At 45.3% G+C, this 144,179-nt stretch overlaps 1 protein-coding gene across 1 annotated transcript; it reads left to right on the forward strand.

The window, feature by feature from the left end:
* The first annotated feature begins 23,695 nt into the window (after nucleotides 1–23,695).
* On the forward strand, nucleotides 23,696–102,708 carry LOC147700981 (phospholipase A2 inhibitor and Ly6/PLAUR domain-containing protein-like). Its single transcript, XM_086929284.1, has 5 exons — nucleotides 23,696–23,702; nucleotides 53,722–53,841; nucleotides 80,859–81,008; nucleotides 97,265–97,411; nucleotides 102,581–102,708. The coding sequence occupies exons 1-5, from the start codon at nucleotides 23,696–23,698 to the stop codon at nucleotides 102,706–102,708; spliced, it is 552 nt and encodes a 183-aa protein (XP_086785410.1).
* Nucleotides 102,709–144,179: the final 41,471 nt, after the last annotated feature.

The raw sequence follows: 144,179 nt of genomic DNA on the forward strand, positions 1-144,179 counted from the left end.
GTTGGCCTGTGGCAGGGTCAGTCACATGTCCTGGATTCCTGGCATTTAATTGAGTCTATCCCAGTTCTACGCCCCAGTGTTTCTTGTGCCCCACCTGGCACACATCATGTTGGAGGATGGTGATGACATTAACATTTTGCCCCCCACTGGAAAAATGTCTGCTGACGCACATGCACTGAGGCATCCCACAGGGGGGAAAACACAGGTCTCTCGGGGGCTCCCTGAAACAATTACTGCTCCTTTGTTGAAGCCTCTGGGGCTCTGAAACAAATAGGCCCCCAGGGCGAGAACTGGCAAAAAACGTGCACACGAGGAGCAATGGGAAGAAATGAGGCCACGCTGGAGCCCTTGCGGCTCTAAAACAAATAATGTAAATTAGGGAGCCATGCGGGAGCGGCCCGCTGACAGCCGGGGCTGCTCAGTAACTAATGCGATGGGTACTATGCCTCGAAAGGCACCACGACCTGCTGAAGCCCCTACTCACTGGGCCTCCGCAGTGGAGCTCCTCTTTGGCAGGGCTCTCAACCTCTCTGGGGAGCCCTGCGTCTCTCCTTGCGCCGGGCTCCGCTTCACTCATGGCACCGGGGCGCTCCTCACGGTGCGGCGGGCAGCATCTCTGGTTTCCCTCTCAACACGGGAGACCAGCAAGGCATGCAGCAGCTTCCCCACGCAGAGGGAAGCGGAAACGAAGTGCGCCAGGCCCCACCCATGTCCCGGGTGAGAGGCGCCTGACTTCCGATACAGCCGCACGGGCTGTGGTGGTGAATTCAGCTGCAACGAGGGGTAGGCTCTCTCGAGTAAATTATAAAATAACCATGTAGGAGTGGGGTGGGCACCCGCGTAGATTTAAAAACAATGGCATGTTGCAGGATGGGCACCTGCTCACCATAATGAATCAAACAGCGGGGTGGGCACCGGCAAAGGCACACAAGGAGGGGGGAATCCCCAGGCAGGAGGATTTCCTCTGCAAGGGCTGCAGCGCCGCGCTGCTCAGCCCCCAGGCTCTCCCTTTCCCAGGGAGGGTAAATCAATGTACCCAGTCCAAAAAAAAGGCACAGGAAGGCTGTAACAAGCCTTGGTAAAATCCAAAAAGGAGGAATTAGGTCCCAGAGGTCCTGGGCATAAGAGATGGAGCACAGCAGCTCCCAGCAAAGGCAATTCCTCCAGCACCCAGGGCATCCAGGGGCTGGGCAGGGCCCAGGGAGGCAAGCCTTCCCCCGGGCCCCTGCAGCGGCATGCCCCTGGTAGATTCTATTCAAAGAAAAAGAACATTTTCATGCGGCCACAGCCACTCTTTAATACACAGAAATCCTTTGTTTCCAAAGTTGCAGGCAAGGGGCGAACCAAATGCAACTGGTTCTTAAGCACTTTGTTTTGTTCAGCCCCTCTGCCTATTCACAGGATGGGTCAGGGACATCAGACACACCACAGGGGGTGGAGCCATCATTGTGGAGCTATGGCCCAGCCCTATTCAGGTCCCAGGTGCACTCCTCTCTCCCATCAACATGGAGATCTCTCCACTCACCACCGGGGCAGACCCATCCTGACTCCTGGAGCCAGGCACACCAGCCAGCTCCAGCCAATAACAAGCCGGACAGTCAACTCACATTCACTGCACAGACATGCCAACTTCTAGAAGTGGCACTTCCACACTAGACACATTAAATATGCGCACATGATCGCGTAGCATTTAATCTCACGAGTTCGTACATACCAAACTAGCCCCTGCACTCCCCACACTACCATGGACACACATATTCCATATGCATTCCTATGGGAGGGCAGGCCAATCAAACCACACACACTCAGACTGCGCATGCACTTTACACTGGGACGCAGTGTTAAAGTGTGCTAAGACCAGAAATCACTATAATTATGTAATATTAAAAGGCAAAAAGTTCAGGGGTGAACCTGCCAAAAGGGCCACGTCCAACACAACCCCCTTCCAGCTAAAACGCAGGGCAGACCAATCACCACTGTGATGGATATCCCTGCATAGGGCAATAGAACACGGGCGCGGGCCCGCACTGCCGGACACCCTCCGGTTCTACGCCACGTTGTTCCTCAAAAGAAACACACAACAATAAATACCAACAGAATAAAGTTCAGGCCCAACTAGGCTACCCCACCAGTACTCCTTAGTTGTCCACGGCTAGGACCAGGCCCTAGGCCACCCAGATACCACTGGTCCTTGCCAATCCACGGAATGGGGGGTGGTAACCCCTGGCATACAATAGCCATTCTCCACTCCCTTTCTCGGTGTAGTTCCAAACTACCACTCATCCTTCAACCTAGGGTACACACCCTCAGGCTGACCAGAGGTCACGGTCAAGATACCCCCACCCTACCTCTACTTCTGGGGTTGCGCACTCTCCCAGGAGAAGCATCCTCCAGAACACAACTCCACCACCAGATCAGGACCTCTCTCCATCAACTGGTCTACCACATTTACCGGATGCACAGGGGTCTGAGGTGAGGTCTCCCTCCCTTTGCACCCCTTTCCAGAGTTCTGCACCCTCCCACTATCGAACATGGCCCCTCCACTTAAGGTAGGCCCAACCTGCTCTCAGGGTAGTACCACAACACTCAGCCAAGGACCCTAAAGATCCCTGCTATGCCTCTACCACCCCTTCTGGGAAGCACAAGGTCTCTTCACTTGAGATGAGCCCCACCTGCGTCCACATGGCTACCCCTAGAAGGCAAAACCGTCCAAGACGCTGATTACAGTCTCTCTGCCACCCAGGACAGGCAAACACCTGCACCTGTCTCCCCAACCTAGTGACGCTACCCTTTGGTTAGATGCATGGCACAACAGGACTTCACAAGTGTGACATAAAACTAATGTCAAGGACACTGCTTACAGATATTCCACCTTCTCTAAACACTGGGAGATCCTCCTCAGATGGTCTACAAGTTCAGCATAGGCTCCCAACCTGGTGTTCCCAAAAGAAACCATCCAGGTCCTGAGATAGGGTTTCAGGCATATGGAGACACAAAGTCCCACCCACTCCTTCTCCTCAGAGACAGGACGTGAGCCCCTACACCGGGACCTAGCTGGGCTACTCTGAACCTCTTCCACCACTCTGGGCTGGAAGACACTTCAGCAACTCCTTTTGGAATTACTCCCCAATGCTCCTTCAGATCTTCTAACATGGGGAGATCCCCCACACAGAATAGTCAAACAGGACAGACTAGGTTCCTTTCCTGGTGTTCCCTCTAAGAACCATCCAGTACTGGAGACAGATTGAGGCTCGGAATATGGCCCAGTCTCACACCTTCTTTACAGGACATGATGTGAGGCCTTGCAACCTCCTCACTATAACGGCACCTAACTCTGAACATCTTCCCCCACCCTGGGTTGGAAGACATCTGCACCATTCCCCTAGGGTCACTCCCCCATGCAAGCTCCTTATATCATAGAACTCACACCCAATCAACCAGCAAGCTCCTTATTCCAGAGAACTCACACCAAAGTACTCAGCAAGCTCCTTATTTCAGAGAATGTAAACTGAAGTATTCAGCAAGCTCCTTATTTCAGAGAACTCACTCCACATGTCCAGTGCAACACACCATTCATCCACACACACTGCCTTCAGACCAGTGAGACAGTATCTACTGTCCCTGAATCTCAACCTGCGCCCCTCTTACTGAGCACCAGGTACCAGACTCTGAGAACGGGATGGGGAATACATGCACTGGACACACATATGCTGCTACCAATGGAAACCACCCTTACTGGTGAATCCATACACATTTTTGCTGCTTCCACCATATCCCACCCTTACTGGTGAATCCAGAAAACTCACACTTCACTTAGGGGATAATCTACCCTCCCGAGCTAGTGACACCTAACTCACAGTGCACAAGAAACACATTTCCCAAAAAATGAATTTTAGAACCAACTTAAAAACAATAATCCCTTTCCATGTGACTATCTAAAATGCAGAGTTGTGTAGTGGAGCCAGTTGTCGCTGTGGTACTGCGTAAACACAAGTCCTCATCCCTTCCGCTGGCTACCAGTGTTAGAAATGGGATTTCTGGTTCGCTAATTGGCTGAGGCTTGCGCCAAAGCCAGGCAGAAACCACCACTCTAGTTAGGGCAAGGGAGTTACACTTCAAAGATAACCGCTGGTCACCCCCTTTGCAATGTGACACGGGCAGTAAGGCTTATCCCGGAGGCAATGTGTAAAGCATTTGCGCACGCACCCACCAGAAGCAACAACCCAGGCCCCCCACAAAAGGAACTCCACACAAGGTTATATCAAAAATAGCCTCTTTATTCTCAAAACACATCACATAGTAATCACACAATGTACATTGTGCCATTTGGCACAGGCAATATCTACAAGGGATTATTTACACAGGACACTGTCAGACTTAGCACTTGGTAAGGAAATAGTAAAATAGATAACTTGGTAAAAGTGAACTAAATCATACACATACAAGTAAAAATAGGTCATAGAACGTACAGCCAGTAAACACTGATAATCACTGTACTTTCAGGAACTATCATGGACACACATATTCCCCATGCATTCCAATAGAAGGGCAGGCCAATCTCACCACACGCACTCAGACTGCACATGCACTTTACACTGTGACACAGTGTTAAAGTGCGCAAATACCAGAAATCACTATAAATATGTAATATTAAAAGGCAAAAAGTTCAGGGGTGAACCTGCCAAAAGGGCCAAGTCCAACAATGATCAGGACATGGACAATTCCCCTAAGGAAAAGTACATCCAGGGCAAGGTTTTTGAAGACATCTTGGTCCATTTTCAGGAGGTACTTGGTTTTGACCCTAAGTCATTATTTGATGAGGGGTTTTACTCCCAGTATAGTTCCTCTGTGGTGGATGACCTCCCCTTCCATGCTTTCCAGAGAGATATCCTGGCTAAGGAATGGCTGAAGGTTAATAAGCAGGGTATTCCTTGCTTTCTAGGGAAGCAGTATCACCTAGCGGACTTTGACACCCAGTATCCTCCGATTCCCAAAGCCAATTCTATTTTGTCCTTCATGGCTTCTTCTTCGTCTTCCTCTTTGTCATCAAAGGAGGCTTCCCTAGTGTACCCGGTGGAGAGGAAGATGGAATCCGCTCTCAAGCGTTCTTATGCGGCTTCTCATTTTGGGATGCATGCTAGCACTTATGCAGCCTATTCTTCGCAGTCCTTCTGAGGGATTTTGAGAAGTTGTTTGAATGTTTGTAGGATCAAGGGTACCCTACTCCTGTCTTGGCTCAGATGGAAGTATTGGCCCAATTTTTCTCGGATGTGACTTTTTAAAATTCTTTGTGGGCCTTTTAATGGCTGCTGGGGCAGTGGTGGCTGGTAGGAGGTCTCTCATGACTTGGGGCCAGATGTAGGTGGCCATTTACCGACCGGTAACGGCCAATTTCGGCCGTTACCGACCGGTAAATGGGTATTTGTGATGTAGGGGCCCTATTTTACCGATTCGGTAAATTTACAGAATCGGTAAATTTACCGAATTGGTAAAATACCGATTCAGTAACTTCCTGATGTAGGTGGGACTCTTCTGAGTCCCAAAGGCCTTACAGATTCAGTATTTTACCACCCAATCCAAATGGGTGGTAAAAAACCGAATCCAGGTGTGCATGCACATTTGTGCATGCGCACCTATGCCATGTGACAGACAGACATGCCCTTAGGGCATGTCTGTGTGTATTTGGGGTGCTAGAGGGTGTCAAAGTGACACCCCCTGCACCTTTGCAGGATTCGGTATTTACCGAATCGGTAAATACCGATTCGGTATTGCCCATTGATTCCTAAGGGCTTCAAGTCCCATAGGAATCAATGGGCATTACCGAATCGGTATTTACCAATTCGGTAAATACCGATTTTTACAGATTCGGTAATTCGATTACCGAATTTACCTAAATCTCCCTCCTTCTATTTTATTGATTCATAAATACCGAATCGGTAAAATTCAGTATTTATGAGTCGGTAAAATATAATTACCTACATCTAGCCCCTAGCGTCTTGATGCTGCTCAGATGGCCTTGGTTCATAAGCTGCCTTTTGAGGGCCCCTGTCTCTTTGGGGACAATTTGAATACAATGGTGCAGCAGTCTGCGGAGGAGAGGAAAATATTGAAGCCTTTTCAGCTTGTGCCTAAGAAGAAGTCATCAATGGTGCAGCAGTCTGCAGAGGAGAGGAAAATATTGAAGCCTTTTCAGCTTGTGCCTAAGAAGAAGTCCTTTTTTATAAACAGGGGTTTCAGGGGGCGTTGTCTACTCAGCCCTTTCATGGTCGGGCCAGTGGTCGGGCCGCATTCCATTAAAGATTCCGGCCTCAGCAACAGCAGCAGCAGCTGCAGCAGCAGCATCCAACTGGTGCAGGGCAAAAGTGACAATGCTGTGGTGGGGGCTCGATTCCAGTTGTTTCTGGCCCATTGGTCAGTTCTGATTTCCAACCAGTGGGTCTTTTCTGTCATCAGTTTGGGTTACCAGAATCACTTCCGGGGTACTCCTCCTCTGGATTTCTTTCAAGTTACCCCATTGTCAAGAGACCCTGTGAGGCGGTCTGCCATGTTGTCCGGCGTCGCCATGTTGTTGTCAAAAGGGGCTAATGTGCCCGTTCCGTTGGAGGAGAGGGGCCTAGGGTTCTATTCTCATATGTTCCTGGTCCCAAAGACAGACAGTTCCTTCCACCCAATTCTGAATCTCCGAACTTTGAACAAGTTGGTGCTGTTGGATCATTTTCGGATGGTCACTTTGCAGTCCGTCATTCCCCTCATCCAGGAGGGTGATTTTTTGGTTTCTCTGGACTTGGAAAACGCCTATTTTAACATTCCAGTCCAACCTGCTAGTCAGCGGTTTCTGAGGTTTGCAGTTCAAGGGATGCATTTCCAGTTTCAGGTTTTGCCGATCAGCCTCTCCACTGCTCCCAGGACTGCTTTGGAGGTTTTGCAGCATCTGGGTTTTTCTGGGTTTCCCTATATTGAGATTTTCTGATCTCTGCTTCCTCCTTTCCTAAGGCTCTTCTTGTGGTGGAGGCTACGTTTGTCAGAGTCTTGGTTATTAGGTTCCCTCGAGTTCCCCAGGAACAGTTCCCCAGAACGTTTCTGTTTCTTTAAACACTATACCAAGTGAACCTTCTCCTGATCCCAAGAAGAAAGTTAGTGTAGACCAGATACGAAGGGTCTCAACAAAAGAAATAATTACAATCAAATATCATCCTACTATTGAAGCCAAACAAAGATTGAGTTTCCAATATGAAGTATTTATATTCACATAATCATATTAATATTCAGGTAAACAAGATGATGCAGGCATGAAATAATAACAAGAGTTATACCTTAGATTCAGTGAGAGATCAAGGGTTTAAACACACATTCATAATTGTTAAATAGCGCACATGAAATGTTCTCTAAAAGGTTAACACTGTTGATATCACAGCTTAGCAAATGTTCAAATCGGAATGAACTTGACTCTATATTCAAACGCTATGTAATCATACTGTTGGTTATCAATACTCAAACAAATGAGGCCCAAAAGAAGTTTGAAACTGAATCAAGGTCCTTTCGCCTTAAAATACTGTTCGTTTGGCGTTTCACGGAGCGAAAGACAAGTAGGCAAGTCTCAATCTAACAGCTGGGGTTTCAAAGATATCGTTCGGTAATAAGAGCATTCAATGTTGTTGAAGAAACGCCCCTCGAGTCTCAAAGAAATCACCAGCCGGCAACTCTTAAACTTGGAATGAAGGACAAAAAAGGATCAATCCTACCTGCATCTAAAGCAAGCGGATATTCGTGGTAGTTTACTACCATTTGGCTGGAAGCGGAATCTGGAACTGCAGCGAAGACCTCTCACTCAGGAGCGAAGACCGGAACGAAGACAGGAGACCTCCGACCTCGGGAAATCAGGAAGGAATAATCCGCACGGCGTCCTGGGCGTGGCCCCCTTTATAGTCCCAGCCGAGATATAGGAGCTGTAGAGGGAAAAAAGACCTCGGCAGCAAATCCAAAACGGAACCTTAAGGAACAAGCACTGGCAAAGCGGTAAAACGCGAAAGACATTTGCCAAGTGAATCTGCAACAAGCATTGGCAGAAGCCATTCGGCAAAACACAACCATAGGCATTAATCAAAGAAAAGGCAACAAGCATTGGCAAGAGGCTAAGACTGGCAAATGCTATACAGAATCAAATAAGCATTGGTAGAACACAAGGAAGGTGCTAAGAACCCACATATAACATATAGCACAAGAGTCAATGATATAATGCAGGCAAGAATACAAGAAAGACAGAATGTCGTAGCAAGAGAACGGAGCAATAGGCCATGGATCCTGACAACGTTAGCCTTGTTCCAGGTTCTGGGGTTTAAGTTGAACCCCAGATCCTGGAACAAGGTTATTCTATTGTCAGATGTTCATCAGGCACAAATGCAAGCTGTAATGTAAATAGATAAAACCACATATAATGAGTGCCAATAACAGTGCATTCATCTAAGTCATTCAACTCCCCTACATCGAGGGTGAATACCTTTGGCCAATAGGTGTATGGTGGGGTACATTCAATTTGGTGTAGAGTTTTGCACTACCTTAAGATGTGTTTAGGTTAACTCCCATATGTTGAATATTTTTTTCATGTATTTATTGTGTAGAATAACGCTTAACAAACAAGCATTGGCAAATCCAATAGCTGTGTACTCACATTAATATCTTCCAGGGATGACGAGACGCAAACAGAGCCGGAGACCCACAGTACCAGTGGTGAGCTGCGGGTCAAAGCAATAGAATGAGTGTGCACACTGTGATAATGATGTCTATGCACATTCACTTACTTAGGGCGCCTTCTTCCTCACGTGTCACTACCACAGGAGGCCGACTTCAAGAAAGCCAGGAAAAGGGGAGAGATTGGGAATAAGAATAAGTCAGTGCCATGAGCGGGTCACAATGTTTTGTAAATTTGAAAAGGTTTGGCAACACAACAAAAATAAATAAGGACTCTTTAAATTACCTTTGCATCAGGTATTGTTTTCTTCTTTCTTCTGTTTAATGAATGACTGTGGCTTTTAACTTTTCATAAATATTATAAGATTTGATCTCTGCATTTGACTATTAGTTTTATTGTACAGAATAAGGCTTGGCAATGTGATTATTCCATGGGAAATCTATCCAAGTTCTAAAACAGCTGGCACTTGAAATATTCTGGCTCCTCTTTTTGCTGGATTTCCTTTTTGGACTGCAGCAGCACTGCTTTGCGGCCACTAGGAATTATTCTCCTCAGAGAGGTGGCATCCAGAATCCTACCAACTCTGTAACCACCCTGAGGGCCACATTTACTTCATTTTTGTAATGTGTTTGTTCCAAAAAGTGACTGAAACCAGTGCAGCATGTTCACTTGGAATTGACTTTCCAGAACAAAACTTTGTTGGTGCTGGAAAATATCCCTGCTTTGCTTTGTGCCAAGCAGTCATGCCATGGGTGTTACATGGGTGTTTCCATGCAGCCACACAGAGTTTATGACTCAAAGCCCTATTTACTTAATTTGCAGACACAATTTTGTCCCATAATATAATGCATTTTAATGCTCATTTTAAAATATTCTTATTTTTCCATTCTATTCTGATTTTGCCTCTGTTCTGTACTCAACACAAGACCAATCTGAGAATAGTTGTAAAGTTTGTCTATGCATCACACACACAATGTAGCACACATGTGCAAAGGTCTGTACGTGGCACTACACAGCTTGATTGTGCGTTGGCACTAGGAAAGGGAGCAGCAGCACTATATCTTAATGTATATGGTTCTTTCCTGGTCTCTGGCTCATGCAATGAGATGCAGCAACTTTGGTTTCTGCACTGGGACAATTTTCAAGTATGGCCTATGTGGTTTGTTGCTGTCTGGGGGATTTAAATGTTTTGGGTTTTAAATATGTTGTGCTCATTGCCCCTTGAGAGTCACCTATGATTACACTGAGGTCCTATGTTCCAACACCTTCAGGGCACACCAGTGCCTTGTTTGCTGTTCAGAGTAGATTCTGTACACAGGCATGACCTGTTTGAAGGTGGTCCACGCCACTAGGGCCTCACAGGGTAGTGGAGACTGCATGCAAGGGCAAAGCCTGACCATTACAAACTCAAAGGTTTACAGTGTATAAATGCCTGTTTATTTATCTCTGGTATAATAAACACACTCTAATACAAGTCAATTGCTTTGACATTGATTTCATCTGCAATGTTAAAAAATAGTCTCCACTGTCCAAGTTCAAGTATTATTTATTTTCAGAGTTACTAAAAACCAGTGTAATAAAATACAGCAAACAGGTAACAGCATTAATTCACATCAGTTAAAATAATCTTCTCATATGGCTGTAGCAGCAATACAAATTAAGAGTAGGTCACCTCATCAAATGCATTTATTAAATGGAACGCAAATCAGTAAAAACTAGCTGGCTGAATGACAGCATCTACTGTCAGCGACTCATTGAGCAGTAAGTTAAAATACATGGGTACTAGCAGTACTAGAGTGCCCTTGTATAGCCAGCCTCCTTACACATGGTAAGGCAGCATTGCGAATACATCAAGGAGAAACCTTACAAAATTATCAATATTTACATTGGGAATGAGTTAAAATGTACATTTCGCCCTGGATTACTAAATACAATGGTTCTCACAAATAGTTATGCCTTCTAAACAAGCTTAAGGGGTCACTGCCTAAGGTGTATATGAAAGGGAACCAGGTCAGTAAAAGCAGATTGACTAGCAATACAACAAGCATTTGTGATGCAATAGGTCTCGCATTTGTGCAAATTAGAGCTATTGTAAATGACAATGTCTTTTACCCTAGCATTTTGGTTTAGAGTGGAGTGGATGTATGTGGTGTGGAGTGGAATTATGTGGTTCGGATTGGATTTGTTAGTTGTGGAATTTTTTGTGGTTGAAGTGTGTGCTGTGAAGTGAATTTGTGTGGCGGAATTATGTGGCATGGTGTGCAGTGGAATTATGTGGATAGCAATTATGTGGTATGGTGTGCTGAAATTATGTGGATTGGAACTGTGGGTCATGGAGTGTAATTTTGTGGAATGGTATTTTGTGCTGTGGAGTGGTATGTAGTGGAGTTTAATTATGTGGTGTGCTGTTAAAGTTTGTGGCTTGCTGCAGAATTGTGTGGAGTAGATTGCATGTACTGTATTTTCCGGCGTATAAGACAACTGGGCGTATAAGACGACCCCCTACTTTTGTTCATAAAATGTAGGTTTCATGCTATACTCGCCGTATAAGACTACCCCTCTTCCAACATCATGTCATCAAACATGTACGGTAAACATAAGTAGTTGTTAAAAGGCCCAAACAATTATTATACTGCTACATGTTCCTTTCCAGCACTACCGCAAGTTGCACCTCGTCCTTCATTTCCTTGCTCTGCGCATTTCAGCTCGAAAAGGGAGCCCATGACACCCATACAGAACACTCCTTAACCCCTTCCATGTACAATTCCATCAGCGCACATCGTACATAATGCCGTGTAAAACTTTGCAACATAATACAAACACAACCATCAAACCAAACTAAGCACGTTCTGCAACAGCAATGCTTATTTAGTCGGCCAAACAAGATTACAGAAGACCAATGCTTATCAGAAAAGGCTTCGATGTGCAAACACAACCATGGCACGTTTACTGAAGCAATAGCACCCTCTACTGACAAAAAGATACATATTTTACACCATGCCTTCCCATTAATACAAAGGCTCAAGACAGTTTGGTCGTTGTTTCCACTCCTAAAATTTTTGTTCCTGGCGTATAAGACGACCCCCAACTTTCGAGACCATTTTAAAGGGTTAAAAGGTCGTCTTACACGCCGGAAAATACGGTATGTGGTGTGTTGTGTAATTGTTTTATGAAACTTGAATGATGTGGTTGGTGGTTTGAACATTCCTGGCATTTATTAGTAATTTTCTAGTATTCTTATTGGTACTTCTAAGCTCTATGCTAACATTTATCAGAAGCATAAAATAGCAATCGTGTATACTGGGTTTCTTAAGATGGATTGCACAGCATACCTTTATTTTTAGAAAATTGGGGGCAGATTTATGTTGTGTATGCGCCTCGTTTGCGTCACGCAACTGTGGCGTAAACGTGGCGCATCCTTACGACCGATTTACAACGTGACGCATCTAGGCAGATGCGTCACGTTGTAAAGCCCTGCGCCGCTGGTGGGCGTTCCGGCGCAGGGTGGGCGTTCCGGGGCAGGTGCGCCTCGCAAAAGTGGCTAAGTGAAATCTATAAGATTTCACTCAGTCACTTTTACGCCAATGCTGCGTCAAAACCCTGCGCCTGCTTGAAGCAGGCGTAAGGCTTGACGCAGCATTGGTCAGATAGGGCACCCCCAAGCCTTGCTGGAGCTGCGTCGCGCTTGCGACACAACTCCAGCAATGCGTCACTTTTACGGCACAGATGCGTGACGCATCTGTGCCGTTTTTGCCCCATGGTGCGCCGCATCATAAATGCGGCGCACCATGGGTGGCGCAGCTGTGGCGCACTGTGGCGCATGTTAACTGGCGCATCCCTCGGGATGCGTCAGTTAACATAAATCTGCCCCTAGATGTTTAGCTACTCTCTATCAGAGCAATTGCCCAGGAATAAGCAGTGCCAGACTGAAGGTTACTTCTTTGTACTGCTCTCAGAGCAGCCTTCAACCAACGCGGTCTGTTGCTGCAAATCAGCATGACCTCTGGTTTGATAGTCATTGTGAAAAGGCCCTCCTTATTATGATCAGAAACCTAGATTTGTATAGAATCAGATAGCTGATTTCAGCTCACGTTTATGAAAAAAAAAACAATACTTACAGACACAAAATCTGAATAAGACAAAACAGATAAGGTGTTAAATATATCTTCTTGATTTACAAATATATAATTAGCCCCTAAATCCAACATAATAGAAACAGGTGAGCTTGCACTATAAGCGTCCATATTGTCGTGGCTGCAACCATAATAAAAATAAAAAATGTGTGTCAGACTAATTAGGGGGCAGACATCTTACTAACTCTTATGCTCATGTCTAAATTGTCACCCTTTCTACTAAAAGACATAAAGGACTTTTGCAACAGTGTGGGAGAGTAGGATCTGCTTCTTATAGTTACCCCAACTTTTTGCTGATGTTTCACTGTTTTCGACTTAGAATGGCTGGAATCCTGCTATCCAGGACCCCAGCATAGCTGCTTTCTCCTCTAAAGTGATTGCATGTACTTTAGGTAAACTCCAGATTCTGGGGTACCCTTATAACTAACTATATGGTATACTATGTACCTAGGGCATAGGTACAGAGGCCTCCCAGGGGCTACAGCATGTATTATGCCACCCCTGGGAGACCATTCAAAATGACACAATAGTTCTGCTACTGCAGCCTGTGTAAGGTGGTTCATGCACACCTTACTTAGTTATAGGTTGACTATATCTACCTTATATCACTGCACATATAAACCTATCACTCACCCCTATGGCAGGCCACATCAGTCCTGAAGGCAGGGGCTGAGTTTTATGTGAAAGGGTGCCCATGCATGAGCAGGGCCCCTCTGCAGCCTTCGGAATCTATTCTCCGGGGTTGTTCTGTGATGCAGCCAACCATATACTCTTAAGTGCATTATAACCTCACAGTAAATGCTAACTTTAAAACAGCTGCAAGGAAACATGTTGTGTGAGGTGTCAAACACCTTGGAATCATACACCAGGGGAGGTATGATTCCACCCTCTTAAAGGGACATATGCGACACACCGGTACACCTGGTACCAACTTTCTCGACCCTGGCCTCACAAAATGGATGCTGCCAGCCACAGACTCGAATGTTCCCTCTTGCTGCTGAGCCAAGCTCAAGCAGGGGAAGGCTTGACAAAGGCTTCCTGTCACAGGGAGGTGTAACCACCTTCCAGACAGGGTTTAGTGTATTGGGGAAGGGTGGGTGCACTTTCAAAGTGCTTTAATGTCTGCACTTGGGGTAAAATTGGAGTTCCTGTGCATAGTCCAGTTCAAACCGATTGCAGGAGCCTCCCCTCTGTACTGATCCTCAAATAGGTGGGTCCCCAGACTTTGTCCCACCCCTTCCTTGGGTACAAAGTAGGAACCCCTGACCTTAGGACTTTAGATTTTACCTGGACTAAACTTTGCAAGAGAATCCAAGTACTTCAACAATTTGCACGACGCTGGAAGATTGAAGAATCTCCCTTGGATTAAAGCAGTTACTCGCCTGCAAGGCAGGCACCTCAACGCATCTGACCTTTTACATTTCTAAAGCTCCTGAGGACTCTGAAGCTTTCTGCAACACAGGAGGTGGGTTTACCAGATCTCCAAGGTTGATCTGTGCTCCCAGCAATTTTGAGGCTCTTGTCCCTTGTGGGGACCGTGCAACCCGAACCCTTGTGCACCATGCTCTTTTGCAGCAGCATATGCTTTCCGGTAACCCCTGAGGCTGGGCTACTTGTAGTCTGTTAAAATTAAAAGAAAGATCCGTAGACCAAGTAATGTAGTTCAGGATCACAGCTTTATTCTTCAAGTAGGATCCATATTAAGTCTCATGCTAGGCCTCATGTAATTCCCCACCTGGGGCAGCTACATCTCTGCTCAGCCCCTCACACCAACCGCTTACTTCTTCCACACAAACACTCTCAACATTCTGATGACATCACAAAGACTGAGCAGCAAGGCAAGAGCATGAACAGAGAGGATGCATCAATCACTTATTAGATCATAACACAGTCCTGACCCCGAGCAGTGTTTCCACTGATGATTGTTCGCCTACTCTCCGAGTGTGTCCCGTGGGCTGGAATTTTGTGATTCCTCTTGAGGTCTCTTTACGATCCCTGGTCCATTGGCCTGTGGGTCCCTGTGAAGGTAACTTTAACTTTCCATGGGCTTTCCTGGTTGCTCTAGACGTGCCCTGATTTTACATTCCTTGTAGAGTCCCCAAGACCTTGCTGGTCCTTACCAAAGCTGATTTACTTGGACCATGTGGGTTGCAGTTGTCAAGGTTTGTTGGTGTTCCATCCGGACACTGACCCCCCCAGCACTCTAACTTCTTCATGGGACATCTCCCCTATAGACTTTGGTTATCCTCGACATCTCCTGGTCCCTGTGACTGCAGAGTCAAGCATCGCATCATTTCACCTGAAGCACCCGACATCAGTGGGCATTCGTCTACCGAGCCCCTGGTCTCCCTGAAGTTACCCAGACTCTGTCCCCTCTGCTTTCAGGTTCTTCGAATCTATGATCCAGACTTGGATCACACTGGACACTTTTCCTCTTCACGGCAGCAGCACTTGTCAGCATCACACCATTGAAAACAATGAAGATTCCTGACATTACTTGACACCTATGCACCCGGCTTCCCAGGGTTAGGTAACACGAGTACTCTGGTGCTCACAAGTTTTCCGGCCTTAGAACCTTCTATGTTTGAAAGGGTTTGCTCAAAGTCCTCTCCAAAGTGAATGCAATCTTTAAAATTCCAACTACGACTTTCGCATAGAGTCATACGAAGCTCGCGCCTGTGTTCTCACACTGCACCCGTCCTCCCTGGGTCCCCTGTATCAGTTTCTTGGGTGGTTCCTTGGGGTCCCAGCAATTCTACGTGCTCTAGGCACTGTGTCTAGTCAAGTTGTGGTTGTTATACTACTTTCTTAGTATATGGTTCGATCTCCCCCTGGAGCCCACCGTGTATTGTGCTATTTTCTGTCCTAGTGATGTAATATTGTGTGATTTGTTCTCTAATCTCATAAAGAGGTTAGTAGAGAGTGTTCAGTAATAAATACATATATTTGATATATTCCTTGTGTGGTTCTCCTTTCATTTGGTCATTCAGGAGGTTCTGATCTGGTAAAACAAGCTGCTTTACATTCCTTCGAGACTTAGCCTGAAGGCTGCTCTCCATAGCTACCACTAGGATAGCTTTTAATAAAGGTTGTCTTTAACCTAATGATCAATAAGGGTTGTTTGGACTGGTACAAGGTGCCCACTTTAATTAGTTGTCAGCATATACCTGGACAACTTCTCAAAAACAGGCTCTTAATAAAAAAAATAGACAAAGTCTCAACAGGACTCATCACAGTGCTCACCACACATGCAGTAGAGCTAGTTAGCACTGAATGGGCTGCTTTAGAAGTGTACTTGATTCATATTCACGATCATTATTTTAAGAAAATTGATTCTACTCTATTTAAATTTCTCTGGAAAGGTGAACATTCCTGTATAGCCCTCGCTACCTTGAAGAATGATAAGTCTTCTGGTGGCCTTAAATTCCCTGATTTTAAAACTTATCATCGAGCTTTCTCCTTGAAACAGGCTACACGTTGACTTTCGACTGATCTTCCCTTTTATCCTCTTCTCTGGCTTAAACTAGAATCTTCTGTTGTAAATAGGATGGTCATAGATGACAGGATACTTCTAGTTGATTACATGTAGATTTATTGTAGGACACAGCTGAGCACACAACCTCGCCAGCTGACCAGACCATCAACTGACACTGGTAGCACACTGGTCAGGTTAGAACACACACAGGTATACAGGAAGGCAGAGAAGGTGAAAACACTGAGGAAGGACTAAAGACTACAGTCAGCCATATTACAAAAGAATCAATGTACAACACATCTCCCTCCTTACAGAAAAGAAATTAAACAAACATAAAAATAAAGCTTGATGCATGGGAGACAACAACAATAATAATAACAACAGAAAGGAGGTCTAAGACGACTTGAACTAATTTCTTAGTTCATGAAGGCAAAAGAGCATATTGGGGCAAAGAGTGTAAAAGTGAAGTGTGAGCTGAGACACAACACTTAAAACAACTAATAGGCATCACCACTACCTACTCCCCTTAGACTGACAAAACAGGAAAAAAAGATAGTGCACTCCCTCCAAACTGTCTTTGACCAGCAAAACAGGAAGAGACAGTCCACTCTCTCAAAATCTGTTTCGTCCACCAACACTTTACGCTCTGAGTTGAAGATAGAGAGTTCAACAAACGCCTTCATGCTTCACAAGCGATGTAAAGAAAATCATTTTCCTTCTTGAAGCTTTCACTCCAAAAGATGGATTCGTCCATCCTTGCTGTAAATCTTGGAACCTTTTTTCCCAAGTACGGGCTTACTTCATGTCCAAACTCTGACTTAGGACCACAGTTCCTGTTGTGGACTTTCTGTCCAGACACTCACTTGGAACTTTTGTCCCCATTGTGGACTTACCGTCCAGAGTCACACGTGGATCCTCTGTCCTCATTGTGAACTCACCGTCCCGAGCCTCACGTGGGACCGCTGTCCCCGTAACGAACCTATCGCCAAGACTCTCACCTGGGACCACTGTCCCCATTATGGACTTACCGTCCAGAGACTCACATGGGACCAGGACCTTTGTCCCCGTTAGAACTTACTATCCAGAGTCTCACTTGGGACCTCTTTCCCCGATGTAGACCTTCCGTCGAGACTCTCACCTGGGACCTTTGTCCCGGTTGTGAACATTTTGTTCATCTTGCAAACTTGACTCTACTTGCAAGACCACTGTCCATGCTCTGTTTTTTTTCAGGCTCTTTGACCAGCTTCTAATTATGTGGGACTTTAATTCTGTTCTAGATCCTCTGAACAGCCTCTGCTCCTTAACTGATTCGTGCTTCTCTTTGTTGTTCCTGGACGCACTGTACTTATTTTTTTATTTACTTCTGTCACACTTGGCTTCTTTGCCCCAGTTATGTACATTGGTAATAATATGCACATTGAAGTTTAACTAATTATAATTTCCAGTTGGTAGTAAACAGCATGGGCAAAATGATCAGAATAATAGTGGCTTCACGAAACACAGTGGGTAGTGTATGCAGAAGTCTGCCAGTACATCCCCTGGGTAGGCACTCCACAGTAGATCAATGAAATTGATTCATAAATGATTTTCACTTTCAATGCTTTTATTCAGCATACACGTGTTCAATTGAATATTGGTTTCATATCAATTGGCGACATCTATTCCATAAGGGTTGTTCTATGAACTATCATCTCCAATGCATTTCGGGCGGGAGCCCTTGATCACGGAGCGCTGTGGAGGAAGGCGAGAGGAACTAAGGTAAGTGAGGGTGTGGTTGGTAAATTATTAATGGTGCTAATGTGACAACTTAAAAAAAGGTTGGTGCTTGTTGTGCTAAAGTGAAGGTAAGGGTAGTGAGAGGATATTAACGCGTGTGATGAGTCGGACCGCGTGGGGCATTATGCGTGCCCCACGCAGTCCAACTCATGGTGTTTGGACGGATAACACCACCCTGATTGAGCACCCAAAACCTCTTATTAACGACCAACACAACCATTGAACCTACGCAGTGCACCACCTATTTTCTATTTCTGAATTCACGAAACACAGAACATTTTCTTATGCTTGCCCACTGACACGTTTCATATATTCTGCCAAAATATTAATGAGTTCCGAAAAAAACTACTAGATGGCACTGTTGTGAAGAAAACAAATGAAACAGTCTTAAAACGCTGTCCTAAAATGCTGACAAGAGTGTACAGTACTGCCGTGTTGAATGCCGTTGGATGACTCGAATAATGACTGAAGCATAAAAACTTGAGGAAGAATGGTGAGATTTTAGAACCAAGAGTGGATATGCTCGCTTACCTAAACTTCTGGCATGAAGCTGGTAGCACATCATAAAGTTGCCGAAAATCCTCGTTTTAAGCGCTCCCATTCCGCGCCACACACACAAGGAAACGCTAAACATCCCTTCAATGATACGCAAGTATTCTCCATTGCGTTGTGCTCCCGAAGCCTCGTTGCTATAGAAACAAAAGTACAAAATGAATATAAAATGGATGCTCACGTCGCGTCGTGACGTCTCCCCTTGTGCGATGACAGACTGAAGGCACACAGGCTTCTTCAAAACGCTAGAATGAGGCTTGACACGCAATGACGCCCTGGAGCAGGCTGCTTTTCCGCTGAATCACACAGAGATTCCGCCACGTCATCAATTATGAAAGTGGCATGAAGGAGCGCAGGTCAGCGCAAAGGCAGAAAAACGGTTGCAGGCAAACGGTATTCAAAGGCAAGCATAAATTTCATAGTTCAAAACAAAACTCACGGTAGGACTGAATTCATTTCTCCATTTCCTTACTGCGTTGGGGTCAATTATACACTCGTTCTCTAGACAGTATTGATTTAGAATGAGTCTATTATTTCATCCGATTCACTCGTTTTTCACAGCAGCTGAGACTTGTACTTAAAAAGTACTCACTTGATATCCGTGCTGTTTGATATGTCTGACACTTCATTTGTAGCAATTGTGGAAACACTAGAGTCATTTCTTAACAGACAGAGCTTTAATCTGATAGTTGTGGAGGAGTTTCCCATCAAAGTTCAGTTTAACTTCTGCTACTAATTAAGACGGGTTTCTCAATTAACAATTAAATATCTCCAGCCAGTTTCCTTTGTTCTCACTGCGCTTCAAAAATTCATAGTTACTGGACAGCTATTTTCTTTACCCCTTACTTCTAACTTTAGTCGGGTGATAATGAGTCTTTGCTTATTGTTGCGCAGTGCTGCCAGGGATGAGAAATGGACTCACGGTTCTTTGCTTGCTTAAATTTCCTTAGACTTTTCCATCATTCATCCGGTTTCAATTTTCCTTTGATGATGTTACTGGCAGCAGATAAATGGACCGTTGTGGGTTCTTTTGCGAGGTGTAGCTCAGGCTGTGTTAGATGGTTCTTCTCTGGTCTGGTCAGCAGAAAACGTCGCCAAAATGTTGTAAATAGGATGGTCATAGATGACAGGATACTTCTAGTTGATTACATGTAGATTTATTGTAGGACACAGCTGAGCACACAACCTCGCCAGCTGACCAGACCATCAACTGACACTGGTAGAACACTGGTCAGGTTAGAACACACACAGGTATACAGGAAGGCTGAGAAGGTGAAAACACTAAGGAAGGACTAAAGACTACAGTCAGCCATATTACAAAAGAATCAATGTACAACATCTTCCTTTCTTACTCCCTTTCAATTTCGCAAAATCCTATCCTTTACATCTAACATGGCCTCTCTTCATACCCCTATCATTTCCCACTCTCGTGATCTCCTTACTCCTTTTTTATCCTCCTCTTACCCATCTATCCATTCCACTCATTTATAGCCTATTTGGCATAATAAACACCTTAAGATTCGTAATCGCTCCATATTTTGGAAGACTTGGTATTCCCAAGGTTTGAGATGGATTTACCAACTTATTTCTCATAATCAACCTATTCCCTTCACTGATCTTCAATCTCAATTTTCCTTACCATCCTCTTCTCGTTCACAGTATAATTCGCTTTGTCCTATTCTTGTTCAATATCTTCAATCACTACCTATTACTAATGACATTCTCAATACACTTCAACCTATATCATCTGCATTGGATCATTCCCCTTCAGCTTCTTTTCTCTATAAATCTATTCGATTTTCAGTAGACTGAGCTAAATTTAAGATTGAGTTAGCCTGGGAAAAAGATATTTTAAAGGATTGGCCAATTCCCTTTTGGGACAAGATTTGGTTGAAACTGCATAAAACCTCTAGGGCTGCCAATACCATGCAAACCCTTTTTTTCATTTATAAATCCTATGTTTTTCCTTGATGCTTTATAATATTTTTGTCAGCTTATATTTTTACTGTATAATTTATACAGTTTTATCATTTTGACTGTTTCTCCATTTTCTGTTCTCTTGATTTCAATAAACTTAAACTTAATTTAAAAAAAAGTGTACTTGATTCATCTAGAGCAGCCAACGGCTTTGAAAATGTGCAATTCCAGCATGATGTACGCAGGGACCAAAAAGGCCTCTGTGCTGCCAGAGGAGGGGACAACTGAAGCAATGAAAATATTTCTCAAGGACCTACACACTTGAGCTCATCCTTCTTCCATGGGCAGGGCTGTAGACCAAAGTAGGCTGTCAAGGTTTTATACCAGGGATCTGGTTTCACAAGACACAGCAATCTCCAAGGACAGCGTGTATATCTAGAAGTGCTTCAGGCTGGAAAACCATTGTTACAGGTACCAAATGTGTTTCTTTTGGTCCACTATTGAGCCAGATTTTCAATATCCATTGTGTATTGGGCGGGTAGGAGGAGTGGAGGGTACAGGAGAAAACCTGAATTAAAGTGTTTTAAACAACATGGTTTCTTTCTTTCCCATGATTTTGCTGAAGAACTGAACTGAAATAGACATTACACCTCCTGCCTCGGATCCCAACATCAGTAATTCAGCTGCAGGAATATACCACCTCGCCACCTTCTGTCCAGAAAGACAACAAATAGCACAACTGCATTACCTGGGGGGTCAAAGAGTTGGACCCTTCTACCGCCCCTTAGAAAAAGAAGCTCTTCCGAATGAGCCATCTCTGAGTTAAGCTGTGCTCCCAACATCAATACATTGCACACTAATGTTCAAGCTGAAAGTCCTGGAAATAATGATTTTTGCTTCATGGCCAAAGTCTAGTGCTTAACTTGAGCATGTGGTATCCGGGTCCTATGCCAGTCTGCCATATGGTGGTGCTGTTTTTTGTTGTGCTCATCTGACTATTTCCAGCCATTCTTATAGGTTTGGGAGCTGGAATAGTCTGGAGTGCGACACTTAAAGGTGCAGGGTGTTCATAAGTGTGTTTGTACTGCCATCTGCAGCAAAGGCCAGGGCAATAGGTGGTGCAAGCTTCATAGGCTTCCTGATGAACTCTCTTACAAATTAAGCACTATTGGGTCATTGCTAGATATGTGCACCGCACCTATTTCAGACAAGCGGCACGAAAATATTATACCCTAAACATGAAAGAAGCATGGAGACTGTTCTCAAAGATGTTGACCACCAATATGCAAGAGTTCTCCAGTATTCCTCTTCATTAAGCTGAGCATAAATTATTTCACCTATATCAGTGCTGCTCCCAGGTACACAGCCATTCCAGAATGTCAGCATATCAATATTAGCAACACTATGATACAAGGAATTCAATGGAATTTATTTACAAATGGTTATCCTTAAAATATGGCCTGAAGCTCACAGCCTGGTGTCAATGCTGGACTCCTCTCATAAGGGACTTTGTTTGAAGTCCCCTTCGCTGTGCTCCTTTTATTGTTACCAAGTTAGGGGAAGGCCGATTTGGTATGGGAGAAGTTCCAGATGTTCTGCATAAACCAGTCGCGCAAAGGGCTGGGTGCGAGAGCCGGGCTCTGCACAAGGAGGAAGCCAGAGGAATAAGAATTATGAATAGCTCATGAAAAACACAAGTTACTTAATTTGTTGCACAAATGACTGCAAAGAAAATATGGTTCACTTCCTCAGGCACTCTAATTAATGTAATAATTCAACCTGGTATAAGCAGGGGGTTACTTGACGCATAGGTTCCCAGACACATAAGGAGCAGGCAGAGACCCCTAAGGAAAAGGCTGAATGCAAGGTATTTGTTTACACTTAGTCCACAAAACAACCAACATTATTGTATTTGCAAAGAAATGTATTTCTTATTAAAATGAAACTAGTTCATATATCAGACTGCAAGGTTATGATGCACAATGTTGGGCAGACAACTCAGATGAACCCTAATGAATGTCATGTTTATACTAATGTGTGACATAGATAGGAATACACCAACAAAAATTGTTAAAAAACAGATTATGGAAAGGCAACTGTTGTATCCAAAGGATGACAGGAGAAGGAAGTAAACTTAAGGATTGTGGTTTAAGCAGGAATATCAAGTACAGCACTAGATCAATCAGAGTGCACATCCAAGAAGCTCCAGTCTTCAACTGAAGATCAGAACTATAACATTTCATAATAGCCTAGCAACCAAAGCACTAGGATACAACCATAAGAAAGAATGCATATGAAGAAGAGTATAGCAGAGAGAGAAAAGAAATAAGAAAGTATAGGATATAACAGCAACCTAGGACATTAACTTACTCAGCTTAGTAAAATGAAGAACTGATTGTAAATCAAGGAGGATGGGTTTCTCATCTGGCGTCTACACACTGCAGAGTGAAAGAACATAATAGCCTAATAAAATAGATGATATTTTACCAGGCCCGGACTGGCCATAGCGGGCACCGGTCAATCCCCCGGTGCGCCGCAAGTGTGGTGGCCGGTTTTGAGCCCCTGGGGCCGATTTTGTTACAGGGCCGTTTTTGCAGCATAGCTGCAAAATTGGCCCTGCAACAAAATCGGCTGAAAACCGGCCCTAGCAAAGCGCTCGGCAGCACCTCTAACCCCCCCAGAGTGGGGAGGGGGGTGGAGGGCGGCCGAGCACTTTGCCAGGGCCGGATTTGGTTCCCAGTCCGGGAGCATATTTTACTACTGCAAAGCCTTAATAGTTAAAAGGAGTGTGGGCTTGGGAGGCCTTTCCTCAGTTGAATGGCTACAAATAGTTGGAGGGCAGTGTAAAGATATAGACAACAGGACGTGTCCTGTTCTCTCTTCACCCAACTCCCACTGAGGTGAAATATGAGTTTTCCTTGGGTGCGATCAATGGTGCAGAGTACGAAGTACTGAAATGGTATCCATTTGGAAAGAAACGAATCGTAATTTCCTCTTTATAAACTTTGTTAACGATTCCATTTAAAAAAAAAAAACACTTTCTCTACGTTGCCTCTCTTTGGTGAAGGAAAAAGACATTTTAATGTTCAGTAGAAAGCAGTTCAAAACCTGTACATCACTAATGATGCTAAGCATTTACTTTATGACTGGGACATGCCAGGTGAGTAGTTATATTCTATTTGTAAATTTGTACGCTGGTCACAACTGCCATGAAATAGATTAGTGTAGCTTCAGAGCGAGCTGGCATATCTGGATTAAAAGCAGTGTGAAAAAAATAAAGAATTCCAGACAAACACTTTAAAACATGGTAAATGAATCTGTAGGTAGTGGTGCGCGCCTGTCTCGGGGAATTCCTCAGCACAAGGGGGAATCAAAGGCACAACGGCGTGGACACTCCATGAAACAGACGAGAGCACCCCCCGCATGAGCTGAAACTGAGCTGGGCCGGGAAATGATCAGCCCAGCAGTAAGGCGCTCTGAATCCCCCGTGTGATACTCGCCCGGGGGAGGGAGCAAGCAGCACCAAAGCTGAATTAAGTACCATGAGAGGGAAAGTAAAGCAAAAAGAGTGCTGCTGAACCAAAAGATACACTCTCCAGTGTAAGGCTCCTGAGTAGTTAAGCTCTGCTACATGGGCGATCACTTAATAAAGAAAGGAGGGGTAATGAAGGGCAATGAACCAGTAGAAACCAAGATATTTTGAAGAGCAATCGAGGTAGCAAATAGAAAGCAAAGCTGGAGTTAAACCCTTGGAAACCTGAACGCAATAGTTCTCGCTCCCTCCTTCCCTCTCACTCCCTCTTGCCTGTCTCCCTCTTGCCTGTCTCCCTCTTGTCTGTCTCCCTCCCTCTGTCTCCTTCCCTCTTGTCTCCTTCCCTCTTGTCCCCCTCCCTCTTGTCTCCCTCCCTCTTGCCTGTCTCCGTCTTGCCTGTTTCCCTCTTGCCTGTCTCCCTCTTGCATCTCTCCCTCCCTTTGTCTCCCTCTCTCTGTCTCCCTCCCTCTTGTCTCCCGTCTCCCTCTTGCCTGTCTCCCTTTTGTCTGTCTCCCTCCCTCTGTTGCCCTCCTCCCTCTTTTGCCCTCCTCTCTCTGTCTGTCTCCCTCTGTCTGTCGCCCTCTGCCTCCTTCCCTCTGTCTCTCTCTCTCTGTTTCACTCCCTTTGTCTCCCCCCCTCTGTCTCCCTCTGTCTCCCTCTGTCCATCACCCTCTGTCACCTCACCCCGGCTTCCGAGGCACACACACAGCCACACCCTAGCACTTCACAGGTCTTTAAAACGACCATAGAGCAGAGTGTCTAGGAATGCCTTTTAATTAGCAGCAGTTATGTGCTAAGTGCCTGCGACACACCCACCATTTGCAGGCGACACAGTACTGTGTCGGGACACACAGTTAGGAAAGCGCTGGCCGTAAGCACGGCCTAAGCACGACCCAAAAATCTGACAGCTTCTGGTGTCAGTCCTTCTTTGTTTAATGGTTTAAAGTGCAATATGTTTAAAGTGCAAAAAGGCTGGAAGCTAAGTGTACCAAAGTGTTGAGGCGCATGTTCAGACGGTGATGTGAGTATAACACGGAGAGACGTTCCAGCGATGCTTAAAATCAGCTTAGGTAATGAATGCCAAATCGAAATACCATCACACATGGATCAAAGGTAAACAGGCTGGGTCGAGCTTCTGTGTTTGGCTGTCTGATGTAGTACTGGTGAGGCCATCTGGCAGCTATTTTAGGGATTGGTGGGGACCGTGGAGTTTGGTGCCTAGCAGGGATGTGTCGGCATTTTTCTTTCCACTTATGCCAGAAATTTTACCAATTATCAGTTCAGCTGGGGATCCCCGGACGTGAAGCAGACCAACACGGCTTGCCTTCATGTCTGAATTCCTCTTTGATTGAAGGGAATTTTAAGTAGCTGTTTTCTATCCCCCTGCAGCTGCCTGGAAGAGCCTAATAAATGTGGTAGACCTTCCATTCTGTTGCTAAAGAGATGGCAAGCGGTCAGTGTAGGCTGTCTCTGTCAGGGAGGGAGGCGCAGTGATGAAGGGAGTAGTCCCAAGTGGTGTTTCAGAGATGTCTCTGTGGTATCTCTCCGATACCCTAAATTGAAATATTTTGGTTCTGCTAGTGCGCTGTAATTATTTAGGGTCAGACAGGCCTGGGCTGTGCCTGCAAAGGTGGGCTTATCTTCAGTTAGTGAGTTAATCTTTATTGTTTTTGCATGTCATCATTTTGAGAGCATGAGTGGTCAATAGAGGTTTCCCAGAGCTGAGTTAGCCCAGCTACTGTCAGAGATTCCTGGAGGAGGGCTCTGGTGGGAGAGGTGTTCCTGTACTGCAGTTCCTGCTATAGGTAGTAATTCAAGGAGTTGAAGTCTGTCTTTCTGATTTTCTTCCAGCAGATAATGAACACACTTCACCTCGTCTGGGTCTATTTTTGCAGGCCAAACTGCAGCCTTATTTGAGCATGTGATGTGTAGCTCAGAAGGTTGAATATAATTTGGTATGCTTTTGTCACTGTGCTGTCCAAAATGGTGACATCCCGGCCTCTCAAAAAATCACTGCCATATGTTATAGTTTGTAGTAATTTGGCTTGCTTTGCCCGAAGTAGGAGGGACAGTGTCAGTACAAGATACGCTGCTTGATACACAAAGAGCTGCATCAGTACACTCCCACATACTTGGCAAATTAACTTGAACTATCTGGTGCAAATTGTGCCCTAAGAAGTTTGAACAACCTACTGTTGAAACCACAAAAGTTCAAAAGGAAGAAAACCTACAGCGTGCCTTCTCCGTTCTTGGTCTGAGAATATGGAACGGTCTTCCTCCCAATGTATAGAATAAACACCTCATAAGAAGTTGTTGATTAGTTTATCCAGTTTTTTGTGGAAATCCACTGTGTTAATCAGCGGGAGCATGTTGAGCATATAGTTCACTATCAGCGTGAGCATCATTTTGACTGTCTCTACTCTCTACTCTCCCCCACCATGTGGTGAATTTGGGTGACCATCCTTTCACTCTCTCTTTCAGTTTGCGTAGTATTGCCTGTTCATTCTGGTCTAGTGTGGACTTGAGATCTCTCTTGAAGAGCAGGCCCAGGTATTTTATGGATTTTTTCTGCCATGTTTGCCCTGATTCTCCCACTACAGTCTTCGTGGTGTGTACGTTCAGAGGTTTGCATTCTGATTTTTCTCTGTTTAGTTTGTATCCTGATACGTGTGCATACTGTTATATGGTGTCCATGAGGGCCTTTATTGACTTCTCTGGGTTCTCCGTTGTGATAAGGATGTTATCAGAGTAGGCTGCTAGCTTCACCGCCTCTCCTCCTATAGGAATTCCTGTTATGTCTTTGTTCGTTCTTATCATATTGAGCAGTGGTTCTATCGCCAATAGGAAGAGGGACGGTGATAGCGGGCATCCCTGTCTAGTTCCGCGTTCTAAGGTGAGTAGTTCTGATGTCCCTCCGTTTACTACAACGCGTGCCTTGGGCTCGTTGTAGAGTGCAAGTACCATCTTCCTGTAGTTAGGTCCCAGGCCAAATTTCTGCATGCACTGGTCCAGGAATGGCCAGGACACTCTGTCAAATGCCTTCTCTGCGTCTAAACACCCCAGCATGGCTCTCACTAGAGAGGAGACTACTAGAAGGAATGGAGCCCATCGCCCTCCTCACGGCAACCAAACACCCCACAATCACGCACAACCCCATACTGAGGAACACCAAGTTGGCCCTCCTCAAGATAGACATGATGTTGGACACAAGTGTGAGGAACACTCAACGGGAGTCCATATGGCACAACCCCAAGATCAAATACAGGGATAGAACACTAGACATGCACTCCTGGTACAGGCACGGCATCTCCATAGCTAGTCAACTACACACCCAAGGCATACACACCACCTTTGACTCACTCAAGAACGAACACAAACTAGACAGCATTGAGCTATACAACTTTCTTAAGATCAAAGTAGCGATTAGCAAGGTAGACCTTGACAAACAAACACCTTCAATCCTGCAATACGCCACCAACCTAAATTGAACGGGACACCAGGTAGCATACCTCCACAAAGCCATGTGCCCAAGATCCACCAAACTTAACAACAAGGCCACGGCCTACTGGGAATCACTAATGGGCAGGGAACTCAGTCAGAAAGAAAAGTCCGACCACTGGACATCCACCTCGAGAAAGAAAGTAACGACCACCCTAGACCAAACCAAATTCTGGATGATACACAAAGCGTACTGGACCCCTGCCCGCCTAGCCTCCATAGGAATCCGCGAAATTGACACATGCTGGAACTGCAACAAACAGAAAGGCGACCTACCACACCTGATCTTTCACTGCCCCAAGGTTAAAAAATTCTGGCGCAAGATAGGCGAACTTATAAACGACATAACAGGCACCCCACTCCAGCTCGAGTTTCACAGCTTAGCCACAGGCTTTCTGACCCCACAATCAAATCCAGAGAGGACAGAGACCTGATTGGCCTCCTACTAACAGCGGCGGTCAAGACAGTACTGAACAACTGGAAAGACACGGGGAAGGCCTCTTTCAAAACCTGGTTCAACTGGGTCACCTTCCTAAGGGGGGCAGACACCATAACGGCCAACCACACACCGAAGACACACACAAAGTACAAAATGTGGCTCTCTCTGGACAACTAACTGTCCTCGCACAAGCCGCCGTAGACATCGCAGCAAGCAACGCTCATGCAGGAGTCATAATCTGGTCCTAGAATAGTAATGCACGCCCTCCAGTACCACAACCAAACTAAACTCTCCCTATACCTCCCACCTTTTTCTCCTTCTCTTTCTGTTTTCCTGCCACTGAGGGGTGGACAATCAATGGCCGCGAAAGGGACAATCTCACCGGCAACACTAAGGTATACAAAGCCCGACCGCAAATGCAGGTAGGGCGGAAAGGACGGGGCAGAAAGCCGAGATGTAACCCACAAGAAGACACGAACAACAGGACGCAATGCCAGGACTACGCATCCAGTCAGAAATGCCAAATGCCAATGTTATGTTATGTGATATTGTTACTTTTGTGCCCCCCCCCCCGGGGCGTCTCTTCTGCCTCTCGTCTAATTGCTACCCATGTAAGTGTAATGCACCTTGTATATATAATTTCAATAAAAAATGTACTGAAATAAAAAAAAGAATAAACACCTCAAGCACCACATTTAAAAAAGAAGTCAAAGGATTGGTACTGAATACATACCTGCTACAAAAGAAATGTAACCATACACACTGAATTTTATTTCCTGTTTACAGCATTGACCTTTGTTATTACTATGCAATTTGCATCCTGTGTTACTGCGTTTCTATTATTTTCTCCTCTACCTGCTCTGATACCCTGGCCAGTCTTGTTCGCGCTATATAAAACTTTTCAAATACATCAATAAATAAACTTGGAGTAGCATGAGAACCCTTGGAGGTGTAGTGGTTCAAAAAGCTAAGTCTCCTGCGTAAAAAGTATGTTGAAGGATTTTACATAAAGAAGAAATTCCGGGGTCAGATGTTTTGCCGGCAAGGCCATTGACATTCCATGAGCAGAGACGGAGGAGGAATTGAATGTTTTAAGAAGCATTTCTAATGCCCGAGACCTGCCATGTTCTACCAGATGATCTATTTATTCTTCTGAAAATTCACCCTAGGTCAGGATGACACGACCTAGTTGGGATCGTATGTTGGGCTTGTTGCTCATTGGGTACTTCCCTTTTTATTGGTGAGTTGCCCAATGCCCCTTTCAGCACAAAATAGATGGCGTTTGTGTTGTCTGTTGGCTGTTTTTTCCCAGTAACTTTGCTGCAGGGGGGTAGATGGTACCCCGGTTTAAGGGGAGATGTTTAGTCCCCAGTTCTTAAAAGTGAGTAATTCTATCCACACATTTTGGCACTTGCAGGTGTTTTCCAAGTGGCTTTGCTCATTACAAGATCATCAGAATCTATAAGCTCTATCGATGATATGTCATTTGACCTTAAGACAGCTAGGTTGGGAATAGTTTATAGCAGCAATCGAATGTTGCCCCTGTTCAGGATTTCACAATTTCCACTGGATTTGTAGTTGGATGAGATTGTTCGCAGCCGATGGTCCTTTATTGATGGATGAGATAACGCCTGGACTGGCTCCCATCAAAGCATCAGGTTTTCAGTGAAAGAGTGACTGAGAGACAGGCCAGGGGCCCCACCCCCTTGGCTGGCTGTTGGTTGAGGTTGCAGAAGTGACAGTAAACCCAGGAGACAGTCATTGCTTGAGAATAAGACAGCATCTGGATCCTTCAAGAAACTGAATCGGAATATGTTTTTTACTGAAAGGAGTGAGTGAGGCTCATGGTGCCTGCCTTTGGCATCCATGTCCAAGTTGGCAGCTCTGGCTGCGCTGCTGCTGGATTGGTCCATAGTTTCTATTCCGATTACAATGAGCAGTCGTACTTTTTGTAGTTACCCTTGTGCTTGTTGAGTCTGCGGATCCACTGATGCTCCCGGTTGCGCAAGATGCACATGTGTGCACAAGATTAGTGCCCCTACAGACAGCACCCGGTACCCACTGCCATAGTTCCCTCCTGCGCAATGCTTAATGTTAATTCATGCAGCCACTCCACCATGTACAGTGCCCAATGTGTATTTGCATTGCCCAAGGTTTGTTTTTGCCTGAAGCGTATGTACATTACAGGGCCCAGCTTGTGTTCACTATGGGGCCATAACTTTGCTTATGTTTGTTGCACAGGTTTGGGCGAGGCCTCTCAGTGTTTGGCTGGCAGTTGTATTTAAACCATGCCCACTCTGGAACACACTAATGCTGTCTGACGAATATCCCAAACTCAGCAGCGTCCAGGTTCTAGCTCTCGCATCATTGAAGAGCTGGTTTCCCATTCTGAACTGCAGTGTCAGGCCTCTCTTTCGACACCTCCCTTCTCCATGACACCGCATCTGGAGAAAGGTAGAGTGCAAACAAGCATCAACAATGCAATTTGTCTCACATTTGCAAGAGTTTGAGCCATTGGCATTAAAAATATCAATACCTTTTATTTATGTGTTTTGAAAACCTGCAAGAGGTACTTATACTCCTTGCTTACAAGGAGAAAATCTGGCAGTGACTCTGTCTCTTTTATTGCCAGTCTGTGGTGCTGAGTGATGTTGAGTTGGTACTGTGCTGAAGTAGTGGTGCGCTGATGATGAGGTGGGGCTGCGTTGGAGGTGGTGCACTGATGCTGAGATAGTGCTGTGCAGTGCGGATGTTAAGGTGGTGCTGCGCTGATGTTGAGTTGGTGATGCACTGATGAGGAGGTGGTGCTGTGTTGATGCTGAGACGTTGCTGAGGTGGTGTTGAGGTAAGGCTGAGTGATGCAGATTCCGTCATCACTACTCTTTACCAGTGTCCCTTAAGGCTCCATAACCATTAATGTTAAGATGCATTTAATTTGTTATAAAGTGCCACACATACCAGTATAAGGTGTCAGAACACTTTGCATCACACCCAAATCACACGGAGACAATCTGTATAAGTTAGTGTAAAGGAAATGTTACATAGCACAGAGGACTACAGGGTGTAGAAGCCACAAGTCATGCATAGTGGTAGGCAGCATTGCAAAAGAGTGCTTAAGCCCCAGAAGCACAAACTCAGAATTGAAAGCAGAACAAAGAGTGCTTGAGCCCCAGAAACACAAACTCAGATTTGAAAACAGAACACCACAGTTGAGGGTTCTCTTAAATAAAAATAATCAATTTCCATCCAGATCAACCGATTTTGCAACTATAACAGTGCATGCAGTTCTTTGATGGCAGTTATGAATTCACTATTCTGTTGTGATTTTAACTTATAGCTGCAAGTAACAGAAGAGCAGTAACCCATTGACCTATTTACATTTTATGCACTTTGTAATCTGCATAGTACACTTTCTTCTCAGCTGGCATATTAACCCTCTGGCTAACTTGCAATGATTTAAAACTTCTTCCACTAGACAACTCTGATCTCTCCAGCAAGAAAATCAATCACTGGAGGTATTTTGACATTTTTATTGTCTGGAAATTGCAGGAGGCCAGGAATGTGTGGAGTGCTTTTAAAAGCAAAATAAACTCGGAAACATTGCCCCTCTGAAGTCAGTATCCAGTGCAATCGCACATTCATTCCATTTTTCCAGAAGGAAACATTTTGGCCTTGGTGCAAAACTGACGAGGAGAAACTTCCAACTCCTCAGCTAGCAGCCAAGCACAAAGTCCTGGAGGAAAAAACACATGCAGCATGTATAGTAAAGTATCATTTCAAGCTGTGTTTACATTTTGTTTGAACTTTTTACATGATTTGGAGCTGCAGTAGCTAGCTGCTGGATTTGGACAGGAAGGACAAGATGGTAATGCTGCAATAAAATGTAAGCTTACAACCAGGCCCGGACTGGCCGTTGAGGGCACCGGGCAATCCCCCGGTGGGCCGCATGGTTAGGGGCCGGTTTTGGGCCCCTGGGGCCGTTTTTGTTACAGGGCCGTTATGCTGCAAAAACGGCCCTGTAACAAAAACGGCCGAAAACCGGCCTAGGCACCGAGCACGGTCGCACCTCTCCCCCCTCCCTCCGGGAGGAGAGGGGGGCCGGCCGAGCACTTTGCCTGGGCCAGTTCTGGTTCCCAGTCCGGCCCTGCTTAAAACTGAGCACCCACAGTGTAACAAGAGGTTGAAAACACAATAAAATAGTCCCTGCTCCTTGGAGGAAAAAGGAGGGACAAAGAGACAGGACTGACCGCTAGTTATTAAGGATTTTTAAAGGACATTGAAACAAACAAATGAGAAGCAAGTAATGGCATTTGGCCTACAGAGATATATGCATACTAAAGTATACAAGAGGTCCTACGCTTACGCTCGACCTAAAGAAAAGGGATCAGAGTCAGCCAATTAAGTAGCGATAACACGCTGCGCTGACAAAGGCTCGATTTCATACTTGCCTGTTCTCTTAAAAATCATGTAGAGAACACTTTTAAGTGCTGCAGCACTGCTCAGCCCACAATGTTCTTGCGGGATACACCGATGTGGTATCATTGCTGCTTTCCCTCTTATAAGCATTCTGTGTATGCACTGTGAGCATACCAGTGAATTGTATATTATGAGCATAATAGTGATTTATGTACTAAGTTTAACAGTGATTTCTGTAGCCCAAGAACATAGCGCTCGCTTGTGGAAAGTAGCGCCTTGATGTATAAAGCTTGACAAAACCAGCAACTAATGTGTGTATAAACCGCCCTGATTAGCATTCGTGGATAAAGATGCTAGTGTGATATTTGTGATCTAAACCTGCACCTAACTCAGAAATGCAATATTGGTGGTGTAATACTGAGCAACTAACCACACCCTGGTGTGCTTTATTAACTCTGAAGTTCCTAACATGTACACTAATGTTGTATACTATGCGTATGTTATAACTTGTTTATTGCGTTGCTGAACTTGTTGCTGCTGGATAAATCCCGGGTTGTACGAGGGCTGCCACACTCCTCCTTTCCTTTAATACTGTCACCAACACCCTGGGAGAGGACCTCAACCCCCAGGGTGCAACACCAGTGCCACAGCTGCCTCTCCATCTGCAGCATGGGACATGCGTGGGACATAGCGTGGACAAAGCCTGGGCGAAGGGCGGGCCCGGCTAAGCCAGTCAGAGTCCAGAGGAGGCTGAGCTGGGCCACGGTATTGGCATTTTGACTTTTTATTCACATTATTGACTTGCTATTTAGTTGTTAGGTTCCACTATCCTTTCATTTTTCAGGAATACAGACTATTAGAGACTTGGTAAATCATTCATTATTTACGTGTTATTGAAGGGAGACAGGATGAACAAGTGAAAATCACTAACAGGGCAGGGGGTGGTGGGGACTTTAGACGCCTTCTTACTGAGGGCAGAATCAGCCGTGATACACGAAATCTCCCTAACTGAGTGAAAATTGTCACTCGAGCCGTTAGTTGGCATTCCCCGGTCACAATACCATACATCAGAATCAGCAGCCTCTATACTTGTGGAAGCAGCCAATAGGCCCCCACTCGATGAGTGTCACCTGCCCTCGGTGGGAGAAGTCCTGCCGACTTCATCAGTGTTAGCATCAGACCCATGAGATTTATCAAATCCAACTTATTTGATAGACACACCTTCATGCAGTGGGTTGATACAAAACTGCTTCATTTGCAAAAAATAAACAAGGACCTTCTTACATACATAACCACTTTTAACAACCACCTTCAACAAGTTGGTGGCCGAATCTGAGTTGCCAGAGGAAAAAACAGTGTCCTTATTCTAAAGGGGATTAGAAGATGATTTAAATGCTCTCTTGCCTCAAGTTGTGAACTCTCCTGACACCTGTGAGGAATTGATCAATTTAGTCATAAAATCAGAACTTTGGAGTACTAGGGGCTGCTCAGACAGCAAAGTAGTTCTGATTAGTGATAAAAATCATGATACTGTTAAGATCATGGATGAGAGTGAGCCTATGCAGATAGGCAGTATAAGAGGGCCTCTCTCAAAAAACGAGCGACAACGGAGACGTGACCAGAAACTCTGTCTGTATTGTGTTTGAAAGACTGTACAATCAAACTCAAAAGAAAGGACATTGGGATGGAAATGTCCAGAGAAGATAGTGAAAAATAAGTGGGCAACTAGAACACCCAGTTACGGTAGAGACTAGGGGCCCGATTCACAGAATGAACTTAAGACTCAATCCTAAACTTACTACTGTTTTGGTATTCACAGATTGCACTTACTACTTTTGGTATTCACAGAATGCACTTACTACTTTTGGTATTCACAGAATGAACTTACTCATTTCGGTATTCACAGAAGTTAGGACTCCTAACTTTAGGACTCCTAAATGCCTTCTGTGAATACCGAAAGTCTTAAAATTAGGATTTTTCTCAATTTAGTAGTAGTAAAGTTAAGACTCCTAACTTTAGGATTCCTAAATGCCTTCTGTGAATACCGAAAGTCCTAAAATTACGACTTTTCTCAATTTAGTAGTAGTAAAGTTAGGACTACTAACTTTAGGACTCCTAAATGCCTTCTGTGAATATCGAAAGTCTTAAAATTTGGAGTTTTCTAAATTTAGTAGTAGTAAAGTTAGGACTCCTAACTTTAGTAGCATTTGTGGTGATTCTCAACAGAGACTCAGTGAGCTTGGGAGAGGAAGGGAGCTCCAGTCCCCCGGGAAATGATGATCAGGGTCGGGCTTCTGGGATTTCCAAGGTAGCCATGGAGGAAACGGAGAGTGAATTTGATAGTGAAGCCAGGCCAAACGAAAGCATTGCATAGCTCAGAGCAAAAGAAGCAGGCCAAATGAAACAGGGAAGAGAGGCGTGAGCTGATGCTCAAGAGACAGAAAGAGCACCAGGAATTAGAATAAGATTCAAGTACAGTGTGTTCTCTACATGAGGGAAGCAGTGCCAGGTACAGTCTCAGAACTTTGAAGAACCAAAGTAGATGCAAGGCTACTAGCAGGACTCAGTGCCACACTGTTCAGTCGACAAAGAAGAAGGGCTGACCAAGAAATAAGAGAAGAAGGGAGCCTTTTACTTACCCACCCATGATGCAGGGAAAACAGAATGACACCTCTGCGTACACACGAGGGAAGCAGCAACAAGGATACCCTTTTCTCCGCATAGGTGCACAACTAAGATAAACTAACACCGAGGGAGATAGTAGCCCATGCAAGACTTTTGAGTACCCATTTTGTGACCTATTAGCTGATTGGGCTGAGGAGAGGGACCAATTCGACAGTTCTTGGCTGAAGGAAGAATCTTTTGAGCCAAAGGACATGGCAGTAGTGGAGGATTGCATCAGGCATGAGGGACGAAACCACAGTTGGAACTTCCTTTACTTGGTGCAATGCCTCGCAAAATGGGAGTGCCATGATGAGGAGAAACTTGTAGTCACCTAGAAAGAGAATATAAGTGTTACTGTAGAAGGGTGATGTACAAGCCATGGGCTCAGATGGACAAAGAATAGTTGAGAACAAAGTTACAGTTACTGCGGGGTAAGACATGGTAATGGATTACATGTTTCGAGAAAAACACTGCCTGTATCAGCCTAGCAATAGATAACATTATGAGCCTATTAATCACCATAACTGGAGAGGAAACAAACACTGTGTTCACCCAAACTCATATTCCAGCAATCAGGCTAATAAATCCCCAACATGGCGAGGCCTCATTTACTACACACAGGCACCACATATGGAATGACCTGAGAGAAATATTCCCTGACCACCCAGATATAGGAGGCTAATGGCAAAGTTCATGAAGGCAGAGGAAAGCATACATGATTTCCTAAATAGAATGAGGGAAAGATGTGGACAGAAAACTGGACAGCTGTGGGCCAGCACAGGCCTACAAGTCACATTTTTCTATAATAGTTTAAAGAAAAGTTTACCCACTTGAGATACAGAGCGAGCTAGACAGCATAGTTGGTGTAGATACCAAACTCTGGCAAGAAATACAACCTCTTATTCTCCACTGTCATAAGAAAATAAATAAAAGGATAGACAGAAGCAGGAGTAGACACAAAGAGATACAGCAAAATGAGTGCAGCATACATTGAAAAAGACTGCCTTCAGGGACCAGCGATGACCGCAGCCGTGCAGATGGCACAAGTCAAAATGGGGACACCACTGGAAAACTTTAGAGTGTTCCAAATAAGTAGGACAACAAAATTAACAGGTTATGGTAGTAGAGGCAAGGGAGGCTGGCCACAACCAGACATTAGAGAGTGCTTCTATTGTATTTGGCAGGGTTACCTTGTAGAGCCATGCCAGACAAAGGCATGCCCTTGAGCAGCAAAAGCAGCATAGGTTAGAGAATATGGGCCAGCCACCACAAAACCCCACACATAAGGATATAATTAATGTCTCTTCTCAGTACCAAGCACAGGTTATACAGAACATATCTTATGCTCCGTCCCAGGAAGGTCCACCATTCACCACACAACGGCAGCAGGGATCAAGTAATTGGTCTAGCATGTGGCAGCAGCAACCACATATAGGATATCCCAGCACAACAGGGATCGGGCCACAACTCAACCAAGGAGGGGTGGTAGTGTGGGAAGATAGTACCTTCACGTAACCACAGAGTCAAAACTCACAGTAAAATAAACCCCCCACAAGTAATGAAGGCAGGTAATAATAATCCCAGGGACTAAAACCCTAGTAGTTCACCTCCAATGATAAAGGCAACCAGCATCCCCCTACTCACTTCCCCTAAAATGGTATCAGATCAGAAAGGAATAACATACAACATTTGGGTATACAAAACCTTTACTTGCGTCAGGGCTTCTGGGGGCTGTGTTGATCGGGTAACAACATTAACAACATAGTCAAAATACAGGAGCACAGTATAATCAACTTGCCTAAGACGTCTGTGGAAACTAAGGGAGGGGGTTCACTGGCTAAACCCCAGGGACAGGGCAGTCTGACGTGTTGGAACAGCATCTAAAAAACTGTTTGAAAACCATACACCCACGACCCGCAGCCAAAGTCTAATGGGACGCATTCCAGTTACCAAGCCGCGAGGACCCCATTTTCAGGCATCCTATCTATATTAACTTTTCCTTCATGGTGTATAGTCCAGATACTTTCTCCAAATCCTCTAGACGCCTCTGAATCAAGGAAGGCCTCCCTTTCAGTTACAAACAAAGCATCCTCACTGACTGGAACAATGTTCTTCTTGCACCTGCAATGATAAGACCTTAATCCTCCAGAGCGCCCTGCACACAAGAGGCAATACATTTGGAGGCCTCAGCATGATAATAAGTGTGAGTCTCCAGTTGGTGGTTCACTCAACCTTTGACCCCTCTGGAAATCGACAAAATGAGCACCAATTTTGTTACCTAATCAGCATCTATATCCATTCTGAGGAGGTTAAGTGACCCCAGCTAAAGGCTTTGGACAACGGGCCTACCAGGAACACTGATAGTAAGCAAGGTGTGGTTCCAAGCATCTACCCAAGCTCCAAATCAAATTGCACCCCTTCCAGGCTCATTTCAATTCCAAACGTAGTCGAATTGCGCTGCTTTAATCTTGCAGGCCCAAAACAGTCAGTTCTGATATACCACCCAATGGGGGCAGTATGGGGGAAAGGGGGCCACAGAGCATCTTCTGAGTCTGACCCTCTTGCTGCACGAAAATGAAACAGTGAATTAGGTAACTCAAGGAAATCCCTAAACTAAAAGAAGACCACACAAAATAGAAGATTCCAGATTTAAACTTAGGGTCAAGACCAACCAAAGCCAGGTCTCGAATGCCACAAGGGAGGATCATGCAGCATATCACATGCCGGGAATAGAGAGGTGCACACATATAAAAACATGTTCCTGTAGCAAGTTGCAAGCAATAGCAACAACAACACCAAGCAGCAACACACCTCCTCTTCCCACATTTCCCCACACATGTAGACTAAAAAACATACCGTACAGCAAGGGCAGCTGGGGGTCATTTCAAAACAGGTAGCCCTGAGCAGGAACCCTGCTCTTATGCACACAGTGGACTAGATGTTTTGGGATAAACTAGTGATACCCATAGAAGCCCTGAATAAAGCAACAATCCTATCCCTCCCTGAACTCAAGCGACTACTCCACAACATACCTAAAACTGATCTAACCACCCAGACACAAAATGTTGGAAAAGGTCGAAAACATCCTAGTAGGATAACAATGGGGGGGTTCAATGGCTTAAAGAAATAAGATTTGTCTCAATAATAATGTTTATAGTAATCAGCCTTACTCCCCCAATCCCTGAAAAACACATTTAACAGCGGTCACCCTACGGTACCTCACCAGATCGCAACTAGTTGCTTGATGGGATCACATCCCAGTGGTAAAATACAGGTTCGCCAATACCACTGAGAATGGAGTGTATGTAGCTAAGCTAAATTAACAGTCAACAAGGTTCGGATTCAAAAGCAGGTATCCACAAGGACAACAAAGTTCACAAATTCTGGCTTGTCATCAACTCCCCATGACCCAAGGAAAAAATAACATTATTGAACTTGTGCAAATGAAAAGAGGATGAAACCAAAGGCCCTCAGCTAGGGGTCTGCTTAACACCCACAGCCCTCATAAATGGGGGGAAAAGTGTGTGGGTGTGCCATCCCAATATGCAGTCGAGCCTTTCCATGGTGATATCACACTAGAACTAAAATCTTCAAACTTTTATAAACTGGCCAGAAGGAAAAGAGCCACTAGAGGAGCGCAAAGGAATCCCAGGAGATCTATATCTAGAACTGAAGTATTACAACAAAAGTTATGAATATCTACATAGTTGTTTTCCACCTGCCTACTATGGTTAGTCCCACACTTGAGCAGAATTAAAATACGTTCACTAAAATGGAATCACTGCCCCTGCTTAGGGTCTCCCATATGTTACCTACACCTACACCACTACACCAAACAGAAAACCAGTATCACCCATGCACTGCACAGCGCCCTTTTGCATAACACATGGTACCAGCACATGACCACTGTCGCCTCCCAAGCCTCAGCCATGTCTTGTAATGACTTTTCATTAAGAAGTAGCCAAGGAGAAAGCAAAATGCCTTATGCACCTCTATCTATGTAGAATAAGGGCCAAGATCCTACCCAACAACTTGGAACCATACTGGTTAGTTGTAAGCTTAACATAATATGACACCAACCCAACAGCTCTATAAATCCTAATGTAACTCACTGATATTCAAAACAAACTGGACAGGATTCTTAGGAAGGGAGGAAAGGCTACATAGGGGAAGATCTCACATGGCCCCTGGGTTTCCCCAGAGAAAATTTTTTGCACGTGGCAAACCACACAACTCAATGCACAAACAAACCTGCTCCAGTGTCCATCTGTGGACTGAGAGTGGCTCTTAGTGCCACCGGGCGGTCTTCTTAAACAAAAAAAAATCTCCCGACATGGAATTCCTATTCAGGGCCATCTAACTCGGGGATAAAAAGTGGAATGGGTCGCATGGGGGATGGTTGAATGAAAGTATAACCATCCCATGTTAGAAAATACAAGACATCGAGGTGGGTGGATATACTTTGTTCAGAGGGAAAGGACACCCCCTGATTGCACAGAAACTAACACTATATTCCTTATGTTTCAGAGAAAAAGGAATGCTCCAGATGAGCATGAATGCTAACTTTGGAGTGATATTATATATTCCGAATGTGCAATGGGGCACCTCCACACTGATGGAGAATGACTGGTTGTGCGGCTTGTATACCTACACTAAGCTTGTTTGTGGACGGCGGCAACTGTGTTCCCTGGCCACCATGCACTCCCCAACCTTGTTGATTCCTGGAAAAGAGCTGTCAGGTTTTTACCAGTACCCATTTAGGAAAAAGACAACCTTGCATCATCAAGCTTGTGAAAGGAGAGCTGAAGACTTTTGCGGGCAAAATTCAAAAACAAACTTGCTGTACATTCGTCCCAGGGAATGACATGGACAATTGGACAATGACACTTGCCATTTAAGCACTGCACAATCTACAAAGAAACATGATCAAAGAGGGAGATGCTGCTGAGCAGGAGCGGTTCTTGAATTGGTTCTCCCGACTCCCACTATGGATATCTGGTTTATGTAAATCACTGTTGCGAGTTATAATTATGTTGCCATTGGTATGTGGATTTATACAATTGAGGATCATCTGTAAAAATGCAGTCCTCAAACTGGGAAGAATGCAGGTAATTAGGAAGTTAGCTGTTGTTGAAAGCAAGCATAAGAAACAACAGGCCCCAAAGAATGTAACTATCAGCCAGTCAGCAAAAATACACTTTTATTTCAGTTAAAATAACTATAAAAAGTACAAATATCATAAAATACAACAGGCTTACAATCTCATGTGATTGCTGAATATTTGCAGTTCAACATCATAGCAATATATGTGAAAACATACAAACAAAGTTTTAAAAGTTCTTTGCATGATCAAAACATAAACATTTTAGAACCTTATGCAGCAAAAGGGATTCTGCTAACACCAAACACTATCATCGGTGACGTGTCTGTTTTTAAATTTCTTAGAACATCTAAAAAATTCATAGCCCACAAATTTAGACATATTATTTTGATCAATTTTGTTCAAGAGGGCATATGCTGGACAAAAGAATAAAACATGTGGAATACTTTCCTAAGCATTCAAAATGTATAATGAGCAATTAGTTTCTCCGTCAGCTATATTACTAGTTGACCATTTAACCATATTCAGGTTAGTCTGCAGAGTGTCAAATCAGAACTTCAAATAAAGTATCTTTGCTAAGTGACATTCAATAGTATCCAAATAGAGCTCTGAACTTGGCAATGGTTTAAAACTCAAAAAATGTGGGGGTAATGTCACCAAACTGGTGTTAAATGCACACTATTTAGTAGATATTCCTAATAAGTAAATTTCAGGACATTTATTTTTATTTATTTATTTGTATCATTTGTAATGTGCCTGAATCACCCCAAATGGGGTATCTCCACGCTGCGGGCGTAAAGAGGTAGTACGGAACAGTGTTTAGAAAAGCAGAGTTTTTAATTTTCTCCTAAAGCCTAGGTAGTTAGTGGAGAGGCGGATATCCAGGGGTAATTGAATCCAGAGTTTGGGAGCAAGATAGGAAAATGATTTAACCCCAGTCTGGTTTGCATGATGCGAGGAGGGACAAGAAGGCCTTTCCCTTCAGAACGAAGGGTGCACAATGGTATGTATTTGATCAATTTATCGGCCAGATAGACCAGACCCAACTGGTTTAGGCTTTTGAATACTATGCAGCAGACTTTGAAGTGAATTATTTTACGAATAGGTAGCCAGTGGAGTTTACTTAAGAGAAGGGGCACGATAAGGAGCACTGGTCGCTAAACGGGCTGCTGTATTCTGCATCACCTGTAGACTATGTAAGGCTGAGTCCTTGGCGGAGATCAGCAGAGCATTGCTAAAAACCCGGCGGCCTAGTACTAAGGCGTGAATCAGGGTATTGCATGTTGAGGAAGGGAGGAAGTTGAAGACTTTACGAAGCAAGCTGAGGGCATTAAAACAAGCTTGTTTGGTTGCTGCGATGTGTTCATCCAGATTCAGGTTGTTGTCGATAAGGACTCCTAAATTCTTTACCACTGGTTTAGGAGAGGGCGCTGGGCCAAGTTCTCCTGGCCACCAGCTGGGGGACCAGCAGGTGACTGTGTCTTTAAAAAGCATGATTTCCATTTTTCCTGTGTGTAGCTGCAAGAAGATGTTATTGCTTTCATGCCATCCGCAAATATATTTTGAATGTTGGGGGTATCCTTATCATAGGATAGAAGGAGTTGTGTATCATCTGCGTAAGAAATCGGGTTGAACCCGATATTCCTGAGGAGGGCAGCAAGGGGGGCGATGTACACGTTGAAAAGAGTGGAACTAAGACAGGAGCCCTGGGGTACACCTTTGGTTACTAAGGTGGTTTTGTATTTAAAAAGGTTCACTGTTTGGGTCTGTCTTTGAGGAAGTCCATTTTCCATAGTTTTTTGGCAATTTTAGAAGGAATTAGGTCTTTGGGGGAAACTGACTCTGCAGATTTTAGTAAGGATTCTGTTTCCTGTGTGGTAAGTAAAGGAAAATCATTCAATGTGCACATATTGAGTAGGCGGGGAATCTCATTCGTTGGGTTATGTCTGGAGTTGGCATCGGGGATGGATATCTTGTTATAGATGTCCTCAATTTATTGCGTGAAGTGATCAGCTATGTTATCACATAGCAATTGGGATGGGTCTTCATCTGGATTACATGCTTTGGGATTAATAAGAGTGTTAAGAATATTAAACAAAGTTTTAGAAGTATTGTCTGATTGCTCGAGTTGGGTGGCTATGTGCTTTTTAGGAGCATTTCTTAGATTGTTGTGATATATATCTTAATCCGATTTATATTTTTTCTTTTCCTGACAACTAACCCCTAACGCGTCCGCTGCCCATCGGCCAGGGCATGGGATTTTAACGTTCTCGCCAGCTGATCTGGTCTCTGATGTTACTTTCTTGGTGTCTGCCGTCCATCTGCTCGGGTTGTTCCAGAAACTACTCAGGCCCAATTTGTTGAACCAAGTCTGCACATGGCAGAACCATGGAAAAGTAATCTGGCCATTGCGATCCAAAAGTTCCCTTTGTCCTTCCTTGTAGGGGCTAAGTTCTTGTGTAACCCAAATTCTTACCTAAAGTAGAAAGAGTCTCAGAGCAGCTAAATGCTCTAGTCTCTTGATGCCAGTGCCATAGTATAATAGAATCAGTGTTGTACATTTGGGAAGACAGAATAACTTCTGTACAACTTTGTTTTCTCCTTCAGTAAGTGAACCCACGGTGTCCCCTCCCCACAATTCTGCCCCAGAAATGGCTGCTGATTGGCCCCTATATCTATAAACCTCCAATGCTGGAGACAATGCTTAAGACTTGGTGGGGCCTGATGCTTTTCTACAATTGACATATCATTTTGCATCAACTGTAATGCCATGATAGCTAAAATTACATATATGTAGACACAGTAGTTATTTATGGACGGCAATATTCTTCTTGAAGGTCTTATGTGGTCTAATGGCCATATGTTTCGTTTTGTTCGCATTTATTTCAAGGCCCTTAAGGCTGCAAAAATCGCTGAAGTTATGTAGTGGCCTTTGCAGCCCCCTCGTGTGTGTGATAATAAAATAGAATAATCAGAAAACATTGGTGCACGTATGGAAACCCTTTCTATTTTCGGGGAGTCGTGTTTGCATTTCTGCAAGTGTTACACAATGTTGTTGGTTTATAATGAAAAAAGGGAAGGAACCAATATGCACCCATGCCTAATGCCCCTCATAATAGGTATCTCATCAGTAAGTTTGCCACTGAGGACCCAGGGCATTTTGGCATTGTTAAATGGGTGGATCCTAATTATCTGGGTTAATATTTACTTGCGTACTCCTTGTGGCCTCACTGACTCCCATAGAGATTCCCTTGGCGCTAGATCAAAAGAAGCTTTCAGATCAATGAATACTACGTACTAACTTCCCCTTCGATCCATGCTACACACATGAACCTGAACACCTGATCAATCGTACTAATTCTCAATCAAAACCCCACCTGACATGGGGAAAGAATATTATTCTCATCTATCCAGTGGCTAAGCATAATAAAAAATGAGTTTTGGATATAGTTACTGTGGGTATCGATTAGGGTAATAGGCCCATAGTTGGATGGTACTTGCTTATTACCCTTTTTATGAATGGGCACAATTTCAGCACCTCTTTATATTTCTGGGACTTGTGCTCTTGATGCCACCTCATTGTAAAATAAATTTACATATGGCACCCATACTGCTGTATCATACTTCAGTAGGTCCCCTGGTATTTTGTCGGAGCCCAGTGCCTTCCCTGTTTTAATTCCCCCAATAGGTTTTCTAGCCTCGTCTTTGCTGAAATAGGGGACAAATATTGTTACTTAGCTCAATGGGGCCTGGGTAAGCTTGAGCAATTCTTGCAAAGGGTCTAATTCCTCAGAGTACAGATTAATAAAATACCTACTCCAGTTACCAGTGTTCACATAATTATCTGTGGAAGTTTAGCCGTTTGGCTGCCACAGGCTATTATTCTCCAAAATACAGCATGGTCTTTGTTTCTGGCGGCGGTGATAAGGTCATCCCAAATTTCATTGCCCCAGCTCTTTTCAGCAGTAGCTATCACTTTTTTTTATATTCTGCCCTTGTTTTCTTCACTAGCTCCATATTTTTAGACTTAAGGGGTGCTATTAATCATCTCTTAGCTATTAGGTGGTTAGTGAGCAGTACTCTAGGTACAACTGTTTTCAAGCGTCTTGAAAGAGTCTCAGCCAGAGTTTGGTGATTTGTGTAATTGGTATATCAGCGTGCAAATTACCAACAAAAGGGGAAAGAGCATCAGAAATAGCATTATGAATACCATTCTTGTGGTCAAATTTGTTAGAAATACATAGCCATCTAAATGTTCTGCGGTTATTACCGATTGTCGGTTGGACAGAATTGCTTACAAAGTCAGTGGCCCATGTCTCAAATAGCCTCCCTGTCACAATCAGGCACAGTGGAAAATTATTGCTTTCTTCCCTATTATCAACTTTGAAATCAATCAGGTAGCTCCAGTGTGCAACACAAGCCACAATTGGGTTAATTCTTGATTTGGTGGAACACCTTTTGAAAGTGTAGGCACACAGGCTTTCAGAAGGGAGCCTACCATTCCAGGCAACAAGTTAGTGTTCGGCAAGAAAATTGAGTAATTGCATAACGGCGACTGTACCTACGTCCAAAAATACTTTGCCTCTAGCTGTCTTCTTCCTCTAGGACAGATTCTCCGCTTCCTACAGGCTCAAATCAGCATTTAAAATCCCCACCTATAAAGACTACAGCCTCTGGACTTATAGAATTGAGGACACTATCTCGCAAGACCATTACTGTGGATTCTGCTGTGGCCAACTTTGGTCTAAGTTAAAAATTAAGCAAATATTTGTCCGCTTGGTTTTGTGCTCTTTTTTAAATCCTAGATTATCTGGTGAAGGGATACTAATGATATCTACAGTAATTTTTTAGGGTGATTTGAACCCATATGACCAATCCCCCTGAAGGATTTCCTTTTACTGAGGGAACTGCACCAACAGTAAACGTACTGTAACCTAGATTGAGTAGCGGCTCAATCTGCTAGATTCCCGAAGCAGGCAGAAGTTGTACTACCCCATATTTACCTGCCAGTCTGAATTGAGCAGTTTCTGTTTGAACCCTGCTGTGCTCTAGGAAATTATTGAAATAGTATCCTCGTGTATCTCTGCTAGTCCATCAAGAGTGCACTTAAGTTGTGTAATTCCTTCGCTAGTTAGGGTTAGTAATCTCTATGTCCCCTTGATTGGATCGGTAGCAGGACTTTCCTATAAAGTTTTCACTGGGGCACTGGAAACAGATTTACTAGGATTTAACTTCAGGTCACATCTAGGTGTATTTCTTAGCCTTGTCAGTCAATTGACCATTTCTAAGGAGTCGGAGGTATCAGTAGGTTAGAGAAGGATTAGATAGTATCTGCTGAATTCCCTGAGTACAATTCATTTTCCTACTGGCTCTATGCAGCTTGAATCTTATCAAGGAATCTGGTGGTAGGCTATACCTGCTGTCTAGTGCAAGCAGACCATCATCAATGGTCTTTGTCCAAAATACAAGCCTTATGTTGTCAAAATCCCCACTTGCACTTGATTAAGTCACATCGTAATATGGACAAGTACTGTGTGATCCAATGATCACCTTGTTCATTGGGGAGTTTTCATCCTCCCTGTCTACCAGCTTCAACTTTGGCACATTAATCATGGAAACCTTATGCTTTGTGGACACCTGTTGAAATTGGTTGTCATATGTTGTGTTAAATGCAGGAGCCTGTTACCTAACTGCATTTGGGCTGTTGGCATTTCCCTGCCTGTGGTCTTTGGTTATGATTTCACCCTCTACCTGCCAGATACTGGGATTCACCTGGGATTCAACTGATGTTGCTTTCTCCATAGGTGCTAAATCCCATTGCAACTTCCCACCCTTCTACTGTCAAGTGATATCGTGGTTGCTTTTCCCCTGCATTCCAATTACTCTTGTTCAGCTCTTTGTTTGAGTTTAAGTTATCTGGGATTCGCTTTTTTGGTGCTAACTGTTTTTTAGTCAACAATCTATGTGGCTAGTTAAAAGATTGGGATCACCAATTTTCAAATACAATTTTTTAGATCTTCAACCTCTTTCGTCAGAGAATCAAGTTTCGAATAGAGCTCTGTTAGTATATTATAGTTAAATGGTTCAATCTGTGGGTTGACTCTTGCTGGAGTTTGGGTGGTGTGTTGGTCATAATCATGCTTGGTAGAGTTACACTTATAGGCTGCGGGATTGTTGTGTTGTATTCTGGGTCTTAAGGAAAGGCTATCAGCTCATATTCACTTGAACAAAATATGGAAATTGCACCCTCTCCCTTCTACATTATCATCAATGTTCATAACTTGTGAAGAAGTATCAGAATAAGGCTACTTTTATTACTCAAGCTCGGAGAAGAAAACAAGTAAGCTAATGGATCTTCAGCACAGGGAGCTATTTCTGCAACATCGCTAAATTCAACAGTTTCAGGGCATCATACGCATTCCGGCTTTTTATAAAAAGCTGTGATCTTCTTAGTGCACAAAGAGTAAAAATTGTATTTGTCATTTAAAATTCATCCAACCTCCTTGATTAAGTCATCAATTGCGACTAGAGTGTAGTTTTCCTCTGCACTCTTCCCAGTTTTCACTACCTTCCTTTTGCCTGACATAACCTCTGAAACCTTCCTCCTACCCATGCTAACAGTCCCAACTGCCAGTCATTTCCTCTGGTTATAAATCCTATGTAATCTTCAGTTCTCCCCTACGCTCAATTTAAACAAAATTACAGGTAGTATCGCTAAATTTGCAGTGAGGCACACAAAAAAAGTAAGCAAAATAGAGACGCAGAGGTGAGACAGTACAATGTGTTCCTAAAGGAAAGTTTGTTTCCAAACTAAGTTCACAGAGTCAGAGTTAAGGAAGAGGGTTTGTTGGAGAGGACGCAAGCTGTGGTGTTAAAGGAGTCTGAGTCAGTGCAATATGTTAGGGTACTTGACTCCGCCTCTGGCACACCGTTCCTAAGTTTTTTCAAGCCTAATCACATCCTAAGCACTGAGGGTGCATCCTGGGTGCACCTTAAATGCTATGAATACCATGTGAAAAGTACAAATGGACCATTCACCTACTTGGGGGTTTGTGAATGCAGAGCCAGCAGGGGGGTGTGACCCTGCCCTGCCTCTTCTTGTCACTGTCAGGTACATATCCCTCACCATGGGAGATGATAAAGGACTTTTATAGTGCAGCAAAAATTGAGGGCAGCGGCTAGTGGAAGGCTCCTCATCCACTTGTTTCAAGAAAGTCTTAGCAACAATAGGATCCCCAGGTACCCAGGTAACTGTTAAAATCCTTGAGTTAGGTAGTGTAGTTGAAGAATCAACTAGAGGGCGGATGTGGAATTTGATGCTTTCTTTGATAAAAATGTAATCTTATCCTTATTAACAGAGTCGTCCTCTGTGAACTCCATATCAACCTCAACTCACAAATATGTAATCAATCAGGCCCTGAGATGAAGGCATGGGCCTGCTGATTGATAGGACACGGGTGGGAAAGTGCTTAGCTTACAAACAAATGCTCAGGCACGGAATTCTTGATCAATCCCCTGGATAGAGGCAGCAGCATTATAATGGTCAAGGGAAAATGTTTCAATAAAGCACACATGGCCAGATGGGGTACATACTCTCCTAAAACACCATAATATGTCAGATACCCCATGAGTTAGGAGCACATAGCGAATCAGGAACTAGCACAAGGAGTAATCATGCACTTCCCATACCAGACATCTGGACACACTATCCACTGGCCACATTGTGTCTACGCAAGGTCTAGACTTATCTGGGGTAACATTTAGACAATACATTTTTTACAACTTCAAAGGCAGCAACCAAAAATCCTCACCATATATGGTATACCAGAAGCTTTTTGAACCCATCAAGTTTTGTGTAAAAGAAGGACACATACTGATCAGTCCTCAAATCGTGTGCCTGTAACTGTTCTCTCAGCCTGTAATGTTTAATTGCAATAGCTGTTCTTGTTTTGCCAAATGCCTCTTGTTTTTTGCATTTTAAGCTATTTCAAACTCAAATACCAATACAAGGACTTTGCAGATGTGCTTGTTAACCCTTTTGCTGCAGTGGCAATTTCTGCTGCAGCGCTAGGGGGGGGGCGCGTAGTGCTCCCACGCTGGTGATGGAACCACTCCATCACGAGCCTCGAGTGGGCTGTGCTTGTGACGGAGCAGTTCCGTCACGTCCCCGCCCGCAGAATAGAATGCGCTGCACAGGAGCGAAATCAGCGCCGCGCAGGCACGGCGAGCGGGCCGTGATGGAGCCGCTCCGTCGCCAGCACAGCCCACCCGAGGCTGGTGACAGAGCGGTTCCGTCACCAGCGTGGGAAGGGTTAAAGTGAAAGCCACACCTTTTCCGCTGCATTGTCTGTCAATTGCAGGGTAGACCTACAACCTGACTCACAAATTCTGCGTAGCCATATTTATACCTTAGCAGAGAAGGAAACCACCCATTTGCACCAGTCCCTTGACGAAATGTTGCCAATAGGTTTTATATAGCCCTCATGGTGTCTGAAATCCTCTCCATTGTTTTTCATTCTGAAGAAAGAAGGGGATCTCAGACACTGCATAGATTACAGGGACCTAAATAGAATCACTAAGAACAGCTACCCAGCTACACTCTTCCTCTAATGTCCATACTCATTGATTAATTCAAGAATGAACACATTTACAGCATGGTGGATCTGTGGGGTGCATAACATCTTTTAAGTTTCCAGTACCACATTAATTTTGTACGAATACCTTGTCATGCCTTTCAGACTCTGTAATGCACCCAAAGCTGTACAGTATTTTATCAGTGAGGAGTTATGGTAATGTATTAATCAGTGTCCAGTTGTCTATATAAATGACATCCTGATCTAGTCCAATTTCTAAGAGCAACATGTTGTCAAGGCCATCTTACATGCGCTTCAATAACATAGGCCCTGATTTAGAACTCGGCGTATGGGTTACTCCGTCACAACCGTGATGAATATCCCATCCTTTGAAATATAAATCCCATAGGATGTAATAGGATTTAGATTTCAAAGGACAGGATATTGTCACCGTTGTTTCAGAGTCCACGTCTGCTGAGTTCTAAATCAGGCCCATAAACTTAGTAGCTGAGTTAATGAATGATAGGAGCCTGGGCTGGGCTAGAGCGATGCAGGTTCATCTAATCCTAATCAAGCAGCTTCTGCGTGTCAAGGGCTCAAACAAGTTGCAGGTTTGTAGACCTGCCCAGCCCGTTGTTTGGGTTTGGCCACAGACCGACTGCTAGCCTCCTACACTCCTTAACGCTACTCTGTAGCCTGTGCTGCAAGCTCATCTCTCTGATGACTGAAATACTAATGTAGGTCTAATCTAGGGCCAACAGGCCTTATGTACAATAAACTGAAATGGGGCCTGCTTCTAGTGCTTGGGTGTGCCTCTTCCACCTTTTTTGCCTCGGATCCCATCCCTATTTTTCCCCCTTCTGTCATTGTTGGTTGTGGTGAGCAAACTGGGTCTTGCTCTTGGAAGGGCATTGCAGGGGAGAAGACCCGGGATTTGCATTTCACTTCAGCTGTCAGATGATGCGCTGTCTGAGCTGCAAAGAATAATCAGTAGCAGCAGGTGGTGTGCGGGAGAAAGGTGAGACTGGCGAGAATGTGTGGTAGGAAACATAACTGCATACCAATACTGATGCTCAGTCAGCTCGGAATAGCCCAGGTATGGCCGATTTAGGTTTGTGGGCCATAGCGTAGACAGCAAGCTGTGGTCTGCCAGCCGCTCCATGCTCCACGCTCCATGCTTCTCCCTCCTTTCTCCACCCCTCACCTTGGATCTAAATCTGGAGCAACTCCAGACTTCCAACTTAGCAGTGGGACTCAAATTCTTGGCGATACAGGTTCAGCACATTTCATCTCTAAGTCAGTGAGTTCCACTATCTCCAGTAGAAACCCACTTGCAGGATAGATGCAGAGTTTTACCAGTATAAATTGGCCATGGGAGGGTGTGTGTGACTGTGGGCACTGAAGGGCAGTGGAGAGTTTCACGATCTCTAGACACATGTTGAGGCAGGAGTGTGGAGCTTGGGTACCAGGCCACAGTCCCTTGCAACCCACACTCCTTCTCCAGGTGTGAGCTAGGATATATTTCAGAAATATTTTTTCTTTCTCAAAAAGTAGGTAAAACATTAAGCCCTGGGCCCTAAGAAGTTAAATACACATACCATGTAGTGGCGTTGGGAATGCCCATTCAGCATTCACACGCCCCAGTACAGTGTTGTCAGGTGTAGTCAATCGCTCTTCAAAATGTTCTCCCGGTGGCCAATTTCCCATATAGGAAGAGGGGCTAATAAAGTAGTGGGAAGGCAATGCCAGGTGCAAATCATAAGAGATGTGCATTGTTCTGCTTCTCTCCCACACGCATTAGGAGAAGCACCACTCATATTCATAGAAATTGAACTATCTGTCATTTGTTTCTCACCATAACAGCACAGGGAGTGAATTAGATGTTCACTCTCATAGTATGTACTCTTAAATGAACTCTATATGCTTAATAAAAAAGAACCTGAAAGGATTCTTTCATCATGCAGCAACCCCTACCTGAGAAATGCCTTGTGCATCAATGCTTTCTGACACCACTGGTCAGCATGGTGTTGGGGGGCTACACATATGTGGTAAACCATCAATCAATCAATCAATCAAAGACATTTATAGAGCGCACTACCTACCCGTAGGGTCTCAAGGCGCTTGGGGGGGTGGGGGGTGGGGGGCGCTACTGCTCGAACAGCCAGGTCTTGAGCTTCTTCCTGAAGGAGAGGTGGTCTTGGGTTAGGCGCAGGTCGGCCGGGAGGGAGTTCCAGGTCTTGGCGGCCAGGTAGGAGAAGGACCTTCCTCCTGTAGTGGCTCTACGGATGCGTGGGACGGCGGCGAGGGCGTGGCTGGCAGATCGGAGGTGGCGTTTGGGAGCGTAGAAGTTGATGCGGTTGTTGAGGTAGCTCGGGCCTTGATCGTGGAGAGCTTTGTGTGCGTGGGTAAGGAGACGGAAGGTGATTCTCTTGTTGACCGGGAGCCAGTGCAGGTCTCTTAGGTGTCCGGAGATGTGGCTGTGTCGTGGGATGTGGAGGAGGAGTCTGGCTGAGGCGTTCTGGATGCGCTGGAGTCTCTTCTGGATCTTTGCGGTGGTTCCGGCGTAGAGTGCGTTGCCGTAGTCCAGTCGGCTGGTGACGAGGGCCTGGGTGACGGTCTTCCTGGTCTCCGTGGGGATCCGCCAGAAGATCTTCCGAAGCATGCGCAGGATGTTGAAGCACGACAAGGAGACGGCGTTGACTTGCCTGGTCATGGAGAGGGAGGAGTCCAGGATGAAGCCCAGGTTGCGTGCGTGGTTCGTCGGTTTGGGTGCGGTGCCCAGGGCGGGGGGCCACCAGGAGTCGTCCCAGGCGGAGGGCGAGGAGCCCAGGATGAGGACCTCCGTCTTGTCTGAGTTCAGTTTCAGGCGGCTCGTCGTCATCCACTCGGCTACCTCTTTCATCCCTTCGTGCAGGTTGGCTCTGGCGGCGGTGGGGTCGTTGGTCAGGGAGAGGATCAGCTGGGTGTCGTCGGCGTAGGAGATTATGTTGAGGTTGTGTTGGCGTGCGATGGCCGCGAGGGGGCTCATGTAGACGTTGAAGAGAGTAGGGCTCAGCGAGGATCCTTGAGGGACGCCGCAGATAACTTCGGTGGCCTCTGACTTGTACAGTGGTAGGCGGACTCTCTGTGTTCTTCCGTCGAGGAAGGAGACGATCCATTCCAGTGCCTTCCCCTGGATTCCGACGTTGCTGAGGCGCTGCACTAGGGTGCAGTGGCAGACCGTGTCGAAAGCCGCAGAGAGGTCTAGGAGAAGGAGGGCCGCTGTTTCTCCGTTGTCCATCAGGGCTCGGATGTCGTCGGTGGCGGCGATGAGGCCGGCCTCGGTGCTGTGGTTGGCACGGAATCCGGACTGCGATGGGTCGAGGGATCCATTTGTCTCGAGGAAGGCGGCCAGCTGTTTGTTGACGGTCTTCTCGATGACTTTGGCTGGAAACGGGAGTATAGAGATGGGGCGGTAATTCTTGAGTTTGGTGGGGTCTGCTGTAGGTTTCTTGAGTAGAGTGCTGAGTTCGGCGTGCTTCCAGCTCTCGGGGAAGGTGGAGGTGTCGAATGAGGTGTTGATAATGTCCCGCAGGTGGGGTGCGATGACAGCGTCGGCTTTGTTGAAGACGTGGTGAGGGCAGGGGTCGGTCGGAGATCCGGAGTGGACGGAGTTCACCATGCGGACGGTGTCTTCGGTGTTGACCGGGGTCCAGGCGCGGAGGGTGGTGGTGGGTGGCATTGCTGCGGTTGTGGCGTGCGTCTGTTGAGTGCTGAAGCTGTTGTGTATGTCCGCGATGTTGTTGTGGAAGTAGGAGGCGAGGGAGTTGCAGAGGTCTTGCGATGGGGTGATGTTGTTGTTTCCGGTGTTGGGGTTGGAGAGCTCTTTCACGATGTTGAAGAGTTCCTTGCAGTTGTGTGCGTTGTTGTCCAGTCGGTTCTTGAAAGCCGTTTTCTTGGCGGTGCGGATCAGTTGGTGGTGTTTCCGGGTGGCGAGCTTGAGGGTGGTCCTGTTGTCCGGCGTGGGTTCCTTTCTCCAGGCTTTCTCGAGGGCTCGGCAGTTCTTCTTGGAGCTCTTGAGTTCGTCGGTGAACCATGGGGCTCTCTTACTGCCGGGTCTGCTGGGCGGGATCCTCAGAGGGGCGAGTTCGTCTGCGCATTTGCTGATCCACTTCGAGAGGTTGTCGGCGGCCTGGCTGGGGTTCGCTGAGCTGGCCGGAGGGTGCTGGCTCAGGGAAGCGGCGAGCTGGTCGGCTGTGATCTTGTTCCAGCTTCTTCGGGCAACCTGTTGCTGGTGGTGGTGGATCGTCGTTCTTCTGAAGGTGAAGTGGATGCATCTGTGGTCCGTCCAGTGGAGTTCTGTGGCGTGGCTGAAGGCGATGTCTTTGCTGGATGAGAAGATGGCGTCAAGTGTGTGTCCGGCGAGGTGGGTGGGGGTGGACACCAGCTGCTTGAGTCCAAGGTTGGCGAGGTTGTCGAGCAGGGTGCTGGTGTTGCAGTCGTTGTTGTTCTCCAGGTGGAAGTTGAAGTCCCCCAGGAGGATGTAGTCAGCGGAGGGGAGGGCGTGCGGGCTGACGAAGTCGGCGATGTGCAGGACAGTCAGCAGGCTAGGAGTGTGGTCGAGACTTTGAGCTCCTTCACTAATTCTTACTTACTGCCCTGCCCAGGTTTTGTTGCACTATTGTGTCTCTCACATACCTCAGCCACACAACATAGCAGTGCACACAGACACCTTACAAGGAAAAGTCTCACCCTGAACCACCCCATGAGACAAAATATAAAGACGGCAATAAAGGAAGTGAAAGACCAGATGGGATCATGTACAGTTAGTCCATTTAAATCCTGACAAAGAGTCCTGAGAGGAAATCAAGTTGTTTGAATAAATGACTCAAACACTGGGATACTTGATGGAAACCTTGAGTCAAAGTGCATTTTATGTCTAATTATTATTACTATTGTGATTATTATATTTTTTAGGAAACGCTATTGAGTGTGAAGTCTGCATTGATCAAGTCAGTTTGGACTGCTCTGGAGAGCTGGTGACCTGTAATGAGACTGTAAAAAGCTGCCAGACTGCAATCACTGAGTACATCTTTGGTAGGTGCTGAATAGTTTAAAGGATCTCATTGTATAATGTCTATACTCATTCCTAACTAGAATTCATTAGAAGGATTGTACTTTGAGAGCCAAATTCATTCATCTGAATGCCAAACACCGAGCTGATACTCATGCAATGTCTGAAATATACACTCTAAGAACCGATAAATACATCCTTTCCCAGCACCATAAAATTACCCAGCCCATTGGTTCACAGGCAATAATGTCATGAAAACAGCATATTCTTCCAAGTGCAGGAGCAACCTTGAAAAACACTGCCACTAAAAACCTCATAATCTCACTCCCTTGCCATTCCATGCTGTCAGTAGTTGAGCTCTAAAAATACTATTTTAATTGTTGGTCATGATGAAGCCTATGCGTGTGTTAGTGCTGGGCTCATGTAAATAATACAAGATGGAGGTGGTTTAGTTTCACATTTTTTGACCTATACAGTAACATTCACCTCTTGGACCAATCACTAGGTGTCTAAACAGTAGTGAACAGGCAATGAGCAGGAATGTGGAGTTTGCACTACAGACCAGAGCCACTGAAAAAAATGCATTGGCTAGAGCAAAGTCCATCCCATGTCAGGCTATTGCTACATCATGTCAGCCTCCCTTACTGCTAGGCTCTAGGTGGGGATCACTCAACTGCACAGCGTCAATACTAAACCCAGCCTCTCAGAGTCGCAGGCCTGCTTTGAAAATATATTTTTCTAACTATTGCATAATGTGTATCAGTCTGCAAGGCTAGTTGTATTTTATCTTGAATTCCCAGTTCTTCATTGCTGTATGTTAAACATTATTATTATGTAATAGTTTATTTGCAAACATGTTCTTTGCTTCCACCTTGAACTTGTGACATTTATTGATTTTAAAGCAATGGCTCACCATGTTTCATTGCTACCTTGTCTACAAACTCTGGTTAAATAATGTATCTAGTGCAATGTAACCAATACTCTAGAATAAAATATTACCATATATGTGATGACATACAACTCTTTAAATCTCAAAAAATTGCAGAAGAATTCTCCATACAAATGTACAACCATTTTGCTATTCAGACAAATTCCTGGCCCATTCCCAGTTTTTCTAGATTTCTAAATAAGTAATCCCTTACAACGGTTAGAAGGCTTTCTCGGCATTTAGTAAGAGTGGCACAACCTTCAATCAATCAATCAATCAATCAGTGACACTTATAAAGCGCGCTACATACCCGTAGGGTCTCAAGGCGCTGGGGGGGGGGGGAGGGGGGGTGCCGCTACTGCTCGAACAGCCAGGTCTTCAGCTTCTTCCTGAAGGAGAGGTGGTCTTGGGACAGGCGCAGGTCGGTCGGGAGGGAGTTCCAGGTCTTGGCGGCCAGGTAGGAGAAGGACCTTCCTCCTGTAGTCGCTCTTCGGATGCGGGGGACGGCGGCGAGGGCGAGGTTGGCTGATCGGAGGTGGCATTTGGGAGCGTAGAAGTTGACTCGGCTGTTGAGGTAGCTCGGGCCTTGGTCGTGTAGGGCTTTGTGTGCGTGGGTGAGGAGACGGAAGGTGATTCTTTTGTTGACGGGGAGCCAGTAAAGGTCTCTCAGATGTCCGGAGATGTGGCTGGTTCGTGGGATGTCGAGGATGAGTCTGGCTGAGGCGTTCTGGATCCGCTGGAGTCTCTTCTGGAGCTTGGCGGTGGTACCGGCGTAGAGGGCGTTGCCGTAGTCCAGTCGGCTGGTGACGAGGGCCTGGGTGACGGTCTTCCTGGTCTCGGTGGGGATCCACCAGAAGATCTTCCGTAGCATGCGTAGGATGTTGAAGCACGCCGAGGAGACGTTGTTGACTTGCCTGGTCATGGAGAGGGAGGAGTCCAGGATGAAGCCCAGGTTGCGTGCATGGTCTGTCGGTTTGGGTGCGGTGCCCAGGGCGGGAGGCCACCAGGAGTCGTCCCAGGCGGAGGGTGAGGAGCCCAGGATGAGGACCTCCGTCTTGTCCGAGTTCAGTTTCAGGCGGCTGGTCGTCATCCACTCGGCTACCTCTTTCATCCCTTCGTGCAGGTTGGCTCTGGCGGCGGCGGGGTCGTTGGTCAGGGAGAGGATCAGCTGGGTGTCGTCGGCGTAGGAGATTATGCTGAGGTTGTGTTTGCGTACGATGGCCGCGAGGGGGCTCATGTAGACGTTGAAGAGGGTGGGGCTCAGAGATGATCCTTGAGGGACGCAGCAGATGACTTCGGAGGCCTCTGACTTGTACGGTGGTAGGCGGACTCTCTGTGTTCTTCCGTCAAGGAAGGAGATGATCCATTCCAGCGCCTTGTCCTGGATTCCGATGTTGCTGAGGCGCCGTACTAGGGTGGGGTGGCAGACCGTGTCGAATGCCGCGGAGAGGTCTAGGAGGATGAGGGCCGCTGTTTCTCCATTGTCCATCAGGGCTCGGATGTCATCGGTGGCGGCGATGAGGGCGGTCTCGGTGCTGTGATTGGCTCGGAAGCCGGACTGTGAGGGGTCGAGGGATCCGTTCGTCTCGAGGAAGGCGGCCATCTGCTTGTTGACGGTCTTCTCGATGACTTTGGCTGGAAACGGGAGGAGCGAGGTGGGGCGGTAATTCTTGAGGTCGGTGGGGTCCGCTGTTGGTTTCTTGAGTAGAGCGCTGAGTTCGGCGTGTTTCCAGCTCTCAGGCAAGATGGTGGTGTCGAAGGATGTGTTGATGATGTCTCGCAGGTGGGGTGCGATGACAGCGTCGGCCTTGTTGAAGACGTGGTGAGGGCAGGGGTCGGTCGGTGATCCGGAGTGGATGGAGTTCATCGTGCGGATGGTGTCTTCGGTGCTGATCGGGGTCCAGGCGTGAAGGGTGGTGGTGGGGGGTGGTTGTTCGGTCATGGTGTGCGTTGGTTGGTTGTTGAAGCTGTTGTGTATGTCCGCGATCTTGTTGTGGAAGTATGAAGCGAGGGAGTTGCAGAGGTCTTGCGATGGGGTGATGTCGTTGTTTCCTGCGCTGGGGTTGGAAAGCTCTTTCACAATGTTGAAGAGTTCCTTGCAGTTGTGTGCGTTGTTGTCCAACCGGTCCTTGAATGCTGTTTTCTTGGCGGCGCGGATCAGCTTGTGGTGTTTCCGGGTGGCAAGTTTGAAGGAGGTCCTGTTGTCCGGTGTCGGTTCCCTTCTCCAGAGTTTCTCGAGGGCTCAGCAGTTCTTTTTGGAGCTCTTGAGTTCGTCGGTGAACCATGGGGCCTTCTTACTGCCGGGTCTGCTAGGCGGGGTCATCAGTGGGGCGAGTTCGTCCGCGCAGTTGCTGATCCACTTCGTGAGGTTGTCGGCGGCCTGGCTTGGGTTCGCTGAGCTGGCAGGAGAGTGCTGGCTCAGGGAGGTGGCGAGCTGGTCTGCTGTGAACTTGTTCCAGCTTCTGCGGGCGGCGTGTTGCTGGTGTTGGTGGGTCGTCGTTCTCTTGAAGGTGAAGTGGACGCAGCTGTGGTCCGTCCATTGAAGCTCTGTGGCGTGGCTGAAGTCGATGTCTGTGCTGGAAGAGAAGACTGCGTCGAGTGTGTGTCCGGCGAGGTGGGTGGGGGTGGACACCAGTTGCTTGAGTCCAAGGTTGGCGAGGTTGTCGAGCAGGGTGCTGGTGTTGCGGTCGTTGTTGTTCTCCAGATGGAAGTTGAGGTCTCCCAGGAGGATGTAGTCAGCGGAGGGGAGGGCATGCGGGCTGACGAAGTCGGCGATGTCCTCGCTGAATTGTGTGCGTGGTCCAGGGGGTCGGTAGATCAGGGTGCCTCTGAGGGTGGTGTTCGGGTTGGTGTGGATCTGGAAATGCAGGTGTTCGGCGCTGGTCAGGGTGTTGTCGGTGCTGGTCGTGAGACGGATGGTGTTCCTGTGGATGATGGCGATGCCTCCTCCCATCTGGTTGGCGTTTCGGTCCCTCCGGACGATCTTGTAGCCCTCTGGGATAGCGATGGCGATGTCGGGAGCTGAAGAGGCGTTCATCCAGGTCTCCGTGAGGAAGGCAACGTCAGGGGCTGTGGCGTCTAGAAGGTTCCAGAGTTCGATAGCGTGTCTGTGGACGGAGCGGGTGTTGAGCAGGATGCACTTGAGGTGGGTGCTGCTGGTGTTCGACTTGGCGTGTGCTGGTGCGAGGCTGGTCCGGATGCAGGTGAACTTGCAGGCGTGGCAGCTGAAAGGTCCGTGGGTACGTCGTGGAGTGGCTTGATGGCAATCTAGGAGTCGGCCGGTGTTGAGAGCGGTGAGGGTGGCGGCGAAGTACGTCAGGCGGGTCGGTCGGGGTCCTCGTGGGCCAGTGGTCCTGGCACTGGGCGCGGTCCAGGCGCGGACGGGCGTAGACGGGCTTACCTTTGGCGCGCCTTCGGCGCACAAACGGCGCACCCGCTGCGCGTGACCGCTGCGCGTTCGCACGGTTGCCCTTTAAGGCGAAGTGCGCGGGTGGGCGGAGCAGCTGGGAGGCGGGAGCGGGGAGGGTACAGAATAGAAAAAGGGGCGGGGAAAAGCGGCGGTGGCGGGAAGGGAGAGCGGAGGGCGGCGAGGTAGGCGGACAACAAGGAAGGAAAACCAAAAACACAGGCACAATGGTCATCCGCCTTGTGTCACAAAAAACTGGAAAGTGTACAAAGAAGGATCCATGTACTACCCATGTGTGATTCATGGACAAGATTCTGGTAACATCTGTTCACCAGAGTTTTGGCTAATGTTTTAGCATTCATTTTGGTTAGAAGAGTTGGATAGTAATTGGAGGAGAGCATGTGATCTTTCTCATGTTTTGGAAGATGAGAAACAAGTGCTTTGTTGAATTCTGCAAATTTTCAAGTGAACCAGTACTGTTCAGATCTTTACAAACTTGTACAGCAGTGGAGTGAATTTAGCCTTAGTTGATATGTTGAATTTGCTGAGGTGTTGTCATCTGCAGAGGCGTTACCAGAAAGCATATACTTGATGCTTTCCAAATTTCCTCAAACATCATTTTCCTGGGTCAATAATAATAAAGCATTACTTAACCAGTTGATAGTTTGGGAAAGAGTTGGAAAACCTCTCAGCTGCAGGAGCCTCTTCATGTCATAATCAGAGAGACAACTCAAAAAAAGAAGCAGACATTTTTGAAATGTCAGCATACTCCATGAGACGAATATTGCTATCATAATCAATGGAATTGTGGACTAATCTTTCAACTTTTTTCAGTTGTGCGGCGATAAGAAACCTGCTTTTCATCTTGCTCTTAATGCAATCACTTAAGTTAGAAAAAGGTGTATTCGACTCTGGATCTGAAGAATGTTTTAAGACCAAACTGATTCTCCAAGGCATGTAGTAGATCACAGGTCTACTGTTATAGGTCCATGTCAAATTCCTGATTTTTCGTTCTGGTGAAGGTCTCCTCAGATGTGCATTTTAGTTTCGCTATAACTGGGACTCATTATGTTACCTTCTAGGTTGGACTTTCTGAACAATCAGAGTGCAGGCATAAATGACAGATAGCCCTTAATTCAGTTGAACAGTGCACGGTTTGAAGGATCTTGGAGGAAGACACAAAATAAAAAGCGCTTACGAAATAGCATACTAGTTAAAGGCATAGACAATCATAATAGGGGCAAATTGAAGGAGTCGATATAGGCAGTTTTCTAGGAAAGGAGTAATCCAATAGCTACAAAGGTAAAATGTGATGAAAGATTCTCGCACGGTTGACCTAGCTGATGGTAGTGAAATGAAAGCAAATAAAAATGGATATTTATAAAGCGCGACGCTACTCACATAGTGTGTCCCAGCGCTAGACCACCAACACCGTAACAGAAAAAGCTCCACCCCACTGACCAAAGTGCTATTGCTGGAACAACCACAATTTCAGTTGTTTCCTAAAAAACAGCAAGTCCTGAACCTGTCTGAGATGCAAAGGCAGGTCATTCCACAGGCGTGCTGCTAAAACCTGAAAGGAGCGTCCCCCTGTCCGAGAGCGGGCAAACTTTGAAATAAGGATGAGGGACTGTCCAGAGGACCATAGTCTTGAGAAGTATACTCCAGCTGATTTATGGATGGGTCACAGTCCAGGAGGAACAGAGTTCAGAGCCTCAAGACCTTTTTTGAGATGCCCAGATGAAAAGAGGGATAACTCTTTTCTGACACAAAACTTTGTACAGAGAACTATTACTAGTCTCCACATTACAAGTTGTCTGGTGCATTGTGCCTAAAATCATTGAGGTACTGATTTTTGCCTTCAATATTTTCTAATTGTATACATTAAAAAGTCAACTTAATAATATAAATTCATTATCAAATGCAATAATGCAATGTGCATCATTTTTTTAGTAATGACAGCATAATAAAAAATAATCACATTAATAATGACAGTGCTAATGCAAAAGGAGCACACAGCAACTAGACCGGCTACTCCTGTCAGCGCACTTAGTGTCGCATATGTTAATCATTCATATTATAACATTCGTGTCTCAAGTGCCTAGACACAGAAAATATTTTCAATAACAATACGGCACATGACTCAAATTGCTGTCTACTGCTTATATTTTATCTGAATTGTATCATTCATATATTTTACACATATAATCACGGCTGTCAACACAGGTGAAATATTAGAAGTAAGAGGTGATCTAGTGACATGAGTGCTCAGTGCTCAGTGGGTTGCAATATATTCATGGTGGTGAAAATTATGTACATGTGGGTGACCAGCCAGATAATTATGGAGATACAATGACTCTGCTGGCTGATGATTAATCTCTTGGTGTGCAGAGCCTTGGTCGATCTGAGCCTTGGGTGGTCGTTGACATTTCAACCCAAACTATGCTTCATTGGGTAGTCAAAAGTGGTTCTTCATCAGGACAGAACGGAGGAGGTACTGAGAGCCCAAAATTTAAGAAAGGGGGTGTTAGGTGTGCTTTGTCTAGCGGAGATACAAAATGCGAGAGCAGGGTGATGCAACTCACCCAAAAGGAACCAGAGTGAATCCTGGAAAGCAGCCTGGTGGTAGAATCAATGTTGGCCCAGGCGGTAAATGTCTAAAAAGTAGAAAGTCGTGTGATTTATACTTGATTTTGATGTGCAAGCGTTGGTAACATTAATACAAATTAACCTGAATGTGCCCAGCCCTGAGGACGGATGTGGCAAGGAGGTACACCATCCCTTCCATAAAAGGGGAAAGACTTGCACGTATGTTGATTAAAGAAGAGAGAATGAGGCTACCCAATTGGACTACTGAAACGGGTGAGGAAACAAGCGTGGTATTGCCCTGTGACAAACTACTGCAAACTAAAGTAAAAAAGGCCAAGACTGAAAACATTGTCTGCGTGACCACATTCAACTCCAAAAGTAATGGTATAAAGATAATCGTCAAGAAATATTGGAACTTGGTCGCCAACGAACTCAAAACCGCTGAATGTCCATTTTAGCCTTCAGAAGAGGAAGGAATATAAAAGACAATGGAGTCAAAGTGTACCGGGAGCCACCCAAACAACGGGACCTGAGGAGCCAACTGGGCCTTCCAACTATAAGTGAACAATACAGATGTGGGCAATGCAAAGCATGCCCACTGACCATTGAAGAGGCCATCTTCACACACAAGAATCAAACACACAAACTACTATCATTCACCAACTGCAACAGTATGGATGTGGTTTATGTCATCTGCTGTCCCTGAAACTCACTGTGTTGACAGCCGTGATTATATGTGTAAGATATATGAAGAATATAATTCAGATAAAACATAAGCAGTAGACAGCAATTTGAGTCATGTGCCTTATTGTTTGGGAAAATGTTTTCTGTGTCTAGGCATTTGAGATACGAATGTTAGAATAGGAAAGAATAACATATGCGACAGTAAGTTAGCTGACAGGAGTAACCGACATAAACCTGACAGAACCACTTTCTGTTTATTTCTCTAATGCTCTGGACAGAAATCGAGAACAAAGCACTACATCTAATTTATATTGCACAATTGGAAGGTGTTGTCATCTGCAGAGGCGTTACCAGAAAGCATATACTTGATGCTTTCCAAATTTCCTCAAACATCATTTTCCTGGGTCAATAATAATAAAGCATTACTTAACCAGTTGATAGTTTGGGAAAGAGTTGGAAAACCTCTCAGCTGCAGGAGCCTCTTCATGTCATAATCAGAGAGACAACTCAAAAAAAGAAGCAGACATTTTTGAAATGTCAGCATACTCCATGAGACGAATATTGCTATCATAATCAATGGAATTGTGGACTAATCTTTCAACTTTTTTCAGTTGTGCGGCGATAAGAAACCTGCTTTTCATCTTGCTCTTAATGCAATCACTTAAGTTAGAAAAAGGTGTATTCGACTCTGGATCTGAAGAATGTTTTAAGACCAAACTGATTCTCCAAGGCATGTAGTAGATCACAGGTCTACTGTTATAGGTTCATGTCAAATTCCTGATTTTTCGTTCTGGTGAAGGTCTCGTCAGATGTGCATTTTAGTTTCGCTATAACTGGGACTCATTATGTTACCTTCTAGGTTGGACTTTCTGAACAATCAGAGTGCAGGCATAAATGACAGATAGCCCTTAATTCAGTTAAACCGTGCACGGTTTGAAGGATCTTGGAGGAAGACACAAAATAAAAAGCGCTTACGAAATAGCATACTAGTTAAAGGCATAGACAATCATAATAGGGGCAAATTGAAGGAGTCGATATAGGCAGTTTTCTAGGAAAGGAGTAATCCAATAGCTACAAAGGTAAAATGTGATGAAAGATTCTCGCACGGTTGACCTAGCTGATGGTAGTGAAATGAAAGCAAATGAAAATGGATATTTATAAAGCGCGCCGCTACTCACATAGTGTGTCCCAGCGCTAGACCACCAACACCGTAACAGAAAAAGCTCCACCCCCTCTGACCAAAGTGCTATTGCTGGAACAACCACAATTTTAGTTGTTTCCTAAAAAACAGCAAGTCCTGAACCTGTCAGAGATGCAAAGGCAGGTCATTCCACAGGCGTGCTGCTAAAACCTGAAAGGAGCGTCCCCCTGTCCGAGAGCGGGCAAACTTTGAAATAAGGATGAGGGACTGTCCAGAGGACCATAGTCTTGAGAAGTATAGTCCAGCTGATTTATGGATGGGTCACAGTCCAGGAGGAACAGAGTTCAGAGCCTCAAGACCTTTTTTGAGATGCCCAGATGAAAAGAGGGATAACTCTTTTCTGACACAAAACTTTGTACAGAGAACTATTACTAGTCTCCACATTACAAGTTGTCTGGTGCATTGTGCCTAAAATCATTGAGGTACTGATTTTTGCCTTCAATATTTTCTAATTGTATACATTAAAAAGTCAACTTAATAATATAAATTCATTATCACATGCAATAATGCAATGTGCATAATTTTTTTAGTAATTACAGCATAATAAAAAATAATCACATTAATAATGACAGTGCTAATGCAAAAGGAGCACACAGCAACTAGACCGGCTACTCCTGTCAGCGCACTTAGTGTCGCATATGTTAATCATTCATGTTATAACATTCGTGTCTCAAGTGCCTAGACACAGAAAATATTTTCAATAACAATACGGCACATGACTCAAATTGCTGTCTACTGCTTATATTTTATCTGAATTGTATCATTCATATATTTTACACATATAATCACGGCTGTCAACACAGGTGAAATATTAGAAGTAAGAGGTGATCTAGTGACATGAGTGCTCAGTGCTCAGTGGGTTGCAATATATACATGGTGGTGAAAATTATGTACATGTTGGTGACCAGCCAGATAATTATGTAGATACAATGACTCTGCTGGCTGATGATTAATCTCTTGGTGTGCAGAGCCTTGGTCGATCTGAGCCTTGGGTGGTCGTTGACATTTCAACCCAAACTATGCTTCATTGGGTAGTCAAAAGTGGTTCTTCATCAGGACAGAACGGAGGAGGTACTGAGAGCCCAAAATTTAAGAAAGGGGGTGTTAGGTGTGCTTTGTCTGGCGGAGATACAAAATGCGAGAGCAGGGTGATGCAACTCACCCAAAAGGAACCAGAGTGAATCCTGGAAAGCAGCCTGGTGGTAGAATCAATGTTGGCCCAGGCGGTAAATGTCTAAAAAGTAGAAAGTCGTGTGATTTATACTTGATTTTGATGTGCAAGCGTTTGTCACATTAATACAAATTAACCTGAATGTGCCCAGCCCTGAGGACGGATGTGGCAAGGAGGTACACCATCCCTTCCATAAAAGAGGAAAGACTTGCACGTATGTTGATTAAAGAAGAGAGAATGAGGCTACCCAATTGGACTACTGAAACGGGTGAGGAAACAAGCGTGGTATTGCCCTGTGACAAACTACTGCAAACTAAAGTAAAAAAGGCCAAGACTGAAAACATTGTCTGCGCGACCACATTCAACTCCAAAAGTAATGGTATAAAGATAACCGTCAAGAAATATTGGAACTTGGTCGCCAACGAACTCAAAACCGCTGAATGTCCATTTTTGCCTTCAGAAGAGGAAGGAATATAAAAGACAATGGAGTCAAAGTGTACCGGGAGCCACCCAAACAACGGGACCTGAGGAGCCAACTGGGCCTTCCAACTATAAGTGAACAATACAGATGTGGGCAATGCAAAGCATGCCCACTGACCATTGAAGAGGCCATCTTCACACACAAGAATCAAACACACAAACTACTATCATTCACCAACTGCAACAGTATGGATGTGGTTTATGTCATCTGCTGTCCCTGAAACTCACTGCGTTGACAGCCGTGATTATATGTGTAAGATATATGAAGAATATAATTCAGATAAAACATAAGCAGTAGACAGCAATTTGAGTCATGTGCCTTATTGTTTGGGAAAATGTTTTCTGTGTCTAGGCATTTGAGATACGAATGTTAGAATAGGAAAGAATAACATATGCGACAGTAAGTTAGCTGACAGGAGTAACCGACATAAACCTGACAGAACCACTTTCTGTTTATTTCTCTAATGCTCTGGACAGAAATCGAGAACAAAGCACTACATCTAATTTATATTGCACAATTGGAAGGTGTTGTCATCTGCAGAAGCGTTACCAGAAAGCATATACTTGATGCTTTCCAAATTTCCTCAAACATCATTTTCCTGGGTCAATAATAATAAAGCATTACTTAACCAGTTGATAGTTTGGGAAAGAGTTGGAAAACCTCTCAGCTGCAGGAGCCTCTTTATGTCATAATCAGAGAGACAACTCAAAAAAAGAAGCAGACATTTTTGAAATGTCAGCATACTCCATGAGACGAATATTGCTATCATAATCAATGGAATTGTGGACTAATCTTTCAACTTTTTTCAGTTGTGCGGCGATAAGAAACCTGCTTTTCATCTTGCTCTTAATGCAATCACTTAAGTTAGAAAAAGGTGTATTCGACTCTGGATCTGAAGAATGTTTTAAGACCAAACTTATTCTCCAAGGCATGTAGTAGATCACAGGTCTACTGTTATAGGTTCATGTCAAATTCCTGATTTTTCGTTCTGGTGAAGGTCTCCTCAGATGTGCATTTTAGTTTCGCTATAACTGGGACTCATTATGTTACCTTCTAGGTTGGACTTTCTGAACAATCAGAGTGCAGGCATAAATGACAGATAGCCCTTAATTCAGTTAAACAGTGCACGGTTTGAAGGATCTTGGAGGAAGACACAAAATAAAAAGCGCTTACGAAATAGCATACTAGTTAAAGGCATAGACAATCATAATAGGGGCAAATTGAAGGAGTCGATATAGGCAGTTTTCTAGGAAAGGAGTAATCCAATCGCTACAAAGGTAAAATGTGATGAAAGATTCTCGCACGGTTGACCTAGCTGATGGTAGTGAAATGAAAGCAAATGAAAATGGATATTTTTAAAGCGCGCCGCTACTCACATAGTGTGTCCCAGCGCTAGACCACCAACACCGTAACAGAAAAAGCTCCACCCCACTGACCAAAGTGCTATTGCTGGAACAACCACAATTTTAGTTGTTTCCTAAAAAACAGCAAGTCCTGAACCTGTCTGAGATGCAAAGGCAGGTCATTCCACAGGCGTGCTGCTAAAACCTGAAAGGAGCGTCCCCCTGTCCGAGAGCGGGCAAACTTTGAAATAAGGATGAGGGACTGTCCAGAGGACCATAGTCTTGAGAAGTATAGTCCAGCTGATTTATGGATGGGTCACAGTCCAGGAGGAACAGAGTTCAGAGCCTCAAGACCTTTTTTGAGATGCCCAGATGAAAAGACGGATAACTCTTTTCTGACACAAAACTTTGTACAGAGAACTATTACTAGTCTCCACATTACAAGTTGTCTGGTGCATTGTGCCTAAAATCATTGAGGTACTGATTTTTGCCTTCAATATTTTCTAATTGTATACATTAAAAAGTCAACTTAATAATATAAATTCATTATCAAATGCAATAATGCAATGTGCACAATTTTTTTAGTAATTACAGCATAATAAAATATAATCACATTAATAATGACAGTGCTAATCCAAAAGGAGCACACAGCAACTAGACCGGCTACTCCTGTCAGCGCACTTAGTGTCGCATATGTTAATCATTCATATTATAACATTCGTGTCTCAAGTGCCTAGACACAGAAAATATTTTCAATAACAATACGGCACATGACTCAAATTGCTGTCTACTGCTTATATTTTATCTGAATTGTATCATTCATATATTTTACACATATAATCACGGCTGTCAACACAGGTGAAATATTAGAAGTAAGAGGTGATCTAGTGACATGAGTGCTCAGTGCTCAGTGGGTTGCAATATATACATGGTGGTGAAAATTATGTACATGTGGGTGACCAGCCAGATAATTATGGAGATACAATGACTCTGCTGGCTGATGATTAATCTCTTGGTGTGCAGAGCCTTGGTCGAACTGAGCCTTGGGTGGTCGTTGACATTTCAACCCAAACTATGCTTCATTGGGTAGTCAAAAGTGGTTCTTCATCAGGACAGAACGGAGGAGGTACTGAGAGCCCAAAATTTAAGAAAGGGGGTGTTAGGTGTGCTTTGTCTGGCGGAGATACAAAATGCGAGAGCAGGGTGATGCAACTCACCCAAAAGGAACCAGAGTGAATCCTGGAAAGCAGCCTGGTGGTAGAATCAATGTTGGCCCAGGCGGTAAATGTCTAAAAAGTAGAAAGTCGTGTGATTTATACTTGATTTTGATGTGCAAGCGTTGGTAACATTAATACAAATTAACCTGAATGTGCCCAGCCCTGAGGACGGATGTGGCAAGGAGGTACACCATCCCTTCCATAAAAGGGGAAAGACTTGCACGTATGTTGATTAAAGAAGAGAGAATGAGGCTACCCAATTGGACTACTGAAACGGGTGAGGAAACAAGCGTGGTATTGCCCTGTGACAAACTACTGCAAACTAAAGTAAAAAAGGCCAAGACTGAAAACATTGTCTGCGTGACCACATTCAACTCCAAAAGTAATGGTATAAAGATAATCGTCAAGAAATATTGGAACTTGGTCGCCAACGAACTCAAAACCGCTGAATGTCCATTTTTGCCTTCAGAAGAGGAAGGAATATAAAAGACAATGGAGTCAAAGTGTACCGGGAGCCACCCAAACAACGGGACCTGAGGAGCCAACTGGGCCTTCCAACTATAAGTGAACAATACAGATGTGGGCAATGCAAAGCATGCCCACTGACCATTGAAGAGGCCATCTTCACACACAAGAATCAAACACACAAACTACTATCATTCACCAACTGCAACAGTATGGATGTGGTTTATGTCATCTGCTGTCCCTGAAACTCACTGTGTTGACAGCCGTGATTATATGTGTAAGATATATGAAGAATATAATTCAGATAAAACATAAGCAGTAGACAGCAATTTGAGACATGTGCCTTATTGTTTGGGAAAATGTTTTCTGTGTCTAGGCATTTGAGATACGAATGTTAGAATAGGAAAGAATAACATATGCGACAGTAAGTTAGCTGACAGGAGTAACCGACATAAACCTGACAGAACCACTTTCTGTTTATTTCTCTAATGCTCTGGACAGAAATCGAGAACAAAGCACTACATCTAATTTATATTGCACAATTGGAAGGTGTTGTCATCTGCAGAGGCGTTACCAGAAAGCATATACTTGATGCTTTCCAAATTTCCTCAAACATCATTTTCCTGGGTCAATAATAATAAAGCATTACTTAACCAGTTGATAGTTTGGGAAAGAGTTGGAAAACCTCTCAGCTGCAGGAGCCTCTTCATGTCATAATCAGAGAGACAACTCAAAAAAAGAAGCAGACATTTTTGAAATGTCAGCATACTCCATGAGACGAATATTGCTATCATAATCAATGGAATTGTGGACTAATCTTTCAACTTTTTTCAGTTGTGCGGCGATAAGAAACCTGCTTTTCATCTTGCTCTTAATGCAATCACTTAAGTTAGAAAAAGGTGTATTCGACTCTGGATCTGAAGAATGTTTTAAGACCAAACTGATTCTCCAAGGCATGTAGTAGATCACAGGTCTACTGTTATAGGTCCATGTCAAATTCCTGATTTTTCGTTCTGGTGAAGGTCTCCTCAGATGTGCATTTTAGTTTCGCTATAACTGGGACTCATTATGTTACCTTCTAGGTTGGACTTTCTGAACAATCAGAGTGCAGGCATAAATGACAGATAGCCCTTAATTCAGTTGAACAGTGCACGGTTTGAAGGATCTTGGAGGAAGACACAAAATAAAAAGCGCTTACGAAATAGCATACTAGTTAAAGGCATAGACAATCATAATAGGGGCAAATTGAAGGAGTCGATATAGGCAGTTTTCTAGGAAAGGAGTAATCCAATAGCTACAAAGGTAAAATGTGATGAAAGATTCTCGCACGGTTGACCTAGCTGATGGTAGTGAAATGAAAGCAAATAAAAATGGATATTTATAAAGCGCGACGCTACTCACATAGTGTGTCCCAGCGCTAGACCACCAACACCGTAACAGAAAAAGCTCCACCCCACTGACCAAAGTGCTATTGCTGGAACAACCACAATTTCAGTTGTTTCCTAAAAAACAGCAAGTCCTGAACCTGTCTGAGATGCAAAGGCAGGTCATTCCACAGGCGTGCTGCTAAAACCTGAAAGGAGCGTCCCCCTGTCCGAGAGCGGGCAAACTTTGAAATAAGGATGAGGGACTGTCCAGAGGACCATAGTCTTGAGAAGTATACTCCAGCTGATTTATGGATGGGTCACAGTCCAGGAGGAACAGAGTTCAGAGCCTCAAGACCTTTTTTGAGATGCCCAGATGAAAAGAGGGATAACTCTTTTCTGACACAAAACTTTGTACAGAGAACTATTACTAGTCTCCACATTACAAGTTGTCTGGTGCATTGTGCCTAAAATCATTGAGGTACTGATTTTTGCCTTCAATATTTTCTAATTGTATACATTAAAAAGTCAACTTAATAATATAAATTCATTATCAAATGCAATAATGCAATGTGCATCATTTTTTTAGTAATGACAGCATAATAAAAAATAATCACATTAATAATGACAGTGCTAATGCAAAAGGAGCACACAGCAACTAGACCGGCTACTCCTGTCAGCGCACTTAGTGTCGCATATGTTAATCATTCATATTATAACATTCGTGTCTCAAGTGCCTAGACACAGAAAATATTTTCAATAACAATACGGCACATGACTCAAATTGCTGTCTACTGCTTATATTTTATCTGAATTGTATCATTCATATATTTTACACATATAATCACGGCTGTCAACACAGGTGAAATATTAGAAGTAAGAGGTGATCTAGTGACATGAGTGCTCAGTGCTCAGTGGGTTGCAATATATTCATGGTGCTGAAAATTATGTACATGTGGGTGACCAGCCAGATAATTATGGAGATACAATGACTCTGCTGGCTGATGATTAATCTCTTGGTGTGCAGAGCCTTGGTCGATCTGAGCCTTGGGTGGTCGTTGACATTTCAACCCAAACTATGCTTCATTGGGTAGTCAAAAGTGGTTCTTCATCAGGACAGAACGGAGGAGGTACTGAGAGCCCAAAATTTAAGAAAGGGGGTGTTAGGTGTGCTTTGTCTAGCGGAGATACAAAATGCGAGAGCAGGGTGATGCAACTCACCCAAAAGGAACCAGAGTGAATCCTGGAAAGCAGCCTGGTGGTAGAATCAATGTTGGCCCAGGCGGTAAATGTCTAAAAAGTAGAAAGTCGTGTGATTTATACTTGATTTTGATGTGCAAGCGTTGGTAACATTAATACAAATTAACCTGAATGTGCCCAGCCCTGAGGACGGATGTGGCAAGGAGGTACACCATCCCTTCCATAAAAGGGGAAAGACTTGCACGTATGTTGATTAAAGAAGAGAGAATGAGGCTACCCAATTGGACTACTGAAACGGGTGAGGAAACAAGCGTGGTATTGCCCTGTGACAAACTACTGCAAACTAAAGTAAAAAAGGCCAAGACTGAAAACATTGTCTGCGTGACCACATTCAACTCCAAAAGTAATGGTATAAAGATAATCGTCAAGAAATATTGGAACTTGGTCGCCAACGAACTCAAAACCGCTGAATGTCCATTTTAGCCTTCAGAAGAGGAAGGAATATAAAAGACAATGGAGTCAAAGTGTACCGGGAGCCACCCAAACAACGGGACCTGAGGAGCCAACTGGGCCTTCCAACTATAAGTGAACAATACAGATGTGGGCAATGCAAAGCATGCCCACTGACCATTGAAGAGGCCATCTTCACACACAAGAATCAAACACACAAACTACTATCATTCACCAACTGCAACAGTATGGATGTGGTTTATGTCATCTGCTGTCCCTGAAACTCACTGTGTTGACAGCCGTGATTATATGTGTAAGATATATGAAGAATATAATTCAGATAAAACATAAGCAGTAGACAGCAATTTGAGTCATGTGCCTTATTGTTTGGGAAAATGTTTTCTGTGTCTAGGCATTTGAGATACGAATGTTAGAATAGGAAAGAATAACATATGCGACAGTAAGTTAGCTGACAGGAGTAACCGACATAAACCTGACAGAACCACTTTCTGTTTATTTCTCTAATGCTCTGGACAGAAATCGAGAACAAAGCACTACATCTAATTTATATTGCACAATTGGAAGGTGTTGTCATCTGCAGAGGCGTTACCAGAAAGCATATACTTGATGCTTTCCAAATTTCCTCAAACATCATTTTCCTGGGTCAATAATAATAAAGCATTACTTAACCAGTTGATAGTTTGGGAAAGAGTTGGAAAACCTCTCAGCTGCAGGAGCCTCTTCATGTCATAATCAGAGAGACAACTCAAAAAAAGAAGCAGACATTTTTGAAATGTCAGCATACTCCATGAGACGAATATTGCTATCATAATCAATGGAATTGTGGACTAATCTTTCAACTTTTTTCAGTTGTGCGGCGATAAGAAACCTGCTTTTCATCTTGCTCTTAATGCAATCACTTAAGTTAGAAAAAGGTGTATTCGACTCTGGATCTGAAGAATGTTTTAAGACCAAACTGATTCTCCAAGGCATGTAGTAGATCACAGGTCTACTGTTATAGGTTCATGTCAAATTCCTGATTTTTCGTTCTGGTGAAGGTCTCCTCAGATGTGCATTTTAGTTTCGCTATAACTGGGACTCATTATGTTACCTTCTAGGTTGGACTTTCTGAACAATCAGAGTGCAGGCATAAATGACAGATAGCCCTTAATTCAGTTAAACCGTGCACGGTTTGAAGGATCTTGGAGGAAGACACAAAATAAAAAGCGCTTACGAAATAGCATACTAGTTAAAGGCATAGACAATCATAATAGGGGCAAATTGAAGGAGTCGATATAGGCAGTTTTCTAGGAAAGGAGTAATCCAATAGCTACAAAGGTAAAATGTGATGAAAGATTCTCGCACGGTTGACCTAGCTGATGGTAGTGAAATGAAAGCAAATGAAAATGGATATTTATAAAGCGCGCCGCTACTCACATAGTGTGTCCCAGCGCTAGACCACCAACACCGTAACAGAAAAAGCTCCACCCCCTCTGACCAAAGTGCTATTGCTGGAACAACCACAATTTTAGTTGTTTCCTAAAAAACAGCAAGTCCTGAACCTGTCAGAGATGCAAAGGCAGGTCATTCCACAGGCGTGCTGCTAAAACCTGAAAGGAGCGTCCTCCTGTCCGAGAGCGGGCAAACTTTGAAATAAGGATGAGGGACTGTCCAGAGGACCATAGTCTTGAGAAGTATAGTCCAGCTGATTTATGGATGGGTCACAGTCCAGGAGGAACAGAGTTCAGAGCCTCAAGACCTTTTTTGAGATGCCCAGATGAAAAGAGGGATAACTCTTTTCTGACACAAAACTTTGTACAGAGAACTATTACTAGTCTCCACATTACAAGTTGTCTGGTGCATTGTGCCTAAAATCATTGAGGTACTGATTTTTGCCTTCAATATTTTCTAATTGTATACATTAAAAAGTCAACTTAATAATATAAATTCATTATCACATGCAATAATGCAATGTGCATAATTTTTTTAGTAATTACAGCATAATAAAAAATAATCACATTAATAATGACAGTGCTAATGCAAAAGGAGCACACAGCAACTAGACCGGCTACTCCTGTCAGCGCACTTAGTGTCGCATATGTTAATCATTCATGTTATAACATTCGTGTCTCAAGTGCCTAGACACAGAAAATATTTTCAATAACAATACGGCACATGACTCAAATTGCTGTCTACTGCTTATATTTTATCTGAATTGTATCATTCATATATTTTACACATATAATCACGGCTGTCAACACAGGTGAAATATTAGAAGTAAGAGGTGATCTAGTGACATGAGTGCTCAGTGCTCAGTGGGTTGCAATATATACATGGTGGTGAAAATTATGTACATGTTGGTGACCAGCCAGATAATTATGTAGATACAATGACTCTGCTGGCTGATGATTAATCTCTTGGTGTGCAGAGCCTTGGTCGATCTGAGCCTTGGGTGGTCGTTGACATTTCAACCCAAACTATGCTTCATTGGGTAGTCAAAAGTGGTTCTTCATCAGGACAGAACGGAGGAGGTACTGAGAGCCCAAAATTTAAGAAAGGGGGTGTTAGGTGTGCTTTGTCTGGCGGAGATACAAAATGCGAGAGCAGGGTGATGCAACTCACCCAAAAGGAACCAGAGTGAATCCTGGAAAGCAGCCTGGTGGTAGAATCAATGTTGGCCCAGGCGGTAAATGTCTAAAAAGTAGAAAGTCGTGTGATTTATACTTGATTTTGATGTGCAAGCGTTTGTCACATTAATACAAATTAACCTGAATGTGCCCAGCCCTAAGGACGGATGTGGCAAGGAGGTACACCATCCCTTCCATAAAAGAGGAAAGACTTGCACGTATGTTGATTAAAGAAGAGAGAATGAGGCTACCCAATTGGACTACTGAAACGGGTGAGGAAACAAGCGTGGTATTGCCCTGTGACAAACTACTGCAAACTAAAGTAAAAAAGGCCAAGACTGAAAACATTGTCTGCGCGACCACATTCAACTCCAAAAGTAATGGTATAAAGATAACCGTCAAGAAATATTGGAACTTGGTCGCCAACGAACTCAAAACCGCTGAATGTCCATTTTTGCCTTCAGAAGAGGAAGGAATATAAAAGACAATGGAGTCAAAGTGTACCGGGAGCCACCCAAACAACGGGACCTGAGGAGCCAACTGGGCCTTCCAACTATAAGTGAACAATACAGATGTGGGCAATGCAAAGCATGCCCACTGACCATTGAAGAGGCCATCTTCACACACAAGAATCAAACACACAAACTACTATCATTCACCAACTGCAACAGTATGGATGTGGTTTATGTCATCTGCTGTCCCTGAAACTCACTGTGTTGACAGCCGTGATTATATGTGTAAGATATATGAACAATATAATTCAGATAAAACATAAGCAGTGGACAGCAATTTGAGACATGTGCCTTATTGTTTGGGAAAATGTTTTCTGTGTCTAGGCATTTGAGATACGAATGTTAGAATAGGAAAGAATAACATATGCGACAGTAAGTTAGCTGACAGGAGTAACCGACATAAACCTGACAGAACCACTTTCTGTTTATTTCTCTAATGCTCTGGACAGAAATCGAGAACAAAGCACTACATCTAATTTATATTGCACAATTGGAAGGTGTTGTCATCTGCAGAGGCGTTACCAGAAAGCATATACTTGATGCTTTCCAAATTTCCTCAAACATCATTTTCCTGGGTCAATAATAATAAAGCATTACTTAACCAGTTGATAGTTTGGGAAAGAGTTGGAAAACCTCTCAGCTGCAGGAGCCTCTTCATGTCATAATCAGAGAGACAACTCAAAAAAAGAAGCAGACATTTTTGAAATGTCAGCATACTCCATGAGACGAATATTGCTATCATAATCAATGGAATTGTGGACTAATCTTTCAACTTTTTTCAGTTGTGCGGCGATAAGAAACCTGCTTTTCATCTTGCTCTTAATGCAATCACTTAAGTTAGAAAAAGGTGTATTCGACTCTGGATCTGAAGAATGTTTTAAGACCAAACTGATTCTCCAAGGCATGTAGTAGATCACAGGTCTACTGTTATAGGTTCATGTCAAATTCCTGATTTTTCGTTCTGGTGAAGGTCTCCTCAGATGTGCATTTTAGTTTCGCTATAACTGGGACTCATTATGTTACCTTCTAGGTTGGACTTTCTGAACAATCAGAGTGCAGGCATAAATGACAATTAGCCCTTAATTCAGTTAAACAGTGCACGGTTTGAAGGATCTTGGAGGAAGACACAAAATAAAAAGCGCTTACGAAATAGCATACTAGTTAAAGGCATAGACAATCATAATAGGGGCAAATTGAAGGAGTCGATATAGGCAGTTTTCTAGGAAAGGAGTAATCCAATAGCTACAAAGGTAAAATGTGATGAAAGATTCTCGCACGGTTGACCTAGCTGATGGTAGTGAAATGAAAGCAAATGAAAATGGATATTTATAAAGCGCGCCGCTACTCACATAGTGTGTCCCAGCGCTAGACCACCAACACCGTAACAGAAAAAGCTCCACCCCACTGACCAAAGTGCTATTGCTGGAACAACCACAATTTTAGTTGTTTCCTAAAAAACAGCAAGTCCTGAACCTGTCTGAGATGCAAAGGCAGGTCATTCCACAGGCGTGCTGCTAAAACCTGAAAGGAGCGTCCCCCTGTCCGAGAGCGGGCAAACTTTGAAATAAGGATGAGGGACTGTCCAGAGGACCATAGTCTTGAGAAGTATAGTCCAGCTGATTTATGGATGGGTCACAGTCCAGGAGGAACAGAGTTCAGAGCCTCAAGACCTTTTTTGAGATGCCCAGATGAAAAGACGGATAACTCTTTTCTGACACAAAACTTTGTACAGAGAACTATTACTAGTCTCCACATTACAAGTTGTCTGGTGCATTGTGCCTAAAATCATTGAGGTACTGATTTTTGCCTTCAATATTTTCTAATTGTATACATTAAAAAGTCAACTTAATAATATAAATTCATTATCAAATGCAATAATGCAATGTGCATAATTTTTTTAGTAATTACAGCATAATAAAATATAATCACATTAATAATGACAGTGCTAATCCAAAAGGAGCACACAGCAACTAGACCGGCTACTCCTGTCAGCGCACTTAGTGTCGCATATGTTAATCATTCATATTATAACATTCGTGTCTCAAGTGCCTAGACACAGAAAATATTTTCAATAACAATACGGCACATGACTCAAATTGCTGTCTACTGCTTATATTTTATCTGAATTGTATCATTCATATATTTTACACATATAATCACGGCTGTCAACACAGGTGAAATATTAGAAGTAAGAGGTGATCTAGTGACATGAGTGCTCAGTGCTCAGTGGGTTGCAATATATACATGGTGGTGAAAATGATGTACATGTGGGTGACCAGCCAGATAATTATGGAGATACAATGACTCTGCTGGCTGATGATTAATCTCTTGGTGTGCAGAGCCTTGGTCGATCTGAGCCTTGGGTGGTCGTTGACATTTCAACCCAAACTATGCTTCATTGGGTAGTCAAAAGTGGTTCTTCATCAGGACAGAACGGAGGAGGTACTGAGAGCCCAAAATTTAAGAAAGGGGGTGTTAGGTGTGCTTTGTCTGGCGGAGATACAAAATGCGAGAGCAGGGTGATGCAACTCACCCAAAAGGAACCAGAGTGAATCCTGGAAAGCAGCCTGGTGGTAGAATCAATGTTGGCCCAGGCGGTAAATGTCTAAAAAGTACAAAGTCGTGTGATTTATACTTGATTTTGATGTGCAAGCGTTGGTAACATTAATACAAATTAACCTGAATGTGCCCAGCCCTGAGGACGGATGTGGCAAGGAGGTACACCATCCCTTCCATAAAAAGGGAAAGACTTGCACGTATGTTGATTAAAGAAGAGAGAATGAGGCTACCCAATTGGACTACTGAAACGGGTGAGGAAACAAGCGTGGTATTGCCCTGTGACAAACTACTGCAAACTAAAGTAAAAAAGGCCAAGACTGAAAACATTGTCTGAGTGACCACATTCAACTCCAAAAGTAATGGTATAAAGATAATCGTCAAGAAATATTGGAACTTGGTCGCCAACGAACTCAAAACCGCTGAATGTCCATTTTTGCCTTCAGAAGAGGAAGGAATATAAAAGACAATGGAGTCAAAGTGTACCGGGAGCCACCCAAACAACGGGACCTGAGGAGCCAACTGGGCCTTCCAACTATAAGTGAACAATACAGATGTGGGCAATGCAAAGCATGCCCAATGACCATTGAAGAGGCCATCTTCACACACAAGAATCAAACACACAAACTACTATCATTCACCAACTGCAACAGTATGGATGTGGTTTATGTCATCTGCTGTCCCTGAAACTCACTGTGTTGACAGCCGTGATTATATGTGTAAGATATATGAAGAATATAATTCAGATAAAACATAAGCAGTAGACAGCAATTTGAGTCATGTGCCTTATTGTTTGGGAAAATGTTTTCTGTGTCTAGGCATTTGAGATACGAATGTTAGAATAGGAAAGAATAACATATGCGACAGTAAGTTAGCTGACAGGAGTAACCGACATAAACCTGACAGAACCACTTTCTGTTTATTTCTCTAATGCTCTGGACAGAAATCGAGAACAAAGCACTACATCTAATTTATATTGCACAATTGGAAGGTGTTGTCATCTGCAGAGGCGTTACCAGAAAGCATATACTTGATGCTTTCCAAATTTCCTCAAACATCATTTTCCTGGGTCAATAATAATAAAGCATTACTTAACCAGTTGATAGTTTGGGAAAGAGTTGGAAAACCTCTCAGCTGCAGGAGCCTCTTCATGTCATAATCAGAGAGACAACTCAAAAAAAGAAGCAGACATTTTTGAAATGTCAGCATACTCCATGAGACGAATATTGCTATCATAATCAATGGAATTGTGGACTAATCTTTCAACTTTTTTCAGTTGTGCGGCGATAAGAAACCTGCTTTTCATCTTGCTCTTAATGCAATCACTTAAGTTAGAAAAAGGTGTATTCGACTCTGGATCTGAAGAATGTTTTAAGACCAAACTGATTCTCCAAGGCATGTAGTAGATCACAGGTCTACTGTTATAGGTTCATGTCAAATTCCTGATTTTTCGTTCTGGTGAAGGTCTCCTCAGATGTGCATTTTAGTTTCGCTATAACTGGGACTCATTATGTTACCTTCTAGGTTGGACTTTCTGAACAATCAGAGTGCAGGCATAAATGACAGATAGCCCTTAATTCAGTTAAACAGTGCACGGTTTGAAGGATCTTGGAGGAAGACACAAAATAAAAAGCGCTTACGAAATAGCATACTAGTTAAAGGCATAGACAATCATAATAGGGGCAAATTGAAGGAGTCGATATAGGCAGTTTTCTAGGAAAGGAGTAATCCAATAGCTACAAAGGTAAAATGTGATGAAAGATTCTCGCACGGTTGACCTAGCTGATGGTAGTGAAATGAAAGCAAATGAAAATGGATATTTATAAAGCGCGCCGCTACTCACATAGTGTGTCCCAGCGCTAGACCACCAACACCGTAACAGAAAAAGCTCCACCCCACTGACCAAAGTGCTATTGCTGGAACAACCACAATTTTAGTTGTTTCCTAAAAAACAGCAAGTCCTGAACCTGTCTGAGATGCAAAGGCAGGTCATTCCACAGGCGTGCTGCTAAAACCTGAAAGGAGCGTCCCCCTGTCCGAGAGCGGGCAAACTTTGAAATAAGGATGAGGGACTGTCCAGAGGACCATAGTCTTGAGAAGTATAGTCCAGCTGATTTATGGATGGGTCACAGTCCAGGAGGAACAGAGTTCAGAGCCTCAAGACCTTTTTTGAGATGCCCAGATGAAAAGAGGGATAACTCTTTTCTGACACAAAACTTTGTACAGAGAACTATTACTAGTCTCCACATTACAAGTTGTCTGGTGCATTGTGCCTAAAATCATTGAGGTACTGATTTTTGCCTTCAATATTTTCTAATTGTATACATTAAAAAGTCAACTTAATAATATAAATTCATTATCAAATGCAATAATGCAATGTGCATAATTTTTTTAGTAATGACAGCATAATAAAAAATAATCACATTAATAATGACAGTGCTAATGCAAAAGGAGCACACAGCAACTAGACCGGCTACTCCTGTCAGCGCACTTAGTGTTGCATATGTTAATCATTCATATTATAACATTCGTGTCTCAAGTGCCTAGACACAGAAAATATTTTCAATAACAATACGGCACATGACTCAAATTGCTGTCTACTGCTTATATTTTATCTGAATTGTATCATTCATATATTTTACACATATAATCACGGCTGTCAACACAGGTGAAATATTAGAAGTAAGAGGTGATCTAGTGACATGAGTGCTCAGTGCTCAGTGGGTTGCAATATATACATGGTTGTGAAAATTATGTACATGTGGGTGACCAGCCAGATAATTATGGAGATACAATGACTCTGCTGGCTGATGATTAATCTCTTGGTGTGCAGAGCCTTGGTCGATCTGAGCCTTGGGTGGTCGTTGACATTTCAACCCAAACTATGCTTCATTGGGTAGTCAAAAGTGGTTCTTCATCAGGACAGAACGGAGGAGGTACTGAGAGCCCAAAATTTAAGAAAGGGGGTGTTAGGTGTGCTTTGTCTGGCGGAGATACAAAATGCGAGAGCAGGGTGATGCAACTCACCCAAAAGGAACCAGAGTGAATCCTGGAAAGCAGCCTGGTGGTAGAATCAATGTTGGCCCAGGCGGTAAATGTCTAAAAAGTAGAAAGTCGTGTGATTTATACTTGATTTTGATGTGCAAGCGTTGGTCACATTAATACAAATTAACCTGAATGTGCCCAGCCCTGAGGACGGATGTGGCAAGGAGGTAAACCATCCCTTCCATAAAAGGGGAAAGACTTGCACGTATGTTGATTAAAGAAGAGAGAATGAGGCTACCCAATTGGACTACTGAAACGGGTGAGGAAACAAGCGTGGTATTGCCCTGTGACAAACTACTGCAAACTAAAGTAAAAAAGGCCAAGACTGAAAACATTGTCTGCGTGACCACATTCAACTCCAAAAGTAATGGTATAAAAATAATCGTCAAGAAATATTGGAACTTGGTCGCCAACGAACTCAAAACCGCTGAATGTCCATTTTTGCCTTCAGAAGAGGAAGGAATATAAAAGACAATGGAGTCAAAGTGTACCGGGAGCCACCCAAACAACGGGACCTGAGGAGCCAACTGGGCCTTCCAACTATAAGTGAACAATACAGATGTGGGCAATGCAAAGCATGCCCACTGACCATTGAAGAGGCCATCTTCACACACAAGAATCAAACACACAAACTACTATCATTCACCAACTGCAACAGTATGGATGTGGTTTATGTCATCTGCTGTCCCTGAAACTCACTGTGTTGACTGCCGTGATTATATGTGTAAGATATATGAAGAATATAATTCAGATAAAACATAAGCAGTAGACAGCAATTTGAGTCATGAGCCTTATTGTTTGGGAAAATGTTTTCTGTGTCTAGGCCAGTTTAGATACGAATGTTAGAATAGGAAAGAATAACATATGCGACAGTAAGTTAGCTGACAGGAGTAACCGACATAAACCTGACAGAACCACTTTCTGTTTATTTCTCTAATGCTCTGGACAGAAATCGAGAACATAGCACTACATCTAATTTATATTGCACAATTGGAAGTGCATGTGCTCGTGTGATTACTACATATGTGTTTTCAGTTGTGTATGGGTTTTAACATATTTGTGAGTGGGTAGAAATGTTTGTCAGAACTTTATTAAATTGAGGTTTTTGTTGTTTTTGGCCACCTGTGTTCCCTGTCTGCTATTTATGGAAGCCATCTTATGAGTCAAATCTGCTGGTGATCATATGCATCTTTCTAGTGAGATGGGGCTGTGCAGTACTGAGCCCAATAGTTTTTGGCAGACATTCTCATCAATGGGACATTGTAAAAATGTACTAATGGTGATGACAACAACTACAGAGCAGGTTGACAAAGAGAACCACTTTCAGTACTAAGTGTACAGTATTACATTTGAGGTGTCTTTCAACTATTCACAAAGGGGCTCCAATGTATGATAACCTCATAGTTCAAAGAAGGAATAAAGGTAGAAGAAGGTAACTATTGTGAATAGAAAGAAAGTTGTCATGCATCATATAAAATATCACACACATGATTACATCTGTTTCGAAAACATACTCACAACAACTTTACATTTCGGTGTTTTGAATGAGCAATGACATTTCTGAATGAGTGGGACTCTGTACAGGACTTTCCACTCTGAAAGAGTATGTGGCTTGATAAAAAGGAAAGTCTCTACTAGTGAGAAATCTGTTCATCCTGCTCTGGTCACATCTTGAGGTTTGTGTGTCAATATCAGGAGGAGTCTGCCTGTTGTGATGGCCATGGCAGGCGATGCCCTAAGGTTGGTTTGATCAGTGTGAATTGCATACTAATGCTATTTTTGTTCTTCTTTTCATATCCAGAGGGTTTGGACCCAATTCATAGTGTCTTCAAGAATTGCTCGGGTTTGGAAACCAAGACCAACATGTACAGGAGTGCAGTAGCAAAAGGCTTTTATCAGCAGGGAATTGAAATCTGCCAAACAAATGGCTGCAACAAGGCCCCTATGCATTGTGAGTCTTTCATCTTTGTGACACTCTTCTCTAATATTGACATTTTCCCTCTCTCTATTTCCCTTCCCTTTACCTCAGTCCCAGATCTTCAATTACCTCTTCCTGTCTTCAATCACCTCTCAATATCTTATCCTGGCTATGATTGCTTGTTGCATGTTACTTATTAATTGTACTTAAATTCTCTGTCAGCAAACTATTTTCCAACATTTGTAGTTCAAACAATCCTTGCCATCTTTCTAAGGGGCATATCATCAACGGGCAGCGATAATTATCACTTGCGTGCATAGCGAAAACAATATTATCGCAGACTATCTCTGGAATTTATCACCCTGGTAGCGCGTTATCAACAACGCGTTTCTCCAGGGCGATAAAGATTCCAGAGATAGCGAGGTTATCACCTTTTGCAGGGAACATCGCTGGTTTTCAAGCGATATTTCCTGCAAAACTGCGATAACCTTGCTGATACAACCCACAGGGTCGTACCAGCATAATCCACCCCCTATGTTAGGGATGATTAAGTCAGGAATTTTGCAGATGTTAGATTTTGGAAAAAACTGCAGTTTTCGCCAAAATCTAACATGTACTAAAATTATGTGGGGTGCCTTGTAAATATCGCAATGTAAACATCAGCGATGTTTGCAAGGTAGTCCATCTGGAGTACGCCCAGTAACGCCCACTTTGCATCTCATTGAAGATGCAAAGGGTGGCGTTGGGAAAAAGGGTGCTAACATGGGATTATGCATGTTAGCACCCTCTTGTAAATAGTGCAATGGTTTTATCTCCGCTTTTTTGGCTTTTTAAGCCAAAAAAAGCATAGATAAAGCCCTTGTATATATGCCCATAACTCTCTAACTCTCTCATGCTCTCTTATTCTTTTTCCAATTTGAACCAGAACAGTTGAATTCAATCATGGCTTATTGTATTGCCTAATTGCCAAAGCTTTGCATTTTTTTAGTTGTTGCTTTATGGCTTTTATATAAGGCTTTGGTAATTTAATATTTTTACAAAAGACAGGTATTCTGCTGCACTTACTACTGTGTTCTGTGAGAAGGTTTCTTTTGAGAAGGAAGCCAACCTTGTGTGAAGTACCCCCCCCCCGAAGCCCTTAGGTTTTGATCTCTTTGCTGACAAATGTGGCTTTGCTCTGTTTTGCATCTGTAGCGTCCTCCCCAGCCCTGGAGCTGGCAGATAAATACACCACACACAGCGCTCTGTAACAAATGACTTTGTTCTTCAGCATATGATCACACACTGCCCTCTGATCACACTATAATTGTTAATAACCACACCTTAAGACCTCCCAACAAGTTATGTAATTCCTCTTTTGAGTCTGTCCAAAACAGCAAGGGTCCTAGTACATATAGTCTAACAACACTACATCTCCCTGTTTGTTAAATAAAAAGTTTAAACAACATTTACATTACATTTCTTCAATAAGTCATCAAGGTGCACAAACTAGTTAGACAGGTCAAGTGGTATGAGATGGTTGAAAGGCACTCTCATCGTGCATCAATGAAACAGGTGCAAATGCTTCATCTGGACTGTTAGGCGGGATCACCTCATTCATAAATGTAGGAGGTGATGATGGTCAAGGTTAGCGCTTAAAGTGTGACGAGTCCTGTGTGATGGTTTTTCCGGGACAATGTGCCATTACCACATGACCTTTCCATGTCACAGCCCTCAAGGGATAGACAGCAGTCTGTATTGTCTGTTTCCCGCCTTCGTTACTGCTTGACATGGATCAAGCACATTAATCAAAGATTGTTTCCTGGGCGTATCGACACCAATCAGCATATGTTATCATCAACCACTTTTGAGCAGTGTCTATGACCCAAACCTTATCAGCATTCAAGGATCGGTCTACTGTCCAATGAGGCAGTTTGGTTCTGATGGCTTTCAGAAATAGATAGGTAGCAAGACTCTCACCAGTTGTGGAGTGAGGAGTTAAACAATAAGCAAGGAGGGCTTAACACACAGCTTGGTTAAACTCAAACCCCTCCATTAATGCTCATTGAATTACCCTTCACGGGGTTCCCATAATTCATTCCACAACAATGTTGGCCTGGGCTACAGAGGTGTACTCTTTTGATGCATTATATTTAGCCTGACTTGAAACTCCTTCAATTGTTTGCTATTGAAAGGCAGACCATTGTCAAATTTGAGAATGGTGGAGATAGTTCACACTCCAAAAATCTCATCCAGTCGCTTGAGGTTGTTGATGATTTATTTTATTTTATTTATTTATTTATTTGGCAATTTTTAAAGCGCGCAAATACCCTTGGGTGTCTCGGCGCTGTAGATGCAGAACTCTCATGGGGGGGGAGGGGTATGGAGGTTTAGGCAGGGAACAACCAGGTCTTTAGTTTCTTTCTGAAATTCAGAAGGGTCGGAGCACACTTGATGTGTAGAGGGAGTGTGTTCCACAAAATGGCTGTTGCCACTGAGAAGCGTTTGTCGCCCCAGTTGGCCCTTCTTGTACGGGGGACCATGAGTAAATGTGCTGAGGATGACCGCAATGTTCTTGTGTGTTCAAGCGGTCGGAAGGCTCTTCTTAAAAATAGGGGTACTAAAAGAAAACTTGAATATTCATCAATGACTACCATGAGATGCCTGTTTCAGAAGGGCTCAAAGAAATCAACTGCAACCCTTTTCCAAGCCTCCGCAGGAAGGTCAGACATTGTCAATGGATGCTGCATCACTTTGGGGAAAGGCATTTGCAAATATGACAGTATTTTAGTTCCCTCTCAACTTGCCAGTCTAGACTCAGTCTCTTAAAGCTCTTTTGGTGGCTATAATGCCACAATGTCCTTCATGGGGTAGCTCAGTGACTTCCTATGTTGGGCTCAAAGGTATGACTATTCTCATGCCTCTCACACCTTCCTTGGTCAGGCATAATTCATCTTGTACATTTTAAAAGTTTTAAAATTTAACATTGTCAGCAAAAGTTCAAGCACTCTTTATCCATGATTGAGTTGAAATTATGTATAGGGTTGCAGGCATGCTAGACCTCACAAAGAAGTTAGTGTACTCCTTAGCCATTTTGGAAGTCAAAATTGTGACGATGTAGCAGTGATCGTGAAAAATAATCAGCAGGTTTCTGATCTTTACCTGGCTTGTGTTCAATTGCATAGTCATACTCTAGCTGTCACAACCCCCTTCTATTAATATGATGGGGCATCTTATCTTTAGGGTATCCAAAAATAGTTAGCAGAGCTGTAAGGATAGTGAAAACTTTTCCAAATAGAAACACATGAAAATGTTTGCAGGCCCACACTACAAGCAGAGTCTCCTTCTCCCTCTGAGACTAGTCATTATCTGTGTCAGACAGGCTTTAATTGGCATAGGTCACCATATGTCTCTGAGCATTCAGATGACCATTAGGTTGAGCAAGGATTGTGATCACAGTCTGTAACTCGGAGTCAAACTAGGCAAATCTCGGTTGCATTCTCAATTGCAGGTTTTATTCTTTTGAAGCTTTGATCACATTCAGCAGACCACTGGAAAGGGACATTTTGGATGTTCTAGATTTTCAATTGCCACTCACAGTAGCAAAGTCACTAATGTACCTTGAGTATTAACTGGTCATTCCTAAGAAGGATTGCAGCTTGTGACATTTTGTGGTGAGTTAAGCAGCTGACAGCGCTGGCACTTTATCTGGGTCAGGAGTCCTTCCCCCATCAGAGAATATGTGCCCAAAGAATTTTAGTTTGGCCTTGTGAAGCTAACTTATTTCTGCATTCAGACTGAAATCTGCATCAGTAAGTAACTGGCACACTTGGTAAGAGCTTTGTCATGCTAACTTTGCATTGCTCCAAATACAAGTATGTCACCACTGTAAGTAAAAGCATGCATGCCAGGTTGAATTATTTGGCTTATGACATCCTGAAATATTTTTGCAGCAGATGACACTCTAAAACTTACCTTTTGTATCTGAACAAACCAATATGAGTAAAAAAAGTTGTGATGTTCCTATAATTCTCTACCAACTCGAATTGTTCAGGTCAAGTCGGCAGAAGACTTTGGCACTGTTCAGTTGCATGATCATGCCCGCCAAGTGAGGACCAGGATGTCTTTCTCTCTCAATTGCATTGTTAACGTGCTGAATGGCAACACAGATGCTCATTGCACCTCCACTGTCCTTTATTAGAACAACCACTATGCGTGAAAACTAAGGTGTAGGACTGGTGGTGTGCTCAGTGATGTTATGCTTCAACACCGTTTCAGGTTCTTTCTCCATGTTTTTTTCAAGTTAAAAGCAACCTTGTGCTATTACTGGGCAACAGGGTGAATGTTCCCATAAATGTGAAGTTACATCTTTATTGTTTTGAGCCTAGTTCATGAAGCAACAACGGAAACTGACTCCCAATTTCAGATTGAGTGTGGAGATTGTAATTCAGAGCTATCAGTCTCATGTCAGTGGCAGTGGAAAAACTAAGTAGGCATGCACTTTACGAAGTTCCTTGAAGACAGTGAATCAGTGCTAGCACTGATTCTGCTTTGCCACTGTAAATGACCCTTGAATTTGCAACAGTTTAGAAGCTGACCACTTGTATACCTTTTGACTGGCATGGTGTTAAGTGATGCACCAGTGTCTATGATAAAGGTTATGGGGCAAGCCTTTACTTTTATTGTTATTTTAGGGCATTTTCCAAATGAAATCATTTGGTGGTTTTACTTTGTCTTTTGTTCTTCCTTGCAAGCAGCCAAACCTACTTGTACCTGTATTTCCTTGGTCAATACCATCATTACACATCCATCTTCTTCACTGGCACTTGATAATGATGTTGTCGATCCTTTGTAAGATGAACTTGATGATGATTAGTTTTGTCTGGTTTCTTCTTGTACTAACTGATGATACCTTTTTGCCTTGTGGGCATGGCAAAAATGCTTCTGGAAATTGATGACATCCATTTTCTCTTCTTACCTTCACATAGTTGGTTTCTCTTTTGCTTTGTAAACCATTATGAAGTGTTTTTATTTCTTGCAACCTTTGCCACCTGCCCGATGACTGTTCATTTGCCTTCATGGGTAATTGAAAACCTGCACCAGAAACAACCATTTCCTCTTTGAAGACTTTGACTTTCATGCTTCTATTTGGGACTTGCACGTGCTTTTCATGACAAATGCAGATTGATTTTTCGCTGTACCAGATTCCAGATAAGCAGCTTGTTGATCTAATCTTTCATTTTACCTTGATAGCCATTAGTACTTTTTCCAAACTGAGTGCTTCTCTTAACAAGCATCTTCTGAAAGACTCTGAAAGACAGCCATCAATTGCTCTAAGGTGTATGGTTTCTTTATCATTAAATTCACTAAACTCACGGTGTTTGATTAGCACAGAAAGTCTTTCAACAAGCTCATCCATTGTTTCTCCAACTTGCGGTCTCACTTGATTGAAAATTTACCTTTCATAGTTCACATTTGGCATTGGATTGAACTTTGTACGCAAAATCTCTGCTTTTTGGCGGTGTTATATGGCGGTTGTTGTTTCAAAAACACAGCTGCATTGTACATTGCGCTCTTTTCTACTGCTGTTATTCATCTTAACCTATAACTTCTGCAAGCGCTGGCCGTGTGTTTGCACTTGAGTCATTACACTCCATCTGTGATCATAGATCGTCCTCTTCTTTCTTACCGGTGAGTCACAGTTCCATTTCTCCCAATTGGTCAATGTTGCATTAAACTTTTAGAATTGACCTAGTTGTTACTGCCTGTTGCATTTTTCATTGTATTGATGGCGGATCGGTGCTATTATGCGATGCAGTATCTCTTATTTTTGCCTTAACCTGGGTTTCTCATAGACTTACAAAATGAGCTCTTTGCAGGGCCTTCGCCTTCTTCCAGGGCTGTATATGGGCTAGAACGGGGATTTAACTCCTCACACCCCACCTTCAAATTGTTTCTCACCTATTTGGGTGCAGGTGGTACACACATGCAGTTGCTGTTGCGTTAAAAACATTCAGGGAGAGCAGTCTTGTTTCTTTGGGCCACATCTTCCCATTGCCAGTTGTAGTGGCCTCCCCAGCCCCGGAGCATGCAAAGGAATTTGCCACAAACAGAGCTCTATTACAGATGCCTTAATTCTAATTGAGTCGGCACGAAACTGCACCTGTCCTAGGGCACATAGTCTCACAATACCACAGCATCTATGTTTTGCTTTTTTTTATCTTTAATTAACATAAATTAACCTTTATTTTGATTCTGCATGTAGTAAAGCATTCTTTTAGACCAGACCTTAGTCCCTTAGTTCCACTGTCTTGTGATCTATAGGTTTGCTTCTAAAGGGTAGGAGGTATATACAATTATCTTACAATAACCTTTAAGGAAAATTCCAATTGTTCTGTTTGAAGAATAGTGGTAGCTTTCTTGTAGATGTCTGTGTTGTTGTTAGAGGAGTGCTTATTTCCTGTTCCAGCTGATCCTACTCATTTAGCTGTAAAACTCAATTTATCTTTCTTTCATGTTGTTGTTGAGGTCTGGATATTATTGGTTCCTGCTATTAATTTTCCAGCAGTACTTTGGTGGGCGGTTGTTCTGACTATTGTTTTGTGATATTTCTTTTTTATAATGGATCGATCATCTGAAGGTTGTTTATCTAAGACAGTATGTGTTAGGGGAATAGGTTAATTGTTCCAGGCTCATTCATCTAGTTTTGCAGGAGTTTCTACCATTCAATGGTGTTACTCTGTGTATGTTCTGTGTCTGTGTGTTTTGGGATGCAGAGCTGATTGCTTGTTTGTTGGTGGTAATCCTACTTAGCTGTTTTCCTTATGATGTGTTCATGTCTCTTGTGATGTAGTATATTTGGATGCCAGATCTCATATTCTTTTTGGCCTAGGATATGCCCATTGCTTGGAACAGGATCCCGTGAAGTAACCTAAGTGACAACACGGTCACACATCAGCGCTGAATAAAACTTTACAGATTAATATGTGAACACTGTTGAAAAGCTTTCCTTGGTATTAAAGGGGAGTCATCCATTTTAAAGGAAGGAGTACACATCTGCCATCAGTGTCTGTTGAGTGGCTGTGCCATTTTTGATGGGTATGTATTTTGATGGGATGTATTTTGTTCACAAAGGTGAACGATTACAGTCCATGTGAGTTTCAGTTTTTGACAAATGGTGATAACAAGCAATGCTATTCTAACCTCCTTTACTCCTTTCAGAGCAGCTCTTTTAAAATACCAGTTTTCTCATTCAAGGAAGGGTTAACTAACTCTGACACTTGCTTTAGCTATAGGATGACCATCAGTTGGCTTTGAAGGACCGGGACAATCTGCACTCTCTTGTTCGTGCTCTGTTGGGTTTTTAGATGTAGTTCAGATCAACTGTTTTCTTTTTGTGATTATAGACCGATAGGCATGTCCTTATAGGACCCGTACCCGCCAGATATGCCCCCGCCGCCCAACAACCCTAGACATGCAAGATCCCCACATTTGAAATCACCAGAGATTCAGGTGGGGTTAAAAGGCCATGTTTATTCACACATTGTATAAGCATGACAAGCAATAACATGCATATCAAATCACAAGTTATAACATAACTACATTTATGAGCATATCAGCTCGATGAGCAAATCAGCTCCATGAGCATATCAGCTCCATCACCTTCCCAACCCTAAGGGAGGAACACCATCTGGTTCGCATCTCGCAACTGGGTATCCTACGCCAAGTGCCGTGCACCTGCCCCTTAGAGTGGTGGGTCCCCCCCTTCTGTCCTTGTCCGCCATTACCGGGGCCCACCTCTCAACCACCAGGCTGCCCAGGGTCGCCCGGGAGGCTCGAAATCTGTCGCCCTAGCCTCCCCAGCCGGTGGTCACTTCCTCCCAGTGGAGAGCTTGCCATATCCCCCCTCAGAGCTGGCCTATAGAGCCTGGCAAGCGGCCTCCCATCCATCTTGTTTAGCCACTATTTACTGATCGCAGGTCTCTTCTCCGCCACAAGGGTGGCCAAGGCCCACAGGTCTGACACCCTCCCCAGCTGCGTTCAGGATAAATGACCAGAGTTCTTGGATAAACGTATCAGTTCCATAGTCCGACAAATGCACCCCATCCTGGTGGTACATTGCTTCTCCGGAAATCATCCGGTGCTGGAGGTAGAGCAAGCGGACCTTCACTGAGCACAACCTTGCTAGCTCGCCGTTTAATCGCCTCACCGAGACGTTCAAAGATCTAGGACGCACTCCTGGGCCCCATGCCCTGCGTGATATCATGCCAGACCAGACTGGTTTCGTTGATGGGAACACATGCCCCAGCCGGGCAAACTCCGCTAGTAGGGCTTCCTTGACAGCCAAGCGCCCCCTGTCGACCATGTTGTTGCCTCCCAAATGCAAAACAATCCAATCCGGCGATTTGTGCTCTTGTGCCCTGAGCTCCTCGACGATCCGCCTCAAGTGTCGGATCCGCATCCCTCCAACACCATGCCATACGAATTCGGTCTCGCCCAATGCGGCCGGTTTCACCACCTCTCTTCGCTGCAAGCGCACCGCCGCGCGACGCACAAAAGAGTGCCCGATTACCCATACCACGGAAGCGGGCATACTAATCAAAAAGGAGAGAGATTGAACCGTTAGACACTGCACACATATGCATTACAACAATTCAGGCCTTGCATATCGTTTGTAACAATCAGAGGTCCAGCGACATACACCTTTCACCATGATGGGGGGGAGGCCCGCCCCAGCCGCTAAAGTTGCGGCGCCAATCCTAAAGGAATGAGAAGAATAGCCCGCTGCTCCCAGTCCCAGGTTCCCCAGGGCCAACCCAAAGACTGCTTTAAACTGGTATTGTGACAGGCAATCCCCGTTTTCGTGGACGAAAAGAGCCGACCCCCCCCTGCTGGGCGTCGGGCTAGGTACGCCTGCATACGGGATACGGGGCAGGCTGCTATCCCTGGGGCAGACCGCAACTGAATGTGGACCCCCTTTCCTGTTTTGGACCATCTTAAACGCACTACTAGGCCCCCCGGGGAAATGGAGATATACTTGAGCTGCAGGCCCCCCCGTGGTCTACTCTGGAGGCCCCCACAATCTCACCCAGGCGGAAGGCCCCGTAAAAGGCCAGGCAGAAGGCCGCCCCAGCATGATTCCCTCGAATGGTGACTGGCAAATAACAAGCAGTACCCCCAAAATATCAATCAAGGTCGGGAGATCCAAAGGCCTACGACAGTCCCGCCGTGTCCCGTCTAATCGGGCCCATCCCGCTAAGGCCTTCCTGATCAAGAATGAAGACCCAGGATCCCGCTCCCCCGCCAGTTTAGCAAAGAAGCCTATCGCCGCCAGGGAAGCCTTAGCATAAGACACTGTTTTGCCCTGGTCCCGCAGAACCTGTAAAAAGGCGTACATCGTTTCAGTTGAGAAGACCCTTCCCCCACGAAACTGTCCAACAAATGATTTGTAAACATTAAACTGCGACTGATAGGCGCGTTTGGTGCGATCACTCAGAGCGGCACCTACCAGCCCCGCTAAAGCGGGGCTCCAATTCTCCACAGTGACGTAGGGAACGTCGTCATGCGCTCTTCCGCCTGCGGGTGGAACCTCCGGAAGTCCTGCAACTTGGAACAAAACAAAGCGTCAGCAGCATGGTTATCAACACCAGGTATATGTGCAGCTTTAAAAGTCAAATTCAATTTCAAGCATGCCAACACCAACAACTTCAGCAACCTCAGCACGTGTGGGCAAGTCGCCCCCTGCCAATTGATAACCTGAACCACTGCCATGTTATCCGACCAGAAGGTCACGACCCTGTACCTGAAGCGCTCTGCCCACACCGTAACTGCCACCTAGATGGGAAAGAGCTCTAAAAAGGCTAAATTCTTAGTCAGGCCCGCTAAGTGCCACTCCGCTGGCCAGACCGCCCCACACCAGGCAGGGCCCAAGATTGCCCCAAAACCAACACTACCAGCTGAATCGGTGTATAGTCCTAGTTCTTTACTGGACACCGGCGGCGCGGGCCACACCACCCGCCCGTTGAAATCTGCCAGGAAATCCCGCCACACCTTGAGGTCCTCCTTAACCCCTGCCTTTAACCTCACCCGGTGATGCTTCTGGGTAAGACCCCCCATCGCTCTGGCTATAGACCTCGAGAAAGGGCGTCCCATCGGAATGATCCGCAAAGCAAAGTTGAGCTGCCCCACAAGCACTTGTAACTGGTGCAACGTCACCTTCGGGCATGCCAATGCCGCCTCAATGGCTACAGAAAAAGCCTTTACTTTATCCATCGGCAATATACATTCCCCCGCCACTGTGTCAATTTCAATGCCTAGGAAGGACATGCACGTGTCAGGGCCGACTGTCTTGCTCGGTGCCAGCGGCACCCCAAATTCCTTCAACATCACCACCAGCTGGCTTAGGGCCAACGCGCAGGCATCCGACGATGCATGACCCATTACCATAAAATCGTCTAAGTAATGCACCACATCCGTACATCCTGACTTTTGCGAAAACACCCATTGCAGCATGGAGCTAAAGGTCTCAAAGTACTTGCAGGAGACCGCACAAGCCATAGGCATACATCTTTCGTAATAAAATTGCTGTTGGACCTGGATGCCTAACAAATGATAATCCTTGGGGTGTACCAGTAACAAGCGGAATGCTGACTCAATGTTGGTTTTTGCCAGTAACGCCCCTCGGCCTAGCTCCCTCACTTTCTGAACCGCGGCATCAAAGGACGAGTACTTCACTGAGCACACCGCCGGGTCTATGGCATCGTTTACCGATGCACCTTTTGGTGCGGATAAGTTATGGATCATCCTGAACTGTCCCGGCTCCTTTTTGTGGACCACTCCTAAAGGGGAGCAGACAAAGTTCTCCCAGAGAGGAGCCGGGAATGGGCCTGCTACTCGGCCTAAGGCCCGCTCTTTCTCTACCTTTGTGGCCACTACTGAAGGATGGGTTCTTGCCAAAACCTGGTTCCTACACTGGGAAATAGGAGGGACATGCGATGCTGGTATACGAAAACCGCTGGAAAAACCTTCAAACAACATCCTGGCAGCTGCCCTATATGGATACCTGCCCAACCAAAAGATCAGTTTCTCAATGTCAACAGGAGTAGGCAGATTAGGCTTGGGGAGGCTTGATATCCTTAGGGGGGTTGCCCCCTCGCTCTTTGGATTTCTTATTGCACCTTGACTCAGGATGGGACTGGTGACCGCAGTAGGCGCATGCGTGCTTGAGCTTGCACTGCCCCGGGGGCCACGTGCACCCTTTACCATTGAATGCCCAGCATGTACCTTTCTCTCTCGCCCGGCCCTCCCTGGGAAGTCCGAAAGGGCTGCCTAGCCGGGTGTTCCCTATTGCTTATGCTTTCTAACCAAGCATTGACCTCAACCTGATCCCAACAAATGGAGGGGTTTTCTTCCTTCGCCCAGCGAAACTCCCTACCGTATGTCAGCCAGGCAGAACCGCCATGAGTGGCGTGCGCCTTTACAATCTTATTAGTATAAAACACCAGCGGAATCGCCAACTCCGGCCTTTTTTCCAACAACACCGTAACATAGACGTGAAAGCCGAACAACCAATTGGTTATAGTCTCCTCTATCCTAGGTCTCCGATCTCGGAAGAAATTATCCCTCCCATCCCTGTCCTTGTAATCTCTTCCCGCCTCTTCGGCCTGAGAGAATATATTCACGTAGGCACCTCTCCAAATCTTCTCCCGCATTTCCGTACTAACATGCGTAGCTAACATCCCTGACTGGGACAACACGTTCCCCTGGCTAGTTCCCACCTCGCTGCTCCTTAGCGCAGTGTCACCAGGCTTACCTCCTGTAGGTGGCACCGCTATCGCTGTCGCGGGGGGCTGTGCTCCAATCGCTACGGTGGTCAACGCTTTACGCGACTCGACTAAAAGCGCCAACTGCCTCTGAACATCCTGCAATACGCCCTGTTCTGTGACCTGCGGAGGCACCCACGGTGCTGCCGCCCCAGCGCTCGCTCTCTCTAATACCCTTTCAGGGGCTGATAATTGGCCCACTAGGGAGGAAACTGACGCCAGCAAGCTATCCAATGGATTGCTAACGGCTACCACTGCGGCCACCGGCTGCGGCGGGAGTGGTGCCGGATATTTGATATTTGTTATTTGATATTTGTGGGTATTTGTAAAGCGCAAACTTTCGCTCCGGAAGGAGCATCTTGGCGCTGAGCATGCGTGTGGGAGATAGGTGGTGAAAGATCTAAATAGCTGCCAATACATAGGTATCTGATTGCTGATATACCCATGTCTTCAGTTGTTTCCTGAAGAGACTCTCAGTCTCGATCAATCTGAGATTTACGGGCAAGTTGTTCCAAGCCCTTGCTGCCAGGACTGTGAAGGTTTTTCCACCCCTGGTTTTGTATTTGAACCTCGGGATCTTCATAAGGTTGGCCCCTGAGGATCTCAGACATTGTACGGGTTTGTAATGAGGGAAGGACGGACCGTAACTAATGGTACCGCGCCTCCAGGCGCCAACGCCCTAAGCGCTTCCCTAATCTCAGACAAAACTGACCCCACTGGGTCTGCTGGTGTGTCCGCACCCGGCTCAGGATCTGAAGGAAAGACCCGTTCTGCATCTGGAGGAGGAGTGGGGACGGGACCTACTGATCCCTCGTCCTGATTCCCCCCAGCAGGGTTAGGCCTATTCTTCATCCCTTTCCCTTTTGGCTGCGCCTTGGCCTTCTTCTTTACTGGAGGACAAGCCGCCTGTGGTCGCACCCCCCTGCGCGGTCGCTCTACTACTTTGGGCTGCTCCCCCTGGGAAGAATCACTCTCGTCCCCGCTATCGTGGGTCTCCTTGCTCAACTTTTTTAGCAGCAATTTCATAATCTGCGCTAATTCAGGTTCAGAGTCCTTTCGCTTTTGTCCACCCTTTTTTGGCGCCATGCCAACTATTGCGTGCCTCGCACTACCTCGCTATAGCACCTAACGCGCCCTGAGTTCCCTGTTCCCACACCCCTAAGCACCGTTCACGCCGCCCGGCAGGAGCCCGTACCACGAAGAACCCCGCACACAGCCGTAAGCCCCGTAAGGCAGCGACACTACCCTGCACCCATAGTGACTCACGGCTGCCCACGAGGCCCCCGTGGCACTCGACCCCTTACCTGGCTACACAAACGATGCTCAGTCCTTCTGCTTCTGGAATTTCGGAAAGCCGGCCTGGGTCTCGAGAAAGGCCAGGAGCCGGCATGCAGTCAGGAATCCAGGAGTGATAGCGGGAACAGAGACCCCAGTCACAGGGAGTTGACCCTAAATAGGCCCAGAGTCTCCACCCCCTGACCCTCGGGTCATGTGATATCGCCAGAGTGGAAATGGGTCGGTCGGACGCCGATTGGGCCGTCCGCCTGACCAATCACCAGAGACCAGGAGCGGGTGGGGTCCGGAGAGGCCGGGTCCTAAGTGCGCGCGTCATGATTCTCCACGCTTGTCATATGGTGCAATTTGTAGCAGTTTTGTAGCTAGTGTTTTGCATATCCTCTTTCATATTTGAGTGGTTGTGTGGCATTCTCCCTAGTCCCTGTACAGGGTATATTGGTGTTGTTGTCTGTGTGGTTATTGGCCTTCTTGGGTAAGTTCTTTAATTCTTTTCTTTGGGGTTGGAATCTATTATTCTGTCTATGTAGTTTGGCATGCATTAGCTCAATAGTAGGTGTGGGCGATAAATCCTGCCACACTGGCGGAGTTGGTGGAGTTGTGGCAATTCTGTGTTACTCATGCAATACAGAGTTCTGGCCAAATTCCGAAACATGACGCAGGGGCATATTACCAACAACCAGCAAATTTTATCGCTAAATGGGCTTAGCAAATATTTTTTTTATCGCCAAGCATCGCCGGATATTATCGCAGAGATAACGTGCTATTAGCAACCTTTATCTCTAAAGCGATAAAATATCCGGCAATAGCAGCGAAATGCATGAATATTGCTGACAATACAGCGATATTCACGCATTAACGCCAATACGGTCTTAGCCATAATATCCACGTCCCATTGGATATAATGGCTAAGAACTGGTCTAGGCAGGCGTTAGCTTTTGGAGATATTCGCGCTTGGCGCGAATATTTTCATTGCTACGCCTGCGTTGATAATAGGCGATAGCGATGTTAGCGATTGTTTTTAGTCGCTAACAGGTTGGGTACGCCCACTTTGCATGTCATTAGCGATGAATATCGCTGACATGCAAAGTGGGGCCCCAACCGCTCGCTATTGCCTATAAGCTGTCGCTAACTGCTGTTAGCGACAGCTTGCTAATACGGCAATAGAATTATCGCCGCTTAGCGGCCGAAAACGTCTGCTAAAGCGGCGATAATCTTTTATCACCCTCCTTGATAATATTCCTCGTAGTTCTTTTCACGTGTGGCTCATCGATGGTACATTTGCAAGCGTAAGTGAGAATTGGCATCCCTAGCATGATTTTTGGGAGCTAGGTGGACACCCAGTGCATTTTTCCCAATGCGGGTGCTCGGGACCAGTCACGGTGAAAAAGCAGGCGCTCTAGTAGAAAAGCTACTTCAGAAGCAGCAAAATCAACCTGAGATGCAGCGCCCTCTGCTGCACCATTTGGTGCTCTTTGCACTGATATTTCAGGTAGGAACAAGTTTCTGTCCATAAAAATCAGCACAAGCAGCTTGACATGCTCCTTTCTGCCTGTTTTCAGAACTTCGCTGAATCTCACAGAGTTTTCATGTAACCCCACAGAGTGAAATTCCGAAAGTTCCGCCCATCCCCACTTAATAGCAGTTCTTATCTTATCCAGTAGTTCTCTTGTTGATACTGACACTGGTAGAGAACCTGCGGTTGAGTTATTCTCTCAAACTGACATTTACTGGTGAGGGAATGTATCATGGGCCTCCGTTCGTAAGTGAATGTGGATCTTGATTGTGTGTTGCAGATGTTCCTATATTTTCTTTGCATCACTAGCTGCACCAACTAAGCTCCAATGCCAGTGCTTCCATTGTCTAAAAGCTAGAGGTGATGCAGTAAAAATATCCTAGATTTGGTAGCATTGTGATGTCTGTTTGTATCAATATTATATTCCAGCCTTTGCATTGCTCATTTAGAACTCTTTCATTCCTCTACAGCAGTGCTTACCAAACCTTTTTGAAACACAAACATATTTTTAGAACAACAGACATTTGCAACCCACCTAGCTTTAATGGACATGAAGCAGGGGTGATTTTTGCTTTAAAGAAAGAAATAGGCTGCCTTCAATAATGACCTCTGCTGGCCGGTGTATGGAACCGCCGTGTGCATTGTCAAGGAGTTGAACTATGGCATGATTATGCAGAATCTGGAAGAACATAATCTGGTTTTTAAGCCTCATGGGTTTTCTTCAACTTGTATTACAGACAATAGCATGTGGGTACAGTTTATTTCCGATACTGTTGGCACAGAAACTAAATTCTAACTCCTTAAATAAATGATGCACAGTGCTCCTAACCTTGACAAATTTGCAGGATCTGCTTTTGTTGTTTTGGCAGATCAGTTGCCTTGGCCAGAGTTTGGGGCTGCATCCTGCAATGTCCTTCTTTTGTCAGCCGCACACGCCTCTGCTCAGAGCCAGAGCAGAACCTAGCTATGTAGGCAATTTATTTTAATTACTTGCAGGGCAGTCCTGCGAAAAGGCCAGTTGGACTGAGCCAGAGTCACTCACACTGAAAGCTTGTGATTAATTTGCAAAATGTGGTAAACATACTTGACTATTTTGTTTTCATTGGACATGGGGAGATATGAAAACTTCGAACTATGTCTGTGATTAATCTGCTGTAACATGATTTAAATAGGACAAAGCTGTGAACAGACACAACACTGGGAAAATGAGCATGCCTATCAGCTGGTGTCATGTTGCATTTACTTTGTAATCAACATTTATAATAATCCACATTTGTAAAGCACGAACCATCACCCGTTAGGGTCTCTAGGTGCTGGGGGCAGTTGGGAAGATTAAGCAAGCTATTGCCCAGAGTCACATGGTGTTAGGCTAATCTGCCGCCGGCCCCGGGGATCGAACCGTGATCCCCAGATTCCTGAGTCAGTCACCCTGGCCAAGGTGCCAAACCTCTCCCTTGTAAACACAGTATTTTGAACATCAGGAATGGGGAGGAGTGAAGTACAAATTAGGCACAAGATTTAAATGTAACATATACCAGGACTTCTATGATCTGCCAAAAATTGGTTCATGAACCACAGTTTGACAAATGCTGCTCTACGGAATATATTGCATATTGAGACATGTGTAACCAAAACCTCAGAATCTACAAAGATCTACTTTTCCATTATGCATTGTACAGTTACACCCATAAACAGAACTCTGAATGGAGTGAAGTGCCCCAACTGTAATGTGAATGGTGCCCTGACCTGTGAGCCCGTTGGAGTTGTTGAATGTGTTGGAGAGCTAATCAACTGTATCTACATGGCAGCCACATTTCGTCTACCTGGTAGGTGCCTCAAAATAGAGGTGATTTTTATATTCCTTTCCTCTTGATCTCTATGTGCTGACAATAATTTACTGCACAGCAGTGAGATATGTACAAATCCATTCCCTCCATCTCACATAGTCAGTACATTTTGCACAAAGTGGTTTCTAATGCTTTAATCTTAAGGGTAAGGACCCTTAGCCCTAACCTTTCAAGGAATTATTAAAGGCCATATAAAAGAATGAGAATGACCATCAATAGGTAGTTTCTGTATATCACTCAAAATGTGATGGTGCTCTACCAAAGGGGCATATTTTGTCTGAAATGTAGGATTGATCAGCCTGGTCTGTGAAGGTGGCAATGTGCACATAACTTAATGCATATCTTAATGCCTCAAAAATGCTGGTAATGTTCCTTCAGATGGAAACTTGTGGTCATCAAAGGCATCTGCCTTTCATAATCGAACCAAGGCTATTTTAAATGACTAAATACATAGGTATGGAGAGAGAAAATATCCCCATAAAAACTAGTAACTCCTCCCCCTTACTTATTGTGTTATTCTTGTCACCCATATCATTCAAAGAGCCCACAGGATAAGTCCTCTTCATGATCGGAAGGAGGGGGACTTTTCGACCAATTGTTCAATATTTATCTTTGATGAAACAAGGATGTATGGCAAAAACTGAACATTTTCTCCATACAGACTGAACAATATACCTTAGCTATCTAAAGAAAGTTCACAGATACAAAAATAACATGGTCTTAGAGCTCAGATCAGATATTTGGAATTAGGACATTTGGTTTAAAAAGAGACAAGTTCTAGTCCAAAAGAATTAACTTCTTAATGCTTCAAAAATGTAATCTAGAAATACTTTTCCTAAGTAGCTCATCAATTGACAAAATCGGAATTCAATAGAAAATGCACTTTAGGATAAACAGAATACATTTTGCTGGAACCGTATAAGCAGCATCTGCGTTCTCTTCAAGACCAAAGTTTAGGAGTAACACTTGTCAGTAAGGACTATACAAAACATGAGCCAAGATTTCCTGAAATCAGCATCAAAGACCTGAACGAGCAACACATTAAAGATTAAACAGGATATTTCTTACAGCCACTCAACTCTTATACAATTTCTGAGGCGAGGGAAAAATACCAGGTTGCTAAGGTAAATATCCTTTACTACAAAGGCTGAAACACAACTTGCCTTTAGAATTCAGTCACTACCACCACTGCGATGTCACCACACCTTCTTTTACCACACAAGTCATTACAAAGTCTAACGTTAAAGAACGTGGTGTTGGACTGGTGTTGGATTTTAAAGCCAACACCTTCCCTAAGTATACATAAACTGGAGTTAAAATTGTAATTGATAATATTCCAATGTCCAGAACTCCCCGATAGCAATTCATTGTAATCACTTGCATGGTAAAGGAACACATGATAGTGTTGCAGTTGGGGTAGTGACTTTGTTGTAAAGGCATAGGTGCTAAATGCATGTGTGGTTCCATCATACAGCCAGTTGCTAACAATGGGACAACCTTAAATGGCAGTATTGAATATGGGTTATAAGGGATGGAGTATTTGTGGAGTCTTTCATTGTAAATCTAGTGTCCTCCCACATCTAACATGAAAATTCAGTTTTAGGCAGTCCATGTACCCTCATGAAACCAAAAAACAGAAATCTAGTAGAACAAAGCAGGGTTCAACATCAGCCAGACAGTGGATGCATAAGAAGTATTTTCTATTTGAGCTGTTGCCCATAGAAATGCACCCTCAAGGATCATATCTAAAACCCCATCCCACCTGTCAAGAAGTTCTTGACACTCCAGCAGGATTTGACACTGTGAAGTTGACAAGAAGTCCAATGTGATTTGGGCCGTCCTGGCTGAAGGGACAAAGGAATAGTGAAGGCCTAGGGGTTAGCTACATCTGCTTGGGGCAGAGTAGGCCTCTCTGAAGTTAATCAAGTTCCTAGGTGCATCCCACAAACTGCCCTGTCAAGGGTACATCAACAACACCTGCCCATACCCAAGGCCATTTGTCCCTGTTGGGAGCAAGCTCCCACTCATTCAAATGATAATTACTGGCTTTCAAAGGTGTGAGAGCAAAATGCAGATTAGCTTCCATTGGCTTTATACAGGGAAAAGGAAACTTTCTAAAAGTACATTTTCTTTATTAATTATACAAAAGTAGATTTCACCATGGAATTGCTTTTTGATTAACAGAAAGAGATCTTTAATTTTTTTTCTAGATAATTCCAAAGCTAAATTAGCATTAATATATATGTAATAACGTAACCCAATATTTTCCAATGGACCAAATAGCTTGCTACAGTGAAAAAATGTTTTGGGCTTTATTTCGCAGTCTTTTACATGTTATACCTTAGATTCCTGCACCCTGCCTCATGGGCTTTAAAGCCTACTTAGAGGTAACCTATTAATATATATTAAGGATAGTTTTGACTTGTCAAAAGGGTTTATATTTGAAGGCAGAATTGTGAGTTTAAAACTACACAGCCAGGCTACAATAGTTTGCCTGGAGAGAGGGTGGCTCGGTCATGGCATAATAGGTGCTGCAAGGCCCACTTGAAGCATTTAACAAGCCTGAGATACACTCAGTACCATATGCTAGGGACTTATAGATAAGATAAATGTGAATCAGGTGTATACCAATGTCAACATTTTAATAGGGGGAGCATAAGCACTTTACTACTGGTGGCAGGAGTAAATTGACTAGAGTTCTATAATATACCAAAGCCAGCAAGGGCAATGTTTATATCGGGTTTATGGACCTGGCAGCCGCATTCGACAATGTGAACAGAAGTAAACTATGGGCGATGATGGTCACGATGGGCATGGAAGTGGAGCTCATCAACATCCTAAAAGAGCTCCATTGGAACACTACGGCTAAAGTGAGATTTAGCCCAGAGGGGGGTCGCACGGAAGCTTTCCCTTGCTTAGGAGGAGTAAGGCAAGGTTGCATCCTTGCTCCGTTTCTTTTTTCGTTATATATCAATGGACTAGAAAGCTCCCTCATCTCCCTTGCCCAGGATTGCCCAAGAGTAGGATCGCGGCAAATCCCAGTACTTTTGTACGAGGACGACGCGGTGTTGCTGGCCCGCACACCGAGGAGTCTACAACACCTGGTAAACGGCTTTGTGGAGTTTATGGCAAACCTGGACCTTGCAGTGAATCTAAAAAAGTCTTTTGTCATGGTGGCCGGCAAAAAACCAGCCAAGAAACCAGTGTTCAAGATAGGGACACATACTCTCGAAACGGTTAACGCCTTTCCCTATTTGGGCCTTTTGTTGGATAGTGACATGCACTTTAAAGCTCTAGTGGAAGAACATTTCTCAAAGCTTATATCCTCCAATGGGGCAATTTTAAGTTTTGCGGATAGACTTGGCCGGTGGTGTCCTGAACAAATAATGACCCTCTATGGTTCGATCACCACGTCAAAAGCAGTATATGGAGCTGAGGTGTGGGGATTCAAGGACCGGACAAAACTACAAATTGAAGAAGACAAGTTCTTCCGTAGAATCCTCAAATTTCCACAATCTACCCCCTCAGTCATTGTACACCAAGAATTGGGGATGGGATACATCTCGGACGAGGTGAAGATTAGGCCTATCACTGCTTGGATTAGAATATGGACCAACCCAGAGGCTGAATTAACCAGGGAAATTGCAAAAGACTGTCTGCTAAGGGACAATGCACTCCAAATCCCCTGGTTGAAATATGTTAATGTTACTCTGACAACTATTCACCAGTCTCATTTGTTTTTTGATCACGCACTGATTACAAACAATTGTAAAATGACAGTGAAGAAACTGATATTAGAAAGCTTTGCAGCTGCCAGACTAAAAGCGGGGATACTTAAGAGATCAGTAACTGCGCAAAGCCTAGTAGACAACGGGGTGGGCATGGAACCCTATCTGTTTTTAATGTATAATCAACAGGACAGATTTTTAATATGTCGTTTTAGGCTCAATCTTTTACCTAATATTTTAGCCTATCCTTCGGGGTTTACTGTAATGATTGAGCAGAAGGGTGCCTGCGGCTGCGACAATAGGTCTCCGCAGGACACCCTTCATTTTGTACTTTTATGTCCATTTTATCAATTGCCTAGGCGTCGATTTCTGGTCCACATACTTAAAAGCCAGAAAATACGACATGCGAAAGCAGCCCTGTTGTTTCTACAAAAATCAAATGATACGTATACCCTGTGCGCCATTTCAAGTTTTCTAAAAATAGCTGTTAGATTAAGAAACACAAGAAATTAACCTTAGCACAAACTTTGTCGTTGAATCATGATCCATGTACAATGTGCCCAGTCAATGTTTTAATCTTTTTCAAATAGGCGTAATGTTCAGAAATGTAATTTAATTTAATAACATTTTATGCACTGTTTACCATGTATTTTTATGATGATTTTTAATTATCGAAATAAAAAACGAACTGAACTGAACTGAACTGACTCGAGTTCTATATTTAACAAAGACAGTTCAGGCAAATATCGGGGAGTACTAAATGCAGAAGATGGTCATTTCCAACACTTACTGTCCTTAATATTATACTTTCTGAATACAGACCATGTCACTGACTACAGAAGTGGGCACAGATAATAATAAATAGGATTATCAATGACAAAACCATCTGAAGAGCTGATCAACAGTCACTTTGGTGATATACAACTCTCCCTTACATACTTCCATTGCCTTAGAGAGAATCTGAGGTACTGCGTCATCAGGATAAAAAAAAAACAACTGGTCAGAGGCAGCTCTTCCCTCGCAGCTGGAGATGATAATCATATAAATCCCTTAAGGGAAGGATATGTCTCTATAATTGGCTATGTGCTGGGTGTGGATAAGGCAGTGCCACTGCCTATGGTTCTGTAGTTTCCCTCTCACTATTAGTTCTAGTGGTGAACTCATCTGCATCACCCACTAATTGCTGTGCAGGCATTTCGGTGGATCAGAATTCAAATAGATATCCCACCTTTCTGCAATTCCAGCCATCACTGCAGTAAAATTTGGGAAATGACAATCCGTGGAGTCTGTTTAAGGGTGTCTGATGCCAAACTCAGTGCTCAAACTCAGCACATGCTTCAACGCCTCAACTGGGGTAGTAAGTGCTATATAATTTGCAATTTAAATGCATAGTTGTGATTTCTGGATCTGTTCTCCATAGGGGCACCTGCTAATGAGTCTACTGCATACCGTGGCTGCACCAGTGCTGAGAATGAAGAACAGTACCTCTTGGGTATTTCATACAGACTACAAAACATTGTGACTCTGGAAATCAGCAAAGGCATTTGAAGACATTTTGGCAACAAGGCTCTGGAGCAAGGATCCCTTTTGCTCCTAATTCTGTCAAAGCTCTCCACAATTATACAAGTTTCAATCAAAAAACAGCTTCTTTACAGAATAATAATTAACAATATTTGACATATGGAAACTAATTCTTTTATCTTTATCTTGTCTTGTCTGAATGTCACACAATCATTGTTTCTATGTTTATGCATGCCAAAATATAAAATATAAAATACATTTATTCACTCCATGTTCGTTTGTGAAACTTCTTGTTATTTGCTGTATGTCTAATCATGAAGGTTTGGGCTATCTATATTAAAACTTTTGGCAGAGCCAACATTTCGGAAACATTTGTAAGCTTTTCTGTAGGAAAGGTCATTTAGAAGATAGCCACATTTCAAGGCCAAAACAAAGGTCCTGAAGGTATTCTTGAGGAGAAAAAGAGTCCCAATCTGCATTGGTTTGCTTCTGGAGTTGTCCTGACTAGCAGGTAAAGAGTTACAGCAATACATTGAGTTTGCAGGGTGTAGGAATGCCTCCCATAGCGCAACTTATCAGAAGAGTGAACAATAAGAAAACATGGGAAGAGTGATTTATTAAGAGTATCTGATTTGAACTCACAGTTCATGACAATTTTGGACAGTTAGATTTTCTCCTATTTATATGTTAAATAAAGTGATGGAAAATGTTTTCAATGTATCCAGCTACATCTGAGATAATGTGATATGTGTTTGAGTGTGAGTCGTTGGGACCATGAGTTCCATGGCTTGAGGAATCACAATGATCACAGTAAAGTTTGTGACTTGTGGTAGAGACCACCTTTGCCCAGCTCTAAAGCATGTTTTTGCATCCATTGGTCATATTGTGACTCTCAAAGTTCTTGGCTGCTGATTAGCTCTCCTTAAGCTGTCAGTTATAAATAAAGTCACTTAAAGAGTTTACCAGTGCAAATACAATAGACAAAGGTTCCTGCCACCTGTATTTATACTAAACATCAGAAAGTATGTCTTACTCACCGATGAACCCTCTAAAGGAATTATGTTTGAGATAATTGCTCTTCAATATTGTTCTGCACCTTCACTTTTGGAAGGAAAATAATTCCTGGGGAGCTTTCACACGTTCACTGATGATGTATAAGATATCTGCTTCTTGCATAAGTTTGAGTTGCAGGGAGTTATTTGCTGTGTATTGGTAGGTTAGGATTGGAGGTTACCTGCAACTATAAAGTTGTGAGGATCGGGTAAAAGTTTAGATTACACACTCTTAAAGAGGTAACAGCTCATCTGATATCATTTACATTGTGAAAGCAGGAAGTGGATTGACTATGCCAGACTGAGTTACAGGAGTTATCTGTTTATTTTGGAAGTTGCATGCACTACATGCATACTCTAACTGCCAACTTGTAAGGAATCACCACCTGATGAAGGGCCCAGCCCAAAATGCATTGGGCTTGCTGTCCCAAAAAACTTTAAGAGGATTAACTGTGACAAAACAACAATTTATAATATGATTTCAACATTTCCTGAGGCGTGAAAAATGTATAAAGATTTATTAACAAAGTTATAAACTACCTTTAGGATTAAAGTGCAACATATTGTATAGCTATTATATCAGGGACTATAACTAGCCTGGTTTTGATTGTGGCAGTATGTCATGTATCTGCACTGTATGCTGCAGGCAGATTTCAAATAAGAGAGGCAGTATGTCACCAACTGTATGCTGGGAAGTGTAAATTAGGAGTCATTTCCTGTGTATTGGATTGTCGGAGTAGAAGGAAGTTCAATCAATCAAGGAGAATTTAATTGCTGCTTGTCACCTGTGAGGCTATCCAGGTAATTGCTGCCTGGCTTTGAAAAGCCAGGTATTGCACCCCTTCGTAAAGTCATTGAGTGATGGCGCCTTGCAGAGGTGGAGGATGTTACAAGCTTTGGCAAGGTGGTGAAAGAAGGAACTTCCTCTGGTGCGGCTGGTGTGTGGAGCAGAGGTTCCTGAATGGTTGGTAGAAGTACAGGCGAGGGTTCATGTAGGCAGGTTCTTGGTCATGGAGGGCTTTGCAAGCATGGGTCAGGAGCTTTGAATGGCATCTCTTCTGAACTGTAAGCTGGTAGAGTTACTTCAGATGCTGGATAATGTTGGTTCTGTGGGAAGGTTGAGGATCAGTCTGAATGCTGTGTTCTGGACCGATTAAAGTCTAGCCGTGAGGTTGGAGGTGGTGCCTACTTAGCGTGATTTCCCTAGTCTAGTCAGTTGGTGCTGAGGGCCTATGTTACCGTCTTCCTGGTGCTGATGGGTAGCTTCTTGAAAATCTTACAGATCATGCGGAGCGTATTGAACCAGGCTGAGGAGATGGCGTTGTTGCGGGCATATCTTTTGGTGTGGAAGTGGGTCTGAGTTCTGAAGGCCACCAGTTGTAATCCCAGAGGGCAGTCTGTTTGTCAAAGAAGAGGACTTCTGTCTTGTCTATGTTTAGCTTGAGGCAGTTTTCCCTCATCCAACCTGAGATGCATTTCATGCAGTTGTGGAAGATAGTCTTCATAGTGGTGGGTGCGTTGAGAGTGATAAGATGAGTTGAGTGTTATCAGCTTGGGAGAGGACGGATGATGTCTACAAGTGCTGCCATGCAGACATTGAAGAGCATTGGGCTGAGGCATGAGCCTTAGGGAATGCTGCATACGTTGTGCATGGCTTGCGATGTGAAGGGAGGTAGTCGGACTTCCTGGGTGCATCCCATAGGGAAGGATGCCATCCATCTGAGCACATAATCTGTGATGCTGATCTGGTGTAAGCATTTGATGAGTGTGGTGGGAGATGGTGATGAAAGCTGTGGAGGGGCCAAGTAGGATTAGGATGGCTGATTACCCTCTGTCCTGTAGGGTGCAGATATTGTCTATTGTGATGATTTGAGCTATCGTGGTGCTATTGTTGGTTCTGAAGCATTATTGTGATGGGTCCAGTACATTTTACTTCTCTAGGTGTTTGGGGTTGATGGTCTTCTCCAGGACTTTGGTGAAGAACAGGAGTAGCATTATATTTCTAAAGCTCACTGGGGTCTGTCGAGGTTTTCTTGAGAAGTGATCTGACCTTGACATGTTTTGGCTTGTCAGCGAAGGTGGCAATGGTTATCCAGTCATTGAGGATGGTGGTGAGTTGAGGGCTAGTTTAGTCTATTCCGAGATTGAAGACTCACTGGGGACAGGAGTAAGTGGGTTCTCCTGAGTGCACATTGTTTATCAAAGTGGTAGAGTTTGGTGTGGTGAGCTGTTCCCATGCAGTAAAAGGGTTTTCTGCAGTGGTGATCGATCAGTGGCTGAGGAAGATGGAGTGTTGAGGATCAAAACTTCGATAGATGGTTGCTGTCTTGAAGTGGAAGTGGTGGGTGAGGGTGTCACAGAGTTCCTGTGATGTGGGAAAAACATTTTCAGTGGCTGACGGGCAGGTGTACTCAACGACGATGGTGAAGAGTTCCTTGGCTCGGTTAGGGCTTGTGTCAATCTGGTGGGTTAAGGACTCTTTTTTTGCAGCTTTCATCTGCCATGACATTTGTTACTGTACTGTACGGTACATTTACTGTAATGGTGAAGTGTAGGATGGATTGATGCGACCAAGTGAGTTCCGAGGATTGGTGGTATTTGATTTTGGTGCTGGACGTGAAGATGTCGTCCAGTGTGTGTCCTACTTTGTGCATGGGGTCTGTTAATAGCTGCTTGAGTCCAATGTTTTCCAGCTTTTCTAGGAAGATGGTAGAGCTGGTCTCGGTTGAGTAGTTCAGGTGGAACTTGCTGTCTCCAAGGAAGACGTATAGTTCAGTTTTGATGGCGAGAGGGGTCATTAAGTCAGTAATAGCATCGTAAGCCAGGTTTGTAGTTCTGGCTGTCTGTATGCGAGGTTGCCTTTGAAAGTGGTTTTATCATCTGTAAGAAGTTAATTGATCGAAGTGGGGATGAATCTGATTTTCAGGGAAGATATTATGTACTCTATGTTACACTATTACCACCCAGGATATTGTGGCATAGATCTGCAAATTTTGCAGCACAAAAATTGAAATTTAGCAGCATAAATATTGAAATTTAGCGGCATTGTTGTGGCACTTTATTTTACTCATAATCATTCCTTTGCAGTCTTAAATCAATGGAAACTGTTTTAGCAGAGTATTCCACTTTCAAATAGGTATGTTTAAAGTGTCCGAGAGTACTTGTTTGCTATGCTAAGTCCCCAAGTCATGTAATGGCTGGCAGCCAATCAGAGAACTTGCGGGACTCCGACTTCCACAGGAGCGAGAGAAATAAAGATCCCAGGGCCAATCATCACTCTCTACTTTTAAATTGGCGTGCCCCAGAGAGTCTAAGACACTCTTGTAAGCCTAAATGCACCCCTACAGGGCCCCGAAACAAGAAGATAGGAGATGCGTTGGTGCCACTCGCTGCTCCATGGTCCCTTTCTACTCTCGCCCCAGAACAGGGTGCAGGCACCCCTAACCTGACCAGTGGCATCAACCCTTCTACTCTCCTGCCACCGACCGTGCTTACAAGCCTACACTAATGATTTGCTGTTATTCGATTCTCTCCTGGTTGCTCATGTAACTAAAACTGCACAGTAAACAACAAGTTGCACACGTGATTATACTGACTGTCCCCCCCTACAACCCTGCCTTCCACCTAGCACGGCCCACTCCTCCAGGACACAAGTCCTAAAAAAGAATTGTGGGAACTAACCAAGTTAGTTCTTTTGCAAGTGACATCATGGTGAGTGCCACAATAGCACATGACGACACGACGGCTGGCATTACACGTGGGATCATGTCATCTGATCTGACTCTTAGTATTCTTCATAAACTTTCACAGCTGAGTTTAAGACAGATAGAAGAGGCCATTAGTTACTCAACTCCCGCCACTAATGCTATTGATAATGCTAAGTAGAGGGTGTCTTCTTCCACCATTGTTCACAGTCTCTCTCAACAGTAGTGTAATGTCAATAAGTAAGGAATATAACTTACCACTGCCCGCCACTGCTACTGGCTCACCCCCTGCAGCTGCCACATCTCCTGCTCTCTCCATAGTGGCTGCGTCTGCGCAGCCTTTGCCGCTGGCCCTGGCATTGGTGGTCAGTACGCCTGGAAAAAACATTACACATATTTTTGATGCCGTATGCACCTCCCACTATTTTATTCTTTTTCACTAGCTAGATTGAAAAAAAAGTTAATACAAACATATACAACATACACCACTACTACAAATCAGGTCCTAGAGTAAATAGACTAGTAGTAGTATGTCCTATCCTATCAAAAATTATAAAATATCTGTTTGGGCATTTTGTTGGTGGGAATTGTCGAAAAGCCTCTCTAGAATAAGTACACTAGAAGAGGCCAACTCTAAGGACTGGGCTTAGTGGCTAGAGCTATTGGTGAATCTGAGTTTTAATAAAACCTTTTAAATAAAGCATGGCCAATTGGGCAAGCTTAGCTGCAGAGTACGGAGAGTCATAGCACAGGCAGTTAGAGGCAGGGATAACAAGAATTTAGAAACAGATCTAGGTCTAGATCGAAGAAGAATTTGTTTAAAAATAACATTAGGAAACGGAAACAATAGTTTGGAAAAAATAAGGTGCAGTAAAAGTCAGGGAAATATCATTATTAATATTAAGAACAGGAAGACTTACTGGGGCCAGTAGAAGAGCCCTCGGCAGAGCAGCGGTCCTTTTCCTGTCCCTGGTGTTCTCCAGCTTCTCCCTTCGACTTCGATGCCGTCTTCTTGCCCCTGGATGCTGATCATAAAAGATATAAGAAAAAAAGAGACAAACATTGATGACTGGTGTGAAACAAATGAAATATTTTTTAAAACGGTCAAAAAACATTTATTGAAACTACAATTGCAGTAAAATTGACCTATCTAATCTGGTCGACTAGTAGTATCAGGGGATTCGCGGACTGTCTAGTTATTATTTATCGACACTAATCTAGTGTTCCTTTATGATTCCAGAATAATGACTAAGCCTAAGTACGACGTGACCTTGCCCACCTATTCCAGACGGGCCAATTGTTCACTAAGTATGCATTTCCATTTATTTTAGTCCTCAAAAATGCATTGATGGAGGACACATGCGTACATTTTTGCATACACCAAATTGTTGTTTGGTTGCTGCTGATGTTCTGCTAGTGCTAAGAGTATTACCACTCACTAAACAAACTACAAAAGGTTCTACTAAGGACTAGGGTAAGCAGCACTCAGCAGCATGTAACTTAACAGAGGATGCATCATCAGACCGCTAAAAAATTACCAACTCATACTAACAAGTAAATAAACCTATCAATCCACCACTATCTCTTAGAGACAGGAGGACAATTCAAGGACTGGAATCTCTCTAGCATTACCTAAATTAAGTTCTCTAAAAAAAACTCTTACATAATAAAGATAAGCGAGCGCAAAGTTTCAAACAAGTAAGATTAGTAGCGCCGAGCACCTGTGGCACAACCATCACAGAAGATTTTTAAACGTAATTTACCAGCAATGTAAGCAGTAGCAATCTTGCTATTTGGAAAAAATATATATTCACAATATATAACACAGAGCTGAAGAACACAAAGTAGTAATATTAAATAGCTACTCACCAAGCCCCGGGACCTCAACTAATAGCAGGTCCAGCAGGTCCTGTTCCCGGTCCCGGATATCAGGCCACTGGTGCGTAAGCTGGTTAGGGGTGTGATGGACCACAGAGCAGTGAAACACGGCCCGGTGCACCCTCTCCCACCGCTTGCGATGCTCCCAGAGTCTGTACATGGATCCAGGCCTGCCACCTGCTGCCCGGGTTAAAGAGAGGTGGCGCTGCACAAAAGCACCAGTGCAGCTACCTCTGCCTCACCAAATAATTCCTGTGTTCCCGTGCCTGCACCCCTTTTGGGTGCCGCCTTCTGTAAAGAAGGCTGTCGCGGCTCTGACTACGGGTATGAGCCTTGCCCTTTGCCTTTGGCATGGTTCTGTACTCGGGGCGGAAAAGAAAAGTTAAGAATTAAAAAAGCAAATAATAGAAAAAGAGTAAAAAAGCAGGATAAAACGCTCGAAAAATGTAAGAAAAACTCAAAATATAGAATCAGGAAAATAGAGAGATTGATAATAAATAAAAAAAGATCAACATAAGTTTACAGAAACAAAGGTTTGAAAAGATAGAGGGAGCATGGTAAAACAGGCCCAGAACCATTGCAAAAAAGTGAAAAGCGAGATGGCCGCGCCCATTGCAGCAGCATGGGCACGTTTGTGCGATATTTCCCAACCGAGCAGGCAAAAACCGCCACAAACTTGTGAACAGGAAACACGTATAGTGAATGGGCGGGAACAAGCAATACACGTTCCGGAACAGGAAATACGCATCGCGAACGGGCAGGATAAGTGAAAAACAAGATGTCAGTTCCCAATGGCAACGGCATGGGCAAGTTTGCAAGATATTCCCCCCTGAGCATTCAATACACGTTCCCATACTGGAAAAACACATTGTGAACAGGTAGAACAAGCAACTCTACGTGCTCACAGAATTCCTCGTAGCTCGCTGAATTTTTGTAGCACTTCGCGGCAGTCCACGTAGCACAACTATGCAAACTCCGCCTGGGTGAGCTTGACTCCAGTGGCAAAGTGAGCACACAACCCACATCAGGACATACTCTTCCAACTTAGGAGAAACAGGGCAAACAAAAGGAGATAATGAAGAAAGCGGTAAACATTTTCAGAAACTCACACCCAGTGACAGTCCTGGGTTGCATCCATCTTCGTTCTTTAGCTCACTTAGCCACCCCTGGTCAGACCTAGCTATGTGCTAATCAGTCTTGTTGCTGTGCCTCAAGGGAACAGTCCAGCCCAGGTCTTCCCTTCACCGGAAACAAGCAACCTTGGATCGGTTAGGGGGTAATACCCCTTATCAGCCAGGCTAGCTTAAATCCAGTGGGAAAGTGAGCAAGGGAACCACTTCTGGGCATACCTTGCCAACTTAGGACAAACAAAGCAACACAAGAAGTTGATGGGCAGAGCGCTAAAACTTTTCAGACAATCAACCCCAGTCATAGATCTAATTTGAATCCATCATCGTTTTTTAGCTCACTTTCACTAACCAGTTCTGACCCAGCTATATGCAAATCAGTCTTGACCCTGTGCCTCATAGGAACAGTCCAGCCTGAACTGCCAAGCCAGATCTTACTTAGACCAGATACAAGCCTGGAAAAGGTTCGGGGGTAACTCCCTCATCAGCCAGGCTAGCTTGAGATCAGTGGCAAATTGAGCAAGGAACCTACTTCTGGGCATAACATGCCAAATTGGGGCGAAAAAAGCAAACACAAGAAGAGGATGGACGAAGCGCTATAACGTTTCAGACAATCAACCCCAGTCACAGATCTGGGTTGAATCCATCGTCGTTTTTCAGTTCATTTTGCCACCCCAGTTCAGACTCAGCTATATGCAAATCAATAATCTCCCTCTGCCTCTTGGGAATAGTCCAGCCTGAACTGGCAAGCCAGATCTTACCTGGACCGGAAGCAAGGATGCGGGGAAAGTTTTTGGGGTAACACTTCTCATCAGCCAGGCTTGCTTAAATCCAGTGGGAAAGTGGGCAAGGGACCCACTTCTCAAGGGGATAAGGCGCGTAGCACTGACACTTTTAAGACACCCACTCCCAAATCACAGATCTGGGTTGAAACCATCATTGTTTTTATTTTATTATTTCTTTATTGGCATTTTTAATGAACAAACAACAAGAACATAGTAGCCAGATACTTCTTGACATGGAATACGTCAGCTTTGTATGAGTATTCTCCACCTGTATCTACATGTAAAAATAGCATACATCTTTTGGTCTGATATCTTAAGATTAATAAAGATCAATTCACTGCATACATTGTATATCTTGATACTGGTTGGTAAATACTTTAGCAAAAGAAAAAGCTGTACTATCATCAGATAATTGAGCAAGAGAAGGGGCCCAGTTATATCCACAATGATGATCACAATTTTAGTACATACTCAGGAATTTAACATATTTATACACTAGACATCCCATGGTTCGGGTGTGTACAGTTGCTGGTTAGCAGGTGATCCCTTGGTGTCTGCGGCATCCTGTTGATGCATGCAGGCCCACTTCAAGAAAGGGCTCAATATATCTCTTGACCGGGAGGCCGATGGCATCAGCTCCCCGAAAATGGACAATTGTGTTTGAATGTATGTTACATCTCAAATCCAATCTTTCATAGAGGGGATTCCCTCCCTACCCCAATGGATAGCAACCCTCTGCTCGGCGAGAGCAATAGCATAGCATGTAACTTTCTGGTTCCTTTTGGTATGTTCTTCATGTACCCCAGTAAACCCAATAGGGGTCTGAGACTCTAGGTGTATCGATGATCTTGTGTATAGTGTCAAAAATCGTAACCCAGAAAGTGACTAATTGAGGGCAGTCCCATGCCATGTGCAGAAACGTGGATGGTGAGTAGCCACCTCTCCCACAGCTGTCGTCCGCCCTAATCCCCATTCGGTGAAGCTGAAAGGGAGTTCTATAGAACGTTTGTAAACATTTTAAATGAATTAAGTAAAGTTTATAGTTGGGAGAAAGCGCCGTTAGTTGGTTGCACCAGATCCCCCAATGGTCCTCAGCGCGTGGGTAGGTCCGCATTCCACGCTTGAAGGGCTTTGGGTATCAATATGGGTGCAGAGTGCTGCATGTTGTTATAAATTCTCGTAATGAGTCTGCGGGGTGAATCTTTCTCTCAATGTAGGAGGTGGAACAAAATCGGAAAAAGGCACTGGGCCCCCTCTCTAAGTTCGGGAGGGGCTCTGTAAACCACTTCCGGGTATAGGTCCCCAAAGATACAGATTCCCATTTTGAGTGCTGTTGCTCTACTTGCACCTTCTCCCATTGTGGAGATCATCGGGTTGTGAGCGAGGGGGATAGATGGGGCATACAGAATCTAGTGCCTTGCTCTGTCCCGCAGCCTGTCCGTTACCCATCTCAAGGTTTCCACGTGTGGATGTCACCCCGCAGCTGCATGCAGGTTTGGTACAATGCCACTTGCAGAGGAACAGGCACCCCAACGTTCATCTCCACCGCTATATGCGGTTGGAAGGGAGCTGGGTTTGCCCAAAAGTGTAAAAACAGTGCTTGCCCACTAAAAGCATACAGCTGAACTGTGGTAGTGTTAACAGTTCCCACGAGACCAGCGTTTGTCAGCCAGCCCATATCATGGAGGTTAATAAGAAGGGAATGGTGCTGAACAAAGAGTGGAATTTGAATATTGACAAAGAGGTAAAGCAATTTTGGAGGAACCACCATTTTTTCAATGGCTATTCTCCAAGCCAGAGACAGTCGGAGGCCGGCCCACGCAGTGACCTTATCTTCTAACGACGAAAATCTACGTCAAAAGTTCATCTCCCATATTTCTTGCGTGTCTCTACTGAGCCAAATCCTGAGATATTTCACTGGGCTGTCTGCCCATTTCAGTGGGTAGTCGAGGGTGAAAGGTGTTGTAGCATCGGTTAGAGGAAAATGTATGGGCTTCGCCCAATTTTATCTTAATTCCAGAGAGACCGCCACATTTTATCAGTTTCCAGAGGATAGGAGGCGTGTTTGTCTCTGGGTCACAGAGGTACAGGGTGACATTGCCTGAGTGTAATGAGATCAGGAGGCTTCCTGTGCTGAACCCCTGGCTGTATGATGCCACCTGATTCAGGCTGCCAAGGCTCTATCATAATAGCAAAGAGCAGGGGATACAAGAGGCAACCGTGTCTCGTGCCCCTCGAAATAGTGAACGGGTCAGATAACCGTCCGTTTACTCTGATTCTGGCTGATGGCCTAGTGTGGAGCAGACTTATCAAGTTTAAAAACAAGGGGTTGAATCCCAATCCTTCCATGATGGCAAAAAGATACGACCACTCCAGCGAATCAAACGCTTTTGCGGCATCCAAAGAAAGGACAATGGCCTTCGAGTCCGGATTGAGATAATGCACAACAGAGTAGAAAGTATGCATATTATGAGATGTAGAATGCCCAGGTATAAACCTAGAATGATTAGGGCTTGCGATTAATGGAAATAGAGGCTGCCGTTGATGAGCAACCAGTTTTTCCAGGATTTTAACAACCATGTTGATCAGTGACATTGGGCAGTATGAGTCCAGTTAGTCCTTGGGTTTCCCCCGATTAAGTAAGTGTAACGACCGGATTCTCAGACCAGATAGAATCAGCTCACCAGAGCACCACAAACCCAACCGAAACGCAACTACCTCCCTCCTCAGGACCCATCTATCCAGGCACCTGGGTACCTACCTGAGGATGGGGAACTCGCAATATACAAGCTCATATCATCAGAAACGCCACTAAATCTATAGGGATTACTAGGAATACTCACTGAATACTAAGGACGTCCATGCCCTACACCACACTCATACCTCATAGTCTCGCGACCACATGGGCCCAGACTAAACTACCCTGGGGCAGTTCTGATTATTTACCATTACACACTGGTTACACCCAGTGCTCGCTCAAGATAGGCACTGTATCCCCCCAGTGCTCTCACTATTTCATACAAACACAAGCCACAATCCTGTGGGTATACACACTAACCTCAGTCAGTGCTCTCATTAACGCCTCTTTCTCTAGAGACGATCTCATTACACATCAGTATCCACCCTGGTGCTCACTTACTTACAAGCCACAATCCGGTGGGTATAACGCCGCATCCCAACGAGGATCACTTTCCTATGAATACCTTCAGCTCTCTCTCTCTCTATGTTGGGAAGTTTCTCTCACTATTCACTAGAGGTTCACTACTACAATAATATTATGGAATGGCCAAATTACTTAGTGTATAACTTATTCTCCTAGCTCAAGGGCTCCTCTCTCCCTAATTATTCAGTGGCTACTTACCTGCTGTAACACCTGACTAGAAGAAAAGGTTACCTACACTATACGAACAAGAGGCGCACACTGTATGCAAAAGTTATTCCCTGATTTAAGCGCTCCTATTTCCTTTTGATCCATCAGCTACTATACAGCATCTGTTAGAAGAAAGGTTAGCTCTATCATAAGAACAACACATGCACACTGGTTCACTAAGAACTGGGGTATCTTTATTACAATAACAATAAAATGGGAATAGACACATACACAGTTCTGCGGGGTCTTGGTAAAGCTCTATTACTATACCAATCAATCAATCAATCAATCAAAGACATTTGTAGAGCGCACTACTTACCCGGAGGGTCTCAAGACGCTTGGGGGGGGGGGGTGCTGCTACTGCTCGAACAGCCAGGTCTTGAGCTTCTTCCTGAAGGAGAGGTGGTCTTGGGTCAGGCGCAGGTCGGTCGGTCGGGAGTTCCAGGTCTTGGCGGCCAAGTAGGAGAAGGACCTTCCTCCTGTTGTCGTTCTTCGGATGCGGGGGACGGCGGCGAGGGCGTGACTGGCTGATCGGAGATGGCGTTTGGGAGCGTAGAAGTTGATTCGGTTGTTGAGGTAGCTCGAGCCTTGATCGTGTAGGGCTTTGTGTGCGTGGGTGAGGAGACAGAAGGTGATTCTTTTGTTGACGGGGAGCCAATGCAGGTCTCTCAGATGTCCGGAGATGTGGCTGTGTCGTGGGATGTCGAGGATGAGTCTGGCTGAGGTGTTCTGGATCCGCTGGAGTCTCTTCTGGAGCTTGGCGGTGGTTCCGGCGTAGAGGGCGTTGCCGTAGTCCAGTCGGCTGGTGACGAGGGCCTGGGTGACCGTCTTCCTGGTCTCGGTGGGGATCCACCAGAAGATCTTCCGTAGCATGCGCAGGATGTTGAAGCACGACGAGGAGACGGCGTTGACTTGTCTGGTCATGGAGAGGGAGGAGTCCAGGATGACGCCCAGGTTCCGTGCGTGGTCTGTCGGTTTGGGTGCGGTGCCCAGGGCGGGGGGCCACCAGGAGTCGTCCCAGGCGGAGGGCGAGGAGCCCAGGATGAGGACTTCCGTCTTGTCTGAGTTTAGTTTCAGGCGGCTGGTCGTCATCCACTCGGCTGCGTCTTTCATCCCTTCGTGAAGGTCGGCTCTGGCGGCGGCGGGGTCGTTGGTCAGGGAGAGGATCAGCTGGGTGTCGTCAGCGTAGGAGATGATGTTGAGGTTGTGCTGGCGTGCGATGGCCGCGAGGGGGCTCATGTAGACGTTGAAGAGGGTGGGGCTCAGCGAGGATCCTTGAGGGACGCCGCAGATGACTTCGGAGGCCTCTGACTTGTACGATGTACCACATCCACATGTAACTAACAGGAACTGTAAATAGACTGCACACCGCTGAAAGAAAAAGGATTAGCAATACAATAGGGGGCTCTAGCCTAGGAAATAAAAGACAAGATTAAGGTGTAAGTGTAAAGCAAACTGGTTTAGAATACCTCACCCTATTAGAAGGAATGTTTCTCTCTCTCTCTCTGGTGGAATCAGGGCTCTCTCTCTCTCCCTCCGTCACCACAGCTTCACTCCTCTGGCTCAACTGCTCCAGCTGGCAGCTTCAACTCCTCCATCTGACTGGTAACTGCTTTAATGCATCCTGATAAACTGGCAGCTCCAGCTGACAGTTCCAACTTCGTTCATCTGACTGCTCTCTCCAGCTTCAGCAATTATCTGCCTTCTCTCTCCATTCCAGAAAACCAATTGAACTGAGCTGTTCTCTTCAGCTCCAGCAACCATCCTACTTCTCTCTCTCCAAGAACCAAAACTGACACACCTCCTCTCCTGCACTTCGCTAATATGGAATCCTCTCCCCTCATGGAAATTTCCAACAGAGGGCTGCCTCCCACCGAATTCCTGTGCTAGCTCCAGAGCTCCCCGCGCAACCGCAGTGCGTATCTGCATGTTACGTCTGGGCCCAAGAGACAAACCCATTCTTCCGATAAGAACCAGTCCAGGCTGGTTTTCCCATAGCGAACAACCACTCATAACTAAAACATTACCTTTACCCTGCAAGCATCTCAGTTCTGCAGGGACAGAAAGCAAAATGGAGTCTCTCTAGTTCTGGGCCTTGTAGGCCTGAGAAGGATGAAATAACACTTAGCTCTATCAGAGTACCTACACAAACCATACCAATATGTAATATAAAGTCAAGACTACAGGATCCACCCTCTACTATAGGTAGGATGATGAGAGGACACATAATTATGTCAAAGCCAATGGCAATAGATGGATTAGAGTCAAGAATAAGGGATCTATCATCATATTAAGCAGCTATCCTCTAGTTTATGCTTCTAGGTCTGGAAAAAGGCCTTAAAAGGACCAACACAAAGCAAGAATAGAGATTCAAGATGCTAGCAAGCTTAACGTCACCATCACTCAGAAATAGAGCCAAAAACCATGTCAGGACATTGCACCCTTGACTTTAATTTGCTAACATCTGTAAACAACAACAAATAAACAAACATTAACATAATCTATCAACAAAACCAAAAACCAAAAGACTCCCTAAAATAAATGACAACGTAAGGAAATTCCACCTAAACAAATCAAAGCACCCTTGACCTGAATGCTGAAATGTAACTAAGATTGATCTGATAACAACAGAAACTAACCAAAGCACCCTTGAACTAAATGTGCCCCAACTTCTAGTGATAACTGATGAAATCTATTGATGTAGGGATATGTTTGTGGAATGAAAACAACAAGGGGCCTAAATAAGGCCTACCTACTTCGGTCAACTTAAGAAAGGATTTGGTGAAATCTGACAGATAAACATGACAAAGGGTCCTCAAGGTCTGGGCAACTATAACTAATAGATGACGGACATAACCTGACTAAAAGACACACCTCCCAGGACAACTTAAAGTCTAGGGTGACCACCCTTGGAACTAATCCCACTGTTCTAATTAAGAGTTGATGGATCAAAGTGATAGTGTAATAACAGGAAAACAAGGATAACCCCATTCCTACAAAATAGCTGGTGTAGCACTATGCATATCAAGCAATACATCAAAGAAAGTTATCTAAGTGTGGTGTATATATTTTCTTCTAAAAGATCATAGTAGACCATGCCAAAGGCAATAGGTAAAGGTCACAAATCATCTAACTCAGAAAACAGTTTGCACCTAGTCCCTCTGGGTCAATCTGTGGAACACATGTGTGCACCATCATTTAAAACATTGTCTCTTTCCAGTGACAAGACTGTTTTGCAGAAAACAGGAAAACTATTAAATAGGTGAAAGATAAACAAGTGTATCAATAATGAAATAGCATAGCATACTAAAATCAAAACATCATGTCATATAGTAAAAGGAGTCATTGAACCAAAGATCAAATTATTAAATGTGGCACTGCATCTTTTAAACTGGAAAATCAAAACCATGAACAGGACTGAGAATTTTTTCTTTTCAAGTGGGGCCTGTATATGGTAACTGCAAAAGTGGCATAATGTCCATCTGAAATAGAAACATGGGAAAAATGCAAGGCTCAAGAATGCAGGCCAAGGAATTACATTTCAGGTCAATGAAAATTTTTAGTGACTCAAGAATAGTATATGGGGTTTGAACCTGACTGCTGAGGCAGCCAACTGTACAGTTCTCTTCTGTAGTTGGTTTCTCCTTAGGAAAACAGTTCATTCTTGTAGGCCATGATTCTCCATCTTCATCTGTATCCAGTGCCAAGGAAGCACACCCTCCAGTCTGGTCAGCCTGGTACGTCTGCTTCTAATCCTGGATTCAGCCTCGGGGGTTTTGGGGGTTAGGGGCCACTCACTCCGAAAATAAGAAAACTCATCGCTCCAAAATAAGAAAGTCACACTCATCCAGGGCCCCCACACGATAATATCCATCTGAAACGAGAAACACGCATCATCAATCTTGCAAAAACACATTTGCCATTTAAAAAGCACCCCAAGTGCTTATTATTTTCGAAAGAAACCTCCTAATTCATAAAATAAATTCTTCTAAATCCAAGGAATGATTTCAACAGTCTACCTATACCATATTCTTTAAATTTGTTTAGTCAAAATCTAATTTTGTCATGCACAGCCAGAAGGGCTGGGGCCTAGCTACTCCTCACTCCTCTGAGAAACAGCCCCTCCCTCCAGAAGGATGTTCGCGCTCAGAGTTTTGAATCAGCTCCAACCATAATATGCAGGAGCCGGGCTACACTGCGATGTAATTCTGAATCACTGCCAAATGCTGATCTCATTGCAGGAGCAAAGCTCCTGCCAATTATTTTGTTTAAGCTTCTCATATCTCTAGTCAGGGAAGCTTTCTGGGCCTACTGTATTTATCTAACTTCAAGGGCTAAGCGTCTGCCAATTATTCTGCATTTGCAAGCATCCCTTATCTGAAGTCAATGAAACTGTCTGGGCCGACTGTAAGGAAGAGCAACTTGACCCCCCCTTATATAGACATTTCTCCGCGGAAAGAAACTGTAACATAGCCAAGAATAACAAACTGGCTCTCTCTGCTCTCAGAAGTCACCCACGGGTCCTCCACCCTTTCCAAACTCTGAGCCGCGAACAGATGCCTGACTCATATCAGCCAAGGTCAAAGCAAATTCTTTCTAACTGAAAACATACAGCCGTTCCCAGGCTCGAAACACTGCATCATTACTCCTAACTAATTTAAGCAGATTTAAACGTGGTAAAAAGCATCCTAAAAACAGGAATTGATAAAGACATATTTTTTGCAACATAGACACATGCTAGCATTGTAAAATAATTCTGTCACAATGTACTGCTACTTGATGAAAAGGAAAAATATTAGAACAACATTGCATGCAGACACATTTCATTTTTTTTTTAAATAACATGTGAAACACCATCAAATTAAACAAGGGGCATAACCAAGAATTCATACTTTAGTGTGCAAGCTTTTCTATTCTACCTATTAAAAGGGCCAGATTTTTTTTTTTCAGATACCCATTTTTTCTAACTAAGTGGGTTTACTCACACAATGGTCTGCTACATATCATTTGCAAAATACAGAAACATTTGCATTTGAAAAAAGGGCAGCTTGCATTAGGAAAATAATCATGTATATTTTCTAGAACATTTTTTTTTTAAAAGCACATGGCTACATTTCACTAATTAAAGCACATTCTATGATAGGTCTGTTTTTTTTTTTTTTTTTACTTCTCAACCGGTAAAGCACCCTCCTTGCTCAGCTGAAAACCCTTATCTCAATCCGACTGGTTGATTTATAACTTTCCGACCTCCGAGTCAGACACATTAAATCATGTGTTCAAAGGCAAACCCACACAAACTCGTGGACGCATTTCAAACAGAATGTTAAATGAACACTGCTTTTCTTTTCTCCATGCAAGATGTTACCATTCTGTCAGCTAGCTGACAAAGCACATAGGCGAACCCTGCAACTAATTAAAAAGTCAAATCAAACCATCATTAATCCAAACAGTCACTGACTTTTAGCGTCAGCTCACGTAACAATGCATGTTAAACAGCATGTTAAAATAAATACTGCTGTCTCAATTTAAGATATTAACCCTCTGGCAGCTCAAACACAATCATTCCCCAATGTCTGCAGTACATGGGAAATTCAAGAACTTATCTCTCCACGTTTTCATATAACACGTGCGCACATCTTCAAAATATTTTCTCCAAGCACTTGAAGAGATCCAGCTCTCTCCTGCCTGATGGAACAATAACATGCTCTGTACAAGCCATAACCACATGGCGCTATTCACAAGCCATATTTACAAGAAACTCAACAAGTCATAATAATGACATGCTCTTCAAAAGGCATATATACAAGGCGCAATTCACAAGGAACTCAGCAAGTCAAAATGAGAACATGCTCCTCACAAGGCATATTTACAAGGAGCTATTTACAAGGAACTCCACAAGTCATATTACACTGAATACATTTCACATTGCACAGCAGAAGCAAATGCAGCAAGCCATTTAATGAGCAATTTACAAGCATTTTTCACACACATATGTACAACTGCATCAACACCAAGATGTAATTGGCTCCCTCACATACAGTTACCCTTCAAGCCTGACAGCTCAAACACCAAGATGAAAAGCATTTCTTCCACCCTGCATAAGTCAAATGCCATTATGTACTGCAATCTCCTTACACTCCAACTGTTCAAGCCCATAGGTCAGGCACTACACCTCACCATGCAAGTCACAGACTGTTCCCAGATGTCAAATTTAAAGGGGTTTAAGTCCAAATACATGTCTAGGGCTCCCTCCTCTGCACTTAATTCAAAACTGCCCGACTACACCAAATGTAACGACCGGATTCTCAGACCAGATAGAATCAGCTCACCAGAGCACCACCAACCCAGCCGAAACGCAACCACCTCCCTCCTCAGGACCCATCTATCCAGGCACCTGGGTACCTACCTGAGGATGGGGAACTCGCAATATACAAGCTCATATCATCAGAAACACCACTAAATCTATAGGGATTACTAGGAATACTCACTGATTACTAAGGACGTCCATGCCCTACACCACACTCATACCTCATAGTCTCGCGACCACATGGGCCCAGACTAATCTACCCTGGGGCAGTTCTGATTATTTACCATTACACACTGTTTAGACCCAGTGCTCGCTCAAGATAGGCACTGTATCCCCCCAGTGGTCTCACTATTTCATACAAACACAAGCCACAATCCTGTGGGTATACACACTAACCTCAGTCAGTGCTCTCATTAACGCCTCTTTCTCAAGAGACGATCTCATTACACATCAGTATCCACCCTGGTGCTCACTTACTTACAAGCCACAATCCGGTGGGTATAACACTGCATCCCAACAATGATCACTTTCCTATGAATACCTTCAGCTCTCTCTCTCTCTATGTTGGGAAGTTTCTCTCACTATTCACTAGAGGTTCACTACTACAATAATATTATGGAATGGCTGAATTACTTAGTGTATAACTTATTCTCCTAGCTCAAGGGCTCCTATCTCCCTAATTATTCAGTGGCTACTTACCTGCTGTAACACCTGACTAGAAGAAAAGGTTACCTACACTATAGGAACAAGAGGCACACACTGTATGCAAAAGTTATTCCCTGATTTAAGCGCTCCTATATCCTTTTGATCCATCAGTTACTATACAGCATCTGGTTAGAAGAAAGGTTAGCTCTATCATAAGAACAACACATGCACACTGGTTCACTAAGAACTGGGGTATCTTTATTACAATGACAATAAAATGGGTATAGACACATACACAGATCTGCGGGGTCTCTGTAAAGCTCTATTACTATACCACATCCACATGTAACTAACAGGGACTGTAAATAGACTGCACACCGCTGAAAGAAAAAGGATTAGCAATACAATAGGGGGCTCTAGCCTAGGAAATAAAAGACAAGATCAAGGTGTAAGTGTAAAGCAAACTAGTTTAGAATACCTCACCCTATTAGAAGGAATGTTTCTCTCTCTCGCTTGTGGAATCAGGACTCTCTCTCTCTCCCTCCGTCACCACAGCTTCACTCCTCTGGCTCAACTGCTCCAGCTGGCAGCTTAAACTCCTCCATCTGAATGGTAACTGCTTTAATGCATCCTGATAAACTGGCAGCTCCAGCTGACAGTTCCAATTTCGTTCATTCGTTCATCTGACTGCTCTCTCCAGCTTCAGCAATTGTCTGCCTTCTCTCTCCAGTCCAGAAAACCAATTGAACTGAGCTGTTCTCTTCAGCTCCAGCAACCATCCTACTTCTCTCTCTCCAAGAACCAAAACTGACACACCTCCTCTCCTGCACTTCGCTAATATGGAATCCTCTTCCCTCATGGAAATTTCCAACAGAGGGCTGCCTCCCACCGAAGTCCTGTGCTAGCTCCAGAGCTCCCCGCGCAACTGCAGTGCGCATCTGCATGTTACGTCTGGGCCCAAGAGACAAACACATTCTTCCGATAAGAACCAGTCCCGGCTGGTTTTCCCCTAGCGAACAACAGCTCATAACTAAAACATTACCTTTACCCTGCAAGCAACTCAGTTCTGCAGGGACAGAAAGCAAAATGGAGTCTCTCTAGTTCTGGGCCTTGTAGGCCTGAGAAGGATGAAATAACACTTAGCTCTATCAGAGTACCTACACAAACCATACCAATATGTAATATAAAGTCAAGACTACAGGGTCCACCCTCTACTATAGGTAGGATGATGAAAGGACACATAATTATGTCAAAGCCAAGAGACAATAGATGGATTAGAGTCAAGAATAAGGGATCTATCATCATATTAGGCAGCTATCCTCTAGTTTATGCTTCTAGGTCTGGAAAAAGGCCTTAAAAGGACCAACACAAAGCAAGAATAGAGATTCAAGATGTTAGCAAGCTTAAAGTAACCATCACTCAGAAATAGAGCCAAAAACCATGTCAGGACAGTAAGGTAGTTATAATGCCCTCTTGCATGGATAATCAACAAAAAACAAGTGCCAATACTGAACGTGTCTTTTTAGGAAAAGTTCAAACACCAGAACAAAGGCAATCCATCAAAGCTCGGATATACTAATTAATAGCTTTTTATTATTCAAACTGAGTTTTCCAGAAAGTATATTTATTTTAGTCATATACTGTTAAACAAAACAATTTTTATAATAAGCACAAAAACATTTTCGGACAAAAAAACGGTGAAACATTAAAATCAGACAAGCATTCCATTCTCAATCATATCTCAATCATACCTTCCATTCATACGCAAGATACATACAAGTGCATACAAATACTATACCCTATTGAATACGTATAAACAAAAGGGTAGAGTATTAGGTCTGCTGGAAATATATACAATTATATACAAACAATGTGTACAATGAATTCATATATGTAAGTCTGAATCAATATAAATTATCAGAATCAGATGGCATTGTCAAACAAAGTATATAAAGCAATTCTGAACCAATAGTGTGGCAGTGTAGTCACACTTAAGGAAAAAGCAACAAAGGAGCAGACACTAAACATAAAGGGGCCTACGCGTTTCGAATCCCTAAGGATTGGAAGGGATTCTCATCAGGGCCATGTAGCTCACTATGGAGAATATCCAGAAAGTAGATCACACCTTGGGAGTGAGAAGAAGCCAAGCCTGTCTGGATTCAGGTGGGCGAAGCTGGGTGGCCGGAGGATCGTGAAAGGTGGCCTCCAGGCACAAGGATCGCTGGAAAATTAGTTTGAGAAACTGAATTCTCGCATGCGCGAGAGACTAGCGCTCCTGGAGACGCCGGCGACTTTGTCCTGAACAACCCTGCCTCTCTACCGAGGCCGAAACAGTGCCATACAGTGGAATGGTACAGTCGTCTAGCAGCTAACCTTTCGAATATACAAAATGTAAAGCAAATAAAATATGCATTGTACAGGCAGTGCCCAAAAGTCCAAGAAGCATTAATTTGGCTAAAAACAACAACCCCCCCCCTCGCATCACCCACCTCAACCCCCAAACAGGTTATGCATTACCCACCCCCACTGCCAACGTATACATAAGAGGAGTATCCCAGAAAGGGCACCCCATCAATGGGAGATCTCCCAGGGAGTATAGTGTAGCCTGCATACACCCCAGTAAATACTGCAGGGTGGCCAAGAGCTAGATGGAGGGAAAACATTATAATAAATATCACAGTATACATTCCATCAAACCACTTGCCTTTAACATTGCTCAGGTCCACTATACAATCATTATGTGTTGAACCCAGCTATACACAACAGGGTTAAAAGAGAAACACACGCTACAATTTTCTTACATTGACCCATCATGGATTAATGATTGTCACTTAGCCTGTCTCCTGCTGACTCTTCGGAGCCCAAACCCCGTGTCTGCTTCTTCTTGCCCCCAACATGCTTAGCAGATCTGAGGGCTGATTTGGCATCCGTGATAAAATTAGCTGTGCCCTCTTGGGACACCTTGAGTTTGGCAGGGTACAGCAATGAGTACGGGATCTTGGCCTGAAGCAGGATTTTCTTTGAAGGTAGGAATTCCTGGCGTGCACCATGCACTGCAGGAGTAAAATCTGGATAAAAGGAAATCGAGGTCTCCTGATGACAAATGGATCCCCGCTCTCTGGCCAACTGTAGGATAAGATCAGGGTCTTGATAGTTCAGGATCTGAGCCAATATTGGCTGAGGTAGTGCACCTACATAGGCTTGGTACCCAAAGTGTGATGGGCATGCTCAATCGTGAACACTGTCGAAAGGGGAGGATCAAATCATTTGTGCAGTAGATCAGCCAAATATGTTTTCATTTTTTATATATCCGTTGCCGCAGGGCTTCCAAATCCTCCTAATCAGGCCTAGAACCTTGTGCATGTGCAAGAGCTGCTCTTTAGTTTCGGTCTGAAATTCATGTTGCGATTCTCCAAAACATCCAGGCTCGTTTCAAGTGCACTCACCTGTTTCTAGACTGCATCCAGTTGAGACATAAGCACATGTAACTTTGTGTTGATGGTGCGGAGGATGGAACGCAATTCCAGCATCCGTGTGCGAAGGTATTCACCATGATCCTCTGTCTGTGAATCAGAGTGATGTTCCACGCTCCCCTCCAGATCCTGCTCCATCGTTCTGGTGGTACGTCTTTGGTCAAAGGTTAATTTGGATTGTTTCACATCCTGTTTGCACATGATTGTAGTCTCTGCAGAGTTAGCAACACCCCACCGCCATGGGCAACGATCTCCAACTGAATGCTTTGCAATCCACCTACTGGCAAGAGACACTGCAAATGGTCCCAGTCCTCAACCCTACAGCCACTATACCACAACGATGAATGGCAACCGGGGCACGGGCGAAACCACCAACGGGTCAGATGAAAGCACACTACAGTCCATAGAGTTGCCGCAAGGTAGCATATGAATGGGCACAATGAGGCCTCGCTTATTAGGTGGAGTTCTGTGCCGCAAAGAAGAATGTTCCTCATCTGGGGAAAAGTGGGCCCAGTTGCGCTGGCATCGCAGTTAAGTGAAAGCGGCATTGCCTCACCAGTGATGCGGACGAGACCAGCCCCTGGCCACACCATGAGGCGAGGACGGGCCACCCCGGGTGCCGATCTCAGCAAGACACCGGCAGACGCCACCACACGAGGCCATGGTCCTGCCCCCACTAGCCGCCTGGCTTGTACTGCACTGCCATCCAGAGTATCTCTAAAGGCAGCAGGCCACGGGGGCACCAGGAAACAACAACAGTGGGCAGATTCCCCGCCGGGCCTGGACCATGGGAGATTGCCAAAGAGAGTCACAGCCAGGGTTACCAGTCCTCCCACATGTGACACAGCGGCCCCAACCACACCAGTGACCCGAATCCGCCGTGGCAGCTCCCCTGGGGCTCCACCACCGTGAACGCGCAAGTCGGCCCCAAACAGTTCCAGGATCAGTCCGTCAGACTCCAGGCAGCTGCGAGGCCTCCACAAGACTCCGGACAACCACGGGTCAAGCCAGGCAGCAGTGGAAGGAGGATGGTGTGTAGGGCCAGCACAGCAGCCACCACAGTGGTCACAGGCCCGACCCTCACACGCAGGCCACTTCGGTTCCAGACTCCAATACCGGCACCGATGTCCCCAATGGCTCCCGGGACCGGCTATCTCTGCATCCCCAGCAGCAGGCATATCGCATTATTATAGGATTATTTACCTGGCCAGCAGCGCTTGCTCAGAAAGAGACCATCTTGCCACCCGGCCACACCATGCCCCCTACCATCATCGTTCTTAATCTCCCTTTGCCACCCCAGTTCAGACCCAGTTATAAGCAAATCACATTTGTCCCTGTGCCTCAAGGAACAATCCAGCCATACTGCCAAGCCAGGTCTTCCCTGGACCTGGAAACAAGCACCCTGGGATCGATTTTGGGGTAAGACCCCTCATTAGCAAGGCCAACAGAGAGAGAACAAAGCAAACACAAGAAGAGAAAGGATAGAGCACAGAAACTTTTCAGACACTCACCCCAGTCACAGATCTGAGCTGAATCCATCATTGTTCTTTAGCTCACTTCACCACCCCAGTTCAGACCGAGCTATATGCAAATCAGTCTTGTCCTTGTGCCTCAAGGGAATAGTCCAGGACAAACTGCCAAGCCAGGTCTTCCCTGGACCAGAAACAAGCATCCTGGGTAAGCATGGGCGGAAAATTGTGCGGATTTTCGGTAAGTTTGCGATCCGCGAACGCTCGCAAATTTACCGAAAATCTGCAAATTCGCACACAGCGGATTTTTTTTTCTTGGTGATACAATTTTGCGGCGTGCGGCGTAAGTTCGCAATTGCGAACATGTAGGTGCGGCGGGCAGCAACAATCTCGCACTCGCGAAATTATAAAATTTGCAATTCTGCACAAGAAATCCACTAGCAAGCAGCATAGACCTTCTGAAAATGATGATTTTTATCTGAATAACTCCTCAGGTTGACATTTGCCTGCCCTTTTTTGAATTTGAGGCCTTTTGACTTTCTTTGGATCACTTTTGGATTAGCAATCAACTTTCACAAGTAAGTTTGTTTGGGGCATTACATTTGCTGTTCAGCAGAAAAACGAGTTTTGCTAAACTGAAAGCACTCAGCAGGTGCAAAAGTTCAAGTTCATCATTAGTAACCATTCCCTTTAGTGCTTCCTGACTGGGGCCCCTCCAGAGTTCAGTTGCTAGTTGCAACAATTGTATGACCCTGCTCTGACCCTCACAGCCGGATCATAGAATAGCTACAAGTAGGCCACAAAGGTCCTGGGAAAAAAAATTGCACTGCAACAGAAAGCAAATGACAGATAAGGAAGCAGGTGCCAGACTGGAATTTTAAAACAGTGACACATTAATAAATCAACCCCAAAATATTTCATGTCAGTTGAAGCAGGGCAGGTGTGCTTGTTTTCCCCCCCCCATAATCTACAGTGATGATGATGAACCAGAGGGTGGCATTGATGTACCAGATGGTGGCATGGGTGAAACAGAGGGTGGCAGTGTTGAAACAGAGGGTGCTGTGAACCTGTGATGATGAACCAGATGTTGAAACAACATAGTCGCAACCGTTGCATGCCGACAAGTAAGTTCGCAATTGCGAACTGGTACAAAATCCTCGCGAACTGGCAGAAATCCTTGCAAACACTATGAAAACAAAAAAATCCGCAAATTCGCGATTTTGCGGATTGCGAGTTCGCAAATAAGCAAATTCGCGAACGCCAGATTCGCAAAATTCGCCCATGCTTAATCCTGGGACTGTGTTTGGGGAAACACCCCTCATCAGCTGAGCTAGCTTGAATCCATGAGGCACAGACTTAAGGCTGATTTGCATATAGCTGGGTCTCAACTGAGGTGGTGAAGTCAACTAAAGAATGATTATGGATTCAACCCAGATCTATGACTGGGGAAGAGTTTCTGAAATGTTTCAGCGCTCCATCATTATCTTGTTTTTGCTTTATTCGCCCTAAGTAGGCAGTGTATGCCCTGACGTGGGTCCCTTGCTCACTTTGCCTCTGGATTCAAGCTAGCCGGACTAATGAGGGGTGTTAGCCCGAAACAGGTCACATGATGCTTCTTTGCAGCCTTGGGAAGTCCTGGCTTGGCATTTTGGGGTGACTGTGCCCATGAGGCACAGTGTCAAGACTGATATGCATATAGCTGGGTCTGAACTGGGGTGGCAAAGATAGCCAAAGAACGATGATCAATCCAACCCAGATCTGTGACTGGGGGTGAGTGTCTGAATAGTTTAAGATCTTTGTCCATCATCTCCTTGTGTTTTCCTTTTTTGCCCTAGTTTGGCAGGGTATGCCAACGCCCTATTACTGGAATCACCTGGAATCTGATTTCTGCCGCCTAGAAAGAGCATCTAGGCGGCAGCAGCTAAGCTGGCACTCTCACGAGCCCGTCGATCCTCCACAACTCTAAACAAGTTCCCTTATACGGAGTAATCTGCCACCTCATTACCCTGCAGAGTAAAGTGATTATCTCTTCCCAGTATGTGCCTAGTTGTGGGCTGTCCCATAGCATGTGTACTAGGTCAGCATTTCTCAGTCCGCATCAAGGGCATTGTTCAGTGTCTACATGGAAATACTGATAGATTTTTGCTGGTGTAACGTACGCTCTGTGCAAAATAAAAAATTGAATTAATTGGAATCTGGCATTTCTAGTGCCCTTCCATGCCCTCTTAAGGATGTGCGACCAGGCTGAGTCAGGTATCTCTTTATCTATATCCGTGCCCACTGTGCATGCAGCCTCTGCAATGGTGTCAACCCTTCCCCAAGCAGACGTCTATACAAACAAGTGACCGCCTTATACGCCCCCCCGCCATCACTACGTATTGGCATGCTGCATTTTCTAAAAGGCCAGTGCCCCAATGTTTCTGAATGGCAGCAACGAGGGCCGCATGCATCGAGAAATGGCCCGTTGGAGCCCAAAACTCTCCTGTAATGCATTAAAGGGCAAAAGTTTACCATCTCTGAATAAGTCCCCTACCATCTGTAACTCCAGCATCTCCCATTCCGCAAGAGCAGAACAATCCCCCCCATGCTGCAGGGCCGTACACATTCCCAACGGTATCTCTGGGGCATAGGGTCGCCGCACCCCAATTCTATTGTGGTAACGCTTCCAACAATATCTCAGTGCGCTTTCTTCGACCGATAGTCCATCAGCCAATAGTTTTTGCTGTAATACCACAAACGACAATACATGCCCCGGCACATCTGGTACGAGTTCCCACTCCGGTCCACGAAATTCATGTGCTACTGCCTGGGTAAGGCCCTGAAACTACGCCGCCAGATAATATAATCCGAAGTCAGGGACCGCACGGCCCCCCTCCATTCTTGGGCGTATTAGAGTGTCCAGCGCTACTCTGCGCCTACCCGTCCCCCAGATGAAGCCACCCACCGCTGATCAGAGTTGTTGAAACAATGCTCCAGGTATCCTTATGGGCAGGGTTCGGAAAAAATATAACAGTCGCGAAAGTGCCACCACCTTCAGCAGCGCCACCCGGCCTGCCACCGACAACGTTAAAGTTCCCCAGAACTGCATGCTGCCCTTAAGACCCCTAATTGCTCTGCCTATGTTCCCCTCAAGCAGGTCATCCTGGGTATGATATACATGCTTCCCCAAATAGGGGAGGCACCTGGTCTCCCACGTTACATCAGACAAGTGCGCAGGCGGGTCCCGAGCCCTTGCTACTGGAAACGCACAAGTCTTTGCCCAATTGACTCGCAGGCTGGAAATGTCTCCCAATCGACAGAGCAGTTCCTGTGCTCCCTTCAATGCCCCTCCAGCATCCTTCAGGAAGAGCAGCAGGTCGTCTGCACATAGTGAAATGTAATGTGTCCGGACACAAAGCCGCAGGCCCTGGAACGCCCTCCCCAACCTAACTCGTGTCGCCAGCGGCTCTATAGCAAGGGCAAATAACAATGGGGAAAGCGGGCAACCCTGTCTAGTGCCATGTCCTACCGGATATGGAGAGGAAAGGACCTACCAACCCTCACTCTAGCACTCGCTGAGGAGTACAATATTTCAGTCCAACAGACATACCCCTCCCCAAGTCCAAAGGCACTCATAACTGAAAACAAATAGGGCCACTCTAGACTGTCAAATGCTTTTGCAATGTCTACCGAGAGGACCATTGCCTGGTTATCTTTGGCATAATTGCCACTCAACATGCGTATGAGCCTACATATGCTGCCAGCTGTATTGTGAGTCGGGATGAAACCAGCCTGATCAGAGTGAACCAGTTGCATCATAAGAGGAAGGAGCCGAGTAGCCAGCACCCGACTCAGAATCTTATAATCCGTGGTAAGCATAAATAATGGTCGATATGCCGCTGGGTCTGTAGGATCCTTTCCCTACTTAAGGAGGGGAATGATAATGGCTTCCCTAATTGAGGCCGGCAGTACTCCCAGAAATTTGGCCTCTCTATGCACCAACAGCAATCTAGGAGCCAGAACATCCACATAGGCAGAATAGAACTCAATGGGTAGTCCATCACTGCCCGGAGTTTAGTTGCGTGCCGGCTGTTTAATGGCGCAACAAATTTCAGTAATCAAAATATCCCGACCAAGGGAATCTGCTTGTTCCGTCTCCACGGTAGGCAGCTCCAGGTCCTCTAAAAACGCCTGTATTTCCATCTCCCTAACATGCAGGTGGCTCGTATATAAGTCAGCATAGAAGGAGCGGAACCGGTAGTTAATTTGATGTTGCGTATATTCCAACCTCCCTAATCGGGAGGTCAGCGCCAGGATTGGGATGCATCTAGATAGAGATGGGGTTAGCCAACTATTCCAGCAAGGTGCCCACCTTATCCCTTTCAGCATGCGTGTGGGCCAGATATGCTCTGTGGTCATAGCACCTTAAGCGCTCGACCACCACTGCCACTGCTTTCTTTAGGGTCTGGAACGTGTCACGTGTTTCAGAGTTAGTGGAGTAGGCACATTCGGCCTCCCTGAGGGCCTTCTCCGCAGCCTCAACTTCCTGCAGTAACAGCATACGTACTCCTTCCCATTTAGTAATGCAAAACCCCCGGGTCACCAACTTAAAGGCGTCCCACTCCGAGGCAATCGCCGTGGCGGTGCCTTCATTTTTGGGAAAGTATTGCTCAATCCCCGTTTCCAGCTCTCCTCGGAAGGCTGAATCTTCTAGCAACTCTGGGCGCAACCTCCAGGTCCGGACAGCAGGGTGCTCCGCAGCCCAGTAGAAACTCACCAGCAGTGGATTGTGGTCCAAGATGGTACGCGATAAATACTCGCTTCTAGCTGCCATAGCAGCCAGACCAGGACTACATAATATGACGTTGAGCCGCACATGCAAGTCATATAGCACCGAGGAGTAGGAGTAATCTCATTAGACCAGGTGCTTGCTGCACCGGCCAGACATCCACAAACCCCCAATGATCCTGCCACTGCGCTCTAAGTTTTGCTAACCTATGAATTGGGGCCCCAGGCCGGGGTGGATGGGATCTGTCCATGGCCACGTCCACGATGGAATTAAAATCCCCATTCATCAATACCGGGTTTGTAAAATAGACCGCCAGTGCGTCAGACAAGCGCTCAAAGCAGGATGCCTGCTCCACATTCGGAAAACACACAAGATGATGGACGGAATGTTGCTCAATGGCAAAACATTCACCACCAGTCACAGATCTGGGTTTAATACATCATTATTTTGCTCACCAAGCCACCCCAGTTCAGACATTGCCATCTGCAAATCAGTCTTGACCCTGTGCCTCATGGGAACAGTCCAGCCCGAACTGCCAAGCCATGTCTTTCCTGGACCGGAATCAAGCATCCTAGGACCGATTTCTGGCTATCAGCCGTCTTCAGCCAGGATAGCTTGACTCCAGTGACTTAGTGAGCAAGGGACCCACGTCTGGGCATACCCTTCCCACATAGGGTGAACAGCAAAACACAAGATGATGGACGGAATGTTGCACAATGGCAATTGTGAACTGGGGTGGCAGAGTGGGCTAAAGAACGGGGATGGATTAACCTCAGATCTGTTGACTGGGTGTGAGTGTTTGATTGGTTCAGATGCTCTCAAGCCGACCAAATCAGCCTTTTTTATGGGACAGCCCATGGAGACCCCCCCGGGGGAGAGGAGAGGGATGGAACAGACGTTCAACCAGAGGACAAAACCCCCAGAATTGGGACGATGGGAGACAACAAGGATACAACAGCAAACAGGTGAGATTCCAGCCGGAGAATCACGGGGAAATCAGCACCAGGAGGAAGACATACCGCTAGTAAGGAGAGGAAGTCCCATTATGAATCTATCCAAACAAACCTTATCGGAAGACGAAGTAAGAGTTCTGAGTAAAGGTTTGTCTTTCATACCAACGTCTCATGTGAATAGGTTCAACATCAAAACGGAACTGACTAAATTCTTCCGCAAGATCAGACTCAATAACCTTTTCCTCCACAAAACACCCAATACGATTAGATCATTCTCAGGTTTACGTCCACCATCAACCTTCACACCCCACACCGCCTCAATCTCTCATCGGGTCTTAACCTACGAGAGCCTAGTACTAAGGGATGTACTTAGGACATGTGAAGAAAGACCATATGTGAAGCATAACATTGCTAAGAATGAACGGGCCGCCCTTGATACATTGAGAAATAATAAGGCTTTTGTTATCAAGCCAGTGGACAAGGGCAGTGCTATAGTCATTTTGGATGTTGATGACTACACTCAGGAGATGTACTCAAAATTGAGAGATGGGGAGAGCTACCGGCCGGTAGCAACTAATCCAACAAGGGAGATTAGACTTGAGATCCTCGCCATCACGGAAAAAGGGAAAGAGGCTGGTTTCCTCACAGAAAAGGAATGTCTATATCTGAATGTGAGTCAACCACGTATACCAACTATCTACGTCTTACCAAAGGTACACAAGAACCCAAAGAAACCACCAGGACGCCCGAATATTTCAGGCTGCGGTTCCCTTCTCGTACCGCTGTGCAAGTACGTCGATGTTTTCTTGAAACCCTTGGCAGTAACGACACCCACCTATCTAAGAGATATTATGCAGGTGATCAATTTAGTAGACCAGAGACCCTTCAATAAAGAAAAACAGCTATTGGTCACTATGGATATAGTCTCGTTGTACACAAGCATTCCCCAGGGACCAGCATTAACAACAATGCGACGAGCCCTCAAACTGAGACCACAACCGGTTGAGGTCCCAACAGAATTTATAATCGATCTATTGGAGATCGCAATGACTAAAAACTTCTTCATATTCCAGAACAATTTCTTTATCCAGAGCAAGGGCGTGGCGATGTGGGCAGCATTCGCCCCAGACCTGGCAATTCTCTACATGAGTGATTATGAACAGCATTGCATCCTCTCTTCCCACAACCCATATCTCAATAAGATTACGGAGTACCGCCGATACATTGATGACATTTTTATGTTGTGGACAGGGAACCAACATGAACTTGCGTCATTCACTGAATGGCTCAATACCCAGTCACAGGATATAACATTCACCACCAACTGCAGCAATGAATCTATAAACTTTTTGGACATCACCATCAAAGAATATGAGGGAGCCCTATATACCACACTGTACCGGAAACCGACGGAGCGGAATACGCTGTACACCACACCAGGGACCTACGTGATAATTTACCCTTCGGCCAATTCCTCCGCATACGGAGGAATTGCACCTGGAAGGAGGACTACTTTGCGGAATCGGATGATCTCATCTCACGCCTTTTGGAAAGAGGTTACCCTAAGAGGCTGGTGAAGATGGCATGCAAGAGGGCTTGGTTCAGCGATAGAGCAACTTTGCTTGTACCTAAAGACCGGAAACCACAAGAAGACAGAATGATCTGTGTCACAACTTACTGCAGTAAGAGCAACGACATACGGAAGATAGTCAACAAATATTGGAACATCGTTGCAGATGTAATTGAAACACCGAAACCACCAATGCACGCTTTCAAAAAAGCTAAAAGCATTACAGACTATGTAGTATGTTCTATGCTAGACAGCCCACCTGCGCCAACTATCCAAACAATGTGGAATCTACCAGCAACATTGGGACATTATAAATGCACCAAATGCAAAGCCTGTGCACTGTGCCTAGAGACTAAAACACTAACGCTCAACAATCTAACATTTACTCTCAAATCATTCACCAACTGCAACAGTAATGGGGTCATCTATGCTATTTTTTGCCCATGTGGGTTAATCTGCATTGGGCAAACTAAGCAAAAAGTTAAGAATCGCATACTACAACATTGCAGCAGGATCAGGTGTCATACGGCAGGGGCCCCCCTGGTAGAACACTTTCAAGTAAACAACCACACACCAGAATCCATGAAGTGGGTAATCATTGAGAAAATTACCCTGGGAACACGGGGGGGAGACATAAACTCCATCAGGATAGCTTGACTCCAGTGACTTAGTGAGCAAGGGACCCACGTCTGGGCATACCCTTCCCACATAGGGTGAACAGCAAAACACAAGATGATGGATGGAATATTGCACAATGGCAATTCTGAACTGGGGTGGCAGAGTGGGCTAAAGAACGGGGATGGATTAACCTCAGATCTGTTGACTGGGTGTGAGTGTTTGATTGGTTCAGATGCTCCGTCCATCACCACCTCCTTTTGTACCACTTTGCTCCACATTAGGGGCATAGATACTACAGAGCTGGCCGCCTTCCTCGAGACGAACGGATCCCTCGACGAACGGATCCCTCGACCCCTCGCAGTCTGGCTTCTGGGCAAACCACAGCACCGAGACCGCCCTGATTGCAGCCACCGATGACATCCGTGCCCTGCTCGACAACGGAGAAACAGCGGCCCTCATCCTCCTAGACCTCTCCGCGGCCTTCGACACTGTCTGCCACCGTACCCTAGTACAGCGCCTCAGCAACGTCGGAGTCCAGGAGAAGGCACTGGAGTGGATCATCTCCTTCCTCGCCGGGAGAACACAGAGAGTCCGCCTCCCTCCGTTCAGATCGGAAGCCACCGAAGTCATCTGCGGCGTCCCTCAAGGCTCCTCGCTCAGTCCAACCCTCTTCAACGTCTACATGGGCCCCCTCGCAGACATCGCACGCCAGCACAACCTCAACATCATCTCCTACGCCGATGACACCCAGCTGATCCTCTCCCTCACCAACGACCCCGCCACCACCAGAGACAACCTACACGAAGGGATGAAAGAGGTAGCCGAATGGATGAAGAACAGCTGCCTGAAACTGAACTCGGACAAGACGGAAGTCCTCATCCTGGGATCCACACCCTCCGCCTGGGACGACTCCTGGTGGCCCCCCGCCCTGGGCAGCGCACCCCAACCTACAGACCACACACGCAACCTGGGCTTCATCCTGGACTCCTCCCTCTCCATGACCAGACAAGTCAACGCCGTCTCCTCATCGTGCTTCAACATCCTGCGCATGCTACGTAAGATCTTCCGGTGGATCCCCACCGAGACCAGGAAGACGGTCACCCAGGCCCTCGTCACCAGCCGGCTGGACTACGGCAACTCCCTCTACGCCGGAACCACCGCCAAGCTCCAGAAGAGACTTCAGTGGATCCAGAACGCCTCAGCACGTCTCATCCTGGACATCCCCCGGTGCAGCCACATCTCCGGACACCTGAGAGACCTGCCCTGGCTCCCGGTCAACAAGAGAATCACCTTCCGACTCCTCACCCACGCACACAAAGCCCTACACAACCAAGGCCCGGGATACCTCAACAGCCGCCTCAACTTCTACGCTCCCAAACGCCAGCTTCGATTGACCGGCCACGCCCTCGCCGCCGTCCCCCGCATCCGAAGAGCCACCACAGGAGGACGGTCCTTCTCCTTCCTCGCCGCCAAGACATGGAACTCCCTCCCGACCCACCTCCGCCGGACCCAGGACCACCTCGCCTTCAGGAATCAACTCAAGACCTGGCCGTTCGAGCAGTAGCGGACCCCCCTCCCTAGAGCCTTAAGACCCTTTGGGTGTGTAGTGCGCTATATAAATGCTGTGATTGATTGATTGATTGACGGCCACATATCGTCCCTCTGGGTCTACTAGTTGATCAATCATCTGGAAGGGGACTCCAGCCCTAACACAAATCAAGACCCCTAGCGCAAAAGCCGAATAAGTGGTGTAATAAAGTTGCCCCCGCCATCTGCCCGGCAGCGCCACCCCCTCAGCCCTAGTCAAGTGTGTTTCCTGCTGGAGTGCTATCTGTGCGCCTCTGCGTACCAAATAGGAATGGACTTTATACCTGCGCTGCTTTGAGTGTAATCCCCGCACATTCCAAGTCACACATTTCACGTCAGATAATGGACCCATAATCAGTTCTAAAAAAACACAGGAACTCCCAGTCCTCTTTTAGCCGTGCCGGCAGATGCTGTCCCCCAATCAAAACAATCCCTTGCCCCAGCAATCCTGTCCCATGACACAACAACATTACCCTCCCCCCCAGAACAGGCACCAACGTAGTGAATCCCATCCAAACCAACCCAAAAATGGCCTCAACCAGTGCTAAGGCAAACTAACGGGGAACATCTGGTGTGGCTGAATAGAGCCTAGCAAGTAACCTGCGATCAATCAAAGCTGTACCCCACTTCCGCCTCAGAATCCCCAGAACTGTAACCCTCCCATTACCCCGCACACATACCTCCATACTCTCCGTCTACTTAGGCCCAGCTCAGGGTCCCACTGTTTCGCATGACTAATGCTTCAAAGGGAGCCCACAACAATGATAACCACCTCACCTCATCCAGTCATACCAGACCTCCCCTTCCCACTAAGGTTGTCAAGTCTACTCATCGACGACATCTGAGCCCTGCTCGACAACGGGGAAAAAGTGGCACTCATCCTCCTGGACCTCTCTGCAGCGTTCGACACTGTCTGCCACTGCACCCTAGTTCAACGCCTCAGCAACATCGGCATCCAGGAGAAGGCACTGGAGTGGATTGTCTCATTCCTCGCTGGAAGAACACAGAGAGTTTGCCTCCCCCCGTTTCGATCCAAGGCCACTGAAGTCATCTGTGGCGTACCTCAAGGATCATCGCTCAGCCCCACCCTCTTCAACGTCTACATGAGACCTCTTGCAGCCATCGCACGCCAACACAACCTCAACATTATCTCCTACGCCGATGACACCCAGCTGATCCTCTCCCTCACCAGAGACCCTGGCACCGCCAGAACCAGCCTACACGAAGGGATGAAAGACGTCGCCGAATGGATGAAGACCAGCCGCCTGAAACTGAACTCAAGACGGAAGTCCTCATCCTGGGACCATCACCCTCCACCTGGGACGACTCCTGGTGGCCCCCTGCCCTGGGCACCGCTCCCAAACTAACAGACCACGCACGCAACCTGGGCTTCATCATGGACTCCTCCCTCTCGATGACCAGACAAGTCAACGCCGTCTCATCATCTTGCTTCCACACCCTACGCATGCTCTGCAAAACCTTCCGATGGATCCCGACCGAAACCAGGAGGACGGTCATCCAGGCACTCGTCACCAGCCGACTGGACTACGGAAACACCCTCTACGCTGGAACCACAGCCAAGCGACAGAGAAGACTCCAATGCATCCAGAACGCATCCGCCCGACTCATCCTGGACATCCCCCGACGCTGCCGCATCTCCAGCCACCTGAAGGACCTGCACTGGCTCCCCGTCAACAAGAGGATCACGTTCAGGCTCCTCACCCACGCACAAAAGTCTATCCACGACCTGGGTCCCAAGTACCTCAACGACCGCCTGACCATCTACACACCCACCCGCCAGCTACGATCGACCACCCACACCCTCGCCGCCGTTCCACACATCCGAAGAGCCACCGCCGGAGGAATATCCTTCTCCTACCTGGCGGCTAAGACATGGAACTCCCTCCCCATCCACCTTCGACTGACCCAGGACCATCTCGCCTTCAGGAGACAACTCAAGACCTGGCTGTTCGAACAGTAGCAGACCCCTTCCCCCAAGCGCCTTGATACCCTCCCGGGTGAGTAGCACGCTATACAAGTGCTATGATTGATTGATTGATTGATTGATGAAGTAGTCCGACCGCCGGCAGATGTACACTGTCCGATGCCAAGGAGTCCGCCTCCGATTGGCCTTTATCAGTTTCCAGGCCCGAGCCCCCCGGCGAGGCCAACAGCAAGTCCCCGGAGATCGCTGACACCGCTTTCAGTGCTCTTCTTCGCTCCAGCTCTGTTTGTGAAGTCGGTGGTTTCTGCAAGGCTCGTCGTCGGTGCCTCAATCGCCGTGACCTGCGGGGTTGGGAGTCTCTAGCTAGCTCTCGCACCTCCATCTCTTGTCCATATTTGCCAGCCCTGTAGGATTCCATCCAAGCCCATGCCTCCTCTGGTGTGTCTTGAAAGTAGGTTTCCCCCTCCAGGGCTATGCACAGCTAAGCCTGGAATAACAGTGAGTATCGGATCCCTTCCACGCGCAGTTCTTTTTTGACTGCCTGGAAGGACATACTGCGCCGCTGATTTTCGAAGGAATAATCCGGGAATAGAGTAACTCTGCTATTGTCTACCTGGAATGGACCGTCTGTACGGGCCTTCTGAAGAACCAAGTCTCTATCTCTAAAATGCAACAATCGTGCCACCATTGGCCTGGGAGGGTGCCCCTGCAGCGAAGGTCTGGCAGGGATCCGGTGCGCACTTTCCAGGGTGTAAAAGGCAGATTACCCCTTCGGGGCCACCACCGTTCTTAGCCAACCTTCCAGTTAGCTCACCATGTCAGATCCCTATATTTTCTCCGGCAAGCCCACCACTCAAATGTTGTTCCGCCTATTCCTCTCTTCCTCATCCTCCGTCCACTTTTCTAGCGCTGCAATCCGGTCCAGAGAAAACCCAAAGGGAGTGATGGACGGAGCCTTGACAATACAAACACTCACCCCTAGTCAACTGATCTGGGTTTAATCCATCTCCGTTCTTTAGCTCACTCCGCCACCCCAGTTCAGACATGGCCATATGAAAATCAGTCTGACCCTGTGCCTCATGGGAACAGTCCAGCCCGAACTGCCGAGCCATGTCTTCCCTGGACCGGAATCAAGCTTCCCAGGACCGGTTTCTGGCATTACAGCCGTCTTTATCAGGGCTTGCTTAAATCCAGTGGCAAAGTGAGCAAGGGACTCACGTCTGAGCATACCCTGATTACTTAGGGCGAACAAATAAAAACCAAAGGGAATGATGGACAGAGCGTTGACAATACAAACACTCACACCCAGTCAACTGAACTGGGTTTAATCCATCACCGTTATTTAGCTCACTCAGCCACCCCAGTTCAGAGATGGCCATATACAAATCAGTCTGACCCTGTGCCTCATGGAAACAGTCCAGTCGAACTGTCAAGCCATGTCTTCACTGGACCGGAATCAAGCTTCCCAGGACCGGTTTCTGGCATTACAGCCGTCTTTATCAGGGCTTGCTTGAATCCAGTGGCAAAGTGAGCAAGGGACTCACGTTTGAGCATACCCTGATTACTTAGGGCGAACAAAGAAAAACCAAAGGGAATGATGGACAGAGCGTTGACAATACAAACAGTCACCCCAGTCAACTGATCTGGGTTTAATTCATCACCGTTCTTTAGCTCACTCCGCCACCCCAGTTCAGACATGGCCATATGCAAATCAGTCTGACCCTGTGCCTCATGGGAACAGTCCAGCCCGAAATGGCAAGCCATGTCTTCCCTGGACTGGAATTAAGCTTCCCAGGACCGGTTTCTGGCATTACAGCCGTCTTCAGCCGAGCTTGTGTTAATCTAGTGGCAAAAAGAGCAAGGGACTCACGTCTGAGCATACCCTGCCAACTTAGGACGAACACAGAAAAACCAAAGGGTATGATGGACGGAGGGTTGACAATACAAAACCTCACCCCCAGTCAACTGATCTGGATTTAATCCGTCACCGTTCTTTAGCTCACTCCGCCACCCCAGTTCAGACATGGCCATATGCAAATCAGTCTGACCCTGTGCCTCATGGGAACAGTCCAGCCCGAACTGCCAAGCCATGTCTTCCCTGGACCGGAATCAAGCTTCCCAGGACCGGTTTCTGGCATTACAGCCGTCTTCAGCCGGGCTTGCTTGAATCCAGTGGCAAAGTGAGCAAGGGACTCACGTCTGTGCATACCCTGCCAACTTAGGGCGAACAAAGAAAAACCAAAGGGAATGATGGACGGAGCATTGACAATACAAACACTCAGCCCCAGTCAACTGATCTGGGTTTAATCCATCACCATTCTTTAGCTCACTCCACCACCCCAGTTCAGACATGGCCATATGCAAATTAGTCTGACCCTGTGCCTCATGGGAAAAGTCCAGCCCGAACTGCCAAGCCATGTCTTCCCTGGACCGGAATCAAGCTTCCCAGGACTGGTTTCTGGCATTACAGCCGTCTTCAACCGGGCTTGCTTGAATCCAGTGGCAAAGTGAGCAAGGGACTCAAGTCTGAGCATACCCTGCCAACTTAGGGTGAACAAAGAAAAACCAAAGGGAATGATGGACGGAGCGTTGACAATACAAACACTCACCCCAGTCAACTGATCTGGGTTTAATCCATCACCGTTCTTTAGCTCACTCCACCGCCCCAGTACAGACATGGCCATATGCAAATCAGTCTGACCCTGTGCCTCATGGGAACAGTCCAGCCCGAACTTCCAAGCCATGTCTTCCCTGGACCGGAATCAAGCTTCCCAGGACCGGTTTCTGCCATTACAGCCGTCTGCAGCCGGGCTTGCTTGAATCCAGTGGCAAAGTGAGCAAGGGATTCACATCTGAGCATACCCTGCCATCTTCGGACGAACAAAGTAAAACCAATGGGAATGATGGACGGAGCGTTGACAATACAAAACCTCGCCCCCAGTCAACTGATCTGGATTTAATCCGTCACCGTTCTTTAGCTCACTCCGCCACCCCAGTTCAGACATGGCCATATGCAAATCTGTCTGACCCTGTGCCTCATTTGAACAATCCAGCCCAAACTGCCAAGCCATGTCTTCCCTGGACCGGAATCAAGCTTCCCAGGACCGGTTTCTGGCATTACAGCCGTCTTCAGCCGGGCTTGCTTGAATCCAGAGGCAAAGTGAGCAAGGGACTCACGTCTGAGCATACCCTGCCAACTTAGGGTGAACAAAGAAAAACCAAAGGGAATGATGGGCGGGGCGTTGACAATACAAACACTCACCCCCAGGCAACTGATCTGGGTGTAATTCATCACCGTTCTTTAGCTCACTCCGCCACCCCAGTACAGACATGGCCATATGCAAATCAGTCTGACCCTGTGCCTCATGGGAACAGTCCAGCCTGAACTTCCAAGCCATGTCTTCCCTGGACCGGAATCAAGCTTCCCAGGACCGGTTTCTGCCATTACAGCCGTCTGCAGCCGGGCTTGCTTGAATCCAGTGGCAAAGTGAGCAAGGGATTCACATCTGAGCATACCCTGCCATCTTAGGACGAACAAAGTAAAACCAAAGGGAATGATGAACGGAGCGTTGACAATACAAAACCTCACCCCCAGTCAACTGATCTGGATTTAATCCGTCACCGTTCTTTAGCTCACTCCGCCACCCCAGTTCAGACATGGCCATATGCAAATCTGTCTGACCCTGTGCCTCATTTGAACAATCCAGTCCAAACTGCCAAGCCATGTCTTCCCTGGACCGGAATCAAGCTTCCCAGGACCGGTTTCTGGCATTACAGCCGTCTTCAGCCGGGCTTGCTTGAATCCAGAGGCAAAGTGAGCAAGGGACTCACATCTGAGCATACCCTGCCAACTTAGGGCGAACAAAGAAAAACCAAAGGGAATGATGGACGGGGCGTTGACAATACAAACACTCACCCCCAGTCAACTGATCTGGGTGTAATCCATCACCGTTCTTCAGCTCACTCCGCCACCCCAGTTCAGACATGGCCATATGCAAATCAGTCTGACCCTGTGCCTCATGGGAACAGTCCAGCCCGAACTGCCAAGCCATGTCTTCCCTAGACCGGAATCAAGCTTCCCAGGACTGGTTTCTGGCATTACAGCCGTCTTCAACCGGGCTTGCTTGAATCCAGTGGCAAAGTGAGCAAGGGACTCACGTTTGAGCATACCATTCCAACTTAGGGCAAACAATCCGGTCCAGAGCACTTGTCATCGTTACAGTCAGTGTGGTCTGCGCAGACTCGATCTCCTGGATTTTGTCCTCTTCTTGTTTCACCCTGTCCGACAACTTCGAGTGATCTGCACGCAGTAGGCCCAACCCCGTCGCCACCTGTGCAATGTCTTGTTGTAGTCCGCAATGCCAGTCAGGATCTTATCAAACTGTAGTTGCAGCCCTTGTTTTTGCAATAAACCATGCGTGTCCTGTTCATCCTGGGGCGGGGCCTCGGCGTCAGAAGGCTGAGGGTCCCCCTCTTTTCTCCCTCTAGGCTTGCCCATAGCGTCAACCACCAGAGCCCACTCCAAGGGACCGCAACGTGGGGTTATCCAATGCGTAGCAGGCAGTCAATAGGGCCAACTCCAGGGCCAGATGGGCTCCTAGGCGTCTTTTATCTGCTCACCTTGTCCTGCCAAGGTCGCCCCTTACAGCACCATCAGGAGGCTCCTCCACTCCACCGTGCCATCCGCATAGGCCCCTGCAGTGCAACAGCAGGCGAGTTTTGCATCCAATTTCCTCCCAACCTTGAGCCAGAAGCCGATCCACAGCAGATCTGCCCGGGCACCCCGTTTTGTGTTCTACTGCAGTTCCCAGTTTTTAAAATGAGCTCCAAGTGCCCTTCCGCTGAGTAGATTTACATCCAGATCTGCCTGGACATGGGCCTCCTCGCCATCAGCCCCACAATCCGCCCAGTCGGCCTCTACAGGCTCATCCCTGGCTCCAAGCTCAGCCGCTCCCGGCCCTCCGCGGTGGTCAGCAGAAGGTCCAACAAGCAGTCCTGTTGCTCGAGGCCCTCCTCCGGTGTCCAACTCACGGCGCCCCTGGGCCACCCGGCTGCTGCCTCAGTAGCAATTGCCTTCCACTTGCCAAAGCAGGAGTTGCCAGCTCTCGCTCCTCGGCCCGCTCCTGGGCTCCAATCGCCTCCTCAATGGTCTCTGACTCGAGAGACAGTTCTCAGGAAGAGGGGGACCCTGGCCTCCATATCCACTGTGCAGCGCACCTGCAGCCATGGGCGGCTCCGAAACGCCAGCCGGCGCAGGCCGCCCTCCGCTCCACAGCCGCCGGTCCCGCTGCGTCCCCAACACCGACACCTGTCTGTAGCCGATCCCCTCCGCAGCCGAGGCTTGCGCGGGCTGTTCTCTGCACTACAGACTCTGGCCCCACCGCGCCATCAATGCCGTCCTTTGTCCGGAAGTGATCCGCCCCTCGGCTCATGATGGGGCAGTAGGCTCCGATCCACCGGTCCCCGGGACAGCCCGTTTTACGCTCTCTGCCGGTACCGCGTCACTGCGCGAGGCGAGGTGCCCCGCAGTCCCAGCCAGTACACCCGCTCGCCTCTCCGATGGGCCAAGAGGTACTCATGAAGGTGGCGCCGCCATTTTGAGGCTGCCACCCGCGATTAGCCCGGCCGGGGATCACCTCGCAACCCCGGAGCATGCCATCCAAAGCCGCAGAGACTCTCTGGGTCGGCTTCCCATTGCTTCCCCGTCCCCAGTGCATGCGTGGGGGCGTCTAGGGCGTCAGTTTGCAGGATAAATGCTAGGGTCTGGAGCGGAGCTCGGCGCTCACGCTGCCATCCACCTCTGCATCCAAGCCACGCCCCGTCCAGCCTATCCCTATGGTACTGCTTCACGCTTACGCTTTCCATGAGGCAGGGGTAAGGTTTTGACGCAGTGGTGTTCTAGAATTGTTTAAATACAATTTGATAGATCTCAGTGAGCAACTTCTATAAAGGTTTTTTACAAGGGAACGCCCACCCTGCATACATCATACCTGATGCAGGTATAATGTGGCACAGGGCTTCGCAGGGTCACATAATTGCCTAGATGCATCACTTTGCAAATATGGAGTAAAATGGTGCAAAATTCACGCTGCAAGTAAGTCAAAATAATGATTCCCCAGAAAGCTTTAAAATGTTGGAAGGGGTTCATGAATAAGCCCACCTATATTTTCCCTATGTTGATGCACAATGGCTGCCATGAGTTGATTGATTTGTGAAGGAAGGGGCACCTACATGCAAAAAAACTATC

Source organism: Lissotriton vulgaris, chromosome 7 (genome assembly GCF_964263255.1).
Source record: "Lissotriton vulgaris chromosome 7, aLisVul1.2, whole genome shotgun sequence".
NCBI lineage: Eukaryota > Metazoa > Chordata > Amphibia > Caudata > Salamandridae > Lissotriton > Lissotriton vulgaris.

Excerpts from the sequence above, each read along its gene's own strand:
- LOC147700981 (XM_086929284.1), top strand. Across the intron at positions 53,842-80,858 it reads AATCACTGAGTACATCTTTG|AGGGTTTGGACCCAATTCAT; the intron begins GTAGGTGCTGAA and ends TTTCATATCCAG. Across the intron at positions 81,009-97,264 it reads CAACAAGGCCCCTATGCATT|TTACACCCATAAACAGAACT; the intron begins GTGAGTCTTTCA and ends TGCATTGTACAG.